This window comes from Oncorhynchus keta, chromosome 10 (genome assembly GCF_023373465.1).
Source record: "Oncorhynchus keta strain PuntledgeMale-10-30-2019 chromosome 10, Oket_V2, whole genome shotgun sequence".
Classification (NCBI taxonomy): Eukaryota; Metazoa; Chordata; class Actinopteri; order Salmoniformes; family Salmonidae; genus Oncorhynchus; species Oncorhynchus keta.
In genome coordinates this window covers 11,487,104-11,631,282 of record NC_068430.1, presented here as the reverse complement: position 1 = coordinate 11,631,282, position 144,179 = coordinate 11,487,104, and the positions used below count along the sequence as shown (strand labels likewise).

The following is a 144,179-nucleotide window of genomic DNA, read 5'->3' as shown; positions in this document are numbered from 1 at the left end:
GTCCATACATACAGAACATAGACAATGACTGGGTCGCGTCCATACATACAGAACAGAGACAACGACTGGGTCACGTCCATACATACAGAACAGAGACAATGACTGGGTCACGTCCATACATACAGAACAGAGACTGGGTCGCGTCCATAAATACAGAACAGAGACTGGGTGGCGTCCATAATACAGAACAGAGACTGGGTCACGTCCCATAAATACAGAACAGAGACTGGGTCGCGTCCATACATACAGAACAGAGACAATGACTGGGTCACGTCCATACATACAGAACAGAGACTGGGTCACGTCCATACATACACAGAGACTGGGTCGCGAACATACAGAACAGAGACAATGACTGGTTCACGTCCATACATACAGAACAGAGACAATGACTGGGTCACGTCCAAACATACAGAACAGAGACTGGGTCGCGTCCATACATACAGAACAGAGACAATGACTGGGTCGCGTCCATACATACAGAACAGAGACAACGACTGGGTCACGTCCATACATACAGAACAGAGACTGGGTCGCGTCCATACATACAGAACAGAGACAATGACTGGGTCGCGTCCATACATACAGAACAGAGACAACGACTGGGTCACGTCCATACATACAGAACAGAGACAATGACTGGGTCACGTCCATACATACAGAACAGAGACAACGACTGGGTCACGTCCATACATACAGAACAGAGACAACGACTGGGTCACGTCCATACATACAGAACAGAGACAACGACTGGGTCACGTCCATACATACAGAACAGAGACAATGACTGGGTCGCGTCCATATATACAGGACAGAGACTGGGTCACGTCCATACATACAGAACAGAGACAACGACTGGGTCACGTCCATACATACAGAACAGAGACAATGACTGGGTCACGTCCATACATACAGAACAGAGACAATGACTGGGTCACGTCCATACATACAGAACAGAGACAATGACTGGGTCACGTCCATACATACAGAACAGAGACAATGACTGGGTCACGTCCATACATACAGAACAGAGACAATGACTGGGTCACGTCCATACATACAGAACAGAGACAATGACTGGGTCACGTCCATACATACAGAACAGAGACAATGACTGGGTCACGTCCATACATACAGAACAAAGACAATGACTGGGTCACGTCCATACATACATACAGAACAGAGACAATGACTAGGTCACGTCCATACATACAGAACAGAGACAATGACTAGGTCACGTCCATACATACATACAGAACAGAGACAATGACTGGGTCACGTCCATACATACAGAACAGAGACAATGACTAGGTCACGTCCATACATACAGAACAAAGACAATGACTGGGTCGCGTCCATACATACAGAACAGAGACAACGACTGGGTCACGTCCATAGATACAGAACAGAGACAACGACTGGGTAACGTCCATAGATACAGAACAGAGACAACGACTGGGTCACGTCCATACATACAGAACAGAGACAACGACTGGGTCACGTCCATACATACAGAACAGAGACTGGGTCACATACAGAACAGAGACAACGACTGGGTCACGTCCATACATACAGAACAGACAACGACTGGGTCGCGTCCATACATACAGAACAGAGACAACGACTGGGTCACGTCCATACATACAGAACAGAGACAACGACTGGGTCACGTCCATACATACAGAACAGAGACAACGACTGGGTCACGTCCATACATACAGAACAGAGACAACGACTGGGTCACGTCCATACATACAGAACAGAGACAATGACTGGGTCACGTCCATACATACAGAACAGAGACAACGACTGGGTCACGTCCATAGATACAGAACAGAGACAACGACTGGGTAACGTCCATAGATACAGAACAGAGACAATGAATACATACAGAACAGAGACAACGACTGGGTCACGTCCATACATACAGAACAGAGACAATGACTGGGTCACGTCCATACATACAGAACAGAGACAACGACTGGGTCGCGTCCAAACATACAGAACAGAGACTGGGTCACGTCCATACATACAGAACAGAGACTGGGTCACGTCCATACATACAGAACAGAGACAACGACTGGGTCACGTCCATACATACAGAACAGAGACAACGACTGGGTCACGTCCATACATACAGAACAGAGACAACGACTGGGTCACGTCCATATATACAAAACAGAGACAATGACTGGGTCACGTCCATACATACAGAACAGAGACAATGACTGGGTCACGTCCATACATACAGAACAGAGACTGGCGTCCATACATACAGAACAGAGACTGGGTCGCGTCCATACATACAGAACAGAGACAACGACTGGGTCGCGTCCATACATACAGAACAGAGACAACGACTGGGTCACGTCCATATATACAGAACAGAGACAATGACTGGGTCACGTCCATAGATACAGAACAGAGACTGGGTCGCGTCCATACATACAGAACAGAGACTGGGTCGCGTCCATACATACAGAACAGAGACAACGACTGGGTCACGTCCATACATACAGAACAGAGACTGGGTCACGTCCAAACATACAGAACAGAGACTGGGTCACGTCCATACATACAGAACAAAGACAATGACTGGGTCACGTCCAAACATACAGAACAGAGACAACGACTGGGTCACGTCCATACATACAGAACAGAGACAACGACTGGGTCACGTCCAAACATACAGAACAGAGACAATGACTGGGTCACGTCCATACATACAGAACAGGGACTGGGTCGCGTCCATACATACAGAACAGAGACAACGACTGGGTCACGTCCATACATACAGAACAGAGACAATGACTGGGTCACGTCCATACATACAGAACAGAGACAATGACTGGGTCACGTCCATATATACAGAACAGAGACAGAGACAACGACTGGGTCACGTCCATACATACAGGACAAAGACAATGACTAGGTCACGTCCATACATACAGAACAGAGACAATGACTGGGTCACGTCCAAACATACAGAACAGAGACAACGACTGGGTCACGTCCATACATACAGAACAGAGACAATGACTGGGTCACGTCCATAGATACAGAACAGAGACTGGGTCACGTCCATACATACATACAGAACAGAGACAATGACTGGGTCGCGTCCATACATACAGAACAAAGACAATGACTGGGTCACGTCCATACATACAGAACAGAGACAATGACTGGGTCACGTCCATACATACAGAACAGAGACATACAGAATACAGAACAGAGACTGGGTGGCGTCCATACATACAGAACAAAGACAATGACTAGGTCACGTCCATACATACAGAACAGAGACAACGACTGGGTCGCGTCCATACATACAGAACAGAGACAATGACTGGGTCACGTCCATACATACAGAACAGAGACAATGACTGGGTCACGTCCATACATACAGAACAGAGACAATGACTGGGTCACGTCCATACATACAGAACAGAGACAATGACTGGGTCACGTCCATACATACAGAACAGAGACAATGACTGGGTCACGTCCATACATACAGAACAGAGACAATGACTGGGTCACGTCCATACATACAGAACAGAGACAATGACTGGGTCACGTCCATACATACAGAACAGAGACTGGGTCGCGTCCATACATACAGAACAGAGACAACGACTGGGTCACGTCCATACATACAGAACAGAGACAATGACTGGGTCACGTCCATACATACAGAACAGAGACAACGACTGGGTCACGTCCATACATACAGAACAGAGACTGGGTCACGTCCATACATACAGAACAGAGACTGGGTCACGTCCATACATACAGAACAAAGACAATGACTGGGTCACGTCCATACATACAGAACAGAGACAATGACTGGGTCACGTCCATACATACAGAACAGAGACAATGACTGGGTCACGTCCATACATACAGAACAGAGACAATGACTGGGTCACGTCCATACATACAGAACAGAGACAATGACTGGGTCACGTCCATACATACAGAACAAAGACAATGACTGGGTCACGTCCATAGATACAGAACAGAGACAATGACTGGGTCACGTCCATACATACAGAACAGAGACAACGACTGGGTCGCGTCCATACATACATACAGAACATACAGACAGAACAGAGACTGGGTCACGTCCATACATACAGAACAGAGACAATGACTGGGTCACGTCCATACATACAGAACAGAGACAATGACTGGGTCACGTCCATACATACAGAACAGAGACATACAGAACAGAGACTGGGGCGTCCATACATACAGAACAGAGACAATGACTGGGTCGCGTCCATACATACAGAACAGAGACAACGACTGGGTCACGTCCATACATACAGAACAGAGACTGGGTCACGTCCATACATACAGAACAGACAATGACTGGGTCACGTCCATACATACAGAACAGAGACAATGACTGGGTCACGTCCATACATACAGAACAGAGACAATGACTGGGTCGCGTCCATACATACAGAACAGAGACAACGACTGGGTCACGTCCATACATACAGAACAGAGACAACGACTGGGTCACGTCCATACATACAGAACAGAGACAATGACTGGGTCACGTCCATACATACAGAACAGAGACAATGACTGGGTCGCGTCCATACATACAGAACATACAGAACAGAGACAACGACTGGGTCACGTCCATACATACAGAACAGAGACAATGACTGGGTCACGTCCATACATACAGAACAGAGACAATGACTGGGTCACGTCCATACATACAGAACAGAGACAATGACTGGGTCACGTCCATACATACAGAACAGAGACAATGACTGGGTCACGTCCATACATACAGAACAGAGACAATGACTGGGTCACGTCCATACATACAGAACAGAGACAATGACTGGGTCACGTCCATACATACAGAACAGAGACAATGACTGGGTCACGTCCATACATACAGAACAGAGACAATGACTGGGTCACGTCCATACATACAGAACAGAGACAATGACTGGGTCACGTCCATACATACAGAACAGAGACAATGACTGGGTCACGTCCATACATACAGAACAGAGACAATGACTGGGTCACGTCCATACATACAGAACAGAGACAATGACTGGCTCACGTCCATACATACAGAACAGAGACAATGACTGGGTGGCGTCCATACATACAGAACAGAGACAATGACTGGGTCACGTCCATAGATACAGAACAGAGACAACGACTGGGTCACGTCCATACATACAGAACAGAGACAATGACTGGGTCGCGTCCATACATACAGAACAGAGACAACGACTGGGTCGCGTCCAAACATACAGAACAGAGACTGGGTCACGTCCATACATACAGAACAGAGACAACGACTGGGTCACGTCCATACATACAGAACAGACAACGACTGGGTCACGTCCATACATACAGAACAGAGACAATGACTGGGTCACGTCCATACATACAGAACAGAGACAATGACTGGGTCGCGTCCATACATACAGAACAGAGACAACGACTGGGTCACGTCCATACATACAGAACAGAGACAATGACTGGGTCACGTCCATACATACAGAACAGAGACAATGACTGGGTCGCGTCCATACATACAGAACAGAGACAACGACTGGGTCACGTCCATACATACAGAACAGAGACAACGACTGGGTCACGTCCATACATACAGAACAAAGACAATGACTGGGTCGCGTCCATACATACAGAACAGAGACAACGACTGGGTCACGTCCATACATACAGAACAGAGACAATGACTGGGTCACGTCCATAGATACAGAACAGAGACAACGACTGGGTCACGTCCATACATACAGAACAGAGACTGGGTCACGTCCATACATACAGAACAGAGGGTCACGTCCATACATACAGAACAGAGACAATGACTGGGTCGCGTCCATACATACAGAACAGAGACTGGGTCACGTCCATATATACAAAACAGAGACAATGACTGGGTCACGTCCATACATACAGAACAGAGACAATGACTGGGTCACGTCCATACATACAGAACAGAGACAATGACTGGGTCGCGTCCATACATACAGAACAGAGACAACGACTGGGTCACGTCCATACATACAGAACAGAGACAACGACTGGGTCACGTCCATATATACAGAACAGAGACAATGACTGGGTCACGTCCATGGATACAGAACAGAGCGTCCATACATACAGAACAGAGACTGGGTCACGTCCATACATACAGAACAGAGACAATGACTGGGTCACGTCCATACATACAGAACAGAGACTGGGTCACGTCCATACATACAGAACAGAGACAATGATGACATACAGAACAGGGACTGGGTCGCGTCCATACATACAGAACAGAGACAACGACTGGGTCACGTCCATACATACAGAACAGAGACAACGACTGGGTCACGTCCATACATACAGAACAGAGACAATGACTGGGTCACGTCCATACATACAGAACAGAGACAAGACAACGACTGGGTCACGTCCATACATACAGAACAAAGACAATGACTGGGTCACGTCCATACATACAGAACAGAGACAATGACTGGGTCACGTCCATACATACAGAACAGAGACAACGACTGGGTCACGTCCATACATACAGAACAGAGACTGGGTCACGTCCATAGATACAGAACAGACTGGGTCACCTCCATACATACATACAGAATGACTGGGTCGCGTCCATACATACAGAACAAAGACAATGACTAGGTCACGTCCATACATACAGAACAGAGACAACGACTGGGTCACGTCCATACATACAGAACAGAGACAATGACTGGGTCACGTCCATACATACAGAACAGAGACTGGGTCGCGTCCATACATACAGAACAAAGACAATGACTGGGTCACGTCCATACATACAGAACAGAGACAACGACTGGGTCACGTCCATACATACAGAACAGAGACAATGACTGGGTCACGTCCATACATACAGAACAGAGACAATGACTGGGTCACGTCCATACATACAGAACAGAGACAATGACTGGGTCACGTCCATACATACAGAACAGAGACAATGACTGGGTCACGTCCATACATACAGAACAGAGACAATGACTGGGTCACGTCCATACATACAGAACAGAGACAATGACTGGGTCACGTCCATACATACAGAACAGAGACAACGACTGGGTCACGTCCATACATACAGAACAGAGACTGGGTCGCGTCCATACATACAGAACAAAGACAATGACTGGGTCACGTCCATACATACAGAACAGAGACAATGACTGGGTCACGTCCATACATACAGAACAGAGACTGGGTCACGTCCATACATACAGAACAGAGACTGGGTCTCGTCCATACATACAGAACAAAGACAATGACTGGGTCACGTCCATACATACAGAACAGAGACAATGACTGGGTCACGTCCATACATACAGAACAGAGACAATGACTAGGTCACGTCCATACATACATACAGAACAGAGACAACGACTGGGTCACGTCCATACATACATACAGAACAGAGACAATGACTAGGTCACGTCCATACATACAGAACAAAGACAATGACTGGGTCGCGTCCATACATACAGAACAGAGACAACGACTGGGTCACGTCCATACATACAGAACAGAGACAACGACTGGGTCGCGTCCATACATACAGAACAGAGACTGGGTCGCGTCCAGACATACAGACTGACAATGACTGGGTCACGTCCATACATACAGAACAGAGACAATGACTGGGTCACGTCCATACATACAGAACAGAGACAATGACTGGGTCACGTCCATACATACAGAACAGAGACAACGACTGGGTCACGTCCATACATACAGAACAGAGACAACGACTGGGTCACGTCCATACATACAGAACAAAGACAATGACTGGGTCACGTCCATACATACAGAACAAAGACAATGACTGGGTCACGTCCATACATACAGAACAGAGACAACGACTGGGTCACGTCCATACATACAGAACAGAGACAATGACTGGGTCACGTCCATACATACAGAACAAAGACAATGACTGGGTCTCGTCCATAGATACATACAGAACTAAGACAATGACTGGGTCACGTCCATAGATACAGAACTAAGACAATGACTGGGTCACGTCCATAGATACAGAACAGAGACCATACGTCCATAGATACAGAACAGAGACAACGACTGGGTCACGTCCATACATACAGAACAGAGACAACGACTGGGTCACGTCCATACATACAGAACAGAGACAACGACTGGGTCACGTCCATACATACAGAACAGAGACAACGACTGGGTCACGTCCATACATACAGAACAGAGACAACGACTGGGTCGCGTCCATACATACAGAACAGAGACAACGACTGGGTCACGTCCATACATACAGAACAGAGACAACGACTGGGTCGCGTCCATACATACAGAACAGAGACAACGACTGGGTCACGTCCATACATACAGAACAAAGACAATGACTGGGTCACGTCCATACATACAGAACAGAGACAATGACTGGGTCACGTCCATACATACAGAACAGAGACAATGACTGGGTCGCGTCCATACATACAGAACAGAGACAATGACTGGGTCACGTCCATACATACAGAACAGAGACTGGGTCGCATCCATACATACAGAACAGAGACTGGGTCGCGTCCATACATACAGAACAGAGACAATGACTGGGTCGCGTCCATACATACAGAACAGAGACAATGACTGGGTCACGTCCATACATACAGAACAGAGACAACAGAGACTGGGTCACGTCCATACATACAGAACAGAGACAATGACTGGGTCACGTCCATACATACAGAACAGAGACTGGGTCACGTCCATACATACAGAACAGAGACTGGGTCACGTCCATACATACAGAACAGAGACAATGACTGGGTCACGTCCATACATACAGAACAGAGACAATGACTAGGTCACGTCCATACATACAGAACAGAGACAATGACTGGGTCACGTCCATACATACAGAACAGAGACAATGACTGGGTCACGTCCATACATACAGAACAAGACAATGACTGGGTCACGTCCATACATACAGAACAGAGACAATGACTGGGTCACGTCCATACATACAGAACAAAGACAATGACTGGGTCACGTCCATACATACAGAACAGAGACAACGACTGGGTCACGTCCATACATACAGAACAGAGACAACGACTGGGTCACGTCCATACATACAGAACAGAGACAATGACTGGGTCACGTCCATACATACAGAACAGAGACAACGACTGGGTCACGTCCATACATACAGAACAGAGACAACGACTGGGTCACGTCCATACATACAGAACAGAGACAATGACTGGGTCACGTCCATAGATACAGAACAGAGACAACGACTGGGTCACGTCCATACATACATAACAAAGACAATGACTGGGTCACGTCCATACATACAAAACACAGACAATGACTGGGTCACGTCCATACATACAGAACAGAGACAATGACTGGGTCACGTCCATACATACAGAACAGAGACAATGACTGGGTCACGTCCATACATACAGAACAGAGACAATGACTGGGTCACGTCCATACATACAGAACAGAGACTGGGTCACGTCCATACATACAGAACAGAGACAATGACTAGGTCACGTCCATACAGAACAGAGACTGGGTCACGTCCATACATACAGAACAGAGACAATGACTGGGTCACGTCCATACATACAGAACAGAGACTGGGTCACGTCCATACATACAGAACAGAGACAATGACTGGGTCACGTCCATACATACAGAACAGAGACAATGACTGGGTCACGTCCATACATACAGAACAGAGACAACGACTGGGTCACGTCCATACATACAGAACAGAGACAACGACTGGGTCACGTCCATACATACAGAACAGAGACAACGACTGGGTCGCGTCCATACATACAGAACAGAGACAACGACTGGGTCACGTCCATACATACAGAACAGAGACAACGACTGGGTCACGTCCATACATACAGAACAGAGACAACGACTGGGTCACGTCCATACATACAGAACAGAGACAATGACTGGGTCACGTCCATACATACAGAACAGAGACAATGACTGGGTCACGTCCATACATACAGAACAGAGACAATGACTGGGTCACGTCCATACATACAGAACAGAGACAATGACTGGGTCACGTCCATACATACAGAACAGAGACAATGACTGGGTCGCGTCCATACATACAGAACAGAGACAATGACTGGGTCGCGTCCATACATACAGAACAGAGACAATGACTGGGTCGCGTCCATACATACAGAACAAAGACAATGACTGGGTCACGTCCATACATACATACAGAACAGAGACTGGGTCACGTCCATACATACAGAACAGAGACAATGACTGGGTCACGTCCATACATACAGAACAAAGACAATGACTGGGTCACGTCCATACATACATACAGAACAGAGACAATGACTAGGTCACGTCCATACATACAGAACAGAGACTGGGTCGCATCCATACATACAGAACAGAGACTGGGTCACGTCCAAACATACAGAACAGAGACAATGACTGGGTCACGTCCATACATACAGAACAGAGACTGGGTCGCGTCCATACATACAGAACAGAGACAATGACTGGGTCGCGTCCATACATACAGAACAGAGACAATGACTGGGTCTCGTCCATACATACATACAGAACAAAGACAATGACTGGGTCACGTCCATACATACAGAACAGAGACTGGGTCGCGTCCATACATACAGAACAGAGACAATGACTGGGTCTCGTCCATACATACATACAGAACAAAGACAATGACTGGGTCACGTCCATACATACAGAACAGAGACAATGACTGGGTCACGTCCATACATACAGAACAGAGACAATGACTGGGTCACGTCCATACATACAGAACAGAGACAATGACTGGGTCGCGTCCATACATACAGAACAGAGACAATGACTGGGTCACGTCCCATACATACAGAACAGAGACAACGACTGGGTCGCGTCCATACATATACAGTCCATACATACATACAGAACAGAGACAATGACTGGGTCACGTCCATACATACAGAACAGAGACAATGACTGGGTCACGTCCATACATACAGAACAAAGACAATGACTGGGTCGCGTCCATACATACAGAACAGAGACTGGGTCGCATCCATACATACAGAACAGAGACTGGGTCGCGTCCATACATACAGAACAGAGACAATGACTGGGTCACGTCCATACATACAGAACAGAGACTGGGTCTCGCGTCCATACATACAGAACAGAGACAATGACTGGGTCACGTCCATACATACATACAGAACAGAGACAATGACTGGGTCACGTCCATACATACAGAACAGAGACTGGGTCACGTCCATACATACAGAACAGAGACAATGACTGGGTCACGTCCATACATACAGAACAGAGACAATGACTGGGTCGCGTCCATACATACAGAACAGAGACTGGGTCGCATCCATACATACAGAACAGAGACAATGACTGGGTCACGTACAGAACAGAGACAATGACGTCCATCCATACAGAACAGAACAGAGACTGGGTCACGTCCATACATACAGAACAGAGACAATGACTGGGTCACGTCCATACATACATACAGAACAGAGACAATGACTGGGTCACGTCCATACATACAGAACAGAGACAATGACTGGGTACAGAACAGAGACTGGGTCACGTCCATACATACATACAGAACAAAGACAATGACTGGGTCACGTCCATACATACAGAACAGAGACTGGGTCACGTCCATACATACAGAACAGAGACAACGACTGGGTCACGTCCATACATACAGAACAGAGACAATGACTGGGTCGCGTCCATACATACAGAACAGAGACAATGACTGGGTCACGTCCATACATACAGAACAGAGACAATGACTGGGTCACGTCCATACATACAGAACAGAGACTGGGTCGCGTCCATACATACAGAACAGAGACAACGACTGGGTCACGTCCATACATACAGAACAGAGACAATGACTGGGTCACGTCCATACATACAGAACAGAGACAATGACTGGGTCACGTCCATACATACAGAACAGAGACAATGACTGGGTCCATACATACAGAACAGAGACACGTCCATACATACAGAACAGAGACAATGGGTCGCGTCCATACATACAGAACAGAGACAATGACTGGGTCGCGTCCATACATACAGAACAGAGACAATGACTGGGTCGCGTCCATACATACAGAACAAAGACAATGACTGGGTCGCGTCCATACATACAGAACAAAGACAATGACTGGGTCGCGTCCATACAAACAGAACAGAGACTGGGTCTCGTCCCATACATACAGAACAAAGACAATGACTGGGTCACGTCCATAGATACAGAACAGAGACAATGACTGGGTCGCGTCCATACATACAGAACAGAGACTGGGTCACGTCCATACATACAGAACAGAGACAATGACTGGGTCACGTCCATACATACAGAACAAAGACAATGACTGGGTCACGTCCATACATACAGAACAGAGACTGGGTCGCGTCCATACATACAGAACAGAGACAACGACTGGGTCACGTCCATAAATACAGAACAGAGACAACGTCTGGGTCACGTCCATAAATACAGAACAGAGACAATGACTGGGTCGCGTCCATACATACAGAACAAAGACAATGACTGGGTCACGTCCATACATACAGAACAGAGACAATGACTGGGTCACGTCCATACATACAGAACAGAGACAATGACTGGGTCACGTCCATACATACAGAACAGAGACAATGACTGGGTCACGTCCATACATACAGAACAGAGACAATGACTGGGTCACGTCCATACATACAGAACAGAGACAATGACTGGGTCACGTCCATACATACAGAACAGAGACTACACATACAGAACAAAGACAATGACTGGGTCACGTCCATACATACAGAACAGAGACAATGACTGGGTCACGTCCATACATACAGAACAGAGACAATGACTGGGTCACGTCCATACATACAGAACAGAGACAATGACTGGGTCACGTCCATAGATACAGAACAGAGACAATGACTGGGTCGCGTCCATACATACAGAACAGAGACAACGACTGGGTCACGTCCATACATACAGAACAGAGACTGGGTCACGTCCATACATACAGAACAGAGACAACGACTGGGTCACGTCCATAGATACAGAACAGAGACAACGACTGGGTCACGTCCATAGATACAGAACAGAGACAACGACTGGGTCACGTCCATACATACAGAACAGAGACAACGACTGGGTCGCGTCCATACATACAGAACAGAGACAATGACTGGGTCGCGTCCATACATACAGAACAGAGACAATGACTGGGTCACGTCCATACATACAGAACAGAGACAACGACTGGGTCACGTCCATACATACAGAACAGAGACAACGACTGGGTCACGTCCATACATACAGAACAGAGACTGGGTCGCGTCCATACATACAGAACAGAGACAACGACTGGGTCACGTCCATACATACAGAACAGAGACAATGACTGGGTCACGTCCATACATACAGAACAGAGACAACGACTGGGTCACGTCCATACATACAGAACAGAGACAATGACTGGGTCACGTCCATACATACAGAACAGAGACAATGACTGGGTCACGTCCATACATACAGAACAGAGACAACGACTGGGTCACATCCATACATACAGAACAGAGACAATGACTGGGTCACGTCCATACATACAGAACAGAGACAACGACTGGGTCACGTCCATACATACAGAACAGAGACAATGACTGGGTCACGTCCATACATACAGAACAGAGACAATGACTGGGTCACGTCCATACATACAGAACAGAGACAATGACTGGGTCACATCCATACATACAGAACAGAGACAACGACTGGGTCACATCCATACATACAGAACAGAGACAATGACTGGGTCACGTCCATACATACAGAACAGAGACAATGACTGGGTCGCATCCATACATACAGAACAGAGACAACGACTGGGTCACGTCCATAGATACAGAACAGAGACTGGGTCACGTCCATAGATACAGAACAGAGACTGGGTCACGTCCATAGATACAGAACAGAGACTGGGTCACGTCCATACATACAGAACAGAGACAATGACTGGGTCACGTCCATACATACAGAACAGAGACAATGACTGGGTCCCGTCCATACATACAGAACAGAGACAATGACTGGGTCACGTCCATACATACAGAACAGAGACAATGACTGGGTCACATCCATACATACAGAACAGAGACAATGACTGGGTCACGTCCATACATACAGAACAGAGACAATGACTGGGTCGCATCCATACATACAGAACAGAGACAATGACTGGGTCCGTCCATACATACAGAACAGAGACAACGACTGGGTCACATCCATACATACAGAACAGAGACAATGACTGGGTCACGTCCATGCATACAGAACAGAGACTGGGTCACATCCATACATACAGAACAGAGACAACGACTGGGTCACGTCCATACATACAGAACAGAGACAATGACTGGGTCACGTCCATGCATACAGAACAGAGACAATGACTGGGTCACGTCCATACATACAGAACAGAGACTGGGTCACATCCATACATACAGAACAGAGAGACTGGGTCACGTCCATAGATACAGAACAGAGACAATGACTGGGTCACGTCCATACATACAGAACAGAGACAATGACTGGGTCACGTCCAGACATACAGAACAGAGACAATGACTGGGTCACGTCCAGACATACAGAACAGAGACAATGACTGGGGTCAGAACAGAGACCATCCAAATACAGAACAGAGACAACGACTGGGTCACGTCCATACATACAGAACAGAGACAATGACTGGGTCACGTCCATACATACAGAACAAAGACAATGACTGGGTCACGTCCATACATACAGAACAGAGACAATGACTGGGTCACGTCCATACATACAGAACAGAGACTGGGTCACATCCATACATACAGAACAGAGACTGGGTCGCATCCATACATACAGAACAGAGACTGGGTCTCGTCCATACATACAGAACAGAGACAATGACTGGGTCACGTCCATACATACAGAACAGAGACTAGGTCACGTCCATAGATACAGAACAGAGACTGGGTCACGTCCATACATACAGAACAGAGACTGGGTCACGTCCATACATACATACAGAACAGAGACAATGACTGGGTCGCGTCCATACATACAGAACAGAGACAATGACTGGGTCGTGTTTCTGGCAACCGAACCAATAGAACAAACGACCAGGCCGTTTAGGTAACAACCCTAGATTTGTTTCGGGACTAAATCTTGTGGAAAGATGAAATAGTATGAATACAATAATGAAAATAACTTCAATGAAAATATGTTAATCATTATTTGAATATGTTGGTAACCCGTAGTATAAAAGTGATAATGCCAGAGAAGCCGGTGATATATTGGCACGGTTCGCCGATCCAAGACCAACAACGCCAGTGCCAATGTATCCTCCTAACACGGCCTCATAGAACAAACGGTAAGCTTACCTTGTCTGCAACTGCTTGTTGGAGTTTTCTGATATGAGGCTGGATAAACGTGACATCAAAATCATCTCCAAGTTCCCTCAGTTTATCAGCTATTACAACTGGATCAAACCCGTCATCTGCAAAACACGTCAGGTGATCTGTAAGTCATTCATGATCTGGGATCAGTTTACCATCTCCAAATCCTAACTTTACTGTATGATTAGGGTAGAAAACAGTGGCAGGTACTCAATCTTACTCTCTACAGTCTTAATGACGAACTTCGGTTCTGGAGAGGATTCAACCAAACCGAGCATTGAAAAACACATTCCGATTCAAAATAAGAAAACACTAGCCTCCTGTTGAGTAGACTGTGTTTCGATTTAATCAACATAATATGCCTGAAGAAATGACAGTTCTCATTGTGAAATTATTACCATCGCCAGGTCCATCAGACTCAATGTCTCGGTACACCTTCCGATTACATACTGGGTTCTGCTCCTCTTCAAAGAAGCAACTAATAATATCAAATGTCTGTTGTTCTATATCTCTTGGAGACATAGTTAAACACCTTCAACAGCGTCCGTGAAACGGAAGACAGATAATTTATGTCGACGGTTCCTCAATCGTGACTAGACTAGTAAATGCGGCACGCCTCGATCTCATCAACCGGAGATATGGGCTTGCTCGACAGTGCAGCCGAATAACTGATCTACAAATCACCTTCCATCAGAAATAACTACTCATTATTATTTGTATATCAGTCAGTCACAATTTACCCACGATACATTACGGTTTTGCTCTTCTCTGATGATCAAATTAACTGATCTCCAAATCATCTTCCATTATAAATAACTACTCATTACAATTTGTAGATCAGTTAGTCACAATTTACCCATGATACATTACGGTTGTGATCTTCTTTGATGAGGTTTAAAGGCGGTTGGCATCCAATAAATGTTGCATTTACCGCCCCCTATTAGATTGGAGTATAACGCCCTGATACTTTGCTTAAAAAAAAACGAATACTCTACCATCTAACACTGCAATCACAAATCAAAAATAACACCACCCTACTCCAATATTTAAATCTATTTAGTCCTACCTCAGTCCAACAACCTGAAAGGATGGAACACCACCACTTACATGCTGACCAGACCGGACACGTCGCATGCGCGAACGTTGCAAAATAAATGTTGAAATCCATGTTATTCAATTATTGCACCCACACTGCTCGCGCGCGCCAACGGTAGAAGTCATTCCTATTTCTGACGCAGATCGCGCTGCAAGTCCTGCCTCTCCCATCTCCTCATTGGTTTATAGAAGCAGGTACCCACGTGCCATCTCCTCATTGGTTATAAACACGTGGGTGATTGAAAAATGAACTGTTTTGCCGGTCGTTGTGGTAATACTATGAAAGTTTAGATGCCAATCACCATATAAGTTCAAAGATGAAAAAGCCTGGAAGGAGGAGAGATGACTAGAAACGATTCGGTTGATGTGTGGATTAATTGTCAGAGTAGAGGACCTTGTGCATTTCAGATAAAATAACAACTCAATGTTTATATCCCAGGACAAATTAGCTAGCAACAGCACGCTAGCTAAATAGAACAAATTAGCTAGCAAGTGCAAGCTAACTAGCTAAATTGCCATACATGTTTAATGTTTTTCGACCTGTCCCCTAATTAATGGCATTGGTTCAGAGTTTGTTTTGACATTTTAACCTGCGTGTCATGATCGCGTTTGGTGTGGGTTGAAAAATAAATTTATGCACGATGGCACACGATGGCACACGATGGCACACGATGGCGCACGCGCGCAGCCCCGTTTTGGTTCCGTGTGTAACTCTTCTGATGTCAAGTCTCGCACACCAAAATACCTCTCTGCAGCTGCCACCACAACCTCAATGTTCTGCGACTTATGTTCCATCCCTGCAGTACAGTTGATAACCATTGGTATAAATGCTAAAATTCCGATCTTAATTTAAACATACAGTGCCTTGCGAAAGTATTCGGCCCCCTTGAACTTTGCAACCTTTTGCCACATTTCAGGCTTCAAACATAAAGATATAAAACTGTATTTTTTTGTGAAGAATCAACAACAAGTGGGACACAATCATGAAGTGGAACGACATTTATTGGATATTTCAAACTTTTTTAACAAATCAAAAACTGAAAAATTGGGCGTGCAAAATTATTCAGCCCCCTTAAGTTAATACTTTGTAGCGCCACCTTTTTCTGCGATTACAGCTGTAAGTCGCTTGGGGTATGTCTCTATCATTTTTGCACATCGAGAGACTGACATTTTTTCCCATTCCTCCTTGCAAAACAGCTCGAGCTCAGTGAGGTTGGATGGAGAGCATTTGTGAACAGCAGTTTTCAGTTCTTTCCACAGATTCTCGATTGGATTCAGGTCTGGACTTTGACTTGGCCATTCTAACACCTGGATATGTTTATTTTTGAACCATTCCATTGTAGATTTTGCTTTATGTTTTGGATCATTGTCTTGTTGGAAGACAAATCTCCGTCCCAGTCTCAGGTCTTTTGCAGACTCCGTCAGGTTTTCTTCCAGAATAGTCCTGTATTTGGCTCCGTCCATCTTCCCATCAATTTGAACCATCTTCCCTGTCCCTTCTGAAGAAAAGCAGGCCCAAACCATGATGCTGCCACCACCATGTTTGACAGTGGGGATGGTGTGTTCAGGGTGATGAGCTGTGTTGCTTTTACGCCAAACATAACGTTTTGCATTGTTGCCAAAAAGTTCAATTTTGGTTTCATCTGACCAGAGCACCTTCTTCCACATGTTTGGTGTGTCTCCCAGGTGGCTTGTGGCAAACTTTAAACAACACTTTTTATGGATATCTTTAAGAAATGGCTTTCTTCTTGCCACTCTTCCATAAAGGCCAGATTTGTGCAATATACGACTGATTTTTGTCCTATGGACAGAGTCTCCCACCTCAGCTGTAGATCTCTGCAGTTCATCCAGAGTGATCATGGGCCTCTTGGCTGCATCTCTGATCAGTCTTCTCCTTGTATGAGCTGAAAGTTTAGAGGGACGGCCAGGTCTTGGTAGATTTGCAGTGGTCTGATACTCCTTCCCTTTCAATATTATCACTTGCACAGTGCTTCTTGGGATGTTTAAAGCTTGGGAAATCTTTTTGTATCCAAATCCGGCTTTAAACTTCTTCACAACAGTATCTCGGACCTGCCTGGTGTGTTCCTTGTTCTTCATGATGCTCTCTGCGCTTTTAACAAACCTCTGAGACTATCACAGTGCAGGTGCATTTATACAGAGACTTGATTACACACAGGTGGATTGTATTTATCATCATTAGTCATTTAGGTCAACATTGGATCATTCAGAGATCCTCACTGAACTTCTGGAGAGAGTTTGCTGCACTGAAAGTAAAGGGGCTGAATAATTTTGCACGCCCAATTTGTCAGTTTTTGATGTGTTAAAAAAGTTTGAAATATCCAATAAATGTCGTTCCACTTCATGATTGTGTCCCACTTGTTGTTGATTCTTCACAAAAAAATACAGTTTTATATCTTTATGTTTGAAGCCTGAAATGTGGCAAAAGGTCGCAAAGTTCAAGGGGGCCGAATACTTTCGCAAGGCACTGTATATCACTTGTTGGTTCATCCCTCTGTACTGGTACAGATCTACTACTCACACCACTCCCCTCAGGATCCCTCCCTCTGTACTGGTACAGATCTACTACTCACACCACTCCCCTCAGGATCCCTCCCCTTGACCCATCTTCCTCTACTTTCTTCACTGCCTCAGCATATGACAACTTCTGTACTAATCTAACTCTGGAAACGTCAACCTGCCACTCTCGCACTTTCCCCAATGCTACACATTCCTTTGTCTCATGCCCTTCTACACACTTCTCACACCTAGGAACCTCCCTCCTACACACTGCTGCCACATAGGAACACCTAGGAACCTCCCTCCTACACACTGCTGCCACATAGGAACATCTAGGAACCTCCCTCCTACACACTCCTGCCACATAGGAACATCTAGGAACCTCCCTCCTACACACTGCTGCCACATAGGAACACCTAGGAACCTCCCTCCTACACACTGCTGCCACATAGGAACACCTAGGAACCTCCCTCCTACACACTGCTGCCACATAGGAACACTTAGGAACCTCCCTCCTACACACTGCTGCCACATAGGAACACTTAGGAACCTCCCTCTTACACACTGCTGCCACATAGGAACACTTAGGAACCTCCCTCCTACACACTGCTGCCACATAGGAACACCTAGGAACCTCCCTCCTATACACTGCTGCCACATAGGAACATCTAGGAACCTCCCTCCTACACACTGCTGCCACATAGGAACATCTAGGAACCTCCCTCCTACACACTGCTGCCACATTGGAACATCTAGGAACCTCCCTCTTACACACTGCTGCCACATAGGAACATCTAGGAACCTCCCTCCTACACACTGCTGCCACATAGGACCATCTAGGAACCTCCCTCCTACACACTGCTGCCACATAGGAACACTTAGGAACCTCCCTCCTACACACTGCTGCCACATAGGAACACCTAGGAACCTCCCTCCTACACACTGCTGCCACATAGGAACATCTAGGAACCTCCCTCTTACACACTGCTGCTACATAGGAACATCTAGGAACCTCCCTCTTACACACTGCTGCCACATAGGAACACTTAGGAACCTCCCTCCTACACACTGCTGCCACATAGGAACACCTAGGAACCTCCCTCCTACACACTGCTGCCACATAGGAACACCTAGGAACCTCCCTCCTACACACTGCTGCCACATAGGAACACTTAGGAACCTCCCTCTTACACACTGCTGCCACATAGGAACACTTAGGAACCTCCCTCCTACACACTGCTGCCACATAGGAACATCTAGGAACCTCCCTCCTACACACTGCTGCCACATAGGAACATCTAGGAACCTCCCTCCTACACACTGCTGCCACATAGGAACATCTAGGAACCTCCCTCCTACACACTCCTGCCACATAGGAACATCTAGGAACCTCCCTCCTACACACTGCTGCCACATAGGAACACCTAGGAACCTCCCTCCTACACACTGCTGCCACATAGGAACACCTAGGAACCTCCCTCCTACACACTGCTGCCACATAGGAACATCTAGGAACCTCCCTCCTACACACTGCTGCCACATAGGAACATCTAGGAACCTCCCTCCTACATACTGCTGCCACATAGGAACACCTAGGAACCTCCCTCCTACACACTGCTGCCACATAGGAACACCTAGGAACCTCCCTCCTACACACTGCTGCCACATAGGAACATCTAGGAACCTCCCTCCTACACACTGCTGCCACATAGGAACATCTAGGAACCTCCCTCCTACACACTGCTGCCACATAGGAACATCTAGGAACCTCCCTCCTACACACTGCTGCCACATAGGAACATCTAGGAACCTCCCTCCTACACACTGCTGCCACATAGGAACATCTAGGAACCTCCCTCCTACACACTGCTGCCACATAGGAACATCTAGGAACCTCCCTCCTACACACTGCTGCCACATAGGAACACTTAGGAACCTCCCTCCTACACACTGCTGCCACATAGGAACATCTAGGAACCTCCCTCCTACACACTGCTGCCACATTGGAACATCTAGGAACCTCCCTCTTACACACTGCTGCCACATAGGAACATCTAGGAACCTCCCTCTTACACACTGCTGCCACATAGGAACACTTAGGAACCTCCCTCCTACACACTGCTGCCACATAGGAACACCTAGGAACCTCCCTCCTACACACTGCTGCCACATAGGAACACCTAGGAACCTCCCTCCTACACACTGCTGCCACATAGGAACACTTAGGAACCTCCCTCTTACACACTGCTGCCACATAGGAACACTTAGGAACCTCCCTCCTACACACTGCTGCCACATAGGAACATCTAGGAACCTCCTACACACTGCTGCCACATAGGAACATCTAGGAACCTCCCTCCTACACACTGCTGCCACATTGGAACATCTAGGAACCTCCCTCCTACATACTGCTGCCACATAGGAACACCTAGGAACCTCCCTCCTACACACTGCTGCCACATAGGAACACCTAGGAACCTCCCTCCTACACACCTCTACCACATAGGAACATCTAGGAACCTCCCTCCTACATACTGCTGCCACATGCCCATAAGCTTGACACCTGTAACAACGTAATGTATTCGGCATAAAAACTTCTACATCACTTTGTCGAGCAAAGACTCAACATCAAAACTCAAAAGAACAGACAATGACTATTCTGTTTCACCACTCACACCACCCTGTCTGCGTCGCACTGTAGCTGTCCTGGAGGGCAGGTAGACCGCACCACCTTCTGGAGAGCCCTGTGGTTGCCATACCAAGCGGTGATACAGCCCGATAGGATGCTCTCAATTGTGCATCTGTAAAAGTTTGTGAGCGCTTTAGGTGCCAAGCAAAATTTCTTCAGCATCCTGAGGTTTAAGAGGCGCTGTTGAGCCTTCTTCTCCACACTGTCTGTGTGGGTGGACCATTTCAGTTTGTCAGTGATGTGTACACCGAAGAACTTTTAGTCATCAATCTAGTAAGAGGGCAATGTTTAATTAATGTAGTAGTGCCCCCCCCCCCCCTTTCACCTGGAATTGTTTATTTATGTCTGACAAGAGAAAAAAACTTTTCAACCCATATGATCTAGTATTTTATTTATTCAACCTCTATTTAACTGCGATAGTCAGTTATGGCCAAATTCTTATTTACAATGATGGCCTATTACACAAAAGTATAATAAAAAATATACAAATATGATGGGTTCTGACTCCTAAACTTGAAATATTGTTAATTATCTGGTATCCTATGGAAATGAGGGGTGGCATAGTCTGCTTTCTACAAGAGAAGTTAATAGTTATCTGTAGGAGGAATGTATATGGTGGAGGCAATTAAGCTTGGAATGTACTGAGTGAAGGAAAGGCCATCACATGGTTGCAGTTACTGATAAGATAAAGGTGGAGAGATGGTTTAGTGAGGAATGGAGGTCAGGTCACATTAAGGGAGAAGGAAGAGTTTTCTTTGTACCTTTATGTAACTAGGCAAGTCTGTTAAGAACAAATTCTTATTTTCAATGACGGCCTAGGAACAGTGGGTTAACTGCCTGTTCTGGGGCAGAACGACAGATTTGTACCTTGTCAGCTTGGGGATTTGAACTTGCAACCTTCCAGTTACTAGTCCAACACTGTAACCACTAGGCTACGCTGCCACCCCAGTTTATTGCCCACATCAATAAACTTCCTGCTTAGCAATAAAGATGTCATGTTCGAGGGAAGGAGGAAGCTTCTCCCAAATTGGGGTATATATACTACCACTGATGGAACCATGTCTTTGTCTTATGCAGCTGTATGACCCAGTGGGTGAATTAACTTGATTAAAGCTTTAATAAAAGTATATTTAGAACCTAACAATAGAATCAAATACATGTTAATGAATAAGCCTTGTCCTACTTTATATTATGTCCATAAATACAGTGGGGCAAAAAAGTATTTAGTTAGCCACCAATTGTGCAAGTTCTCCCAATTAAAAAGATGAGAGAGGCCTGTAATTTTCATCATAGGTACACTTCAACTATGACAGACAAAATGAGGAAAACAAATCCAGAAAATAACATTGTAGGATTTTTTATGAATTTAGTTGCAAATTATGGTGGAATATAGGAGGCTGATGCTCCTCTCCCCCTTCCATAGACTTACACAGTAATTATGACAACTTTTGAAAGACGTCCTGCAACATATCAGAGCTCTTACAGCATGAACTGACATGTTGTACACCCAATCAAAGGATCAGAGAATGAAGCATAAGCTTCAGCTAGCTAGCACTGCAGTGCATAAAATGTTGTAAGTAGTTGACTCACAGAGAGAGAAAGACTATAGTTGAACAGTTTTGAAAAAATGTCTTCCATAATGAAGGAGAAGCAAGAGAGAGAGTTATTTTTCAGTTCCACGTATTTAGCTAGCAAACACAACTAGCTAGTTTAGCCTACTCAAACACCCTGCTCTACCGGAGGGGTGCTATGTTAGCTAGCTGGCTATGACTATCCAACACAACACTGGAACTCTTCCAAGTCAAGGTAAGCTTTTGGTTTTATTAATTTATTGCCACTGGGGCCCGCTGGTGTAACTGCTAAACTGCTTACTGACTGTACACTCTAAAGTTACTGCATGATTGTAGTGGGTTTACTTAGTTCTATTAGCTATGCTGCATATGAAGTTACTTTAGCTAATATGGTGACAACGGGGTAGGCTGTGTGTAGTGGTTATGATATGGCTTGCCTGGTCACATAAAGCTGATGTGTTGTGCATTGAAGTCCAAAAAAGAAGTGAAACGGTGAGGCGGGAGAGCACATAGATGTGAGAAGGAATACTATGTGGCTGCTAAGAAAGTGAACTGTGTTTACACATAATCAGGGGTGTATTCATTCCAGCAATTCTGTTGCAAAACATTTCTTAGACGGAAGCAAATGGAAGGAAACAGGGAAAAACATAACTGAATTTGTCCAATAGAAACTCTCGTTTGCTGTTGGACTACTGATTACACCCTAGATCAGCTAGATGCAGGCAACAGTGTGCAAGGCGGTATTGAATGTGTCACTGTCTGTCATTTTGTCAGTGTTTGTTGCCTCAAATTTTTCTCTCGACCTGTGTGCACCTACGTTGTAAATTTTAATTCATAGGCTAGGTTGTAGCAACCTCGTGATGGGTGAAAAGACAGGGTAGTGTTGTAGGGAATCAAATGACCATGAATATAATAAGAAACCTTAGTGCTGGATTAAGGCCGGTAGTAACCAGTATAGAATGTCCGGTCAGAACAAGGATGAGACGGATGTCCACGTTAAGGGGAGTTTAATGGAACATTTCCACACTCACACACACATATCAAACACACATCTGACCACTCATGGTTCAGATAACTGAGAATCACGTCCAGTGATAACTTAACTATGTGCTTGTTTAGATGCATACACAATTAAATGTCAGACATACAGGGATTCAGTCCACAGGAGGAAAAGTTCAGCAGGGGGGAAAACTGTGGAAGAGCTCATCAGGACGGGGAAAGCACGTTTCTGACCACACAGCGTGCTGGGGTCATAGACTAACTGAAACTGAAGTCCTGGGATTAAAGGCCACTGGTGGGCTGAAGGAGATGTGATGATAAGTATTTGACCTTGACCAATAAGACACTAACAAAAGTGGGGGTCCTCTGAATGGGAGACTAAGCTGCCCAACTTGAACTAACCAGAAAGGATGGCTAGAATCAGCTGACTGAGGCTGGCCATTTTAACAATGGGTAGAGGGAACATTTTAATATCATGTAGTAGCCTAAACCTATCGATGTTACATTGAACTGGGTGAATGGAATATAAATGACAGTCATCCAAAATGCTGTAATAGAAATAAGGCCATGCTCATGAAAGCAATCATTGTCCTCCCTTATCTTAAACAGCACCAACCGCCACTGCCAAACACACCATATGCGAGTATTCCCTTTGTAAAATTGTAGTATTTATTATAAGCATTAGTAGTATATTTATCTTCTACTGTACGGTGCATTACAAAAGTATTCAGACCCCTTGACTTTTTCCACATTATTTTACAGCCATATTCTAAAATTGATTCCATAGTTTTTGTCCCCCCCCCCTCATCAATCTCCACACAATACCCTACGATGACAAAGCAAAAACAGATTTTGTGAAATATTTGCACATTTATGAAAATAAAAAAAGGGAAATATCACATTTACTTAAAAGTATTCAGACCCTTTACTCAGTACTTTGTTGAAGCACCTTTCGCAGCAATTTACAGCCTCGAGTCTTCTTGGGTATGTCGCTACAAGCTTGGCACACCTGTATTTGGGGAGTTTCTCCCACTTTCTCTGCAGATCCTCTCAAGATTGGTCAGATTGGATGGGGGAGCGTGGCTGCACAGCTATGTTCAGGTCTCTCCAGAGATGTTTGATTGGGTTCAAGTCCAGGCTCTGGCTGGTCCACTCAAGGACATTCAGAGACTTGTCCCGAAGCCACTCCTGCATTATATTGGTTGTGTGCTTAGGGTTGTTGTCCTGTTGTTGTCCTCGTGCTCCTAGACCTTAGTGCTGCTTTTGATACCATCGATCACCACATTCTTTTGGAGAGATTGGAAACCCAAATTGGTCTACACGGACAAGTTCTGGCCTGGTTTAGATCTTATCTGTCGGAAAGATATCAGTTTGTCTCTGTGAATGGTTTGTCCTCTGACAAATCAACTGTAAATTTCAGTGTTCCTCAAGGTTCCGTTTTAGGACCACTATTGTTTTCACTATATATTTTACCTCTTGGGGATGTTATTCGAAAACATAATGTTAACTTTCACTGCTATGCGGATGACACACAGCTGTACATTTCAATGAAACATGGTGAAGCCCCAAAATTGCCCTTGCTAGAAGCATGTGTTTCAGACATAAGGAAGTGGATGGCTGCAAACTTTCTACTTTTAAATTCGGACAAAACAGAGATGCTTGTTCTAGGTCCCAAGAAACAAAGAGATCTTCTGTTGAATCTGACAATTAATCTTAATGGTTGTACAGACTCCATTCAAGTTGTTGGAACATCTCAAAGCTGATCAATCAAAACAGGATGCACCTGAGCTCAATTTCGAGTCTGATAGCAAAGGGATGGAATAATTATGTAAATAAGGGTTATCTGTTTTTTATTTTTTATACATTGGCAAACATTGGTAAGCTAAATTGCAAATTTTTCCATATTAGCAGTGACATAAAATCAGTCAAAACACCTCAAAACAAGACATGGTATCAAGCAGGGGTGTAGATATAGATGTAATTTCTTACCAGTACAGGACATTCAAGTGCGCGCACACATTTTTTTCATACTACAAAAATGACAGGGTAGCCTACTCAGCTGACACTGACAAACAGATCAATAACAACAATGTCTGATCCATATAATCGGCCTGTCAAAAGCGGAGACACAAATACAATATGACGTCCATCGAAACCTGGAGGAGGAAATTATTGTTCAAAAACAAACACGATTTGCACTGACACAATGACAAAGACAGTGAATGTGCACACTCACCGGGGATATGGCCGATGTTCTCCACTGGTGCCAATAAGACAGGCCACTGTTTGATCAATTAAGTTGAGAATTTTGATAACTAAAAGACAGATTGGAGTCTTTCCATTGTCACCTCTTTACAGCAATAGCCATTTGCTTTCCAAACAGTTTTCCCGCGGTCGTATTTTTAAATATTGCGGAATGCTTTTCACTGACAGTCACAACTCAACAATCATCTATACTGAACAACAAAAAATGCAACATGCACCAATTTCAAAGATTTTACTGAGTTACAGTTCATATAAGAAAATCAGTCAATTGAAATAAATGTATTAGGCCTTAATCTATAGATTTCACATCAAAGCAACATCTTTTTACATCAGCCGATGTCACAAAGTGCTGTACAGAAACCCAGCCTAAAACCCCAAACAGCAAGCAATGCAGATGCAGAAGCACGGTGGCTAGGAAAAACTCCCTAGAAAGGCAGGAACCTAGGAAGAAACCTAGAGAGGAACCAGGCTCTGAGGAGTGGCCAGTCCTCTTCTGGATGTGCCGGGTAGAGATTATAACAGAACATGGCCAAGATGTTCAAATGTTCATAGATGACAAGCAGGGTCAAATAATAATAATCACAGTGGTAATAGAGTGTGCAACAGGTCAGCACGTCAGGAGTAAATGTCAGTTGGCTTTTCATAGCCAAGCTTTCAGAGTTAGAGACAGCAGGTGCAGGAGAGAGAGTCGAAAACAGCAGGTCTGGGACAAGGTAGCACGTCCGGTGAACAGGTCAGGGTTCCATAGCGGCAGGAAGAACAGTTGAAACTGGAGCAGCAGCACCACCAGGTGGACTGGGGACAGCAAGGAGGCATGAGGCCAGGTAGTCCTGAGGCGTGGTCCCAGGGAGAGAGAGAGAATTAGAGGGAGCATACTTAAATTCACACAGGACACCGGATAAGACAGGAGAAGTACTACTGCAGTGTAGATACTGGAGGCTGAGACAGGAGGGGTCGGGAGACACTGTGGCCCTGTCCGACGATATTCCCGGACAGGACCAACCAGGCAGGATATAACCCCACCAACTTTGTCAAAGCACAGCCCCCACACCACTAGAAGGATATCTTCAAACCATCAATTTACTACCCTGTATAGCCACAAAGATCTCCCCCCCGGCATGAAACCGAGGTGGCACGAAACCGAGGGGGCGCCAACCCAGACAGGAAGATCACATCAGTGACTCAACCCACTCAAGCCAGTGACTCAGCTCCCTTAATAGGGTTAGAGGCAGAGAATCCCAGTGGAGAGAGGGAACCGGCCAGGCAGAGAGAGCAAGGACGGTTCGTTGCTCCAGTGCCTTTCCGTTCACCTTCACACCCCTGGGCCAGAATACAGTCAATCATAGGACCTACTGAAGAGACGAGTCTTCAATAAAGACTTAAAGGTCGAGACTGAGTCTACATCTCTCACATGGGTAGGCAGAACCTTCCATAAAAATGGAGCGCTGTGGGAGAAAACACTGCCTCCAGCTGTTTGCTTTGAATTTCTAGGGACAATAAAGAGGCCTGTGTGTCTTGTGACCGTAGCATACTTGTAGGTATGTACGGCAGGACCAAATCGGAGAGATAGGTAGGAGCAAGCCCATGTAATGCTTTGTAGGTTAGCAGTAAAACCTTGAAATCAGCCCTTGCCTTAACAGGAAGCCAATGTAGAGAGGTTAGCACTGGAGTAATATGATCACATTTTTTGTATTCTAGCAGCCGTGATTCTAGCAGCCGTGTTTAGCACTAACTGAAGTTTATTTAGTGCCTTATTCCGTTAAAGTAGAGCATTGCAGTAGTCTAATCTTGAAGTGACAAAAGCATGGATTAGCTTTTCTGCATCATTTTTGGACGAAAAGTCTCTGATTTTTGCAATGTTATGAAGATGGAAAAAAGCTGTCCTTGAAATATTCTTGATATGATCGTCAAAAGAGGGATCAGGGTTCAGAGTAACACACAGGTCCTTCACAGTTTTATTTGAGATAACAGTACACCATCTAGATGAATTGTCAGGTCCAACAGAAGATCTCTTTGTTTCTTGGGACCTAGAACTAGCATCTCTGTTTTGTCCGAGTTTAAAAGTAAAACATTTGCCACCTTCCACTTCCTTATGTCTAAAAAACAGGCTTCCAGGGAGGGCAATTTTGGAGCTTCACCATGTTTCATCAAAATGTACAGCTGTGTATCGTCCGCATAGCAGTGAAAGTTGACATTATGTTTCCGAATGACATCACCAAGTTGGAAGAATATGATGATCGAGCAGCAGTAAGGGCTCTTCTATATTGCACGGTACTGTCTTTCCAAGCTATTCGGAAAACTTCCAGTTTGGTGGAGCACCATTTCCATCTCAATTTTCTGGAAGCCTCCTTCAGGGCTCAGTTATTGTCTGAATACCAGGGAGCTAGATTCATATGACTAATGGTTTTTGTTTTTAGGGGTCCGACTGCATCTAGGGTATTACGCAAGGCTACATTTAGTTCCTCAGTTAGGTGGTTAACCGATTTTTGTACTCTTACTTCCTTGGATAGGTGGAGAGAGTCTCTAAGGGCATATAGGAATCTTTAGGTTGTCCGAGAATTTATAGCACGGCTTTTGATGATCCTCGGTTGGGGTCTAAACAGATTATTTGAAGCGATTGCAAATGTAATAAGATGGTGGTCCGATAGTCCAGGAATATAAGGAAAAACATTACGATCCATAATATTTATTCCACAGGACAAAACTAGGTCCAGAGTATGACTGTGGCAGTGAGTAGGTCTGGAGACAAAACCTACTGATGATGGCTCCGAAAGCCTTTTGGGGTGGGTCTGTGGACTTTTCCATGTGAATATTAAAGTCACCAAAAATGTGAATATTATCTGCCATGACTACAAGGTCCGATAGGAATTCAGGGAACTCAGTGAGGAACGCTGTATACGTCCCAGGAGGCCTGTAAATAGTAGCTATAAAAAGTGATTGAGTAGGCTGCAGAGATTTCATGACTAGAAGCTCAAAAGATGCAAATGCAGTCATTTTTTTGTACATTTTAATTTGATATCGTAAATTATACAAACACTTCCGCCTTTGCGGGATGCGCTGAAGATATGGTCACTGGTATAACTAGGAGGAGAGGCCTCATTTAACACAGTAAATTCATCAGGCTTAAGCCATGTTTCAGTCAGGCCAATCACAACAAGATTATGATCAGTAATTAGTTCATTGGAAGTGAGGGATCTAACTTAAGTAGCCCTAGTTTGAGATGTGAGATATCACAATCTCTTTCAATAATGACAGGAATGGAGGAGGTCTTTATTCCAGTGAGATTGCTAAAGCTAATACTGCCATGCTTAGTTTTGCCCAACCTAGATCGAGGCACAGACACGATCTCAATGGGGAACGCTGAGCTGACTACACTGACTATGTTAGTGGCAGACTCCACTAAGCTGGCAGGCTGGACAGCTTGCAGACTGGCATGCATCCTATCTCATTGTGCAGCTAGAGGAGTTAGAGCCCTGTCTATGTTCATAGGTAAGATGAGAGCACCCCTCCAGCTAGGATGGAGTCCGTCACTCCTCAGCAGGCCAGGCTTGGTCCTGTTTGTGGATGAGTCCCAGAATGTGGGAACACATAACATAAAGAAAATGGGCCTCACAATGGGCCGCAGGATCTCGTCATAAGCCCACCGCCACCATGGAGCCAGCTGTTCACAACGATGACATCAGCAAACCGCTCGCCCACACGACGACATTCACGTGGTCTGCGGGTGAAAGGCCGGCTGGACGTACTGCCAAATTCTCAAAAATTATGTTGGAGGTGGCTTACGGTAGAGAAATTAACAATACATTATCTGTCAACAGCTCTGGTGGACATTCCTGAAGTCAGCTTGCCAATTGCACACTTCCTCAAAACTTGAGACATCTGTGGCATTGTGTTGCGTGACAAAACTGCACATTTTAGAGTGACAATTTATTGTCCCCAGCACAAGGTGCACCTGTGTAATGGTCATGCTGTTTAAAATGCTCACTAACAGGGATATAAACCAATTTATATACGAAATGTGAGAGAAATAATATTTTTGTGCATGTGGAAAAATGTCTGGGATGTTTTATTTCAGCTCATGAAACATGGGACCAACACTACATGTTGCATTTATATTTTAGTTCAGTGTATTTGCACTGCCAAAATTGTGGGCCCTTCTGACTATAGGCTATACAATGTAAAACAATCAACAGCTTTTTTTTAAAAGAATCTTACTTTAGGGGCCTTTTTAATGTGGTATAAACCATTGATGACGTTTTCATCTGATTGTCAAACAGTCACTTAATAACAAAGGCGCTCCTGCAGGCTACCTGCATGGCCACTCACAAAATAATTTCAGCATCCTAACCCCAACAGAGCACTTGTGCATCCGCAATTTGATGAATGGAAAGATACATTGTAATGACATTATGCGATTGCCTCCACTTGTAGCCGGAATTGATGCATCCACTGTCCACGCGCGCCTCGTTCTCGGCCACTGATCTTGCCTTTTGCTGGAGCATCTCCACCACTCATCTCCTGAAACCGCAACACAATTTGTAGCATATACCACCACCCGGTTTCCAGACAATTCGTAAATGTTTCATGCGGCTGACATAAATAATGGTATAATAGCCTATAGTTTATTAGTAATGTTGCATTGATTGTGATAGGCTCACGTTTTACCGGTACCGCGTATCCCCAGGATTTTTTTTGACTGGATGCCGTACTTGACCGTACTAACTTACTTTCACCCCTGGTATCAAGACGAAACTAGCTGAAGCAAGTTACTTACGATTCCCCAAATGGCAGTTCCTAGTCATTGTTAGCGACAAGGACATGTTCCCCCTCCCCTGACATATATAGTAGGAAAGTAACACTTTTACCTCAGATGAATAGGGGAAACTTGTACTGATCTGTGTGTGTGCATACTGCTACCACTAGGTGCAGCTACTAGACTGGTGTTGGACAGGTTGGCACTTGACAGTGCATCATCCAACCTGCATGCCACGAAGGCGTGTGGAAAATGTACAGAATACATCAAATGCATGACAAACTTCTGTTACAAATAAAGTAGACCTAGACTTGGCCTACAGTAGGCCACATCTGGTTGATTAACGATGATCGATTTTTGGGGCAAGTGAACCAATACTACGGTTTATTCAGGTAATAAGATTCGATATAATCATAAAGCAATAGGATCCCTAAACACATGTATTTTCTAATAGGATATATTTGACATAAATTATTATTTTTGTTCTTTGTTTTTGTCTACCAAGGGGCAAGGACAATAGGTGGGCGTGGTCAATAGTGAAAGTTAGTAGAACTTTTCCTTGTGAAAGTGCGCCTGCGCAGACTGCTACACTAAAAACCTACCGCTGAACTCCAGCCGCCTCGCTTACAGCATGGAAAGGAAAGGTAACCTGCCCAAAGAATAGGGATGCTAAATGAATAGTATCAGGGAATTCGCACAGTAATACGCCAACATACTGAGACTGTTGATTTTGGACATATGACTGTTATTAAAGGTGTTGTCATTTTTTGCTAAACTGAACAATAGCGAACCACGCGTTGTAGCTGGCTAGCCACCACATGCTAACTAAAATGAGCTGTAAAAGCTAGCTAGCATTGCTAATTTGCACAGCGCTTGAGTGGGGGGGGGGGGTAAGGACACCGCTGACGCTTAAACAGACTAGCAAAAAAAACACTAAAACTAACCACTGCTTTAACCAAACCCGTACTCAGATTGTATAACTACATTCTGGAAATAAATATCGTTTTGGGCGTCAGGCGTGCCCTGGTGTTTTCAGCATGAGTCCAAATCAACGTCGACCATCTCAGTTTGCTTCATCCTGATTTCTGACGTTTATAAACAGATTATTAAACTCGTTTGTGTAATTTGAATAAACAAAACCCACCTGTTCACTATAACTAGTTATATTTTGTAGCTAGCTAAGTCTGTCCATTTTTTTAGCAACTGTCGTTATCGCTAACGATAGTTATCAGTATATGTGATGCTATTTTAGTTACCTCCACACTTGTAATTTATGCAACCACTTTGTATCCCTGGTTTTCGCTATGCAAAAAGTCTCACTGGTGTTTTGGCTATAGCCTGCGATCAATATTATATGTAACTAACTAGCTCGATATACCGCCTGCTAGCTAACTAATATTTTCATGAAAGTGAGGGTTCTCCTGAATTAAATTGTATTTTGTCATCTATCCCCGTGACAGTTCTTGCACTGCAGGCGAGGAAGAAAAGGACAAAGACTAAGAAACCCGGCAAAAAGTGAGTACCTAGCTAGTAACTTTTGTTGGTTAGCCATATGAAATGTCGAGTGCTTCTCTCCCTTACGAAAAAAAGCATTGCAGTCAAGAGTGCAGTATACCTGCAGTTATTCTCCAATTACTGCGTTCAAAATACCACAGTCTACTGCAGTTTCAAAACATTAATATTTTTTTGTAAAGGCTGTGCATAACTGATTTGAAAGTGTAGGGTCAGCTGGGCAGCACGCGGGCAGTCATGCACTGCCATGACAGTCCAGACATGGAACTGGTGAACATTAGATAAAGCAATAATTTATGTACACTATATTTCTGTATAGCACTTTGACATCTGCTGATGTAAAATGGGAATTATAAATATGTTTGATTGATGACTATATATACTTTTTTTACTCCCCTTCAAATGAGTAGATTTGGCTATTTATAATCAAACATACAGACAAACATTGGTAGTAGAATGGCCTTACTGAAGAGCTCAGAGATTTTCAACGTCATAGGATGCCAGCTTTCCAACAAGTAAGTTCGCCAAATGTCTGAGCAGCTAGAGCTGCCCAGGTCAACTGTAAGTGCTGTTATTGTGAACTGGACACGTCTAGGAGCAATAACGGCTCAGCCGCAAAGTGGTAGGCCACAAGCACACAGAATGGCACCGCCAAGTGCTGAAGTGCGTAAAAATGGTCTGCCCTCTATTGCAACACTCACTACCGAGTTGCTTCCAGAGATGGTATGGAACGTCAGCACAATAACCGTTTTTTGGGAGCTTCATGAAATGTGTTTCCATTGCCGAGCAGCCGCACACAAGCCTAAGATCACCATGCGCAATGCCAAGCGTCAGCTGGAGTGGTGGAAGGCTTGCCGCCATTGGACTCTGGAGCAGTGGAAACGCGTTCTTTTGAATGATGAATCACTCTTCATCTGACAGCATATAATGACATTCTAGATGATTCTGTGCTTCCAACTTTGTGGCAACAGTTTAGGGAAGGCCCTTTCCTGTGTCAGCACGACAATTCCCTCAAACACAAAGCAAGGGCCGTGTAGAAATTGTTTGTCTATCAGTGTGGAAGAAATTGACTGGCTTGCACAGAGCCCTGACCTCAACCCCGTTGAACACCTTTGGGATGAATTGGAATGTCGACTGCGAGCCAAGACTGATCGCCCAACATATTTATAATTCCCATTTTACATCAGCAGATGTCAAAGTGCTATACAGAAATATAGTGTACATAAATTATTGCTTTATCTAATGTTCACCAGTTCCATGTCAAACATCAGTGCCCAATCTCACTAATGCTCTTGTCGCTGAATGGAAGCAAGTCCCCCGCAGCAATGTTCCAACATCTAGTGGAAAGCCTTCCATAGACATAATTCAAATGTAAAAGTATGCTTTATAGAGGTTAAAATCTTGTGTTAAAACAAATCTAAATATATTTTATATTTGAGATTCTTCAAAGTAGCCACCCTTTGCCTTGATGACAGCTTTGCACACTCTTGCTATTCTCTCAATCAGCTTCATGAGGAATGCTTTTCCAACAGTCTTGAACAGTTTTACTGACAGTTGTAGCTGCTTTGTATGATGTATTATTGTCTCTACCTTCTTGACCTTTGTGCTGTTGACTTTGCCCAATATTTGTACCATGTTTTTGAGGTGCTACTAGAAGTTGACCGATCATGATTTTTCAACAACCATACCGATTATTGGAGGACCAAAAAAAGCAGATACCTATTAATCAGCATATTTTTATGTTTTGTAATAATGATTACAACAATACTGAATGAACACTTATTTTAACTTAATGTAATACATAAATAAAAATCTATTTAGTCTCAAATAAATAATGAAACGTGTTCAATTTTGTTTAAATAATGCAAAAACACAGTGTTGGAGAAGTACAAGTGCAGTATGTGTCATGTAAAAAAAAAGATAACGTTTAACCTCTCTAGGGATCTGGCCAACAGCCAGTGAGATTGCCAAATTCAATTACAGAAATACTCATTATAAAAATTCTGAAAACAAAACATATTTTTACATAGGTTTAAAGATGAACTTCTTGTTAAACCAACCACAGTGTCATATTTATAAAATGCTTTTCGGCGAAAGCATACCTAGCCCAGAACAGCCCAGTTGACAAATTATTACAAACAGTAACCAGCCAAGCAGAAGCGTTACAAAACTCAGAAATAGAGAAAATGAATCCCTTACCTTTGATGATCTTCATATGGTGGCAATCAGAAGACATTAATTTACTCAATAAATGTTCCTTTTGTTCGATGAATTCTCTTTATATCCAAAAACCTCCGTTTTGTTAGCGCGTTTTCTTCAGTAATCCACAGGCTCAAACGCAGTCAAAACAATCAGGCATAAAATCCCAATTGTATCCGTAAAGTTCATAGAAACATGTCAAACGATGTTTGTATTCAATCCTCAGGTTGTTTTTTAGCCTAAATGATCTATGATATTTCAACTGGACAATAACGTTGTCAATATAAAAGGTAAACAAGAAATGCACATGCACATGAAAAAGCTCTGCAACACGGTAGGGTCCACTCGTTCAGACTGGTCTTACTCCCTCAATTTTAAGAATACAAGCCTGAAACCATTTTTAAAGACTGTTGACATCAAGTGGAAGGCATAGGAACTGCAAATGGAGTCCTAAGTCAATGGATACTGTAATGGCATTGAATAGGAAAAAAACTACTTCCTGAATCGACTTTTCTCTGGTTTTCACCTGGTAAATCATTTCTATTATACTCACAGACACTATTTTAACAGTTTTGGAAACTCTAGAGTGTTTTCTATCCAAATCTACCAGTTATATGCATATCATATCTTCTGGGCCTGAGTAGCAGGCCGTTTAATTTAGGCATGCTTTTCATCCAAAATTCCGAATGCTGCCCCCTACCCAAGAGAGGTTAAGTTCCTTGCTCAGAACATGAGAACATATGAAAGCTGGTGGTTCTTTTTAACATGAGTCTTCAATAATCCCAGTTAAGAAGTTATAGGTTGTACTTATTATAGGACTTTCTCTCTGTACCATTTGTATTTCATATATATTTGACTATTGGATGTTCTTATAGGCAATATAGTATTGCCAGCCTAATCTCGGGAGTTGATAGGCTTGAAGTCCAACAGTGCTGCTTCAAGCATTGCTAAGAGCTGCAGGCAAATGCAGGAAAGTGCTGTTTGAATGAATGCTACAAGCCTGCTTCTGCATACCACCGCTCAGTCAGACTGCTCTATCAAATATCAAATCATAGACTTAATTATAATATGATAGACACAAAGAAATACGAGCCTTAGGTCATTTAATATGGTCAAATCCGGAAACTATCATTTCGAAAACAAAACGTTTATACTTTCAGTGAAATACGGAACCGTTCCGTATTTTATCTAACGGGTGGCATCCATAAGTCTAAATATTGCTGTTACATTGCACAACCTTCAATGTTCTGTCATAATTATGTACAATTCTGGCAAATTAATTAAATTTTTTGTTAGGAAGAAATGGTCTTCACACAGTTCGCAACGAGCCAGGCGGCCCAAACTGCTGCATATACCCTGACTCTGTTGCACAGAACGCAAGAGAAGTGACCATTTCCCTAGTTAATATTGCCTGCTAACATGAATTTCTTTTAACTTAATATGCAGGTAAAAAAAATATACTTGTGTATTGATTGTAAGAAAGGCATGGATGTTTATGGTTGGGTACACATTGGTGTAACGACGGTGCTTTTTTAGCGAATGCGCTTGTTAAATCATCACCTGTTTGGTGAGTTAGGCTGTGATGATAAATTAACAGGCACCGCAGTTAACTAGTGATTATGTTAAGATTGATTGTTTTTTTCTAAGATTAGTTTAATGCTAGATAGCAACTTACCGTGGCTCCTTGCTGCGCTAACAGGTGGTTAGCCTGCCACACAGTGTCCTCGTGGAGTGCAATGTAATCTGCCACAATCGGCATCCAAAAATACCGGTTGTTATGAAAGCTTGAATTCGACCCAAATTAATCGGTTGACCTCTAGTTGCTACCACGTTGTCATGTTTTGCTGCCTTGTTGTTGTCTTAGGTCTGTCTTTATGTAGTGTTTTCTCTCTCTTGTTGTGATGTGTGTTTTTGTCCTATGTTTATATTGTATATATTTTTTTACATCCCAGGCCCCCGTCCCCGCAGGAGGCCTTTTGCCTTTTGGTAGGCCGTCGTTATAAATAAGAATTTGTTCTTAACCGACTTGCCTACTTAAATAAAGGTTAAGTAAAGAATAAAAAAAGGAGTTCCCACATATGCTGAGCACTTGTTGGCTGCTTTTCCTTCACTCTGTGGTCCAACTCAACCCAAACCATCTCAATTGGGTTGAGGTCAGGTGATTGTGGAGGCCAGGTCATCTGATGCAGCACTCCATCACTCTCCTTGGTCAAATATCCCTGACACAGCCTGGAGGTGTGTTGGGCCATTGTCCTGTTGAAAAACTAATTATAGTCCCACTAAGCCCAAACCAGATGAAATGGCGTATCACTGCAGAATGCTGTGGTAGCTATGCTGGTTAAGTGTACCTTGAATTCTAAGTAACTCAGTGTCACCAGCATAGCAGCCACACACCATCACACCTCCTCCTCCGTGCTTCGTGGTGGGAACCACACATGCGGAGATCATCCGTTCACCCACATGGTGTCACAAAGACAAGGATAATGGGGAAGATGGGAGGGGGGTGGAGACGAGCACAAAGACAAGGATAATGGGGAAGATGGGAGGGGGGTGGAGACGAGCACAAAGACAAGGATAATGGGGAAGATGGGAGGGGGGTGGAGACGAGCACAAAGACAAGGATAATGGGGAAGATGGGAGGGGGGTGGAGACGAGCACAAAGACAAGGATAATGGGGAAGATGGGAGGGGGGTGGAGACGAGCACAAAGACAAGGATAATGGGGAAGATGGGAGGGGGGTGGAGACGAGCACAAAGACAAGGATAATGGGGAAGATGGGAGGGGGGGAGACGAGCACAAAGACAAGGATAATGGGGAAGATGGGAGGGGGTGGAGAAGCACAAAGACAAGGATAATGGGGAAGATGGGAGGGGGTGGAGACGAGCACAAAGACAAGGATAATGGGGAAGATGGGAGGGGGGTGGAGACGAGCACAAAGACAAGGATAATGGGGAAGATGGGAGGGGGGTGGAGACGAGCACAAAGACAAGGATAATGGGGAAGATGGGATGGGGGTGGAGACGAGCACAAAGACAAGGATAATGGGGAAGATGGGAGGGGGGTGGAGACGAGCACAAAGACAAGGATAATGGGGAAGATGGGAGGGGGTGGAGACGAGCACAAAGACAAGGATAATGGGGAAGATGGGAGGGGGGTGGAGACGAGCACAAAGACAGTTGAAACGGATCAGGGTGTGACGTCCATGGTTTTTGCGACTGCACTTGAAGAAACTTTCAAAGTTATTGAAGTTTTCCCTGTTGACTGACCTTCATGTCTAAATGTAATGGACTGTCGTTTCTCTTTGCTTATTTGAGCTGTTCTTGCCATAATATGGACTTGGTCTTTTACCAAATAGGGCTATCTTCTGTATACCCCCTCGCCCCCCCTCGTCCCAACACAACTGATTGGCTCAAACGCATTAAGAAGGAAAGAAATTTCACAAATGGATTTTTATGGCACACCTGTTAATTGAAATGAGTTCCAGGTGATTATCTCATGAAGCTGGTTGAGAGAATGCCAAGCGTGTGCAAAGCTGTCATCAACGCAAAGAGTGGCTATTTTAAGAATCTCAAATATAAAATATATTTAGATTTCACTTTTTTTTGGTTACTACATGATTCCATATCTGTTATTTCATATTTTTGACTTCTTCACTGTTATTCTACAATGTAGAAAATAGTAAAAATAAAGAACCCCTTAAATGAGTAGTTGTTATAAAAATTTTGACCAGTTGTGTGTGTATATGTATGTGATGTATACCTCGGGTGGTAGTAGATAAGTCGCCAGTCCTGAGTGCTGCTGTTACTGATCATTAATGAAATAATGAATATATTTAAACGACCGTTGACATTGTTCCTGATGACAGTGGTGTTCCTATGACGATAGTCATTCTTATCACTGAATACCTCCTGTGTCTGGAGGGAGCTTCTGGCTGCATTCACTACAGGGTAAACGGCAAAGAGCCTTTTCATTAGAGACACATCTGTCTTCAGCCTGTCCCCATTGTGCCCCCCCCCACCATACATACACCAGTGTTTTCATTAGCGTCAGCTAATCAGCTGCTTACACATTTTTTTTTTTTTGCCAGCTACATTTTCCACTTCGTATTTAGAGAGTGAGGAAAAATTGGTCAAATGGAAACCTGGAAAAAACAAAACCATCAATTTATTTTTAGAATGTGGGCTATTTACTTAATTTTTCTCTTTTAATAAAATACATAATTTGAAAAACAAAGATTGTGGCATAAATAAGACTAAACCCCTTGAGTCTAAGCCAGGGGAGGGGGTTTCTACTAAGATAACATATGGAATTGTTTTAAGATAAATGATCCTTGGTATGACTATTTGATATGGAGATTTATGACCCCCCTTTAAGGTATAAAACAATTATTTGATGAAACATTGATTTTGACCTTAATGCTTCTAGCCCATAAACGCATTGAAAAATAGCATCATACATGGATTAACGGACTGTCCCCCCAAACAATCTTAAATGAAGTTTGTCTGTCCTATATCTGAGATGTATAAGAAAGATCAGGAAACCATTTCCCCAAATGTATTTAACCTCCTATTTTAAGCACTGAATGTGTTTAACTGGTACCCAGCTACCTTCAGACTAGTCTTGTGAGGCTTGTGGGTGTCCTAGAACAAAACAACCGACATCTACACGTTTGTGTGAGACTCTCCATATTAGTGTGTAGCCCAAACTGTTTGTACGGTACTAATAGCAGATCGGATGTACTGACTTCAGACTATTCCCATGACGATGATGGGTCATAATAGTTTCTAGGCCAAACTGTTTGGACGCTACAGATGTTTTATTCGTGATCTCTCACGGTCTGACCAACTTCGCTTTAGCTCTGTCACCTTTCACCTCAGATGTGCAAGGGGAACATTGGCGGATGTAGCTTAAACTGGCAGATGTGGATTTAGTATTATTATGCTAATTAGATTTCTGAGGGGCTACGGAAATAGACACTCTCTAGGGGTTCATCTCAAGAGAAGACAAGTTAAGTTTTTTAATGTTATCTTAGTTAGAAAATAGCCCATGGTTGATGGGTTGAAGATCTTTGGTGCATGTTAATTCCACTGAAACTAAATGATCTGAATGGCATAATGCTTTTTGGGAAACACCACCATGATCATCGAGACGTAGACAATATCCAAAATAACCAACGCACTGAATTCATACATTTTCAGTCATTTTTAAATTCAAAAGTCATGTCTTTCTACACAATACCACATAAATGTTCTAATCTGGGAGGTGAACTCAGTGTTGTACTTTTCAGATGGAGTCGAGGCATTAGAATGTACCAGAGGCCACAAAAATAGAGCTTATAGGGCATAAACACATGACGAATCAGTGGGGCCTGGCTGGCTACTCTATGTACACCTCTAGCCTCTGAGATTCAGGGAGACTGCTTGAATCTACAGCTCACACATACTCAACTGCTCTGGTGTTTTGGGTTCTGAGGGAGATAGCAGTGCTCATAAGGCCTGAAGGTCTGTGGAGCTGTAGGGTTGTGTTGTATGTAGAGGACTGACCAACCGACAGAGATAGATGGTGTGTTGTCTTCGGGCATCATTAGAGGTCATGGAGCGTCGCCCCTTGGAGTTTTGTGGTCCCAGAGAGGCTTGGATTAGTTTCAGGACGCGTGTGAAGTTGATTGGGGATGGGGTTTGCTCTCTAAAAGTGTGTGTGTGCTTCCCATTGGCTCCTTCATCCCCTGTAACTATACCCCAGGTCGTTGATGTACATGAGAATGTGCTCTCAGTCAACTTACCTGGTAAAATGAGGGTTAAATAAAAAAGTGTCTAGGTTGGCGGCTGCTCTCCAAACGGCTGAGCCCCGGCCCTCAGAGGACTCTGTTACGTAAGGCTGCCGAAGTGAGAACACTATGGTACACACACACACCAATCTTTGTAACTAGTGCCTAGGGTCTTGGTAGCCTCAGTATGAAGAGGGACTGCGCATCTGCCTAGTCTGTTTGGCTGTCTTTTTGGGATACTGCAGATCTCACTGTCTCTCACACGGCGCGCACACACACACCTACACACACACACACCTACACACACACACACCTACACACACACACACCTACTTTGCTTTCCGGGCTCAGCGGGAAACGCACGCTGCCTTCAGTCCTCAGGCTTTGTCTGGTTGTCCTAAGATGGTCTACACAACCCAACTTAAACTGTCTTTACGTTCCCATCTTCTACCCATCTCTTCACATCTTACCTCGCCCTCTCTCCCTTTGCCTCTTACCTCACCCTCTCCCTTTGCCTCTTACCTCACCCTCTCCCTTTGTCTCTTACCTCGCCCTCTCTCCCTTTGCCTCATACCTCGCCCTCTCTCCCTTTGCCTCATACCTCGCCCTCTCTCCCTTTGCCTCATACCTCGCCCTCTCTCCCTTCGCCTCTTACCTTGCCCTCTCTCCCTTCGCCTCTTACCTTGCCCCCCCTCTCTCATTCACTCTTCTCTCATTTCTCACAACTTGCCTCTCTTTCCCCCCTCCCATTTGTCTGTCTGAGTCCTGCTCGCTTCCCTCCCTCCCTCCTCACCCTCCCCTCCCTTTCTCTCTCGTCCTCTCTCGCCCCCCCCTACCTCAGTAGCTCAGTAATATTAGCTGTGCATGCAGCGCAGTGTGTTCAGTTCTGGTGTGGTACAGAGAAGAGGAGAGCCGGAGAGGGGAGCGGCGTGGTGAGCGAGCCCCAGATTAGAGCACCGTTCCTTGGTTAGCCTGGCCGAGAGTCCCCTGGGCCATGTGGCTCCTTGACTGGATCGTCTCTCTCAATACCACCGTGGTCAAGCTGGCCACCGGCCTGAGGTGCAAGTGAGTGGCAGATTTGACTGTTTTCATTAAGTAAGACTTGATTATCCCATCCCTCTCGTTCTCAATTGCTCAGTTTTCAGGAAGCGTGCAATTGGCATGCTGACTGCAGGAATGTGCATTAGAGCTGTTGCCTGATAATTAAATGTTAATTCCTCTACCATAAGCCGCCTCCAACTAGAGGTTGACCGATTAATCGGAATGGCCGATTTCAAGTTTTCATAACAATCGGTAATCAGTATTTTTGGACACCGATCATGGCCAATTGCACTCCGCGAGGAGACTGTGTGGCAGGCTGACTACCTGTTATGCGAGTGCAGCAAGGAGCAAAGGTAAGGTGCTAGCTAGCATTAAACATATCTTGTAAAAAAACAATCTTAACATAATCACTAGTTAACTACACATGGTTGATGATATTACTTGTATAACTAGCTTGTCCTGCGTTGCTCATAATCGATGCGGTGCCTGTTAATTTATCATTGGATCAAAGACCACCTTGCCAAACGGGGGATTTAACAAGCGCATTCGCCAAAAAAGCACTGACGTTGCACCAATGTTTACCTAAACATAAACATCAACGCCTTTCTTAAAATCAATACACAAGTATATATTTTTAAACCTGCATATTTAGTTAATATTGCCTGTTAACATGAATTTCTTTTAATTAGAGAAATTGTGTCACTTCTCTTGTGTTCTGTGCAACAGAGTCAGGCTATATGCAGCAGTTTGGGCCACCTGGCTCGTTGCGAACTGTGTCAAGACCATTTCTTCCTAACAAAGACAGCCAACTTCCCCAAACTGGGGAAGGGAATATCCCTGAGCAGACAAGGTAAAAAATCTGTCGTTCTGCCCCTGACCAAGGCAGTTAACCCACTGTTCCTAGGCCGTCATTGTTAATAAGAATTTGTTCTTAACTGACTTGCCTAGTTAAATAAATAAGTAGCTGAGATGCCGGTGAGAAGGGCCCGATCACGTGACAGGCATTTGATAATAAGAATTGCGATATCTGAGAGAGCTATGTGATTAAGAGGTGCTTCAGAGCGCGGCGATTGGCAGCCAGACAAGGGGGATGCCGCTGGGAAATTCGAGGCCTGGTGAGAATATTATCAAGTGCTTGTCAAATTGTTAATGAGCGACTGATGGAAGTGTGTACCGCCTGCACAGGGAACGAAGCAGAGCTCATGTCTTTCATGCAACTTTTTTTCAATTTCTCATTAGTTGCATCATGCAGCCTCAGAATGTATTAGACATCTAAACATATAGCCCAACGTTTGTATCTCAACTAAAGTTGCATAAATAACTCTAAATTAACTTCTTGACGCACCCATCCCTTTAGCGGGATCATTTTCATCAACACCCGCTGAATTGCAGCGCGCCAAATTCAAATTAAATTACTAAAACGTGCAATATAGCAAACACAGTTTAGCTTGTTGTTAATCCACCTGGCGTGTCAGATTTCAATAAGGCTTTTCGGCGAAAGCATAACAAGCGTTTATGTAAGAACATCTCTCAGTAGACAAAATATTACAAACACTAGCAGCCAAGTAGATTGGTCACAAGTCAGAAAAGCAATAGATTAAATCGCTTACCTTTGATCTTCGGATGTTTGCACTCACGAGACTCCCAGTTATACAATAAATGTTCCTTCTGTAGCTCAGTTGGTAGAGCATGGCGCTTGTAACGCCAGGGTAGTGGGTTCGATTCCCGGGACCACCCATACGTAGAATGTATGCACACATGACTGTAAGTCGCTTTGGATAAAAGCGTCCGCTAAATGGCATATATATTATTATTCCTTTTGTTCCATAAAGTTTTTTTTAAATATCCAAAATACCTCCATTTGTTTGGCGCGTTATGTTCAGAAATCCACAGGCTTGAGCGGTCACGACATCGCAGACGAAAATTCCAAATAGTATCCGTAATGTCCACAGAAACATGTCAAATGTTTTTTATAATCAATCCTCAGGTTGTTTTTAAATATATATAATCGATATTATATCAACCGGGACTGTCGCTTTTTCAATAGGAGAGACGGAGACAATGGCTGCCCCACTATCCACTGGCGCAATATCTTTCTTGCTCATTTTTCAAAATAAAAGCCTGAAACTATGTCTAAAGACTGTTGACACCTTGAGGAAGTCATAGGAAAAGGAATCTGGTTGATATCACTTTAAATGGAGGCAAGGCATCCAATGGAAAAGAGAGCTTTCAGGAAAAACTGCACTTCCTGGTTTGATTTTCCTCAGGTTTTCGCCTGCAATATCAGTTTTGTTATACTCGTTTTGGAAACTTTAGAGTGTTTTCTATCCTAGTCTGACAATTATATGCATATTCTAGTTTCTGGGCCTGAGAAATAGGCCGTTTCAAAAGGGTACGTTTATTTAAAAAAAAATTAAAAAAAATAAAAAATCCTGCCCCCTACACTCAAGAAGCATATAAGGACCTGTTTCTTCGTTAACCAATCCACACAGAATAGTTTCATGTGCACACTCCCTCGGAAATCGTTTGGAGAAAATATCCAACACGTTGAAAAATCTCTGGTTCTTCCCTTGAGCATGGCAGTTAACCCCAACAACAACAACAGCTCCCCGACGCCCATTGTGGGAAGAGCAGTGGTAGCAGCCACCCACACCCCTCTGATTCAGTGGGGGTTTGTCCAAAAGCTTAACTCAGGTTTCTGTTGGACCTTGTGTGCAACTGAGGATAAAAAAGTGCCTTATTTGCATCAGTAATTTTTTTGCTGGCAGTTTGGAGAACGGTTGCTGGGCAGAGGTGACTCATGAATGACCTGGGCATGGTATTTCTTTTCCACCGAAAATAGCATTGCATTGAGAAAACCATACAACTCTGCTAAAGTCATGTATGCTTTGGATTGGACCAAACAAATAACACTGAAAAGCTCTCAATGTCTCTAAGAACTATTGTCCAGTCCACTTATTTGTCAGATTTTAGTCACACGGATAATTTAGTCTCGTTTTCTTCACCCAAAACGAATAGTCATTTTTGTTTAGTTATAGTTATTTCTTGGTCTATTTAGTCAGTTACAGTCGTCGTAAATTGCAGCTGAAAAATATGTTTGTCGACCAAATGAACACTGGACACATTTTTAAAAACTTTTAGTAAATACTTAACGCTTATTTTTTCTTTAAAACTTCATTGTTTGTTAAGGGCTTGTAAGTAAGCATTTTCACTGTAACTATTCGGCGCACGTGACCAATACATTTGGATTTGATGTGTGGGCATGGATGTGGGTACACAGCCTCCGTGGCCCCCACCCCCCACTGTGGCCCCCACCCCCATCTAAGTTGCCCATCACTGCTCTAGTCTTTCCCTGCCTTCCAATGCTGACCATTGTCCCACAGATTTAGAATGGGAAGACCAGTCAGTTCCAGTTGTTATCCAGGGCAATGGACTGTGTGTTACTGCAGTGTTTTTCTAACACACTGTAATTCTCTGCTGCATTTCCCTCCCCTCTCTTGTCTCTCAATCCCCCCCCTTCATCTCTCTTCCCTTTCCCTCTTGGCCTCTTTCTCATATGATCTCTTTCCCCCCTAACTTTCTATCTTCCCCTTTCTCTCTCTCTTTCTGCATAGCTGCTGCTCCTGCTCATTATATAGCCCATTTCTTTCTGCAGTGTGTGTGCGTGTGTGCGTGTGTGTGTGCGTGTGTGTGTGTGTGTGTGTGTGTGTGTGTGTGTGTGTGTGTGTGTGTGTGTGTGTGTGTGTGTGTGTGTGTGTGTGTGTGTGTGTGTGTGTGTGTGTGTGTGTGTGTGTGTGTGTGTGTGTGTGTGTGTGTGTGTGTTGGACTGCAGAGAGCGAGCTAGTGTAACCAAGCCCCAAGCAGTGAGAGGGAGTTTGTTAGGACATGAGGAGAAAGGGTGGTAGGGGGTGGAGTGAGGAAGGAGCACTGCAGACTGTGTGTGCAGATAGAAGGCTACTGTTGTCTGGGTGACTGTCTCGCTGAATGGCTGGCCGACTGTCTGGCTGGCTGTCTCCGGACTAGCCGACTGTCTCACTGGCCGACTGTCTGGCTGGCTGTCTCCGGGCTGGCTGGCTGTCTCGCTGGCTGGCTAGCAGGCCGTCTGGCTCACTGACCAACTGTCTCGCTGGCTCACTGGCCGACTGTTTCACTGTCTGAGTGGCTGTCTCCGGGCTGGCTGTCTCGCTGGCTGTCTGGCTCACTGACTAACTGTCTCGCTGGCTGTCTGGCTCGCTGACCAACTGTCTCGCTGGCTCACTGGCTGACTGTTTCGCTGTCTCCGGGCTAGCTGACTGGCTGTCTTCGGGCTGGGTGGCTGGCTGGTTGTCTCGCTGGCTGGCTGACTGGCGGGCTCGCTGGCCGGCTCACTGACTGAGTGACTGACTAGCTGTCTTACTGACTGACTGATAGGCCTCCTCTTGGTCTAGCTGGTGAGTCACATTCTCGTGTTTTCTCTGCCAGAAGTCAAGCTCATTCAGTCAGAATCCTCAGAACATTTATAATTTCTGCTGAGGTGTTTGTTTTAGGACTTCTCAGGGCTCACGATGCACAGGGGGATCTAGATGTCATGTTTGTTGACCTGACAAGTTGTTTTATGTGAAATGTTAGCATATCTCAGGTGGTTTAACTTGGAATGGCAGCCAGGTAGCGGAGCCAACACATCCAGCTCCAGCTATTGCCCTGCTCTGCTTTTTCCCGCGTTGCTGTTTCTCTGTGCTGCATCGGCATAGCAAGACTTTGGTAGAATACCAGCTTTTAATGTTGTTAGCATATATCCAGTGGTTTGAATAGCTGGTAGCTAGCCTAGCTCTAACACCTCCAGCTATTACCCTGCTGTTTGTCTCTCTGCTGTTTGTCTCAGCATGGAGCTCAGCTGTTGAGGCATTGATTCCTCTGGCGTTTAGGTGGTGGGGGTGTACACTTGACATTTCACAATCACTTTTAACCACAGTCTGGAGGGAATAATACAGCCACAACATTCTGTATGTATGTGTGCATCCCAAATGACTCTCCTATATAGTGCACTACTACTACTATATACTATATAGTGCACTACTACTACTATATACTATATAGTGCACTACTAAAAGTAGTGTACTATATAGTGTGCCATTTGGGACATAGAATACATGATATCTATTTAGCCACCAATGGAAGAAATGTATACCTGATTAATGGCTGATTGGGCCTAGTTGATAAAGCACTGATGGAGTGGCCTAAATTGGGACTGCTCTTAATGAGTGTTAATTGGATGTTTTAGTCTGACCGCAGAGTGATCTGTCAAGTAGGGCTTGGCCGCAATGCCGCTTCTGAATAATCAATTTTCTAAATCCGTTTTGAGTCTGGAGTCGCGTTAACGCAGAATTCTGCTTTCTTTAACTTCTTCTGGGGGATGCTTGAGTTCCACTTGGCCAAAAACCAGGGAAAATGCAGCGCGGCAAATACAAATAAATTGATATAAAAATCGAACTTATTAAACTTATTAAAACTTATAAAAATTAAACTCATCAAATCACACATTTAAGATACTCTATTAAAGCTACACTCGTGAATCCAGCCAACATGTCAGATTTTCAAAAGGCTTTTCGGCAAAAGCATAAGAAGCTGTTATCTGATGATAGCACAACAGTAAACAAAAAGGGTAGCATATTTCAACCCTGCAGGCGCTACGCTACACAAAACGCAGAAATAAAATATAAAACATGCCTTACTTTGACAAGCTTCTTTTGTTGGCACTCCAATATGTCCCATAAACATCACAATTGGTCCTTTTGTTAGATTAATTCCGTCCATAATTCCGTCCATATATATCCAAAATGTCTATTTATTTGACACGTTTGATCCAGAAAAAAACAGCTTCCAAAATGCGTAACGTCACTAAAAAAAAATATTTCAAAAGTTGCCTATAAACTTTGCCAAAATATTTCAAACTACTTTTGTAATACAACTTTAGGTATTTTTTAAACTTTAATAATCGAACACATTAAAGACTGGTCTATCTGTTTTCAATAGAGGACGAGAGGAAACTAACGCTACTTTTCAAGTCTTGGCCAACTCTCAAAAGCGTTAACCTTTTCTAGGATGGCCCTAATTCTTCATTGCACAAAGGAATAACCTCAACCAAATTCCAAAGACTGGTGACATCCAGTGGAAGCGGTAGGAACTGAAAACAAGTTCCTAAGAAATATCGTTTGCCAATGAGACCTCAGTGAACAGACGGAGACCTAAAAAAAACTGTTAGTCTGAACGGTTATTCCTCTGGGTTTTGCCTGCTACATTAGTTCTGCTATACTCACAGACATGATTCAAACCGTTTTAGAAACTTCAGTGTTTTCTATCTATTTCTATAATATGCATATCTTATATTCTTGGCATGAGTAGCAGGAAGTTGAAATTGGGCACGCTATTTATCCAAAAGTGAAAATGCTGCCCCCTATACCTTAAGAAGTTAACCTTTGACTATTGGATGTTCTTATAGGCACTTTAGTATTGCCAGTGTAACAGTATAGCTTCCGTCCCTCTCCTCGCAGCGTTACCCATGCAGAGCAAGGGGAACAACCACTCCAAGTCTCAGAGCGAATGACGTTTGAAACGCTATTGGCACGCACCCCGCTAACTAGCTAGCCATTTCACATCGGTTACACCAACACACCACACACTATAGTATTGCCAGCCTAATCTCGGGAGTTGATAGGCTTGAAGTCATAAACAGCGCAATGCTCGACGCACAACAAAGAGCTGCTGGCAAAACGCACAAAAGTGCTGTTTGAATGAATGCTTACGAGCCTGCTGCTGTCTACCACCACTCAGTCAGACTGCTCTATCAAATCATAGACTTAGTTATAACAAATAAATACGATCCTTAGGTCATTAATATGGTCGAATCCGGAAACTATCATCTCGAAAACAAGACGTTTATTCTTTCACTGAAATACAGAACCGTTCCGTATAAGGGGTGTCATCCATTAGTCTAAATATTCCTGTTACATTGCACAACCTTCAATGTTATGTCATAATTACGTAGAATTCTGCCAAATTAGGCGGCACAAACTGTTGCATATACACCGGCTCTGCGTGCAATGAACGCAAGAGAAGTGACACAATTTCACCTGGTTAATTTTGCCTGCTAAACTGGATATCTTTTAGTTAAATATGCAGGTTTAAAAATATGTACTTCTGTGTATTGATTTTAAGAAAGGCATTGATGTTTATGGTTAGGTACACATTGGAGCAATGATACGCACTGCATCGATTATATGCAACGCAGGACACACTAGATAACTACACATGGTTGATGATATTACTAGTTTAACTAGTGATTATGATTGGTTGTTTTTTATAAGATAAGTTTAATGCTAGTTAGCAACTTACCTTGGCTTACTGTATTCGCGTAACAGGCAGTCTCCTCGTGGAGTGCAATGAGAGGCAGGTGGTTAGAGCGTTGGACTAGTTAACTGTAAAGTTGCAAGATTGAATCCCCCGAGCTGACAAGGTGAACATCTGTCGTTCTGCCCCTGAACGAAGCAGTTAACCCACCGTTCCTAGGCCGTCATTGAAAATAAGAATGTGTTCTTAACTGACTTGCCTAGTTAAATAAAGATTAAATAAATGTGTGGGGGAAAAAATTGGCCAAATCAGTGTCCAAAAATACAGATTTCCGATTGTCATAAACTTGAAATCGGCCCTAATTAATCGGCCATTCCGATTAATCTGTCGACCTCTAGTATAGAGTACAGTATACACATATGAGATGAGTAATGTAGACAGAGCCTTACGGTTGTGGGCGGAGCAGTTGCTGTATCAGGCGGTGATACAGCCTGACAGGATGCTCTCGATTGTGCATCTGTAAAAGTTTGAGTGTTTTTAGTGACAAGCCTAATTTCCTCAGCCTCCTGAGGTTGAAGAGGCGCTGTTGTGCCGCCTTCACCACGCTGTCTGTGTGGGTGGACCATTTCAGTTTGTCCGTGATGTGTACGCCAAGGAACTTAACTTTCCACCTTCTCCACTACTGTCCCGTCGCTGTGGATAGGGGGGTGCTCCCTCTGCTGTTTCCTGAAGTCCACGATCATCTCCTTTGTTTTGTTGACGTTGAGTGTGAGGGCTGAGAATGCATCCTTGTGAGGCCCCAGGGTGGAGATGTTGTTTCCTACCCTCACCACCTGGGGGCGGCCCGTCAAAGTCCAGGACCCAGTTGCACAGGGAGGGATTCGTGCTCGAGCTTAATGACGAGTTTGGAGGGTACTATGGTGTTAAATGCTGAGCTGTAGTCAAAGAACAACATTCTTACATAGGTATTCCTCTTGTCCAGATGGGTTAGGGCAGTGTGATAGTGATTGCGTCGTCTGTGGACCTATTAGGGCGTTAAGCAAATTGGAGTGGGTCTAGGGTGTCCGGTAGGGTGCAGGTGATATGATCCTGCATCACATCCGGCAGTGATTGGGAGTCCCATAGTACGGCGCACAATTGGCCCAGCATTGTCAGGCCATCATTGTAAATAAGAATTTGTTCTTAACTGACTTGCCTAGTTTAAAGGTTACACACCACACTGACCAAAAGGTTATTTTGTTGACATTTACCCATTTCCAGTGAAACATCATCAAAACCTATTTCTTTCACTTACTTGCTGTGCTGTTTCGTTGTTCATTTGTTCAGTCGTTTTATTCTCAACCAGGACTTCTATTGAACCCTGTTTGGGTCTTTGCGTGTCAACGAAGATACACGTCAAATAACACATCTGTTTCAGTATTTCTAGTTAGCTAGCTGACTACATACAGTGCCTTGCGAAAGTACTTGGCCCCCTTGAACTTTGCAACCTTTTGCCACATTTCAGGCTTCAAACATAAAGATATAAAACTGTATTTTTTTGTGAAGAATCAACAACAAGTGGGACACAATCATGAAGTGGAACGACATTTATTGGATATTTCAAACTTTTTTAACAAATCAAAAACTGAAACATTGGGCGTGCAAAATTATTCAGCCCCTTTACTTTCAGTGCAGCAAACTCTCTCCAGAAGTTCAGTGAGGATCTCTGAATGATCTAATGTTGACCTAAATGACTAATGATGATAAATACAATCCACCTATGTGTAATCAAGTCTCCGTATAAATGCACCTGACTGTGATAGTCTCAGAGGTCTGTTAAAAGCGCAGAGAGCATCATGAAGAACAAGGAACACACCAGGCAGGTCCGAGATACTGTTGTGAAGAAGTTTAAAGCCAGATTTGGATACAAAAAGATTTCCCAAGCTTTAAACATCCCAAGGAGCACTGTGCAAGCGATAATATTGAAATGGAAGGAGTATCAGACCACTGCAAATCTACCAAGACCTGGCCGTCCCTCTAAACTTTCAGCTCATACAAGGAGAAGACTGATCAGAGATGCAGCCAAGAGGCCCATGATCACTCTGGATGAACTGCAGAGATCTACAGTTGAGGTGGGAGACTCTGTCCATAGGACAACAATCAGTCGTATATTGCACAAATCTGGCCTTTATGGAAGAGTGGCAAGAAGAAAGCCATTTCTTAAAGATATCCCTAAAAAGTGTTGTTTAAAGTTTGCCACAAGCCACCTGGGAGACACACCAAACATGTGGAAGAAGGTGCTCTGGTCAGATGAAACCCAAATTGAACTTTTTGGCAACAATGCAAAATGTTATGTTTGGCGTAGAAGCAACACAGCTCATCACCCTGAACACCCTATCCCCACTGTCAAACATGGTGGTGGCAGCATCATGGTTTGGGCCTGCTTTTCTTCAGCAGGGACAGGGAAGATGGTTAAAATTGATGGGAAGATGGATGGAGCCAAATACAGGACCATTCTGGAAGAACCTGATGGAGTCTGCAAAAGACCTGAGACTGGGACGGAGATTTGTCTTCCAACAAGACAATGATCCAAAACATAAAGCAAAATCTACAATGGAATGGTTCAAAAATAAACATATCCAGGTGTTAGAATGGCCAAGTCAAAGTCCAGACCTGAATCCAATCAAGAATCTGTGGAAAGAACTGAAAACTGTTGTTCACAAATGCTCTCCATCCAACCTCACTGAGCTCGAGCTGTTTTGCAAGGAGGAATGGGAAAAAATGTCAGTCTCTCGATGTGCAAAACTGATAGAGACATACCCCAAGCGACTTACAGCTGTAATCGCAGCAAAAGGTGGCGCTACAAAGTATTAACTTAAGGGGGCTGAATAATTTTGCATGCCCAATTTATCAGTTTTTGATTTGTTAAAAAAGTTTGAAATATCCAATAAATTTCGTTCCACTTCATGATTGTGTCCCACTTGTTGTTGATTCTTCACAAAAAAATATAGTTTTATATCTTTATGTTTGAAGCCTGAAATGTGGCAAAAGGTCGCAAAGTTCAAGGGGGCCGAATACTTTCGCAAGGCACTGTAGCTAGGTGTCATCTAAAATAACCCTAATTTATAAGACTGTTCTTATTTGATTAATGGTCGGACTCATCTATGTGAAGCTAGCCACAATAAGGATTAGTCACAATAGTGGACTTTGCGGTTAGCCTCCAAAATAAAAGTATGGCTTAATTCTACTATTTGTAGTAATTTGCATTTCTGTCAATAAAATACGTCATTGACAGTAATGCAAATGAATAAAATATTAGAATTTTATGTCATACTTTTACTTTGAAGGCAAAAAGCAAATTCCGCTAGTGCCTAATCCTTATTGTGGCTAGCTTCACAACATATAACCCGGTGCAGTCAAGCCTCACGAGCCAGATGAAGCTACCTGGCTGCTTATAATGTTAGCTTTGGGCAACAGGGTTATGTTGCTGACTAGCTATTTATTTTCATGAACTGAAGTTCAATTTCAATAGCCGAACAACAAATAGCTAATACTTACTCACAAGAATTCCTAAATCATTGTTAAGAATAATTAAAATGACTGCAGGTTCTGCTGGTCATTGTTTTCAGGCTGGTTGTATTGGTGCTAGCTAGGTACCGAGCTAAATCTAGCTACCCCAGAAGTTGCGGTTGAACAAATGATGAGTTATTACCAACGCGGTATTGTAAACACATTGTTTGTGGCCGGTGTTTTGCTTGTTTGCTGATTTTTTTTTTGGTTTGTTGTACAACTTTGACAGTGCTACTGTATCTTTTTTTTACACACAAAGACCCAAACAGCGTTCCATAGTGTGTATGTCGTGAAGCTGATAGCAGTGATACTATTACTGTGTAACTCCGGTAGGGCAACATCTGAAAAATAGCTCACTTGGTAGTGTGGTACCGGTGCTCGACCAGTCGGCGAAAGCCAACATCTCCCACAACAGAGAATGGTTTATTGTCAAGGGCAGTGAATTCCATTATCTTGGCTTTAATGGATTTTGCCTTTGAGTTGTCCTGCTGAAATGTTGTTAATGTTTCAAATGACTGCTGGACCCACCCAGCAGACATTGTGGGCTAGTTTAGGAATGCTGTGCTTAGAGGAAAATTTTCCGTGGCGTCATTACGTCGTGTACCTACGGTATTTAGGTATGCACGTCAGCTTTGACATCGGTTTTGCACATCGGGGCGTTAAAACTAGACATCGGCCGATACCAATGTTGGCATTTTTACCTAATATCGCCCGAAATCGATATGTTCACCAATATATTGTGCATCCCTACTTATGTTATGAAATAGTTTTAGTAGTCTGATCTGTGGCATCAGACTCATTGCTTTTTAAATTATTTTTTTTCAAACGTAGTCCAGCTAGGACTACTGGTTGAATTAATTTGGGATCTATCGTCCGACTACTGTACCAGGGTCTGTTTGGAATAGGCAATAGAATAGGGAAACCTTTCCACTATGGTGGATAATAGATTGACAGGCTAGTGATTTTTCTGTAAGTCACTCATCATGTTGCCTGTTGAAAAGTAAACGTGGACAGTCATTCTAACATCTTCAAAGTGGCTATCAGAATTTGCTAAGAAGGAGCGCACATCATTGCATCCTCGACTTGCATGTTCTGTTAATTTTAATGAATTACAATAATATAAATATGGTTTCTGTCATTCTGAGCACTGTGGGTGGACTCCCTAATCAGGTTAAGCACCCAAAGCATATGGGTCTGATACATTTCTCAAATGCCGGTTAATTTAAAATGCTGCAGGTCAAATGTCCGGCGCCTCATTTTCCTAACAGAACCAAACTACTGTGCTCCCATACTCAAAAGACATTCACTTAAAAAAAGAATTGGGGGAAAAAATCCACAATACTACGTTTTGTCAATATAACCGTAGCCAGTATACACTACCTCAGAATGGTCAGAATTCATCTAAGATAGATAACTCAAGAAATCTAATTAATTTTGATATTTCGGCCGAAGAGTTCTTAATCGTGCAATTTTACTGTTTGGTGCAATACGAGTCGTCTCTTGTTGAATGACAATACTTTGAGGAATCCCTGACTGTTGACCAATCACCGATAAAGGGGCGTAGGCTTCGGCTCCAGAAAATGTGTTCCCAAACAGCCAATTAAATCCCTCACCGAAGTCCAAAATGAGGAATAACATCAATGTCATAATATATGCTCAAACTCTACCAAACTGTTTCGGCTGGGAAGCATGTGGACGCCTTTAGGGGCAACGTGTTGGGTTTTAGATTCCGCCCTTGACTGCTGTAGATAGAACTTCATTGCTCCCTAGTGGACATTAAGCAATATGACCATATTCTGCATTGTGAATTCACGTGGAATACTAATAAATTGTTCTTATTGGAGAACGTATTTTTAAGCATTAAGAAAATGGTTCCATTCGTCTCATCCCTACTGAGTAATATATGAATTCACTCACAGTACGACAAGAGAACATAGAAGCAGTCAGATAAAGCCAAACAGAGAGGAGTGTACAACGAGCGAAAGAGAAAATGGGAGAGCGATTTGAAAAGAGACAGAGATGGTACAGATGGTGAGAATGTGTTGAAAATAGAGCAGGGACTGGGTGGAATGAGAGCAGTGGATGTTTTGGTCTGAGGAGGAGGAAGCGAGAGCGTTCTTCACCTGCAATGCAGTGCGAGGCTGAGTCAACCAATCAGAGCTAAGCGGAGAGGATAGGGGGTGGGGCCAGGGACTGACTACAGCCAAGGAGATTTGTTGTCAGAGAGGGAGAGCGTGAATGAGCGGGAGGGAGAGAGGGAGAAGCAGCATCGAGCTCTACTTTGCCTGAGCCTGTGGTGATACTGATGCTCACAGATTTCTCCTCTCTCATCCTTCTCTCTGCATTGCTCCCTTCTCCTCCTTTCCCATTGCTGTGCTTTCTCTTTCTTTCCCTGTACTTCTCCCCTCTTTTTCCCCCCAAACAACTACCGTCTGCTCTCTTCTTACTCCTCACACTCACCCCCTCTTTCTCTCCATCTCATTACCCTCTCCTGTCCTCTTTTGGTGCATGGAGAGAGGGTCTCTGGCCCCCACCTGCATCCCTCCTCTCCACCTCCCTCCATGGGCGTCCGAGCATCCTGCAGGTAAGCGGAGAGAGAGAGTCTGTCGGGGGTCTCTGCACTTGCATGTCCTTGAAGTACCCCTGCGGTGAGTGTGTGTGAGCTGTAACAGCTGGACTCTGTCCTCTCCGGTGGTCCTCCATGTTTGAGGACGCGGGAGAGACATTTCAGGGATTTAGGGAGAGTTTGTCTGCAAACACGGTCTGTTTTCCAATTCCAGTCCTCAATTACCCCCCTCCCCAAACAGTAACCCCGGTCAAGAACAACTGATTCAACTTGTCAGTTAATCATCACAACTATGATCAGTTGAATGAGGTGTGTTTGTCTGGGGCTACAATAAACATGAGGACTGGAGTGGGGAATCACTGCTCTAACCTAACTGGGTATGTAATGGTGCTCAGGGGAGGTCTTGTTGCTCTGGCTCTGATGTTTGAATCAGGTCACGGTTAGACAAACAGTAAATGAAGGAGGTGTGTGTGTGTGTTGGGTAAAAATGCAAAAACGTGTGACGGTTGCTCACCAATGGAGATGGGAAATGGCAATGACATTTGTGTGATTATCTGGCACGCTCTCTCCTTTCTGATTAGACCTGCGTAGCGCCATGTTGGGTAAGAATCAACAGAGGCAGGTGTTCCGGTGGGTCTGTTTTACCCTCCATCACTCCGACAGGTGTGAGGATTGGCGTGCGGCTGTGGCAGTTACGACGCTCTGTTTCCCGATTTATTGTCATGCAAACATTGGATGGTAACATGTTTTCACAACGGAACATATTTCATTCAACTTGATGGGTTCTATCTTTCTCTCTCTTTCTCTCTCTTTCTCTCTCTTTTTCTCTTTCTCTCTTTTTCTCTCTTTTTCTCTTTCTCTCCTTTTCTCTCTCTCTCTCTCTCTCTCTTTCTCTCTTCTCTCTCTCTCTCTCTCTCTCTCTCTCTCTCTCTCTCTCTCTCTCTCTCTCTCTCTCTCTCTCTCTCTCTCTCTCTCTCGGAATGAAGGAGAGCGATAGAAACGCACGGCGGTTAGATTCTGTAGCTAAAGATAATGTGTCAGTCTATTTAATTATGGAAAAAACAAAACGATGACTTTCTAGGCTATTCAAGTACAAATTCACTATAATTGTAGGCTAACGGTAAGCTGCGCTGCACAATCAATGATCCAACGGCATCTCCTAGGCCAGGGGTGTCAAAGTCAAATGGACGGAGGGCCAAATAAAAAATGTAGCTACAAGCCGAGGGCCGGACTGTTCGAATGTTCATTGAAACATTTTTAAATGACGCATATAGTCTAGTGAACCTAATTGAACCTACTGAAAACCTAACAAATATATTCCAATATGATCAGATAAATAAAGCAATATTTTCTTATGGCTCTGTCAGTAATCTTTAATTTTCAACAGACACAAAAGACAAATTTCCTTTATATAAAAATCCCCATAACATGAACATTAAATGAAAGAAACCGGTATTCAAGGCACCATCAGTAGCCTATATTTTCTATTTTAGCAAAAGTGGGCTAAATTTACTTCAAAGAAAAAAACAATAATAGCAATTTTCTATCATCCACTCAACTGAAATATTTTTAAAATATAATTGGATTGAAATACAATAAAATAAAGTGCAAAATCTATTAATCAAAAACAACACTTTGTTTAAGGAGAAGTAACATGCAGTGAAAACAAATATTAAACTTTAACTTTTAAACTTGAACTGAGTAAAAACTCTAAATATGTGATTGCACAGTAATGTTCACTTGTTTGAGGTTGAGGGTGATACTTGGTGGTGTCCCATCTTTTCCACAAGTTCATCAATGTTCGGGTAAGGCTCTGAGCTGAGGAAATCCTCAGAATTGAGTGGAGGTGTTCAGCAGTAAGTCGACTTCTGTGTGATGTTTTGTTCAAGTTCATCAAAGAAAACAGTTGTTCACACAGGTATGTGCTGCCAAACATAGACAACGTTTGAGCAGCCTGGATGCGCAGCTGGGGCATTGTGTCGGGAGGAAACGGGCGAACTCCGCAGCACCCACTGCCGCATATTTTGCCCTCAGTGCATCATTGCATTGAGGTCAATCAACTCCATTTGGAGGTTTGGTGGTGAGCTTTCCACGTCAACAGCAAATGGGTTACCGAGCAGTTCCAACCTGCTTTTTGTGCTTCAAAGTCAGCAAATCGGCGTCGAAAGTCAGCGGCAAGCATACCTATTTTATCAGCCAACTGTGCGCTCGGGAACGCACTGGTAGAGAGCTTCTCTTTCATGGTCTGGCAGCTGGGAAAGTGGCTCAAATTTTCTTTCCGCATCTGCGTCTCCCACAGAGTCAGTTTGGTTTTAAATGCCTTCACTGTACTGTACATATCAGAGATGACACGATCCCGACCCTGCAGCTGCAAGTTCATTGCATTCAGATGACTCGTAATGTCACACAGAAAAGCCATTTCACACAGAAACATTTCGTCTCGGAGTTGTGTTGTGTCTTTCCCTTTGCTGTCCAAGAACAGACAAATGCTGAAACATCTTTGAAGCACCTTTCCCTGGCTTAGCCATCGCACCTCTGTGTGATAAGGCAAATCACCATGCTCCGTTTCTAACTCCGTCAGAAATGCCTTGAACTGGCGGTGATTCAAACCTTTGGCTCTGATAAAGTTAACTGTGCGCGTGATGATGCTCATTACATGCTCCATTTTCAAGGCTTTACCGCACAACGCTTCCTGGTGTATGATACAATGATAAGCTGTCAGCTCACCTGTCGCGTTTTCCTCTTGCATCTTTTCCCGTATCTTCGCCACCAGTCCGCTCCTGTGTCCACACATCGCAGGTGCTCCGTCGGTTGTCAAACCCACAAGTTTTTCCCAAGGCAGCTCCATCTCATTTACACATCTTGACACCTCTTCATACAAATCATGCCCCGTAGTTGTGCCATGCATAGGACGTAAAGCCAAAAACTCCTCTGTCACGCTTAGGCTGGAGTCCACTCCGGATGAAAATTGACAACTGGGCAATGTCAGAAATGTCGGTGCTCTCATCCACAGCCAAGGAATATGCAATGAAATCTTTTCCCTTTTTCACAAGCTGCTCTTTTAGATTGATGGACAACTGGTCTACTCTCTCGGCAATGGTGTTTCTGCTCAGACTCACATTTAAAAAGAGTTGCCTTTTTCTGGGCAAACTTCGTCACAAACTTTAATCATGCAGTTTTTGATGAAATCCCCTCCGTAAATGGCCGGGCTGATTTAGCGATCTCTTCTGCCAAAATAAAACTGGCCTTGACAGCAGCCTGGCCTTGTGATTTGGCTTTTTTTGAACAGAGCCTGTCGAGATTTGAGGCCTCGTTTTAATTCCTCTGCCTTTTGTAGCCTTTGTTCCATGTCCATATTCTTGTTTTTGTCGTGTTTCGTTTCATAATGTCGTCTCAGATTATACTCTTTCAGTACCGCCACACTTTCTCCACACAGAAGACACACAGGTTTTCCAGCTACCTCCGTGAACAAATACTCCGACTCCCACCTTGTTTGAAACCCCGGTTCTCAGTGTCCACCTTCCGTTTTGCCATTTTTGATGGGTATCTGAAAGTTAATTTTACTGTGATGCTGACAACTGCTTCAATAAATATTGAAATGAAGCAGCCTACTGCTCGGTGCGTCACCGTTGCATTGTGGGAAATGTAGTATTGGTGCGTGTAAAAGATCTGCGGGCTGCCGGCTTGCTGCGGTCTGCGGGCCGGTTCTAATAATAAATCAAGATCATCCCAGGGGCCGTAAAAAACCTTCTCGCGGGCCGGATGTGGCCCGCGGGCCTTGACTCTGACATATGTGTCCTAGGCCTATACGTTCTCTCCCAGATTCATGGATAAAACGTTTGAAGTCCATCCAGAATGCATAATACAGTCCAAACACGAAGTCTATTTACTAGAATTTTTAAGTATAGGCTAGACCAGTGGTTCCCAAACATTTTATAGTCCCGTACCCCTTCAAACGTTCAACCTCCAGCTGCCTACTCCTTCAAACGTTCAACCTCCAGCTGACTACTCCTTCAAACGTTCAACCTCCAGCTGACTACTCCTTCAAACGTTCAACCTCCAGCTGACTACTCCTTCAAACGTTCAACCTCCAGCTGACTACTCCTTCAAACGTTCAACCTCCAGCTGACTACTCCTTCAAACGTTCAACCTCCAGCTGACTACCCCTTCAAACGTTCAACCTCCAGCTGCCTACCCCTTCAAACGTTCAACCTCCAGCTGCCTACTCCTTCAAACGTTCAACCTCCAGCTGCCTACTCCTTCAAACGTTCAACCTCCAGCTGCCTACTCCTTCAAACGTTCAACCTCCAGCTGCCTACTCCTTCAAACGTTCAACCTCCAGCTGACTACCCCTTCAAACGTTCAACCTCCAGCTGCCTACTCCTTCAAACGTTCAACCTCCAGCTGCCTACTCCTTCAAACGTTCAACCTCCAGCTGCCTACTCCTTCAAACGTTCAACCTCCAGCTGCCTACCCCTTCAAACGTTCAACCTCCAGCTGACTACTCCTTCAAACGTTCAACCTCCAGCTGCCTACTCCTTCAAACGTTCAACCTCCAGCTGCCTACTCCTTCAAACGTTCAACCTCCAGCTGCCTACCCCTTCAAACGTTCAACCTCCAGCTGCCTACTCCTTCAAACGTTCAACCTCCAGCTGCCTACCCCTTCAAACGTTCAACCTCCAGCTGCCTACTCCTTCAAACGTTCAACCTCCAGCTGCCTACTCCTTCAAACGTTCAACCTCCAGCTGCCTACTCCTTCAAACGTTCAACCTCCAGCTGCCTACTCCATCTAGCACCAGGTTCAGCGCACTCAAATGTTTTTTTTGCCATCATGGTATAGGCTAGACCATTGATGCACTAAAGACATCTTAAATATTTTTTTTTTCTTCAGTGTGTTGTATAACAGCACAATCATTATTTCAATATTTTCATTACAATCAATATTTTAATTCAGAATTTTTTGGGGGGGACCATCAACACGACCGTGTTGGAGGGAGAGAATGTAGCGGAGGTGGGACGGAATATAGCAGACTACAACTTTGGGTTTGGGGGGACAACAGCACAGCAGCAAACATTGAAGGGAGAGACGGGATACTGAGATGTGTCATTGACAGGACCTGTTTGCCGTGTGCATGACGACGTCAGAATGTTTTGGATTCTATTTCTGGTTTGTGTTAGACTGATAAACAGAATGCAGGCAGTGTTTCTCCTGCTGCTGTACAACTTAAGGTGTGTGTGGGCTGGAACATTTCTGAAAGCCAAGGCTCACATTGATTTAACCCTCGTCAATACCAGGCGCCTAGACTGGCCCGCGCAGGCGACACACATGGACTCACACGCACGCACCTTCTCCTGCCTTATTGTACTCGACCCCAGAGTTATAAAGAGAAGTGATGGAAGATGTGTAGACCGATGGAGCAGTGTTCCTCTGTGATATCTGTGGGTGTGAAGATGATGAATAGCAATAGAATTATCTGTAAGTGGTTGCCAAGGAAGTGCGTGATAAAAATACCACCTCCCCCCTACAGCGTTAGACCTGGAGCCAGTAGAGGAATATTACCACCAGCTAGTGTGGTTATGTATGATGGAACCCTGTGGACAATGACCTTGGCTCTTTCTCTCTTTATATTTCCCTGATGCCTCGCACCCTCTCACTTCGCCTCCTTTTTCAAAACATATACTATTGGAGAAGGTTTGAGGGAAGGGACCTTGGACTTATCCTCCAATACTGTTAAGAAGGATGCAAGGAGATGGCATGCAAGGAATCGAGTGGAGATGAGTTGAGAAACATCCCTTGTCATTGTCCCTGAAGTTCAACATAGTGCTGCTGTACTTGACCCCTTGCCCCTCTCAGCTAGCCAATCACAGCTGACAGGAAAACCTGACAGTGGTCTCACAGATCAGATGTTGGGTTCTTCTGAGTACGGTGAGGCTGTGACTGTATGGCCTAGCTAGTTGCTGATTGGTTGGTGGGCAGTGAAACAGCTTCTGATGGGAAAGGGAAAACACATAGTAAACATTCTAAAGGCATGTCTTTGTCTATAGAATCAGAATGTTCAGAATATTCTAGAAGCATGATGCCTGTGTGTGGTGTTAGAATGCATGTGGGTTGGGTTCTGAATAGAACTAGGGCATAGGAATAGAATTCTAGTTATTTGGGCTGTGGTCACATGTGTCTAATTGGAATGTCTATATGACATTCTTGGGAGTGTCTTGCCAAGCCACCGGCAGCAGCACGTAACATCTTTAAATGATTTAATGTTGAAGTTGAATCTGTCTACCCAGATCCCTGGTTTAGATTCTGTCTGGGATTCAGTGCTATCGGGGACTTGGACAATGTGCCATTTAAAGGTTGTTTCCTATTGGGCTGGCATATGCAGCATTTACGGTGAATGTCACCCCTGCGAGCGCGCGAACATTTTCTTTTCAAACGTGTGATGCAGACGAATCCCGGCCTCAGTGTATTGTCTAGTGGTCGACGGGAGCCTGTCTGAGGTAACTGTTGTTAACGTTGAGTGCTTTCTCTCTTGTTTATGACTGTGTTAACAACTTGTCCTTCCATTTCAAACAAGTCTGTTCCCCTTGTCAGTCCTGTTCAGGATTTGATATAGTTCATAACCCCACCCTGACACACACACACACTAGGCTTGTCACGATACCAACATTTTGATCTGCATGTCATTGTGTCAGTAGGGGGAAAATCCTGCATGAAACCTTCTTTACTCTTCAGTAAAGACACACTGTCTTCCCCACACGGTCTCCCTAAACAGAATTTAAGGAGCACCAGAAAGAAATAGACTTTTGATATACACTGAACAAAATATATTAATGCAACATGTAAAGTGTTGGTCCCGTGTCTCATTAGGGCCGATTTCAAGTTTTCATAATAATCGGTCATCTGCGTTTTTGGGCGCCGATTATGGCCGATTACATTGCACTCCACGAGGAGCCTGCATAGCAGGCTGACTACCTGATACGCGAGTGCAGCAAGGAGCCAAGGTAAGTTGCTATTGAGCATTAAACATATCTTATAAAAAAAACAATCTTAACATAATCACAAGTTAACTACACATGGTTGATGATATTACTCGTTTATCTAGCTTGTCCTGCGTTGCATATAATTGATGCGGTGCCTGTTAATTTATCATCGAATCACAGCCTACTTTGCCAAACCTGATGATTTTAACAAATGCATTCGTGAAAAAAGCACTGTCGGTGCACCAATGTGTACCTAACCATAAACATCAATGCCTTTCTTAAAATCAATACACAAGTTTATATTTTTAAACGTGCATATTTAGTTAATATTGCCTGCTAACATGAATTTCTTTTAACTAGGGAAATGGTCACTTCTCTTGCGTTCTGTGCAAGCTGAGTCGGGGTATATGCAGCAGTTTGGGCCGCCTGGCTCGTTGCGAACTGTGTGAAGACCATTTATTCCAAACAAAGACCGTAATTAATTTGCCAATATTTTACATAATGACATAACATTGAAGGTTGTGCAATGTAACAGGAATATTTATACTTCTGGACGCCACCTGTTAGATAAAATAAGGAACGGTTCCGTATTTCACTGAAAGAATAAACGTTTTGTTTTCGAGATGACAGTTTCCGGATTTGACCATATTAAATGACCTAAGGCTCGTATTTCTGTGTGTTTATTATATTATAATTAAGTCTATGATTTGATAGAGCAGTCTGACTGAGTGGTGGTAGGCAGCAGCAGGCTCGTAAGCATTCATTCAAACAGCACTTTCCTGCATTTGCCAGCAGCTCTTCGCTGTGCTTCAAGCTTTGCGCTGTTTATGACTTCAAGCCTATCAACCCCCGAGATTAGGCCGGCAATACTATTTTGCGTATAAGAACATCTAATAGTCAAAGGTATATGAAATACAAATGTTGTAGAGAAATAGTCCAATATTTCCTATAATAACCACAACCTAAAACGTATTACCTGGGAATATTGAAGACTCATGTTAAAAGGAACCACCAGCTTTCATATGTTCTCATGTTCTGAGCAAGGAACTGAAACGTTAGCTTTCTTACATGGCACATATTGCACTTTTACTTTCTTCTCCAACACTTTGTTTTTGCATTATTTAAACCAAATTGAACATGTTTCATTATTTATTTGAGACTCAATAGTTTTTATTTATGTATTATTTTAAGTTAAAATATAAGTTCATTCAGTATTGTTGTAATTGTCATTATTACAAATATATATAAAATAAATGGCCGTTTAATTTTTTAAAAATATATTTATTTATTTATTTCACCTTTATTTAACCAGGTAGGCAAGTTGAGAACAAGTTCTCATTTACAATTGCGACCTGGCCAAGATAAAGCAAAGCAGTTCGACAGATACAACGACACAGAGTTACACATGGAGTAAAACAAACATACAGTCAATAATACAGTATAAACAAGTCTATATACAATGTGAGCAAATTAGGTGACAAGGGAGGTAAAGGCAAAAAAGGCCATGGTGGCAAAGTAAATACAATATAGCAAGTAAAACACTGGAATGGTAGTTTTGCAATGGAAGAATGTGCAAAGTAGAAATAAAAATAATGGGGTGCAAAGGAGCAAAATAAATAAATAAATTAAATACAGTTGGGAAAGAGGTAGTTGTTTGGGCTAAATTATAGGTGGGCTATGTACAGGTGCAGTAATCTGTAAGATGCTCTGACAGTTGGTGCTTAAACCTAGTGAGGGAGATAAGTGTTTCCAGTTTCAGAGATTTTTGTAGTTCGTTCCAGTCATTGGCAGCAGAGAACTGGAAGAAGAGGCGGCCAAAGAAAGAATTGGTTTTGGGGGTGACTAGAGAGATATACCTGCTGGAGCGTGTGCTACAGGTGGGAGATGCTATGGTGACCAGCGAGCTGAGATAAGGGGGGACTTTACCTAGCAGGGTCTTGTAGATGACATGGAGCCAGTGGGTTTGGCGACGACTATGAAGCGAGGGCCAGCCAACGAGAGCGTACAGGTGGCAATGGTGGGTAGTATATGGGGCTTTGGTGACAAAACGGATTGCACTGTGATAGACTGCATCTAATTTGTTGAGTAGGGTATTGGAGGCTATTTTGTAAATGACATCGCCAAAGTCGAGGATTGGTAGGATGGTCAGTTTTACAAGGGTATGTTTGGCAGCATGAGTGAAGGATGCTTTGTTGCGAAATAGGAAGCCAATTCTAGATTTAACTTTGGATTGGAGATGTTTGATATGGGTCTGGAAGGAAAGTTTACAGTCTAACCAGACACCTAAGTATATATATATAAAATAAAAAATATTGTTCTTGGCTTTATTTGGTCGAACCAATAATCGGTATCGGCAATGAAAAATCATAATCGGAATCGAATCATTACATAGATGAACGTTGTGCTAGGGACAATAAAAGGCCGCTCTAAAATGTGCAGTTTTGTCACACAACACAATGCCACAGATGTCTCAAGTTTTGAGGGAGGGTGCAATTGGCATGTTGACTGCAGGAATGTCCATCAGAGCTGTTGCTGGAGAATTGTTAGTAAGTCGCCTCCAACGTCGTTTTAGAGAATTTGGCAGTACGTCCAACCAGCGCTACAATCTCAGACCACGTGCATAGCGTCATGTGGGTGAGTGGTTTGTTGATGTCAACATTGTGAATAGAGTGCCTTATGATGGCGGTGGGGTTATGGCACGGGCTGGCTAAGCTACGGAAAACTAATACAATTGCATTTTATCAATACCTCTGGTAACATGGGTCATTATTATATAACTGTTTAGACTAGAAACAAGACCTGGTAACATGGGTCATTATTATAGAACTGTTTAGACTAGAAACAAGACCTGGTAACATGGGTCATTATTATATAACTGTTTAGACTAGAAACAAGACCTGGTAACATGGGTCATTATTATAGAACTGTTTAGACTAGAAACAAGACCTGGTAACATGGGTCATTATTATATAACTGTTTAGACTAGAAACAAGACCTGGTAACATGGGTCATTATTATATAACTGTTTAGACTAGAAACAAGACCTGGTAACATGGGTCATTATTATAGAACTGTTTAGACTAGAAACAAGACCTGGTAACATGGGTCATTATTATAGAACTGTTTAGACTAGAAACAAGACCTGGTAACATGGGTCATTATTATATAACTGTTTAGACTAGAAACAAGACCTGGTAACATGGGTCATTATTATATAACTGTTTAGACTAGAAACAAGACCTGGTAACATGGGTCATTATTATAGAACTGTTTAGACTAGAAACAAGACCTGGTAACATGGGTCATTATTATATAACTGTTTAGACTAGAAACAAGACCTGGTAACATGGGTCACATTTCTGTAACTGTTTAGACTAGAAACAAGACCTGGTAACATGGGTCATTATTATATAACTGTTTAGACTAGAAACAATACCTGGTAACATGGGTCATTATTATATAACTGTTTAGACTAGAAACAAGACCTGGTAACATGGGTCATTATTATATAACTGTTTAGACTAGAAACAAGACCTGGTAACATGGGTCATTATTATATAACTGTTTAGACTAGAAACAAGACCTGGTAACATGGGTCATTATTATAGAACTGTTTAGACTAGAAACAAGACCTGGTAACATGGGTCATTATTATAGAACTGTTTAGACTAGAAACAAGACCTGGTAACATGGGTCATTATTATAGAACTGTTTAGACTAGAAACAAGACCTGGTAACATGGGTCATTATTATAGAACTGTTTAGACTAGAAACAAGACCTGGTAACATGGGTCATTATTATAGAACTGTTTAGACTAGAAACAAGACCTGGTAACATGGGTCATTATTATATAACTGTTTAGACTAGAAATAAGACCTGGTAACATGGGTCATTATTATATAACTGTTTAGACTAGAAACAAGACCTGGTAACATGGGTCATTATTATATAACTGTTTAGACTAGAAACAAGACCTGGTAACATGGGTCATTATTATATAACTGTTTAGACTAGAAACAAGACCTGGTAACATGGGTCATTATTATATAACTGTTTAGACTAGAAACAAGACCTGGTAACATGGGCCATTATTATATAACTGTTTAGACTAGAAACAAGACCTGGTAACATGGGTCATTATTATATAACTGTTTAGACTAGAAACAAGACCTGGTAACATGGGTCATTATTATATAACTGTTTAGACTAGAAACAAGACCTGGTAACATGGGTCACATTTCTGTAACTGTTTAGACTAGAAACAATCAGTTGTCTTTGCTGTAAAACTGCAGGCATGCCTGTGCTCCATTTTCAGTCTTGACACTGAGGCAGTATGACAGTGAACTTGCACAGTCTACTCCGTCTGATATGTGCTCTTAATTATAACAGGCGATGAAATGATACAATGTATCAACAATGCTCGCTTTTTGTTCTGCTCTTATGTAACAAATGTACAAATCTAACAGAAGACTCGTCTGGATCCCTGCTCGCCTTCACTGCTAAATGATATATCCCAAAATAAAGTGAAGAGGAAATAGACGCTTGTGAAGAGTGGACGGAGAGAAGCAGGCGTGAATGCTGGTTGAGGATGAGGATGTCTGATCACAGCTGCCACACGTGATATGCACATGAAAGTGAAGTGGATATGATTAGACCTGAACATACAAGAGACGAGGCTGTTGTTTCAATTCAACTGAATTTCTAAACAAAACTGACTTTATAAACAGGCGCCAGCAGGTTCTTTGGGTTGGTAGGGCTGAAAAAGTTGGTAGTATCATATGAAACAGTACTACGGTATTCTAAAATGTTTATCGTGAGTATCATGATGCTTTGGTACTGTGATATTACCACACACAGGGACAATCCCGTCTCTCCCCCCTCTGGCTTGGTGTGAACTGGTTTCCCATCTCTCCCTCTTCTCCCTCTCTCCCCCTCGAGCTTGGTTTGGACTGGTTGCCCCTCCCTCTGGCTTGGACTGGTTGCCCCTCCCTCTGGTTTGGACTGGTTGCCCCTCCCTCTGGCTTGGACTGGTTTCCCATCTCTCTCTCTCTCCCTCTGGTTTGGACTGGTTTCCCATCTCTCTCTGGTTTGGACTGGTTGCCCCTCCCTCTGGCTTGGACTGGTTTCCCATCTCTCTCTCTCTCCCTCTGGTTTGGACTGGTTGCCCCTCCCTCTGGCTTGGACTGGTTTCCCATCTCTCTCTCTCCCTGGTTTGGACTGGTTTCCCATCCCTCCCTCTGGTTTGGACTGGTTTCCCATCCCTCCCTCTGGTTTGGACTGGTTTCCCATCTCTCTCTCCCTCTGGTTTGGACTGGTTTCCCATCTCTCTCTCCCTCTGGTTTGGACTGGTTTCCCCATCCCTCCATCTCTCCCTCTGGTTTGGACTGGTTTCCCCTCCCTTCCCCTCCCTCCCTCCCTCCCTCCCTCCCTCCCTCCCCCTCCCTCCCTCCTCCCTCCCTCCCTCCCTCTGGTTTGGACTGGTTTCCCATCTCTCTCTCCCTCTGGTTTGGACTGGTTTCCCCATCCCTCCCTCTCTCCCTCTGGTTTGGACTGGTTTCCCCTCCCTCCCTCCCTCCCTCTGGTTTGGACTGGTTTCCCATCTCTCCCTCTCTCTAGCTTGGTTTGGACTGGTTTCCCATCTCTCCCTCTCTCTAGCTTGGTTTGGACTGGTTTCCCATCTCTCCCTCTCTCTAGCTTGGTTTGGACTGGTTTCCCATCTCTCCCTCTCTCTAGCTTGGTTTGGACTGGTTTCCCATCTCTCCCTCTCTCTAGCTTGGTTTGGACTGGTTTCCCATCTCTCCCTCTCTCTAGCTTGGTTTGGACTGGTTTCCCATCTCTCCCTCTCTTGGTTTCTAGCTTGGTTTGGACTGGTTTCCCATCTCTCTCCTCTCTCTAGCTTGGTTTGGACTGGTTTCCCATCTCTCCCTCTCTCTAGCTTGGTTTGTACTGGTTTCCTCTCTCTCTCTCTAGCTTGGTTTGGACTGGTTTCCCATCTCTCCCTCTAGCTTGGTTTGGACTGGTTTCCCATCTCTCTCTCTCTCTGTTTCTCCCTCTCTCTCTCTAGCTTGGTTTGGACTGGTTTCCCATCTCTCTCTCTCTCTCTAGCTTGGTTTGGACTGGTTTCCCATCTCTCTCTCTCTAGCTTGGTTTGGACTGGTTTCCCATCTCTCTCTCTAGCTTGGACTGGTTTCCCCCTCTCTCTCTCTCTGGTTTGGACTGGTTTCGAACCCATCTCTCTCTCTCTCTAGCTTGGTTTGGACTGGTTTCCCATCTCTCTCTCTCTCTCTAGCTTGGTTTGGACTGGTTTCCCATCTCTCTCTCTCTCTAGCTTGGTTTGGACTGGTTTCCCATCTCTCCCTCTCTCCTCTGGTTTGGACTGGTTTCCCATCCCTCCCTCTCTAGCTCTGGTTTGGACTGGTTTCCCCATCCCTCCCTCTCTCCCTCTGGTTTGGACTGGTTTCCCATCCCTCCCTCTCTCCCTCTGGTTTGGACTGGTTTCCCATCTCTCTCTCTCTCTAGCTTGGTTTGGACTGGTTTCCCATCTCTCCCCTCTCTCCCTCTGGTTTGGACTGGTTTCCCATCCCTCCTCTCTCCCTCTGGATTGGACTGGTTTCCCATCCCTCCCTCTCTCCCTCTGGCTTGGACTGGTTTCCCATCCCTCCCTCTCTCCCTCTGGTTTGGACTGGTTTCCCATCTCTCTCTCTCTCTAGCTTGGTTTGGACTGGTTTCCCATCTCTCCCTCTCTCCTCTGGTTTGGACTGGTTTCCCATCTCTCCCTCTCTCCCTCTGGATTGGACTGGTTTCCCCATCCCTCCATCTCTCCCCCCCTCCGGTTTGGACTGGTTTCCCCTCCCTCCCTCCCTCCCTCCTCCCTCCCTCCCTCCCTCCTCCCTCCCTCCCTCCCTCCCTCTGGTTTGGACTGGTTTCCCATCTCTCTCTCCCTCTGGTTTGGACTGGTTTCCCCATCCCTCCCTCTCTCCCTCTGGTTTGGACTGGTTTCCCCTCCCTCCCTCTGGTTTGGACTGGTTTCCCATCTCTCCCTCTCTCTAGCTTGGTTTGGACTGGTTTCCCATCTCTCCCTCTCTCTAGCTTGGTTTGGACTGGTTTCCCATCTCTCCCTCTCTCTAGCTTGGTTTGGACTGGTTTCCCATCTCTCCCTCTCTCTAGCTTGGTTTGGACTGGTTTCCCATCTCTCTCTCTCTCTCTAGCTTGGTTTGGACTGGTTTCCCATCTCTCTCTCTCTCTCTCTAGCTTGGTTTGGACTGGTTTCCCATCTCTCTCTCTCTCTCTCTCTAGCTTGGTTTGGACTGGTTTCCCATCTCTCTCTCTAGCTTGGACTGGTTTCCCATCTCTCTCTCTCTCTAGCTTGGTTTGGACTGGTTTCCCATCTCTCTCTCTCTCTAGCTTGGTTTGGACTGGTTTCCCATCTCTGGTTTCTCTCTCTCTAGCTTGGTTTGGACTGGTTTCCCATCTCTCTCTCTCTCTCTAGCTTGGTTTGGACTGGTTTCCCATCTCTCTCTCTAGCTTGGACTGGTTTCCCATCTCTCTCTCTCTCTAGCTTGGTTTGGACTGGTTTCCCATCTCTCTCTCTCTCTCTAGCTTGGTTTGGACTGGTTTCCCATCTCTCTCTCTCTCTCTAGCTTGGTTTGGACTGGTTTCCCATCTCTCCCTCTCTCCCTCTGGATTGGACTGGTTTCCCATCCCTCCCTCTCTCCCTCTGGATTGGACTGGTTTCCCCATCCCTCCCTCTCTCCCTCTGGCTTGGACTGGTTTCCCATCCCTCCCTCTCTCCCTCTGGTTTGGACTGGTTTCCCATCTCTCTCTCTCTCTCTAGCTTGGTTTGGACTGGTTTCCCATCTCTCCCTCTCTCCCTCTGGATTGGACTGGTTTCCCATCCCTCCCTCTCTCCCTCTGGCTTGGACTGGTTTCCCATCCCTCCCTCTCTCCCTCTGGCTTGGACTGGTTTCCCATCTCTCTCTCTATCTCTCTCTCTCTCTAGCTTTGTTTGGACTGGTTTCCTCTCTCTCTCTCTCTCTCTCTCTCTCTCTCTCTCTCTCTCTCTAGCTTTGTTTGGACTGGTTTCTCATCTCTCTCTCTCTCTAGCTTTGTTTGGACTGGTTTCCCATCTCTCTCTCTCTAGCTTTGTTTGGACTGGTTTCCCATCTCTCTCTCTCTCTCTAGCTTTGTTTGGACTGGTTTCTCATCTCTCTCTCTCTCTCTAGCTTTGTTTGGACTGGTTTCTCATCTCTCTCTCTCTCTCTCTAGCTTTGTTTGGACTGGTTTCCCATCTCTCTCTCTCTAGCTTTGTTTGGACTGGTTTCCCTATCTCTCTCTCTCTCTAGCTTTGTTTGGACTGGTTTCCCATCTCTCTCTCCCTCTAGCTTTGTTTGGACTGGTTTCCCATCTCTCTCTCCCTCTAGCTTTGTTTGGACTGGTTACACGCCGTTTCCACCTTCAATTTCAACAGCCTCTTTAATGAACCCCAATGTTGCCTAACGTATATCAAATGGATTCCATGTTTTCCACTTAATGAACTGGGGCTATGCTGTTACCACAAAGGTGGGGTCAAATGGTTTAATAATTCACTGGTGTGTCTTTAAGCCTCTTAATTGAAGTGGTGTGAATGGTTGGTTACTTATTCAGGGATAATACGGTAGATGTAATATTTCATAGTAATGATGAGGCTGGAGGACAAGCATCAGCATCAACAAGCCGCCTGCCTCTGGGTGAGACCAGTGTGTGTGAGTGAGCAGTGTGGTTGTGTGTATGAGTGAGCAGTGTGTTTGTGTGAGTGAGCAGTGTGTTTGTGTGAGTGAGCAGTGTGTTTGTGTGAGTGAGCAGTGTGTTTGTGTGAGTGAGCATTGTGTTTGTATGAGTGAGCAGTGTGTTTGTATGAGTGAGCAGTGTGGTTGTATGAGTGAGCAGTGTGGTTGTGTGAGTGAGCAGTGTGTTTGTGTGAGTGAGCAGTGTGTTTGTGTGAGTGAGCAGTGTGTTTGTGTGAGTGAGCAGTGTGTTTGTGTGAGTGAGCAGTGTGTTTGTGTGAGTGAGCAGTGTGTTTGTGTGAGTGAGCAGTGTGTTTGTGTGAGTGAGCAGTGTGTTTGTGTGAGTGAGCAGTGTGTTTGTGTGAGTGAGCTGTGTGTTTGGATAACAACAGTGTGTGTGAGTGAGCAGTGTGTTTGTGAGTGAGCTGTGTGTTTGGATAACAACAGTGTGTGTGAGTGAGCAGTGTGTTTGGGTAGACAACAGTGTGTGTGAGTGAGCAGTGTGTTTGGATAACAACAGTGTGTGTGAGTGAGCAGTGTGTTTGGGTAACAACAGTGTGTGTGAGTGAGCAGTGTGTTTGGATAACAACAGTGTGTGTGAGTGAGCAGTGTGTTTGGGTAACAACAGTGTGTGTGAGTGAGCAGTGTGTTTGTGTGAGACCAGTATGTGTGAGTTAGCAGTGTGTTTGAGTGAGACCATTATGTGTGAGTGAGCAGTGTGTTTGGATAACAACAGTGTGTGTGAGTGAGCAGTGTGTTTGGGTAACAACAGTGTGTATGATATGCTAGGTCTGGGTAACTACAATGTGTATGATATGCTAGGTCTGGGTAACAACAGTGTGTGTGATATGCAGTGTGTCTGGGTAACAATAGTGTGTATGATATGCTAGGTCTGTGGGTAACTACAGTGTGTATGATATGCTAGGTCTGGGTAACTACAGTGTGTATGATATGCTAGGTCTGGGTAACAACAGTGTGTATGATATGCTAGGTCTGGGTAACTACAGTGTGTATGATATGCTAGGTCTGGGTAACTACAGTGTGTATGATATGCTAGGTCTGGGTAACAACAGTGTGTATGATATGCTAGGTCTGGGTAACTACAGTGTGTATGATATGCTAGGTCTGGGTAACTACAGTGTGTATGATATGCTAGATCTGGGTAACAACAGTGTGTATGATATGCTAGGTCTGGGTAACTACAGTGTGTATGATATGCTAGGTCTGGGTAACTACAGTGTGTATGATATGCTAGGTCTGGGTAACAACAGTGTGTATGATATGCTAGGTCTGGGTAACAACAGTGTTTATGATATGCTAGGTCTGGGTAACTACAGTGTGTATGATATGCTAGGTCCGGGTAACTACAGTGTGTATGATATGCTAGGTCCGGGTAACTACATTGTGTATGATATGCTAGGTCTGGGTAACAACAGTGTGTATGATATGCTAGGTCTGGGTAACAACAGTGTGTATGATATGCTAGGTCTGGGTAACTACAGTGTGTATGATATGCTAGATCTGGGTAACAACAGTGTGTATGATATGCTAGATCTGGGTAACCACAGTGTGTATGATATGCTAGATCTGGGTAACAACAGTGTGTATGATATGCTAGGTCTGGGTAACTACAATGTGTATGATATGCTAGGTCTGGGTAACTACAATGTGTATGATATGCTAGGTCTGGGTAACTACAGTGTGTATGATATGCTAGGTCTGGGTAACTACAGTGTGTATGATATGCTAGGTCTGGGTAACTACAGTGTGTATGATATGCTAGATCTGGGTAACAACAGTGTGTATGATATGCTAGGTCTGGGTAACTACAGTGTGTATGATATGCTAGGTCTGGGTAACAACAGTGTGTATGATATGCTAGGTCTGGGTAACTACAGTGTGTATGATATGCTAGGTCTGGGTAACTACAATGTGTATGATATGCTAGGTCTGGGTAACTACAGTGTGTATGATATGCTAGGTCTGGGTAACTACAGTGTGTATGATATGCTAGGTCTGGGTAACTACAGTGTGTATGATATGCTAGATCTGGGTAACAACAGTGTGTATGATATGCTAGGTCTGGCTAACAACAGTGTGTATGATATGCTAGGTCCGGGTAACTACAGTGTGTATGATATGCTAGGTCTGGGTAACAACAGTGTGTATGAAATGCTAGGTCTGGGTAACAACAGTGTGTATGATATGCTAGGTCTGGGTAACTACAGTGTGTATGATATGCTAGATCTGGGTAACTACAGTGTGTATGATATGCTAGGTCTGGGTAACTACAGTGTGTATGATATGCTAGATCTGGGTAACTACAGTGTGTATGATATGCTAGATCTGGGTAACAACAGTGTGTATGATATGCTAGATCTGGGTAACTACAGTGTGTATGATATGCTAGGTCTGGGTAACTACAGTGTGTATGATATGCTAGGTCTGGGTAACTACAGTGTGTATGATATGCTAGGTCTGGGTAACTACAGTGTGTATGATATGCTAGGTCTGGGTAACTACAGTGTGTATGATATGCTAGGTCTGGGTAACTACAGTGTGTATGATATGCTAGGTCTGGGTAACTACAGTGTGTATGATATGCTAGGTCTGGGTAACTACAGTGTGTATGATATGCTAGATCTGGGTAACAACAGTGTGTATGATATGCTAGGTCTGGGTAACTACAGTGTGTATGATATGCTAGGTCTGGGTAACTACAGTGTGTATGATATGCTAGGTCTGGGTAACAACAGTGTGTATGATATGCTAGGTCTGGGTAAAAAAAACAGTTTAGACAGGTTAAATAGTCATATATTCATTTTTCCATTATTTTTATTAACTTTATTTTCCATCTAGATAAACTTGACCTAATATCGCAATTGCTTACTAACGATTATAACCAATTGTTTTGCGAATTTTGAAGTCTGTCTCTTATTAAGCATTCTACGTCTCCTCATTCCAACGGTCGTTTGATGCTCCAGCAGCTAATTGGCTAGATGCGCGGGGGTGTGGAAGTGCTATAGGCTATGGCACTTCAGTCTTTGATGTGTGGATGTTCTTTTATGCAGTGCATGTGTTCATCGCTTGCTAGTAAATAAATAAAGCGGTCTTTTAAAACAGGTTGGGTGCGTCTGATTTATTAATTTAATTATTCAACAGTAGTCGACAAGGTCCTGGCTCTGAGCCCTATAATACACCAATGTTGTGTCAAATAGACAATGCTATCCCTCCAGGCATGGTATGATATGGAGTCTGTTAATTATGTATAGACTAATCTATGCTGATAAATAGGCTATGGACATGTTGCGTATATTTGTTTCTATTTGAATGATTGTCAGTTTCATCTTCATACTATATCATAGCTGTCTCCCTACGTACTGTCCTTGTCAATTCATTATCTTGTAGCCTACTTTCAGAAAGCCTAAGTTAGGCCTAGGTTTTTTAATAGGTTTTACGGAAAGAATATTTGCTCTTGTGTCTGACATACACTGGTGGCTTTGGTTGACTGGTCTTTTTACAGGGGGTGGTGCTGTGTGAACACTGTTTCTCTCTATAGGCCTATATTATGTCCATTCTGATTCTCTATAGGCCTATATGTCCATTCTGATTCTCTATAGGCCTATATGTCCATTCTGATTCTCTATAGGCCTATATGTCCATTCTGATTCTCTATAGGCCTATATGTCCATTCTGATTCTCTATAGGCCTATATGTCCATTCTGATTCTCTATAGGCCTATATGTCCATTCTGATTCTCTATAGGCCTATATGTCCATTCTGATTCTCTACATTTACATTTAAGTCCATTTAGCAGACGCTCTTATCCAGAGCCTTACAAATTGGTGCATACACCTTATGACAACCAGTGGAACAGCCACTTGCATCTAAATCTTGTTGGGGGAGAAGGGGGGTGAGAAGGATTACTTACCCTTACTTACCCTATCCTAGGTATTCCTTGAAGAGGTGGGGTTTCAGGTGTCTCCGGAAGGTGGTGATTGACTCCGCTGTCCTGGCGTCGTGAGGGAGTTTGTTCCACCATTATTATGTCGAACAGTTTTGACTGGGCTGAGCGGGAACTGTACTTCCTCAGTGGTAGGGAGGCGAGCAGGCCAGAGGTGGATGAACGCAGTGCCCTTGTTTGGGTGTAGGGCCTGATCAGAGCCTGGAGGTACTGAGGTCCATTCCCCTCACAGCTCCGTATAGGCACCATGGTCTTGTAGCGGATGCTGAGCTTCAACTGGAAGCCAGTGGAGAGAGCGGAGGAGCGGGGTGACGTGAGAGAACTTGGGAAGGTTGAACACCACGGGCTCTGGATGAGTTGTAGGGGTTTAATGGCACAGGCAGGGAGCCCAGCCCAGCGAGTTGCAGTAATCAAGACGGGAGATGACAAGTGCCTATTAGGACCTGCGTCGCTTCATGTGAGGCAGGGTGATTCTGCGGATGTTGTAGAGCATGAACCTACAGGAACGGGACACCGCATTTGATGTTAGTTGAGAACGTCAGGGTGTTGTCCATTCACGCCAAGGTTCTTAGCGCTCTGGGAGGAGGATACAATGGAGTTGTCAACCGTGATGGCCGAGATCATGGAACGGGCAGTCCATTCCCCGGGAGGAAGAGGAGCTTCTCTTGCTGAGGTTCCTATGAGGTGGTGATCCGTCATCCACACTGATATGTCTGCCAGACATGCAGAGATGCTATTCGCCACCTGGTCAGAAGGGGGAAAGGAGAAGATTAATTCTGATCTGCATAGCAATGATAGGAGAGACCATGTGAGGTTATGACCGAGCCAAGTGACTTGGTGTATAGCGAGAATAAGAGAGGGCCTAGAACAGAGCCTGGGGGACACCAGTGGTGAGAGCCATGGTGAGGAGACAGATTCTCGCCACGCCACCTGGTAGGGACCTGTCAGGTAGGACCAATCCAAGCGTGGGCCGCGCCGGAGATGCCCAACTCGGAGAGGGTGGAGAGGAGGATCTGATGGTTCACAGTATCGAAGGCAGCCGATAGGTCTAGAAGGATGAGAGCAGAGGAGAGAGAGTTAGCTCTAGCAGTGCGGAGCGCCTCCGTGATACAGAGAAGAGCAGTCTCAGTTGAATGACTAGTCTTGAAACCTGACTGATTTGGATCAAGAAGGTCATTCTGAGAGAGATAGATAGAGCTGGCCTATAGGCACGCTCAAGAGTTTTGGAGAGAAAAGAGAGAAGGGATACTGGTCTGTAGTTGTTGACATCGGAGGGATCGAGTGTAGGTTTTTTCAGAAGGGGTGCAACTCTCATTCTTGAAGACGGGAGGGACTAGCCAGCGGTCAGGGATGAGTTGATGAGCGAGGTGAGGTAAGGGAGAAGGTCTCCGGAAATGGTCTGGAGAGGAGGGGATAGGGTCAAGCGGGCAGGTTGTTGGGCGGCCGGCCGTCACAAGACGCGAGATTTCATCTGGAGAGAGAGGAGAAAGAGGTCAGAGCATAGGGTATGTGAGCAGAACCAGCGGTTCGTTTGACTTAGCAAACGAGGATCGGATGTCATCGACCTTCTTTTCAAAATGGTTCCAGTCATCTGCAGAGAGGGAGGAGGGAGGGGGGGGAGGATTCAGGAGGGAGGAGAAGGTGGCAAAGAGCTTCCTAGGGTTAGAGGCGGATGCTTGGAATTTAGAATGGTAGAAAGTGGCTTTAGCAGCAGAGACAGAGGAGGAAAATGTAGAGAGGAGGGAGTGAAAGGATGCCAGGTCCGCAGGGAGGCGAGTTTTCTCCATTTCCGCTCGGCTGCCCGGAGCCCTGTTCTGTGAGCCGCAATGAGTGTCGAGCCACGGAGCGGGAGGGGAGGACCGAGCCGGCCTGGAGGATAGGGGACATAGGGAGTCAAAGGATGCAGTAAGGGAGGAGAGGAGGGTTGAGGAGGCAGAATCAGGAGATAGGTTGGAGAAAGTTTGAGCAGAGGGAAGAGAAGATAGGATGGAAGAGGAGAGAGTAGCGGGGGAGAGAGAGCGAAGGTTGGGACGGCTGATACCATCCTAGTAGGGGCAGTGTGGGAAGTGTTGGATGAGAGCGAGAGGGAAAAGGATACAAGGTAGTGGTCGGAGACTTGGAGGGAGTTGCAATGAGGTTAGTGGAAGAACAGCATCTAGTAAAGATGAGGTCAAGCGTATTGCCTGCCTTGTGAGTAGGGGGGAAGGTGAGAGGGTGAGGTCAAAAGAGGAGAGGAGTGGAAAGAAGGAGGCAGAGAGGAATGAGTCAAAGGTTCGTGGGGAGGTTAAAGTCGCCCAGAACTGTGAGAGGTGAGCCGTCCTCAGGAAAGGAGCTTATCAAGGCATCAAGCTCATTGATGAACTCTCCGAGGGAACCTGGAGGGCGATAAATGATAAGGATGTTAAGCTTGAAAGGGCTGGTAACTGTGACAGCATGGAATTCAAAGGAGGCAATAGACAGATGGGTAAGGGGAGAAAGAGAGAAAGACCACTTGGGAGAGATGAGGATCCCGGTGCCACCACCCCGCTGACCAGAAGCTCTCGGGGTGTGCGAGAACACGTGGGCGGACGAGGAGAGAGCAGTAGGAGTAGCAGTGTTTTCTGTGGTGATCCATGTTTCCTCAGTGCCAAGAAGTCAAGGGACTGGAGGGAGGCATAGGCTGAGATGAACTCTGCCTTGTTCCGCAGATTGGCAGTTCCAGAGGCTACCAGAGACCTGGAACTCCACGTGGGTCGTACGCGCTGGGACCACCAGGTTAGGGTTCGCGGCCACGCGGTGTGGAGCGTTTGTATGATCTGTGCAGAGAGGAGAGAACAGGGATAGACAGACACATAGTTGACAGGCTACAGAAAAGGCTACGCTAATGCAAGGAAATTGGAATGACAAGCGGACTACACGTCTCGAATGTTCAGAAAGTTGCTTACGTAGCAAGAATCTTATTGACTAAAATGATTAAAATGATACAGTACTGCTAAAGTAGGCTAGCTGGCAGTAGCTCGTTGTTGACACTACACTAATCAAGTCGTTCCGTTGAGTGTAATAATTCTACAGTGCTGCTATTCTAGCTGGCTAGCTAGCAGTGTTGTTTACGTTACGTTGAGTTAAAAGAACGACAATAGCTGGCTAGCTAACCTAGGAAATCGGTCTAGACTACACAATTATCTTTGAAACAAAGACGGCTATGTAGCTAGCTACGATCAAACAAATCAAACCGTTGTACTGTAATGAAATGAAAATGTGATACTACCTGACCGGTGATTGAATGTCGAAACAGTAGACGTTGGCTAGCTGTTAGCTGTTAGCTGTTGGCTAGCTAGCAGAGTCTCCTACGTTAAGGACGACAAATAGCTGGCTAGCGAACCTCAGTGAATTAACATAATCAGGCCTATATGTCCATTCTGTGTCCATTCTGTGTCCATTCTGATTCTCTATAGGCCTATATGTCATTCTGATTCTCTATAGGCCTATATGTCCATTCTGATTCTCTATAGGCCTATATTATGTCCATTCTGATTCTCTATAGGCCTATATGTCCATTCAGAAAGTTTCCTAAAGTTGCCAGTCTGGACTCTCTCTTTTAATAAGAATCAAACACTCCTGTCATGATTTAATCTTGAAAAAGAAAAACATTTTCACTAAAGGCCCTTTCTCACCAAGTCTGTTGTTTTCGACCGAATAATTAGGAAGAAATAAACAAACAGAAGCCACGTCTTTGTTTATGAAGTCCTTCACACTAATTGTGAAATATCGTCCTGCCACAATCCGTCAATTATTTATTCACAACAGGTTTGATATTTGAATTTTTTTGCAACATAAGCCGTTGACCAATATAAATGGTTTTCTGGGAAGCTGCCACTGACAGGCTGTGCACTGCGAATGACAGGTCTGTGTATTCGTTGTGTGAATGAATTAATACATATCTCTCTGCCTGTTTTTACATTTGTACGGTATCAGTTTAGCCAGTGTGATCACGTCACCGCAGAGCGAGGTTACATGTCACTCTCGTCATTCAAACCGCCCTGTCTGTTCATTGTCAAAGCTGCAGCCTATTTTTATAGCCATTCAGCAAGCAATAGGATGGATCGATGCTTCTCTCCTCAAATAGGCCATAGTTGAAAAAAATAGCTTGAAATAAGTTTCAAACTATATTGCTGTTAATAGTCTATATATAGGCTAGAGGTCGACCGATTGTGACTTTTCACCACCGATACCGATTTATTGGAAGACCAAAAAAGCCGCTACCGATTAATCGTCCGATTTGAAATGAAAAATACATTTATTTTTATTTGTAATAATGACAATTACAACAATACTGAATGAACACTTATTTTAACTTAATATAATACATCAATACATTCAATTTAGCCTCAAATACATAATGAAACATGTTCAATTTCGTTTAAATGATGCAAAAACAAAGTGTTGGAGAAGAAAGTAAAAGTGCAATATGTGCCATGTAAGAAAGCTAACGTTTCAGTTCCTTGCTCAGAACATGAGAACATATGAAAGCTGGTGGTACCTTTTAACATGAGTCTTCAATATTCCCAGGTAAGAAGTTTTAGGTTGTAGTTATTATTGGAATTATAGGACTATTTCCCTATATAATATACCAGTTGTATTTCATTAACCTTTGACTATTGGATATTCTAATAGGCACTTTAGTATTGCCTGTGTAACAGTATAGTTTCCGTCCCTCTCCTCGCTCTTCCCTGGGCTCGAACCAGGAACAAAACGACAACAGTCACCCTCGAAGCAGCGTTACCCATGCAGAACAAGGGGAACAACCACAGGCTCTGAGCGAGTGACGTTTGAAACGCTATTAACGCGCGCTAAGTAGCCAGCCACTTCACTTCGGTTACACCAGCCTCATCTCGGGAGTTGATAGACTTGAAGTCATAAACAGAGCAATGCTTGACGCACAACGAAGAGCTGCTGGCAAAAACGCACGAAAGTGCTGTTAGAATTAATGTTTACGCGCCTGCTTCTGCCTACCACCGCTTAGTCAGATACTTAGATACTTGTATGCTCAGTCAGATTATATGCAACACAGGACACGCTAGACAATATCTGGTAATATTATCAACCATGTGTAGTTAACTAGTCATTATGATTGTTTTTTATAAGATTAATGCTAGCTAGCAACTTACCTTGGCTTACTGCATTTGCGTAACAGGCAGTCTCCTTGTGGAATGCAACGAGAGAGAGGCAGGTCGTTATTGCGTTGGACTAGTTAACTGTAAGATTGGATCCCCCGAGGTGAAAATGTTAACTCACTGTTCCTAGGCCGTCATTGAAAATAAGAATGTGTTCTTAACTGACTTGCCTAGTTAAATAAAGATTAAATAAAGGTGTACAAATTAAATAAAAATTCGGCAAAATTGGCATCAGAAAATACAGATTTCCTGTTGTTATGAAAACTTGAAATCGGCCCTAATTAATCGGACCTAAATAATCATCCCTAATTAATCGGCCATTCTGATTAATCGGTCGACCTCTAATATAGGCTACCCGTTCAAGCGCTAGAGCTAGGGGGAAGGGATGGGCCAGCCAAGATGCCTGAATTACGCAAAAAGGGAACGGTGAAACAAATATTAATGCCTTCGTTCGCTAAAGTGAATGTAGGTGACCACTAACCGTTACAATACGTGTATATATAAGGCTACATATTATAGGCCTGCTAAAGTGAATGTAGGTGACCACTTATGTATAGTCAACCCTAAAAGACAGAGAAATAATATCCGTCTGCAGTTACCCTTATCAATAAGTGGTTGCACAGATTTAGATAAATCACTGTCTTGCTTCACTAAAATGTACCTGATCATTAGGCTTTGGACAGGTTGTGTGTTTTTGTTTTCTAATGGTTGTCAATTTCATCTTCACGCCTGTCACAGATGTTTATACAGTACCAGTCAAACGGTTGGACACACCACACCTACTCATTCCAAGGTTTTCCTTTATTTTTACTATTTTGTACAGAATAATAGTGAATACATCAGAACTATGAAGTAACACACGGAATCCTGTAGTAACCACATAAGTGTTGTGCGAATTGTTCAGGAAAGTGGAGGGAAAACGAATGACTTGGTGTGAATGGTTTTGTGTCAAAATCGGAATCTGTATTTTTTCGGAATTCCTCTTCAATCCGACGTTTCTTAATTTGTATACTAGACTAATATTTAAAAGTAATAACTAATAATGAAATGCTACAGATAAATCAAGTTGTATTGGTCACATGTGCCAAATACAACACCTTAAATGCTTACTTACAAGCCCTTAACCAACGATGCAGATTTAAGAAAATACCAAAAAAGAAAAGTAGGAGGTAAGAATAACAAATAATTAAAGAGCAGCAGTAAATAACAATAGTGGGGCTTCTACAGGGAGTACCGGTACAGAGTCAATGTGTACCGGTGTCGAGGTAATATGTACATGTAGGTAGAGCTATTAAAGTGACTATGCATAGATAATAAACAGTGGCGGGGGGGGGCAATACAAATAGTCTGGGAATCTTTTCCGTCTCCTGAGGAGGAATAGGTTTGGTTGTGACCTCTTCATGACCGTCTTGGTGTGCTTGGACCATGTTAGCTTGTTGGTGATGTGGACACCAAGGAACTTGAAGCTCTCAACCTGCTCTGCTACAGCCCCGTCGATGAGAATGGGGGCGTGCTCGGTCCTTGCAGAGTGAGGTGTTTAGTCCCAGGGTCCTTATCTTAGTGATGAGCTTTGAGGGCACTGTGGTGTTGAACGCTGAGCTGTAGTCAATGAATAGCATTCTCACATAAGTGTTCCTTTTGTCCAGGTGTGAAAGGGCAGTGTGGAGTGCAATAGAGATTGCATCATCTGAGGCTCTGTTGGGGCTGTATGCAAATTGGAGTGGGAGTTGGAGTCTAGGATTTCTGGGATAATGGTGTTGATGTGAGCCATGACCAGCCTTTCAAAGCATTTCATGGCTATAGACGTGAGTGCTACGGGTCAGTAGTCATTTAGGCAGGTTACCTTAGTGTTCTTGGGCACAGGGACTATGCTGGTATTACAGACAGGGAGAGGTTGAAAATGTCAGTGAAGACACTTGCCAGTTGGTCAGCGCATGCTCTGAGTACGCGTCCTGGTAATCCGTCTGGCCCTGCGGCCTTGTGAATGTTAACCTGTTTATAGGTCTTGCTCTCTGCAGCAGATAAGCGGGTGATCACACAGTCGTCCGGAACATCTGACGCTCTCATGCGTGTTTCAGTGTTACTTGCCTCGAGGCGAGCGTGGAAGTTATTTAGCTCGTCTGGTATGCTAGTGTCACTGGGAAGCTCTCGGCTGAGCAGGTCCTGCCACATCTGACGCTCTCATGCGTGTTTCAGTGTTACTTGCCTCGAGGCGAGCGTGGAAGTTATTTAGCTCGTCTGGTATGCTAGTGTCACTGGGAAGCTCTCGGCTGAGCAAGCCCTGCCACATCTGACGAGCGTCAGAGCCGGTGTAGTACGATTCCATCTTTGTCCTGTATTGATGCTTCGCCTGTTTGATGGTTCGTTGGTAGTCAGAACGGGATTTCTTATAAGCTTCTGGGTTAGAGTCCCGCTCCTTGAAAGCGGAATCTCTACCCGTTAACTCAGTGCGGATGGTTGTATGTACAGTCTGTATGTATGTTGTATGTACAGTATGTATGTATGTACAGTCACTGTGGGGTGGATGTCCTCGAAACAATTATTGATTAAGCCAGTGACTGATGTGGTGTACTCCTCAATGCCTTCGGAAGAATCCCGGAACATATTCCAGCCTGTAATAGCAAAACAGTCCTGTAGCCAGGCATGCCCACTGGGACATTATTCCAGAAATACTTCTCAACCCTTCAGATCATCCCGCTGGTGAAGAAGCCAGATGTGGAGGTCCTGGGCTGGTGTGGTTACATGTGGTCTCTCTCTCTCTCTCTCTCTCTCCAGGCCAGACCCTGCATCCCAGCAGAATGACTCTCCTCTCCCAGACCAGGATGAGGAGATACTGGGCTCTGACGATGAGGAGCAGGAAGACCCCAATGACTACTGTAGAGGTATGATACACACACACACTGACTACTGTAGAGGTATGATACACACACACACTGACTACTGTAGAGGTATGATACACACACACACACTGACTACTGTAGAGGTATGATACACACACACACTGACTACTGTAGAGGTATGATACACACACACACTGACTACTGTAGAGGTATGATACACACACACTGACTACTGTAGAGGTATGATACACACACACTGACTACTGTAGAGGTATGATACACACACACTGACTACTGTAGAGGTATGATGCACACACACTGACTACTGTAGAGGTATGATGCACACACACTGACTACTGTAGAGGTATGATGCACACACACTGACTACTGTAGAGGTATGATGCACACACACTGACTACTGTAGAGGTATGATACACACAGACACACACTGACTACTGTAGAGGTATGATACACACAGACACACACTGACTACTGTAGAGGTATGATACACACACATACTGACTACTGTAGAGGTATGATACACACAGACACACACTGACTACTGTAGAGGTATGATACACACACACTGACTACTGTAGAGGTATGATACACACAGACACACACTGACTACTGTAGAGGTATGATACACACAGACACATACTGACTACTGTAGAGGTATGATACACACAGACACATACTGACTACTGTAGAGGTATGATACACACAGACACATACTGACTACTGTAGAGGTATGATACACACAGACACATACTGACTACTGTAGAGGTATGATACACACAGACACATACTGACTACTGTAGAGGTATGATACACACAGACACATACTGACTACTGTAGAGGTATGATACACACAGACATACTGACTACTGTAGAGGTATGATACACACAGACACATACTGACTACTGTAGAGGTATGATACACACTGACTACTGTAGAGGTATGATACACAGACACATACTGACTACTGTAGAGGTATGATACACACAGGCACATACTGACTACTGTAGGGGTATGATACACACAGGCACATACTGACTACTGTAGAGGTATGATACACACACTGACTACTGTAGAGGTATGATACACACAGCCGCACACACATACTGACTACTGTGGAGGTACCACACACACACTGACTACTGTAGAGGTATGATACACACAGACACATACTGACTACTGTAGAGGTATGATACACACACTGACTACTGTTGAGGTATGATACACACAGACACACATACATACTGACTACTGTGGAGGTACCACACACACACTGACTACTGTAGAGGTATGATACACACAGACACACACACACACACTAATTACTGTGGAAGTATGATACACAGAGACACACACGGATTATTGTGGAGGTATGATACACACAGACATATACTGACTACTGTAGAGGTATGATACACACAGACATACTGACTACTGTGGAGGTATGATACACACAGACACACACACATACTGACTACTGTAGAGGTATGATACACACAGACATACTGATTACTGTGGAGGTATGATACACACAGACACATACTGACTACTGTAGAGGTATGATACACACAGACACATACTGACTACTGTAGAGGTATGATACACACAGACACATACTGACTACTGTGGAGGTATGATACACACAGACACATACTGACTACTGTAGAGGTATGATACACACAGACATACTGACTACTGTAGAGGTATGATACACACATGACTACTGTAGAGGTATGATACACACAGACATACTGACTACTGTAGAGGTATGATACACACAGACACATACTGACTACTGTAGAGGTATGATACACACAGACACATACTGACTACTGTAGAGGTATGATACACACAGACACACACATACTGACTACTGTAGAGGTATGATACACACACACACACATACTGACTACTGTAGAGGTATGATACACAGACACATACTGACTACTGTAGAGGTATGATACACACAGACACATACTGACTACTGTAGAGGTATGATACACAGACACATACTGACTACTGTAGAGGTATGATACACACAGACACATACTGACTACTGTAGAGGTATGATACACACAGACACATACTGACTACTGTAGAGGTATGATACACACAGACACATACTGACTACTGTAGAGGTACAACACACACATCCAACTATTATGTGTTACTATTGCAGGAGGTTACCACCATGTGAAGATAGGAGACCTGTTCAATGGAAGATACCATGTGATCAGGAAGCTGGGCTGGGGACATTTCTCCACCGTGTGGTTGGCCTGGGACATACAGTAAGTTCTGTCTGTGTAAATGTGTGGTTGGCCTGGGACATACAGTAAGTTCTGTTTGTGTAAATGTGTGGTTGGCCTGGGACATACAGTAAGTTCTGTCTGTTCCACTGTGTGGTTGGCCTGGGACATACAGTAAGTTCTGTCTGTGTAAATGTGTGGTTGGCCTGGGACATACAGTAAGTTCTGTTTGTGTAAATGTGTGGTTGGCCTGGGACATACAGTAAGTTCTGTCTGTTCCACTGTGTGGTTGGCCTGGGACATACAGTAAGTTCTGTCTGTTCCACTGTGTGGTTGGCCTGGGACATACAGTAAGTTCTGTCTGTTCCACTGTGTGGTTGCCCTGGGACATACAGTAAGTTCTGTCTGTTCCACTGTGTGGTTGGCCTGGGACATACAGTAAGTTCTGTCTGTTCCACTGTGTGGTTGCCCTGGGACATACAGTAAGTTCTGTCTGTTCCACTGTGTGGTTGCCCTGGGACATACAGTAAGTTCTGTCTGTTCCACTGTGTGGTTGGCCTGGGACATACAGTAAGTTCTGTCTGTTCCACTGTGTGGTTGGCCTGGGACATACAGTAAGTTCTGTCTGTTCCACTGTGTGGTTGCCCTGGGACATACAGTAAGTTCTGTCTGTGTAAATGGTGCTGAGTCGAGGCCTGTTAAAGTGGTAGAGGCTTGTTGGTGTTTCAGTGTGTAACATATGTTGTCCTGTTATTTCTAGAGGGAAGTGTTTTGTGGCCATGAAGGTGGTGAAGAGTGCAGAGCATTACACTGAGACAGCCCTGGATGAGATCAAGCTGCTGAGATCAGTGAGGAACACATATACACTCGCTCTCTCTCTCTCTCTCTCTCTCTCTCTCTCACTCACTCACTCACTCACTCACTCACTCACTCACTCACTCACTCACTCACTCACTCACTCACTCACTCACTCACTCACTCACTCACTCACTCACTCACTTCACTCACTTCACTCACTTGCACTCACTTGTACTCACTTGTACTCAATATGATTAGTATTAATGTGTGTTCCAGGTCAGGAACACGGACCAGAAGGACCCCAGCAGGGAGAGGGTAGTTCAGTTACTGGATGACTTCAAGATCTCTGGCATGAACGGAACTCGTATCCTCAGTTAAACGTCCACGACAACACTGCTGTTCAACATAGTATGAAAACTGACAAGAGAGAACCGGCATATTCCTGCTATTGGTCAATATTATGAGCCTTAAAAGATTCATTGCCCAAGTCCTGCCACTAACTATTGGTGGTTTACAGATGTGTCCCTGCCTTGCTGACGTTTGGCCAGCATTGTCTGGACGTTTGGCCAGCATTGTCTGGACGTTTGGCCAGCATTGGCTGGACGTTTGGCAACACAACACATTCCTGCTAGAGAACACACACAGAAGCACAATTGTACTGACAGTTTCTCTATCCCCCCTAGCTAGAGACCGTTACATCCTGATCACAGCTGGGTGTCCAGGCAACACGCCCAGACTCCGTCCCAGCATGCCTAGCTTCTTGGAAGAGTTGGTAATGAGTTCTGGGTTGGTGTGCCCACTTCCATCTTGGTTCTTCGCAGAACCTTTTAGGTGTTCACATTTTATATTGCGTAGGTGTAAGCCAAATGCATACGGGCGAATGACAAGGGGGTGTGTGTTTTGAGTAAGGCTTCCCACCTCTCCCATGCTGTCCTGTACTAGTCCTAGGTCCTTGACCTCTCCTGTCAGATGTCTGTATGGTGTTTGAGGTTCTGGGTCATCACCTGCTGAAGTGGATCATCAAGTCTAACTACCAGGGCCTTCCTCTGCCCTGCGTCAAGAGCATCATAGGACAGGTAAAACAACACAACTTATTTCTCACACAACATTGGGTGCGTTCCAGGTCTTGATTGCAAAAACAAACATTTGACTCTACAGAATGTTAACGCTGAAACTGTTAGTAATTATTATTGAAAGCAGGTTTAAAATTCCAGAAATTTTACCAAACGTTTCCATGGTTCCAGGAGTCCTCCAACTGGAATTTGGGGAATGGTCCCTCAATGTTGAAACCCTCCGATACAGCCGTGGTCTTACCGATCCTCTGCCCTCCTGTAGGTTCTCCAGGGCCTGGACTACCTTCACTCCAAGTGTAAGATCATCCATACAGACATCAAGCCAGAGAACATCCTGTTGACGGTCAACGAGCCCTACATCAAGAAGATGGCTGCCGAGGCAACAGAATGGCAGAGGACTGGAGCTCCACCCCCCTCCGGTTCCGCAGGTACACACACACACACTGCTGGTAACTGACCCCTCACATCCACCATTTTGAATGAACACGGTGCAGTGTTGGAAAGCTGTATAAACATGGACATAATACCATCACCGTCAGGGCGTGGCATGCTGGTGAATAATGAGATTGTATTAATTAGTGCTTTTCACTCAAAGCTCTTAATTCTAAGCTCTTCAAAGGATCATATATTTTTTTGTATGGTGCTTTGTCCCAATGTTCTGAACAAAAAGAGTGAGCCCTGCCAAGCCATGCCAGACATTCAGCGTTTCAGTCGAGGAGAATGATCAGAACAAATAGGAAAAAACATTGAGGTTATGCATTCATTGTCTCGATTCCTGTTTTGCTGGTACATCAAGAGTTTTGTAGGGAAATTCAGACACACAAGTATCAGAGGCAAATCATCTGACGATTTACTGAGAGACTTGATATCTAAAGACTGAGCCTAGCGTTTAGATTGGTGATAAAAGTAGTTGATGGTAGATATGGATTGAGATGAGACTGGGCTTTGTTCCGGTGTGGTGTTGAAGTGATGAAACAACCCTTTTATCTAGCTGTCTGATGCTGATCCATCTGTAATGAATGGTAGGGGTGACATTGAGAGGGAGAGCTGCTGTAGTTATAACTCTAACAGCCTCAGACAGTGGAAGACACGAGAGAACAGGCCATTATTCAACAGACAGGAGAAGACACGAGAGAACAGGCCATTATTCAACAGAAAGGAGAAGACACGAGAGAACAGGCCATTATTCAACAGACAGGAGAAGACATGAGAGAACAGGCCATTATTCAACAGACAGAGGAGAAGACACGAGAGAACAGGCCATTATTCAACAGAAAGGAGAAGACACGAGAGAACAGGCCATTATTCAACAGACAGAGGAGAAGACACGAGAAAACAGGCCATTATTCAACAGACAGGAGAAGACACGAGAGAACAGGCCATTATTCAACAGACAGAGGAGAAGACACGAGAGAACAGGCCATTATTCAACAGACAGAGGAGAAGACACGAGAAAACAGGCCATTATTCAACAGACAGGAGAAGACACGAGAGAACAGGCCATTATTCAACAGACAGGAGAAGACACGAGAGAACAGGCCATTATTCAACAGACAGAGGAGAAGACACGAGAAAACAGGCCATTATTCAACAGACAGGAGAAGACATGAGAGAACAGGCCATTATTCAACAGACAGGAGAAGACATGAGAGAACAGGCCATTATTCAACAGACAGAGGAGAAGACACGAGAAAACAGGCCATTATTCAACAGAAAGGAGAAGACACGAGAGAACAGGCCATTATTCAACAGACAGGAGAAGACACGAGAGAACAGGCCATTATTCAACAGACAGAGGAGAAGACACGAGAAAACAGGCCATTATTCAACAGAAAGGAGAAGACACGAGAGAACAGGCCATTATTCAACAGACAGGAGAAGAAACGAGAGAACAGGCCATTATTCAACAGACAGGAGAAGACATGAGAGAACAGGCCATTATTCAACAGACAGGAGAAGACATGAGAGAACAGGCCATTATTCAACAGACAGGAGAAGACACGAGAGAACAGGCTATTATTCAACAGACAGGAGAAGACACGAGAGAACAGGCCATTATTCAACAGAAAGGAGAAGACACGAGAGAACAGGCCATTATTCAACAGACAGGAGAAGACATGAGAGAACAGGCCATTATTCAACAGACAGAGGAGAAGACACGAGAGAACAGGCCATTATTCAACAGAAAGGAGAAGACATGAGAGAACAGGCCATTATTCAACAGACAGGAGAAGACATGAGAGAACAGGCCATTATTCAACAGACAGAGGAGAAGACACGAGAGAACAGGTCATTATTCAACAGAAAGGAGAAGACATGAGAGAACAGGCCATTATTCAACAGACAGGAGAAGACATGAGAGAACAGGCCATTATTCAACAGACAGGAGAAGACATGAGAGAACAGGCCATTATTCAACAGACAGGAGAAGACACGAGAGAACAGGCCATTATTCAACAGACAGGAGAAGACACGAGAGAACAGGCCATTATTCAACAGACAGGAGAAGACACGAGAGAACAGGCCATTATTCAACAGACAGGAGAAGACACGAGAGAACAGGCCATTATTCAACAGACAGGAGAAGACATGAGAGAACAGGCCATTATTCAACAGACAGAGGAGAAGACACGAGAGAACAGGCCATTATTCAACAGACAGGAGAAGAAACGCGAGAACAGGCCATTATTCAACAGAAAGGAGAAGACATGAGAGAACAGGCCATTACTCAACAGACAGGAGAAGACACGAGAGAACAGGCCATTATTCAACAGACAGGAGAAGACATGAGAGAACAGGCCATTATTCAACAGACAGGAGAAGACACGAGAGAACAGGCCATTATTCAACAGACAGGAGAAGACACGAGAGAACAGGCCATTATTCAACAGACAGGAGAAGACACGAGAGAACAGGCCATTATTCAACAGAAAGGAGAAGACACGAGAGAACAGGCCATTATTCAACAGACAGGAGAAGACACGAGAGAACAGGCCATTATTCAACAGAAAGGAGAAGACACGAGAGAACAGGCCATTATTCAACAGACAGGAGAAGACACGAGAGAACAGGCCATTATTCAACAGACAGGAGAAGACATGAGAGAACAGGCCATTATTCAACAGAAAGGAGAAGACACGAGAGAACAGGCCATTATGCAAAATCACGAAGGCTATAAAAAAATAGGTGTTCTGTGAGTCACTGGGTTTTGGTGCAGAAATAGCCGTCTCAGGCGGAGATGGTGTGAGAGTCCCGCTGGTCCACGACACTGGAAAGGGTATCAGAACAGCTGTGTGAGAATCAGAGCACATGTGCACACACACAAAGTAAATGCACACTGTACGACTGAAACTGCATGCTAATTACTGAGGCAGATTTGACATATCACCTTTGCTGCTGGTTTAGTTGTTATTTTGCTGAGGATTTAACACCGACTAGAATGTTCTCTCTCTTCACAGTGAGCACAGCTCCAGCACCCAAACCAGTGAGTCTATCAGTCTTTGTGTTATTTCTGAAAGCATGTTATTTTGTGTGTGTGTGTGGTGGCTGCTACCAACTGTATCTACCAGATAATGTGTTGGAGTGGGTGGTTCTGTTCACACTGGGCAATGGTTTTTACAAATGGTACAGTAGACCTTACACCTTCTCTTCCCATTTTTTTTATTTTAATCTCCCTCTCCTTGCCCCCTCCTCATCTCATCCCTCTCTCCCTTATTAATTCTCTCCTTATCCATATCCTCCTCGTCATCCCTCTCCTCGTCCCTCTCCTCGTCATCCCTCTCCTCGTCATCCCTCTCCTCGTCATCCCTCTCCTCGTCATCCCTCTCCTCGTCATCCCTCCTCCTCGTCATCCCTCTCCTCCTCGTCATCCCTCTCCTCCTCGTCATCCCTCTCCTCCTCGTCATCCCTCTCCTCCTCGTCATCCCTCTCCTCCTCGTCATCCCTCTCCTCCTCGTCATCCCTCTCCTCCTCGTCATCCCTCTCCTCCTCGTCATCCCTCTCCTCCTCGTCATCCCTCTCCTCCTCGTCATCCCTCTCCTCCTCGTCATCCCTCTCCTCCTCGTCGTCCCTCTCCTCGTCCCTCTTCTCCTCGTCCCTCTTCTCCTCGTCATCCCTCTCCTCGTCCCTCTTCTCCTCGTCATCCCTCTCCTCGTCCCTCTTCTCCTCGTCCCTCTTCTCCTCGTCATCCCTCTCCTCGTCCCTCTTCTCCTCGTCCCTCTTCTCCTCGTCCCTCTTCTCCTCGTCATCCCTCTCCTCGCCCCTCTTCTCCTCGTCGTCCCTCTTCTCCTCATCGTCCCTCTCCTCCCGTCGTCTCTCTCCTCTCGTCCCTGCCCCTCTCCTCTCGTCCCTGCCCCTCTCCTCTCGTTGTCTCTCCTCTCGTCCTTGCCCCTCGCGTCGTCTCTCTCCTCTCGTCGTCTCTCTCCTCTCGTCCTTGCCCCTCTCGTCGTCTCTCTCCTCTCGTCCTTGCCCCTCTCGTCGTCTCTCTCCTCTCGTCCTTGCCCCTCTCGTCGTCTCTCTCCTCTCGTCCTTGCCCCTCTCGTCGTCTCTCTCCTCTCGTCCTTGCTTCTCTCGTCGTCTCTCTCCTCTCGTCGTCTCTCTCCTCTCTTCCTTGCCCCTCTCGTCGTCTCTCTCCTCTCGTCCTTGCCCCTCTCGTCGTCTCTCTCTCATCCTTGCCCCTCTCCTCTCGTTTCTCTCCTCGTCCTTCTCCTCTCATCCTTGCCCCTCTCGTCATCTCTCTCCTCTCATCCTTGCCCCTCTCCTCTCGTCTCTCTCCTCTCATCGCCCTCCTCTTCTCGTCCTTGCCCCTCTCGTCGTTTCTCTCCTCGCCCCTCAGACGGTGAAGATGTCTAAGAACAAGAAGAAGAAGATGAAGAAGAAACAGAAGAAGCAGGCAGAGATGTTAGAGAAGAGGATTCAGGAGATGGAGGGAGCGCCGGAAGGAGGAGAGGAAGAGGAGGAGGGGGAGGAAGAGACCACCGCAGACACCCCCCCGCCCTCGTCTGACACGCTACAGGACACGGCTAATGATTTCACAGCAGGTAAACCCACCCGGGGACTGTGCTTCACCTTTAATCTAGATCAGAACGATGCTGCGGACCTCTATTAGATTCTGTTTCCCTTTTTAAAGGAACTGAAAGGATATGTTTATTTTAACCATAAATCATGGGACCAGAGTTGGTGACCTGGAGCGTGTACATTAGGACACGCTACAGCAAAACATTTCTGCCAGTTCTTGCATAAGTTGACGTAGTCCCTTCCCTGTTTCAGGCCGTTTTCTTCCGTTTGGCGATCACTGCAGTGTATCGATTGCTATTCGTGTGACTGACTGACTGATCTGTTGCATTGACCCAGGTCCAGATAAACCGGAAGAGAAGCAGGAGGAGGAGGAGAGCAGGATGGAGGTGACCTGCAACGGCCACGCAGAGGAAGACACTGCAAGCCAGGAGGTACAGAGGACTGAGGAAGAAGAGGAGAAAGACGAAGAGGACCAACAGAAAGCCAACAAACTCAACGCCAGCACGGAGGGTCGGGACCTGCCGGTCAATGCAACTTACCCAGAGTACAACGGCAAAGGTCCCGGTGACCCACACGATCCCGGTACAGATGGTAAACAAGGGAGAGAGCAGGGGAAGGAGAGCGAGGTGGAGTGTAAACGACTAGAGATGGAGACTGAGGTGATGCCTGGAATAGAGGATGAAGAGGAGGAGGAGAGGAACGGTTAGTGGTGGAGAAGTGGCACTGTGCTGGGTACTTCATCAGGAAGCCGCAGCGTTCCAGAACATTCAGATGGAACAGAGGTGTCATGTAGATCACACGTCTCTCTAACATGTAGATTAAATGATCGTCAGATCTACTCCTTACGTGTCTTTCTGCAACATTCTGAATGTTTCACCTCACTGAATACACTCCAGCTGATGGTGCAGCGATATCTGTGGTGGTATCTGTGGTGGTATCTGTGGTGGTATCTGTGGTGGTATCTGTGGTGGTATCTGTAGGCGTGGTTAACTAGCTAGCCATTTCACATTGGTTACACCAGCCATTAGGCTGATAGGCTTGAAGTCATAAACAGCGCTGTGCTTGCAAAGAGCTGCTGGCAAAACGCAACAAAGTGCTGTTTGAATGAATGATTACGGGCCTGCTGCTGCTGAGTCAGACTGCTCTATCAAATCAGACTTAATTATAACATAATAACACACAGAAATACGAGCCTTTGGTCATTAATATGATAGAATCCGGAAACTATAATTTTGAAAACAAAACGTTTATTCTTTCAGTGAAATACAGAACCGTTCGGTATTTTATCTAACGGGTGGCATCCAGAAGTCTAAATATTCTTGTTACATTGCACAACGTTCAATGTTCTGTCATAATTATGTAAAATTCTGGCAAATTAGTTCGCAAAGAGCCAGGCAGCCCAAACTGTTGCATATACCCTGACTCTGCGTGCAATGAACGCAAGAGAAATGACACAATTTCACCTGGTTAATATTGCCTGCTAAACTGGATTAGTAGTTATAACTAGTGATTATGATTGATTGTTTTTTATAAGATAAGTTTAATGCTAGCTAACAATTTACCCTGGCTTCTACTGCATTCGCGTAACAGGCAGGCTACTCGTGGAGTGCAATGGTTAGAGCGTTGGACTAGTTAACTGTGCTGAGCTGACAAGGTGAAAATCTGTTGTTCTGCCCCTGAACAAGGCAGTTAACCCACTGTTTCTAGGCAGTCATTGAAAATAAGATTGTGCTCTTAACTGACTTGCCTAGTTAAATAAAAGGTGTAAAATATATATATATTTTCTTTTAAATAACCGGAAATTGGCGCCCAAAAATACAGATTTTCGATTGTAATGAAAACTTGAAATCGGCAGTAATTAATCGGCCATTCCGATTAATCGGTCGACCTCTAATCTGTAGTGGTATCTTGTAGTGGTATCTGTAGTGTTGTCTAGTGTTGTCTGTAGTGGTATCTGTAGTGTTGTCTGTAGGCGCGGTGGTATCTGTAGTGTTGTCTGTAGGCGCGGTGGTATCTGTAGTGTTGTCTAGTGTTGTCTGTAGTGGTATCTGTAGTGTTGTCTGTGAGCGCAGTGGTATCTGTAGTGTTGTCTGTGGGCGCAGTGGTATCTGTAGTGTTGTCTGTGGGCGCAGTGGTATCTGTAGTGTTGTCTGTAGGCGCGGTGGTATCTGTAGTGTTGTCTAGTGTTGTCTGTAGTGGTATCTGTAGTGTTGTCTGTAGGCGTGGTGGTATCTGTAGTGTTGTCTAGTGTTGTCTGTAGTGGTATCTGTAGTGTTGTCTAGTGTTGTCTGTAGTGGTATCTGTAGTGTTGTCTGTAGGCGCGGTGGTATCTGTAGTGTTGTCTGTAGGCGCGGTGGTATCTGTAGTGTTGTCTGTAGGCGCGGCGGTATCTGTGGGCGCGGTGGTATCTGTAGTGTTGTCTGTGGGCGCAGTGGTATCTGTAGTGTTGTCTGTGGGCGCAGTGGTATCTGTAGTGTTGTCTGTAGGTGCGGCGGTATCTGTAGTGTTGTCTGTGGACGCAGTGGTATCTGTAGTGTTGTCTGTGGGCGTAGTGGTATCTGTATTGTTGTCTGTAGGCGCGGCGGTATCTGTGGGCGCGGTGGTATCTGTAGCGTTGTCTGTGGGCGCAGTGGTATCTGTAGTGTTGTCTGTGGGCGCAGTGGTATCTGTAGTGTTGTCTGTAGGCGCGGCGGTATCTGTGGGCGCGGTGGTATCTGTAGCGTTGTCTGTGGGCGCAGTGGTATCTGTAGTGTTGTCTGTGGGCGCAGTGGTATCTGTAGTGTTGTCTGTGGGCGCAGTGGTATCTGTATTGTTGTCTGTGGGCGTAGTGGTATCTGTAGTTGTCTGTGGGCGTAGTGGTATCTGTAGTGTTGTCTGTGGGCGCAGTGGTATCTGTAGTGTTGTCTGTGGGCGTAGTGGTATCTGTAGTGTTGTCTGTGGGCGCAGTGGTATCTGTAGTGTTGTCTGTGGACGCAGTGGTATCTGTAGTGTTGTCTGTGGGCGTAGTGGTATCTGTAGTGTTGTCTGTGGGCGCAGTGGTATCTGTAGTGTTGTCTGTGGGCGCAGTGGTATCTGTAGTGTTATCTGTGGGCGCAGTGGTATCTGTAGTGTTGTCTGTGGGCGCAGTGGTATCTGTAGTGTTGTCTGTGGGCGCAGTGGTATCTGTAGTGTTGTCTGTGGGCGTAGTGGTATCTGTAGTGTTGTCTGTGGGCGTAGTGGTATCTGTAGTGTTGTCTGTGGGCGTAGTGGTATCTGTAGTGTTGTCTGTGGACGCAGTGGTATCTGTAGTGTTGTCTGTGGGCGTAGTGGTATCTGTAGTGTTATCTGTAGGCGAGGTGGTATCTGTAGTGTTGTCTGTGGGCACAGTGGTATCTGTAGTGTTGTCTGTGGGCGTAGTGGTATCTGTAGTGTTGTCTGTGGGCGTAGTGGTATCTGTAGTGTTGTCTGTGGACGCAGTGGTATCTGTAGTGTTGTCTGTGGGCGTAGTGGTATCTGTAGTGTTATCTGTAGGCGAGGTGGTATATTAGTCTCCCCACTAACCTCCTAAGTGCTTCTAATATCACCTCTTCGGTACTCTTTCAATCTCCTCTTCGTTTTCCTCCTCTCTTTCCTCTCTTCACAGGGACTTTTTGTTGACAGCACAATAAACTATACATATATATATACACATACATACATACATACATACATACATACATACATACATACATACATATGTATGTGTATATATATATGTATGTATGTGTATGTATGTATGTGTATATATATATGTATGTATGTATGTGTATATATATGTATGTATGTATGTATGTATGTATGTATGTATGTATGTATGTATGTATGTATGTATGTATGTATGTATGTATGTATGTATGTATGTATGTACTGCTCAAAAAAATAAAGGGAACACTAAAATAACATGTCCTAGGTCTGAATGAATGAAATATTCTTAAGTACTTTTTTCTTTACATAGTTGAATGTGCTGACAACAAAATCACACAAAAATTATCAATGGAAATCAAATTTATCAACCCATGGAGGTCTGGATTTGGAGTCACACTCAAAATTAAAGTGGAAAACCACACTACAGGCTGATCCAACTTTGATGTAATGTCCTTAAAACAAGTCAAAATGAGGCTCACTAGTGTGTGTGGCCTCCACATGCCTGAATGACCTCCCTACAACGCCTGGGCATGCTCCTGATGAGGTGGCGGATGGTCTCCTGAGGGATCTCCTCCCAGACCTGGACTAAAGCATCCGCCAACTCCTGGACAGTCTGTGGTGCAGTCTGTTGGTGGATGGAGCGAGACATGATGTCCCAGATGTGCTCAGTTGGATTCAGGTCTGGGGAACGGGCGGGCCAGTCCATAGCATCAATGCCTTCCTCTTGCAGGAACTGCTGACACACTCCAGCCGCATGAGGTCTAGCATTGTCTTGCATTAGGAGGAACCCAGGGCCAACCGCACCAGCATATGGTCTCACAAGGGGTCTGAGGATCTCATCTCGGTACTTAATGGCAGTCAGGCTACCTCTGGCGAGCACATGGAGGAAAGAAATGCCACCCCACACCATGACTGACCCTAACCCTAACCCACCGCCAAACCGGTCATGATGGAGGATGTTGCAGGCAGCAGAACGTTCTCCACGGCGTCTCCAGACAGTCACGTCTGTCACGTGCTCAGAGTGAACCTGCTTTCATCTGTGAAGAGCACAGGGTGCCAGTGGCGAATTTGCCAATCTTGGTGTTCTCTGGCAAATGCCAAACGTCCTGCACGGTGTTGGGCTGTAAGCACAACCCCCACCTGTGGACGTCGGGCCCTCATACCATCCTCATGGAGTCTGTTTCTGACCGTTTGAGCAGACACATGCACATTTGTGGCCTGCTGGAGGTCATTTTGCGGGGCTCTGGCAGTGCTCCTCCTTGCACAAAGTTGGAGGTAGCGGTCCTGCTGCTGGGTTGTTGCCCTCCTACGGCCTCCTCCACGTCTACTGATGTACTGGCCTGTCTCCTGGTAGCGCCTCCATGCTCTGGACACTACGCTGACAGACACAGCAAACCTTCTTGCCACAGCTTGCATTAATGTGCCATCCTGGATGAGCTGCACTACCTGAGCCACTTGTGTGGGTTGTAGACTCCGTCTCATGCTACCACTAGAGTGAAAGCACCGCCAGCATTCAAAAGTGACCAAAACATCAGCCAGGAAGCATAGGAACTGAGAAGTGGTCTGTCACAGAACAGAACCACCGAGTGCTGAAGCGAGTCAAAATTGTCTGTACTCTTTTGCAACATTCACTAGCGAGTTCCAAACCGCCTCTGGAAGCAACGTCAGCACAATAACTGTTCGTTGGGAGCTTCATGGAAACGCGTTCTCAGGAGTGATAAATCACGCTTCACCATCTGGAAGTCCTACGGACTAATCTGTGTTGCCAGGAGAACGCTAACTGCCCCAATGCAAAGTACCAACTGTAAAGTTAGGTGGAGGAGGAGTAATGGTCTGGGGCTGGTTTTCATGGTTCGGGCTAGGTCCTTTAGTTCCAGTGAAGGGAAATATTGACATTCTAGATGACTGTGCTTCCAACTTTGTGGCTAGTTTGGGAAAGGCCCTTTCCTGTTTCAGAATGACAATTCATTTTTTTTATTTGACCTTTTATTTGACTAGGCAAGTCAGATAAGAACAAATAAAAACAATTCAATGACTGCATAGGAACAGTGGGTTAACTGCCTGTTCAGGGAAAGAAGGGCAGATTTTTACCATGTCGGGGATTCGATCTTGCAACCTTTCGGTTACTAGTCCAACGCTCTAACCACTAGGCTACCTGCCGCCTCGTGCACAAAGCGAGGTCCGTGGAGAAATGTTTTGTCAAGATTGGTGTGGAGGAACTTCACTGGCTTGCACAGAGCCCTGACCTCAACCCCATCGAACACCTTTGGGATGAATTGGGACACCGACTGCACGCCAGGCCTAATCACCCAACATCAGGGCCCGACCTCACTAATGCTCTTGTGGCTGAATGGAAGAAAGTCCCTGCAGCAATATTCCAACATCTAGTAGAAAGCCTTCCCAGATGAGTGGAGGCTGTTATAGCAGCAATGTTCTAACATCTAGTGGAAAGCCTCCCCAGAAGAGTGGAGGCTGTTGTAGCAGCAATGTTCCAACATCTAGTGGAAAGCCTTCCCAGAAGAGTGGAGGCTGTTATAGCAGCAATGTTCCAACATCTAGTGGAAAGCCTTCCCAGAAGAGTGGAGGCTGTTATAGCAGCAATGTTCTAACATCTAGTGGAAAACCTTCCCAGAAGAGTGGAGGCTGTTATAGCAGCAATGTTCTAACATCTAGTGGAAAACCTTCCCAGAAGAGTGGAGGCTGTTATAGCAGCAAAGGGGGGAACAACTCCATATTAATGCCCATGATTTTGTTATGAGATGTTTGACGAGCAGCTGTCCACTTACTTTTGGTCATGTAGGTATGTTCTCTTGGCTAATGCATTGTGTTCCTCTCTCTTTGTCCATCTCTCTCGTCTCTAGATAAAGTAGCAGCAGGTAGTCTGTTGGTCAACCCTCTGGAACCTCTCAATGCAGACAAGATCCAGATCAAAATCGCTGACCTGGGGAACGCCTGCTGGGTGGTGAGTACATCAGACATTCTGAAAGATGGTGTTGAAATAGTGGTGGGTCGACTTGGCACCCATTCTGCAGTGGTGTATGTTCTGGAGGCAGTGGCTTAGACCACTGGACCACCCTAGGCCACTGGACCACCCTAGGCCACTGGACTACCCTGGACCACTGGACTACCCTAGACCACTGGACTACCCTAGACCACTGGACCACCCTAGGCCCCTGGACCACCCTAGGCCCCTGGACCACCCTAGGCCACTGGACCACCCTAGGCCACTGGACCACCCTAGGCCACTGGACCACCCTAGACCACTGGACCACCCTAGGCCACTGGACCACCCTAGGCCACTGGACCACCCTGGGCCACTGGACCACCCTGGGCCACTGGACCACCCTGGGCCACTGGACCACCCTAGACCAGACTGTTTAGAAACATTTAAATGCACCCTTCAATGCTTCCTACCTACATTAGTTTCACATTTCCACAAACTTCAAAGTGTTTCCTTTCAAGTGGTATCATGAATCAGCATATCCTTGCTTCAGGTCCTGAGCTACAGGCACTTAGATTTGGGTATGTTGTTTTCAGGCCAAAATTGAAAAGAAAAAAGGTTTTCATCCTTAGGAGGTTTTAATTTATTAATCAGGAAGTTTCACTTCTCATCGACTCCAGACGATCAGATGATGAAACTAATGACTGAATTAGCAACAGTTTTACTAACGCCAGTCATTTCAGATCAGTGAACCCTTTATCGGGGCGGCAGGGTAACCTAGTGGTTAGAGCGTTGGACTAGTAACCGGAAGGTTTCAAGTTCAAACCCCCGAGCTGACAAGGTACAAATCTGTCGTTCTGCCCCTGAACAGGCAGTTAACCCACTGTTCCTAGGCCGTCATTGAAAATAAGAATTTGTTCTTAACTGACTTGCCTGGTTAAATAAAGGTAAAAAAAATCAATCTCTCTGTCCTTTTCTCTCTCTCCATCCCTCAGCACAAACACTTTACAGATGACATACAAACTCGCCAGTACCGTTCTCTGGAGGTGTTGATGGGAGCGGGCTACGGGACGCCTGCTGATATCTGGAGTACTGCTGCTATGGTGGGTGAACACACACACACACACCCACTCCTCCTGCATGTAATATCAACCCAAAACCTGCCTGTCTATGTTCCTGTCAGTTGAAATGAACGTGGAATGTTTCTGTGTTCCTGTCAGTTGAAATGATTGTGGAATGTTTCTGTGTTCCTGTCAGTTGAAATGAACGTGGAATGTTTCTGTGTTCCTGTCAGTTGAAATGAATGTGGAATGTTTCTGTGTTCCTGTCTGTTGAAATGAATGTGGAATGTTTCTGTGTTCCTGTCAGTTGAAATGAACGTGGAATGTTTCTGTGTACCTGTCAGTTGAAATGAATGTGGAATGTTTCTGTGTTCCTGTCAGTTGAAATGAACGTGGAATGTTTCTGTGTTCCTGTCAGTTGAAATGAATGTGGAATGTTTCTGTGTTCCTGTCAGTTGAAATGAACGTGGAATGTTTCTGTGTTCCTGTCAGTTGAAATGAACGTGGAATGTTTCTGTGTACCTGTCAGTTGAAATGAATGTGGAATGTTTCTGTGTTCCTGTCAGTTGAAATGAACGTGGAATGTTTCTGTGTTCCTGTCAGTTGAAATGAACGTGGAATGTTTCTGTGTTCCTGTCAGTTGAAATGAACGTGGAATGTTTCTGTGTTCCTGTCAGTTGAAATGAACGTGGAATGTTTCTGTGTTCCTGTCAGTTGAAATGAACGTGGAATGTTTCTGTGTTCCTGTCAGTTGAAATGAACGTGGAATGTTTCTGTGTTCCTGTCAGTTGAAATGAACGTGGAATGTTTCTGTGTTCCTGTCAGTTGAAATGAACGTGGAATGTTTCTGTGTTCCTGTCAATTGAAATGAACGTGGAATGTTTCTGTGTTCCTGTCAGTTGAAATGAAAGTCATTTCACTGCTCCACAAAAAAGGAATGCCTGTTACAACTTACAAATACAAGCATGTTTAATAAATGGGTTAGTTTCCTAAGGAGGTCCCCCAGGAACTTGAAACACCTCACTAAATGTATAGCCTCAGTAAGTGTAACTCGCCTAGCAGACAGTGCTTTGATATGGGCTTGTATTGAGCTGCCCGGCTGGCTAGTCATCAGTCTACCCTGTCTGGTATGACTGAGCGTTTCAAAACAACAATAAGGGCTGGCTATGGTCTAGTTCATTAGTTACATACACAGCCGCATAAAGGAGAGCGTTCCCTGAAGGACACACACACAGGAGATCAGCCGTCCTTGAAGGGCAGGAGGAGTGTGCTGACATTCAGAAGGCAGTAAAACCACAAAGGAATGTGAGATGTTATGGAGGGAAAACACAGAGGACAGGACAGTAATGGTACAAGGACAAGTTATTTTGACTGTGTTTATACAGTGTGTTTTATATGAACCGTTGTGACTGTGTGTTTTAACCAGGCCTTTGAGCTGGCTACAGGGGACTACCTGTTTGAGCCTCACTCCGGACAGGACTACACCAGAGATGAAGGCATGTTCCACCCCTCCCCTTCTTATTTAAATCTTACAGATTGCACCTTTAAAAGTCTGTCATATTTTGTACCTCAAAGTTAGGGACCGTGTGTTTTGAGCGATTTATGTGACACAGCAAGATTTTATCCTGCATTTTAAGCTTAATCAAGAAGTGAAAATTACCCCAAAACGAAAAGCAATTGTCTGAGGTGCAAGACAGTCTGACATAAAAAGAAAAGGGGTCCGTTTGAAAATTTAAAAAAAAAAGATTTTTAAATAAATCCAACTATGTCATGTTTGCACAGAACACAGGGCCCTACTTTAGACACTGGCATCCCATGTCATCCTGCTGCTGTCTCCCTGAGGAGGATTCTGGATGTCTGTGTCTTATTCACTCCTCCTCTCCCTCTCTTCATCCTGTGTGTAGACCACATCGCGCTGATCATTGAGCTGCTGGGTAAAGTTCCTAGGAAGCTGATCCTAGCAGGAAAATACTCCAAGGAATTCTTCACCAAGAAAGGTAAACAAACGTTACATCTGCTGTTTCTTACTGTGTTTGTGTTGTCTGTTAGTGTGTGTGATGTTTTTCTGTCTTTTTGCTCTTTCCTATACAAGGTCTTTGCATAGGTAACTTTCTCGCTCAGTCCCATACATTACTCCCTGTTCACTCACGACTGCATGGCCAGGCACGACTCCAACACCATTAAGTTTGCCGATGACACAACAGTGGTAGGCCTGATCACCGACAACGATGAGACAGCCTATAGGGAGGAGGTCAGAGACCTGACTGTGTGGTGCAAGGACAACAACCTCTCCCTTAATCAAGACAAAGGAGATGATTGTGGACTACAGGAAAAGGAGGACCGAGCACGCCCCCATTCTCATCGACGGGACTGTAGTGGAGCAGGTTGAGAGCTTCAAGTTCCTTGGTGTCCACATCAACAACAAACTATCATGATCCAAACACACCAAGACGGTCATGAAGAGGTCACAACCAAGCCTATTCCCCCTCAGGAAACTGAAAAGATTTGACATGGGTCCTCAGATCCTCAAAAGGTTCTACAGCTGCACCATCGAGAGCATCCTGACTTGTTGCATCACTGCCTACTATGACTGCTTGGCCTCCGACCGCAAGGCCCTACAGAGGGTAGTGCGTATGGCCCAGTACATCACTGGTGCCAAGCTTCCTGCCATCCAGGACCTCTATACCAGGCGGTGTTACCCAAGTCATAGACTGTTCTCTCTGCTACCTAACGGCAAGCGGTACCGGAGCACCAAGTCTAGGTCCAGAAGGCTTTTTAACAGCTTCTATACCCCCAAGTCATAAGACTCCTGAACAACTAATTCCCCCCCCTCCCCCATTTTTACGCTGCAGCTCCTCTGTTTATTATCTATGGTCACTTTACTTACTCTACCGACATGTACATTTTACCTCGACTAACCAGTGCCCCTGCACACTGACACTACTGGTACCCCGCTGTATCTCGACTAACCAGTGCCCCCGCACACTGACACTACTGGTACCCCACTGTATCTCGACTAACCAGTGCCCCCGCACACTGACACTACTGGTACCCCGCTGTATCTCGACTAACCAGTGCCCCTGCACACTGACACTACTGGTACCCCGCTGTATCTCGACTAACCAGTGCCCCCGCACACTGACACTACTGGTACCCCGCTGTATCTCGACTAACCAGTGCCCCTGCACACTGACACTACTGGTACCCCGCTGTATCTCGACTAACCAGTGCCCCTGCACACTGACACTACTGGTACCCCACTGTATCTCGACTAACCAGTGCCCCCGCACACTGACACTACTGGTACCCCGCTGTATCTCGACTAACCAGTGCCCCGCACACTGACACTACTGGTACCCCGCTGTATCTCGACTAACCAGTGCCCCTGCACACTGACACTACTGGTACCCCGCTGTATCTCGACTAACCAGTGCCCCTGCACACTGACACTACTGGTACCCCGCTGTATCTCGACTAACCAGTGCCCCTGCACACTGACACTACTGGTACCCCGCTGTATCTCGACTAACCAGTGCCCCTGCACACTGACACTACTGGTACCCCACTGTATCTCGACTAACCAGTGCCCCTGCACACTGACACTACTGGTACCCCGCTGTATCTCGACTAACCAGTGCCCCTGCACACTGACACTACTGGTACCCCACTGTATCTCGACTAACCAGTGCCCCCGCACACTGACACTACTGGTACCCCGCTGTATCTCGACTAACCAGTGCCCCTGCACACTGACACTACTGGTACCCCGCTGTATCTCGACTAACCAGTGCCCCCCGCACACTGACACTACTGGTACCCCGCTGTATCTCGACTAACCAGTGCCCCCGCACACTGACACTACTGGTACCCCGCTGTATCTCGACTAACCAGTGCCCCCGCACACTGACACTACTGGTACCCCGCTGTATCTCGACTAACCAGTGCCCCGCACACTGACACTACTGGTACCCCGCTGTATCTCGACTAACCAGTGCCCCCGCACACTGACACTACTGGTACCCCGCTGTATCTCGACTAACCAGTGCCCCTGCACACTGACACTACTGGTACCCCGCTGTATCTCGACTAACCAGTGCCCCCGCACACTGACACTACTGGTACCCCGCTGTATCTCGACTAACCAGTGCCCCCGCACACTGACACTACTGGTACCCCGCTGTATCTCGACTAACCAGTGCCCCTGCACACTGACACTACTGGTACCCCGCTGTATCTCGACTAACCAGTGCCCCCGCACACTGACACTACTGGTACCCCGCTGTATCTCGACTAACCAGTGCCCCCGCACACTGACACTACTGGTACCCCGCTGTATCTCGACTAACCAGTGCCCCCGCACACTGACACTACTGGTACCCCGCTGTATCTCGACTAACCAGTGCCCCTGCACACTGACACTACTGGTACCCCGCTGTATCTCGACTAACCAGTGCCCCTGCACACTGACACTACTGGTACCCCGCTGTATCTCGACTAACCAGTGCCCCTGCACACTGACACTACTGGTACCCCGCTGTATCTCGACTAACCAGTGCCCCCGCACACTGACACTACTGGTACCCCACTGTATCTCGACTAACCAGTGCCCCCGCACACTGACACTACTGGTACCCCGCTGTATCTCGACTAACCAGTGCCCCCGCACACTGACACTACTGGTACCCCGCTGTATCTCGACTAACCAGTGCCCCCGCACACTGACACTACTGGTACCCCGCTGTATCTCGACTAACCAGTGCCCCCGCACACTGACACTACTGGTACCCCGCTGTATCTCGACTAACCAGTGCCCCTGCACACTGACACTACTGGTACCCCGCTGTATCTCGACTAACCAGTGCCCCCGCACACTGACACTACTGGTACCCCGCTGTATCTCGACTAACCAGTGCCCCCGCACACTGACACTACTGGTACCCCGCTGTATCTCGACTAACCAGTGCCCCCGCACACTGACACTACTGGTACCCCGCTGTATCTCGACTAACCAGTGCCCCCGCACACTGACACTACTGGTACCCCGCTGTATCTCGACTAACCAGTGCCCCTGCACACTGACACTACTGGTACCCCGCTGTATCTCGACTAACCAGTGCCCCCGCACACTGACACTACTGGTACCCCACTGTATCTCGACTAACCAGTGCCCCCGCACACTGACACTACTGGTACCCCGCTGTATCTCGACTAACCAGTGCCCCTGCACACTGACACTACTGGTACCCCGCTGTATCTCGACTAACCAGTGCCCCCGCACACTGACACTACTGGTACCCCACTGTATCTCGACTAACCAGTGCCCCTGCACACTGACACTACTGGTACCCCGCTGTATCTCGACTAACCAGTGCCCCGCACACTGACACTACTGGTACCCCGCTGTATCTCGACTAACCAGTGCCCCTGCACACTGACACTACTGGTACCCCGCTGTATCTCGACTAACCAGTGCCCCGCACACTGACACTACTGGTACCCCGCTGTATCTCGACTAACCAGTGCCCCTGCACACTGACACTACTGGTACCCCGCTGTATCTCGACTAACCAGTGCCCCCGCACACTGACACTACTGGTACCCCGCTGTATCTCGACTAACCAGTGCCCCTGCACACTGACACTACTGGTACCCCGCTGTATCTCGACTAACCAGTGCCCCCGCACACTGACACTACTGGTACCCCACTGTATCTCGACTAACCAGTGCCCCTGCACACTGACACTACTGGTACCCCGCTGTATCTTGCTATTGTTATTTTAATGTTGCTCTTTAAAGTATTTGTTCTTTTTCAATTTGATTATTTTTACTATATTTTTGTAAATATTTTCTTAACTGTGTTGTATTCGACGCATGTGACAAATCCAGTTTGATTTGATTTAAAGTTGAGCCTTGTCTACGTGTCTAAGACATACACTGTCTTTCCGCGGTATGTGTGGAGTTAACTCCCTCTCTCTGTGTAGGGGACCTCCGGCACATCACCAAGCTGAAGCCGTGGGGTCTGTTGGAGGTGTTGGTAGAGAAGTATGAGTGGTCTAAAGAGGAGGCAGCTACCTTCTCCAGCTTCCTGCTCCCAATGTTAGACCTGGTACCAGAGAAGAGAGCCACGGCTGCGGAGTGCCTCCGACACGCATGGATCGCCCCCTAGAGGATCCCCGGCGCTACCACAGCCACAAGCAGCACATATGCAGTACATACAGCCGGACGTGTACATAAACACACATTCAAACATACGTAAACACACACCTCAACGGAGAGCCAGGGCTTTCACTATGACTGCAACTCCACCTAGTGGTTCAACACACACACACACGGCTGAACACCCTCGTGTCCTCGGTATAATCCAGTAGAACTCTTATCTGTTCGTCTGTTATTTGGTTCCTTGTTTGAACTGACTGGATATCACTTGAGTATCAATGTCTTTTCTCTCTGTACCAACGATGACACCTAGGTAACTTTTTTTGTTCTGAGAATATCCTGTCTTTTTTTTAGTTTTTTGTCTTGTTTGATTGAATACACACCTGTCAGAGTTACATTTACATTTAAGTCATTTAGCAGACGCTCTTATCCAGAGCGACTTACAAATTGGAGTTAAGATCAGACCTCCAATGGATCATATCTCCAGAACACCAACTGTCTGTACCACTAGACTACCACATCAGAATGGTTTTTTTTTATGTACAGTATTGATAAGAGGTTAGTTTGGATCTTTATTTTGTGTTTGTGGGGAAGAGTAGCTGCCTAGAATACGATAAAGAAGGTTTGGACTGTCATAGATTCTAAGGATTCTCCATGAAATCTTCCTGAACTGGGAACCGATGTGAATGAACTGAAACTTCCTGAACGGAATGGAACCGTCTGGTCCCGTAAGATCGTCCCTGTCCTTCGGTGTCACGCTCCGGGTAGCAGCTTTGTAATAGCACTTCGCACAATGTGGGGATAGTACCATGAACCAAATGTAATGTACTACTTTCTGTTACCTGCATGGGTCCACAGACCATGACTAATGCTACTGAATAACCATGTTTCATATGTTCTCCTGTGGTGTTTAACGTTCCACACAAGGTTTGCCTCAGAAAAAAATAAAATAAATATGTGGGTGTTAGCTAGATGGTGTGATACAATATCATGACAATTTCCTACTTTCACAATATAATCAGAATACAGAATACTACTGTATCTGATTCAAGAACATCCGATTTTTATTTTCTATTCAGAAGGTCGTGGTTGCCTTCCAAAAATGTCCACCCTGTTCCCTATAAAGTTAGGAACAGGGTGCCATTTTGAACGGGCCCCTGTGTTGTACATATCTGTGCTCAAAACGTTGACCTTGGTTCTCTGCTTTCCCTCTACAGAACAGCTGCTGTTTCAACGGTGTACGTTTACACCGTTGAGAGGATGCTGTCTGTGTCCCAAATGGCACCCTATTCCCTACATAGGGCACTACTTTTGACCAGATTCTTAAGGGCCCAGTTCAAAAGTGGTGCACTATATAGGGAATAGGGTGCCACTTGGGACGGAGCATGTCTGCGTCGTTTCGGATGTCAACTGATGCCTTGAGACGCATTTGCTAGTTTTTTGCTGCATTTTAAAACATATTTTCATACTGATGTTGCCCCGCTTGCAGTGGTCTGCTGTTTTAACTGCATCAAAGAGAAACTACATTGTGGATTGTAATAATAATGAGGCTGGAATAAGGCTTTGAAGGCTCTCCCCCCCTCCCCTGTTGCTCTTTTTCTACAAGCCTCTTTCCCTTCTCTCTTTCCCTGACCGCCTCTTCCTCCTCTGCCTTTGATTGTTTACTGCTAAATCGAGCCTCTTTTCTGTACTTAATAAAAAATGAACATTTTAAAAATGGCTGACTTGTAATTGTTAGGATGCTGTATAATATTTTCTAGATTCCAGTAAAACATCTTTTGCCGATGTGTCAAATGTTTGCTAATTTAGGGGTGCGAGGTACCCGATGCTTGGTGGGTGAAAGTTGTCTGTTCAGAGGGTCCATGGTTCGAGCCCAGGTTGGGGAAAGGAAAAGGACTGAAGAAACGTGATTACACGCGATCGGCAAATATTAGTCTGGGACATTTTTATTATCTGTCTACATGAATTATTGTAAAGTGGTCCTTGTATCGGAGTTTATATTGCCTCTCAACTAGCTGGGCTTTACTCTATCAACACCACTTCTGAGCCTTCACTCATGTTAATGTAGTATGTCTGTGGTCGATGACCTCAGGCTGCCTCTGAAACAGTTCTCTCTGACTGTTACATCATGGGGGCATTCTCTTCCAGACAGGTGGCCTCACTCGTGTGCGACGCTCGTTCCTCAACCGACAGTGAGGGCAGGCTGTCATGCGATCTGATGCAAGACAATACTATTGGAGTGGTATTTGTGGTTATTACACACTAGTTAGTGGTATTCACAACATTTTACACACTGGTATCTGTTAGTACACCACGGACATTCAACAGTAACTACTGCACTGAAGAAACTACATGACTAAAGTTTGGTCATGTTGAAGACTCTGAGGAAGATACGTAATCATTAGTGGTTTGGATGAGTATCCAAATGACTAGAACTGCAGGGGGCAAAGTTAAAAGCTAAAATATGATTTCTCTACATCCTGTGTGGGCTAGACACACCTCGTTCTCTTCTGAATGGAACTGAGTGTACAAAACATTAGGAACACCTGCTCTTTCTATGATAAAAAATATGATTTCTCTATTACATCCTCTGTGCAAGACTAGCCTCGTTCTCTTCTGAATGGAACCGAGTGCACAAAACATTAGGAACACCTGCTCTTTCTATGATAAAAAATATGATTTCTCTATTACATCCTCTGTGCAAGACTAGCCTCGTTCTCTTCTGAATGGAACATGCACTGAGTGTACAAAACATTAGGAACACTTGCTCTTTCTATGAAAGACTGACCAGGTGACAGCTATGATCCCTTATTGATGTCACTTGTTAAATCCACTTCACTCTAGATCAGGGATGGGCAGCTGGTGGCCTGCGTACCAATGAGTAAAAAAATAAAATAATTTAAATGCAAAAATAAGTTCCGGCTTCCCAAGTGGCACAGCAGTCTAAGGAACTGCATCGCAGTGATTGAGGCATCACTACAGACCCGGGTTCGATCCCAGGCGGTGTCCAATAGGGCGGTGCATAATTGTCCCTGTGTCGTCCTGGTTAGGGGAGGGTTACTTGGCTCATAGCGCTCTAGTGACTCGTTGTGGTGGGCCGGGCTTTGGTCGTCAGTTTGCACTTTCTTTCCTCCGTCCAACGCATTGGTGCAGCTGGCTTCCAGGTTAAGCAGGCAGGTGTTAAGAAGCGTGGACAGGCGGGTCATGTTTCGGAGGGCGCATGACTCTACCTACACCTCTCCAGAGCCCGTTGGGGAGTTGCAGCGATGAGACAAGATCATAATTGGGGAGAAAAAGGTCAAATACAACAAAAATAAGTAAACGATTTGTATTTTTGGGAACTTACTGTTGAGATTTAGAAGAATAGAATATTGCACAAATTAGAAATGTTGGTTGTACACAGTCACTCAATTAGCCCATGTCAGCTAACATGTTGTAGATTGGTAAATTAGTCTAGTGGTAAATTAGTCTAGTGGTAACTTAGTCTAGTGGCAACTTAGTCTAGTGGCAACTTAGTCTAGTGGCAACTTAGTCTAGTGGTAACTTAGTCTAGTGGCAACTTAGTCTAGTGGCAACTTAGTCTAGTGGCAACTTAGTCTAGTGGCAACTTAGTCTAGTGGCAACTTAGTCTAGTGGCAACTTAGTCTAGTGGTAACTTAGTCTAGTGGCAACTTAGTCTAGTGGTAACTTAGTCTAGTGGCAACTTAGTCTAGTGGCAACTTAGTCTAGTGGTAACTTAGTCTAGTGGCAACTTAGTCTAGTGGCAACTTAGTCTAGTGGCAACTTAGTCTAGTGGTAACTTAGTCTAGTGGTAACTTAGTCTAGTGGTAACTTAGTCTAGTGGCAACTTAGTCTAGTGGTAACTTAGTCTAGTGGCAACTTAGTCTAGTGGCAACTTAGTCTAGTGGTAACTTAGTCTAGTGGCAACTTAGTCTAGTGGCAACTTAGTCTAGTGGCAACTTAGTCTAGTGGTAACTTAGTCTAGTGGTAACTTAGTCTAGTGGTAACTTAGTCTAGTGGCAACTTAGTCTAGTGGCAACTTAGTCTAGTGGCAACTTAGTCTAGTGGCAACTTAGTCTAGTGGCAACTTAGTCTAGTGGTAACTTAGTCTAGTGGCAACTTAGTCTAGTGGTAACTTAGTCTAGTGGCAACTTAGTCTAGTGGCAACTTAGTCTAGTGGCAACTTAGTCTAGTGGCAAGTTAGTCTTCTAAACCTGTAGTAAAGCCTGGTTGAATTACCGACCAGGATGGGGCCCATTGTGTAAAATTACAGCAACCTTTTAAAAGTATATATTTTTTTATCTACACCCTAGGACAAAATGTGTAGGGGTTATGGATGTGGGTACATCATGAGGGGCACTGCGGCCCCTCATGATGAGTTTGGTTTTTTTGTGGCCCCCACCGTCAGTTGCTCATACCTGGTGTAGATAAAGGGGGAGACTGGTTCATTATGTTTAAGCCTTGAGACAATTGAGACACTGATTGTGTATGTGTGCCATTCAGAGGGTGAATGGACAAGGGAAAACATGTCAGTGCCTTTGAACGGGGTATGATAGTAGGTACGAAGCGCACCGGTTTGTGTCAAGAACTGTAACACTGCTGGGTTTTTCACAGTCAACAGTTTCCTGTGTATCAAGAATGATCTACTACCCAAAAGACATCAAATCAAATGTATTTATAAAGCCCTTCGTACATCAGCTGATATCTCAAAGTGCTGTACAGAAACCCAGCCTGAAACCCCAAACAGCAAGCAATGAAGGTGTAGAAGCACCTTGACCACTGTGGGAAGCATAGAAGCCAGCATCCCTGTGAAACGCTTTCAACACCTTGTAAAGTCAGTGCCCTGACGAATTGAGGCTGTTCTGAGGGCAAAGGGGGTGCAACTCAATATTAGGAAGGTGTTCCTAATATGTTGTCACATTTCTATAAATACTACGTTCTATTCTCCCAGTGAATACAGAGCCCTCAGTGTTCACACCAACATGTTGCCTCAATGTAAAAATGATGATTTTGCGTCTCCGGCCTAAACACAATGCCCCATAATGGCAAAGTGGAATTATATATATTACAATTGTTAACAAATTAATTAAAAATGAAAAGCTGAATTGTCAATTAGTAGTTAACCACTTATTTACAACAGGCCTAATTAAGTTCAGGAGTAAAGATGTGCTTCACAAGTTGTATGTACTCTTGTGTGCAATAATAGTAACTTGGTTAAAAACCTGGTTTTTGAATGACGACCTTGTCTCTGTACCCCAGACATTCAATAATATGTAGAGTCCATCAGTCGAGCAGTACATTTCAAACACCTTTTCCACCACAAAGACCAGGAAGGTCAGACATTAAATATCCATTTGAGCATGGTGTATCAATACACCCAGTCACTACAAAGATACAGGTGTATCAATACACCCAGTCACTACAAAGATACAGGTGTATCAATACACCCAGTCACTACAAAGATACAGGTGTATCAATACACCCAGTCACTACAAAGACACAGGTGTATCAATACACCCAGTCACTACAAAGATACAGGTCTATCAATACACCCAGTCACTACAAAGACACAGGTGTATCAATACACCCAGTCACTACAAAGATACAGGTGTATCAATACACCCAGTCACTACAAAGATACAGGTGTATCAATACACCCAGTCACTACAAAGATACAGGTCTATCAATACACCCAGTCACTACAAAGACACAGGTGTATCAATACACCCAGTCACTACAAAGATACAGGTGTATCAATACACCCAGTCACTACAAAGATACAGGTGTATCAATACACCCAGTCACTACAAAGATACAGGTGTATCAATACACCCAGTCACTATAAAGATACAGGTGTATCAATACACCCAGTCACTACAAAGATACAGGTGTATCAATACAACCAGTCACTATAAAGATACAGGTGTATCAATACACCCAGTCACTATAAAGATACAGGTGTATCAATACACCCAGTCACTACAAAGACAAGGTGTATCAATACACCCAGTCACTACAAAGATACAGGTGTATCAATACACCCAGTCACTACAAAGATACTGACGTATCAATACACCCAGTCACTACAAATATACAGGTGTATCAATACACCCAGTCACTATAAAGATACAGGTGTATCAATACACCCAGTCACTATAAAGATACAGGTGTATCAATACACCCAGTCACTACAAAGATACTGACGTATCAATACACCCAGTCACTATAAAGATACAGACGTATCAATACACCCAGTCACTATAAAGATACAGACGTATCAATACACCCAGTCACTACAAAGATACAGGCGTATCAATACACCCAGTCACTATAAAGATACAGGCGTATCAATACACCCAGTCACTATAAAGATACAGACGTATCAATACACCCAGTCACTACAAAGATACAGGTGTATCAATACACCCAGTCACTATAAAGATACAGACGTATCAATACACCCAGTCACTACAAAGATACAGGTGTCCTTTATAAGTCAGTTGCCGGAGAGGAAGGAAACCGCTCAGGGATTTGACCATGAGGCCAATGGGGACTTCAAAACAGTTACAGAGTTTAATGGTTATGTTTGGACAAAACTGAGGACGGATCAACAATGTAGTTACTCCACAATACTAATCTAATTGACAGTGGAAAGAAGGAAGCCTGTACATAATAACAAATATTTATAAAAATATGCATGCTAATTGCATCAAGGCACTAAAGTAATACTTTAAAAAATGTGGCAAAGCGATTAACTTTTTGTCCTAAACACACTGTGTTATTTTTGGGGGCAAAAGTAATACAACACATTACTGAGTACCACTCTCCTTCTTTTCAAGCATAGTTGTGGCTGCATCATGTTATGGATATGCTTGTAGTCGTTAAAGACCGGGAGTTTTTCAGGATGAAAAAAGAAACTGAATAGAGCTAAGCACAGTCAAAATCCTAGAGGAAAACCTGGTTCAGTCTGCTTTCCACCACACTGGGAGATGAATCCACCTTTCAGCAAGACAATAACCTAAAACACTAACCTCAACTAACCTGTACCCCTGCACATTGACTCTGTACTGGTACCCCTGTATATTGCCTCCACATTGACTCTGTACTGGTACCCCTGTATATAGCCTCCACATTGACTCTGTACTGGTACCCCTGTATATAACCTGCACATTGACTCGGTACCGGGACCCCCTGTATATAGCCTGCACATTGACTCTGTACCGGCACCCCCTGTATATAGCCTCCACATTGACTCGGTACCGGAACCCCTGTATATAGCCTCCACATTGACTCGGTACCCCTGTATATAGCCTGCACATTGACTGGGTACTGTAACACCCTGTATATAGCCTCCACATTGACTCTGTACCTGTACCCCCTGTCTATAGCCTGCACATTGACTCGGTACCGTAACACCCTGTATATAGCCTCCACATTGACTCGGTACCCCCTGTATATAGCCTGCACATTGACTGGGTACTGTAACACCCTGTATATAGCCTCCACATTGACTCTGTACCTGTACCCCTGTATATAGCCTGCACATTGACTCGGTACCGTAACACCCTGTATATAGTCTACACATTGACTCTGTACCCCGTGTATATAGCCTCCACATTGACTCGGTACCCCTTGTATATAGCCTCCACATTGACTCGGTACCCCTGTATATAGCCTCCACATTGACTCGGTACCGTAACACCCTGTATATAGCCTCCACATTGACTGGGTACTGTAACACCCTGTATATAGCCTCCACATTGACTCGGTACCGTAACACCCTGTATATAGCCTCCACATTGACTGGGTACCGTAACACCCTGTATATAGCCTCCACATTGACTGGGTACCGTAACACCCTGTATATAGCCTCCACATTGACTCGGTACCGTAACACCCTGTATATAGCCTCCACATTGACTGGGTACCGTAACACCCTGTATATAGCCTCCACATTGACTCTGTACCGTAACACCCTGTATATAGCCTCCACATTGACTGGGTACCGTAACACCCTGTATATAGCCTCCACATTGACTCGGTACCGTAACACCCTGTATATAGCCTCCACATTGACTGGGTACCGTAACACCCTGTATATAGCCTCCACATTGACTCGGTACCGTAACACCCTGTATATAGCCTCCACATTGACTCGGTACCGTTACCCCCTGTATATAGCCTCCACATTGACTCGGTACCGTAACACCCTGTATATAGCCTCCACATTGACTCGGTACCGTAACACCCTGTATATAGCCTCCACATTGACTCGGTACCGTAACACCCTGTATATAGCCTCCACATTGACTCAGTACCGTAACACCCTGTATATAGCCTCCACATTGACTCGGTACCGTAACACCCTGTATATAGCCTCCACATTGACTGGGTACCATAACACCCTGTATATAGCCTCCACATTGACTCGGTACCGTAACACCCTGTATATAGCCTCCACATTGACTGGGTACCGTAACACCCTGTATATAGCCTCCACATTGACTCGGTACCGTAACACCCTGTATATAGCCTCCACATTGACTCGGTACCGTAACACCCTGTATATAGCCTCCACATTGACTCGGTACCGTAACACCCTGTATATAGCCTCCACATTGACTGGGTACCGTAACACCCTGTATATAGCCTCCACATTGACTCGGTACCGTAACACCCTGTATATAGCCTCCACATTGACTCAGTACCGTAACACCCTGTATATAGCCTCCACATTGACTCGGTACCGTAACACCCTGTATATAGCCTCCACATTGACTGGGTACCGTAACACCCTGTATATAGCCTCCACATTGACTCGGTACCGTAACACCCTGTATATAGCCTCCACATTGACTCGGTACCGTAACACCCTGTATATAGCCTCCACATTGACTCAGTACCGTAACACCCTGTATATAGCCTCCACATTGACTAGGTACCGTAACACCCTGTATATAGCCTCCACATTGACTAGGTACCGTAACACCCTGTATATAGCCTCCACATTGACTAGGTACCGTAACACCCTGTATATAGCCTCCACATTGACTGGGTACCGTAACACCCTGTATATAGCCTCCACATTGACTCGGTACCGTAACACCCTGTATATAGCCTCCACATTGACTCGGTACCGTAACACCCTGTATATAGCCTCCACATTGACTCGGTACTGTAACACCCTGTATATAGCCTCCACATTGACTCGGTACCGTAACACCTGTATATAGCCTCCACATTGACTCAGTACCGTAACACCTGTATATAGCCTCCACATTGACTCAGTACCGTAACACCCTGTATATAGCCTCCACATTGACTCAGTACCGTAACACCCTGTATATAGCCTCCACATTGACTCGGTACCGTAACACCCTGTATATAGCCTCCACATTGACTCAGTACCGTAACACCCTGTATATAGCCTCTTTATTGTTTTTATTCTTGTTTTTTTTTCAACTTTAGTTTATTTAATAAATATTTTCTTAACTGCAACGGCTTGTAAGTAACGGCTTAACGGCTTGTAAGTAAGCATTTCACTGTAAGGTCTACCTACACCTGTTGCATTCGGCGCATGTGACAAATGAAATGTGATTTGATTTGATTTGATTTGAACACAATGCCAAATATACACTGGAGTTTCTTACCAAGACAACATTGAATGTTTGTGAGTAGCCTAGTTACAGTTTTGACTTAAATCGGCTTAAATCTATGGCAACACTTGAAAATGGCTGTCTTGCAATGATCAGCAACCAACTTAACAGAACTTGAAGAATTTAAAAAATAATGTGTAAATATTGTACAATCCAGGTGTGCAAAGCTCTTAGACTTACCCAGAAAGACTCATAGCTGTAATCGCTGCCAAAGGTGATTTTAACATGTATTCTCAGTGGTATGAATGTATTGACTCAGGGGTATGCATACTTATGGACATTTTGATCAATTTGCTCAAATGTCTAAAACATATTTTCACTGTGTCGTTATATTATATATTATTGTATGTATTGTGTGTCGATGGGTGAGGAAAAAAAGTCATCCATTTTGAATTTGGGCCGTGACACAACAATGTGCAATAATTCAAGGGGTATGAATTCTTTCTGAAGGCACTGTACCTCTCAACAACTCATGGTGTTTTGGAAAGTTGCTTTGCTTACATGTATTTTTAATAGAGGCGTGTTTGAAGTGGTCCCAGTCTCTCATTAGGCACTCAGTGATAGGCCCTCTGGTGATCTGAACCCAGTACTAAGGATGGAGACAGCAGCTAGAGACTAATGTTGAATGCCTTGTTTTTGAGGAACATTCTGCTCACACACCATCAACATCACTTCTGGAATTGAGCTTATAATAGACTTGGTCCTTTCTCTCTCTCTCTCTCTCTCTCTCTCTCTCTCTCTCTCTCTCTCTCTCTCTCTCTCTCTCTCTCTCTCTCTCTCTCTCTCTCTCTCTCTCTCTCTCTCCACCACTGTTCTGCTTTCTAGTTTTTTTAAAGTCTAAAGAGGGTTGAGGTACCATTTTATAATTCAATTTTTCAACGTGTCTCCACCTCACCCTCTCACACCTTCCCAGTCCTTCCATAACTTTTTATTTCCCTTCCAAGCCAAAAGGTTTCAGGCAGTAGTTGGCCATACCTTCTCTTTGGGAGACAGGACAATCTCTTGCCTCCATACATTTCCTCCTCATCTCTCCATACATTTCCTCCTCATCTCAGCCATCCTCCTCTCTCTACCCTGACACTGGAAACACACTCTCTCTCTACCCTGACACTGGAAACACACTCTCTCTCTACCCTGACACTGGAAACACACTCTCTATGTCCCTGACACTGGAAACACACTCTCTCTTTACCCTGACACTGGAAACACACTCTCTCTCTACCCTGACACTGGAAACACACTCTCTCTACCCTGACACTGGAAACACACTCTCTCTCTACCCTGACACTGGAAACACACTCTCTATGTCCCTGACACTGGAAACACACTCTCTCTTTACCCTGACACTGGAAACACACTCTCTACCCTGACACTGGAAACACACTCTCTCTCTCCCTGACACTGGAAACACACTCTCTCTCTACCCTGACACTGGAAACACACTCTCTCCCTGACACTGGAAACACACTCTCACTCTACCCTGACACTGGAAACACACTCTCTCTACCCTGACACTGGAAACACACTCTCTCTCTACCCTGACACTGGAAACACACTCTCTCTCCCTGACACTGGAAACACACTCTCTCTCTACCCTGACACTGGAAACACACTCTCTCTCTCCCTGACACTGGAAACACACTCTCTCTCCCTGACACTGGAAACACACTCTCTCTCTCCCTGACACTGGAAACACACTCTCTCTCTCCCTGACACTGGAAACACACTCTCTCTTTACCCTGACACTGGAAACACACTCTCTCTACCCTGACACTGGATACACACTCTCTCTACCCTGACACTGGAAACACACTCTCTCTCTACCCTGACACTGGAAACACACTCTCTCTCTCCCTGACACTGGAAACACACTCTCTCTCTCTACCCTGACACTGGAAACACACTCTCTCTCTCTCCCTGACACTGGAAACACACTCTCTCTCTCCCTGACACTGGAAACACACTCTCACTCTACCCTGACGCTGGAAACACACTCTCTCTCTCCCTGACACTGGAAACACACTCTCACTCTACCCTGACACTGGAAACACACTCTCTCTCTCCCTGACACTGGAAACACACTCTCTCTCTCCCTTACACTGGAAACACACTCTCACTCTACCCTGACACTGGTAACACACTCTCTCTCTCCCTGACACTGGAAACACACTCTCTCTCTCCCTGACACTGGAAACACACTTTCTCTACCCTGACACTGGAAACACACTCTCTCTCTCCCTGACACTGGAAACACACTCTCTCTCTACCCTGACACTGGAAACACACTCTCTCTCTCCCTGACACTGGAAACACGCTCTCACTCTACCCTGACACTGGAAACACACTCTCTCTCTCCCTGACACTGGAAACACGCTCTCACTCTACCCTGACACTGGAAACACACTCTCACTCTACCCTGACACTGAAAACACACACTCTCTCTCCCTGACACTGGAAACACACTCTCACTCTACCCTGACACTGGAAACACACTCTCACTCTACCCTGACACTGGAAACACACTCTCTCTCTCCCTGACACTGGAAACACACTCTCTCTCTACCCTGACACTGGAAACACACTCTCTCTCTCCCTGACACTGGAAACACACTCTCACTCTACCCTGACACTGGAAACACACTCTCTCTCCCCTGACACTGGAAACACTCTCTCTCCCTGACACTGGAAACACTCTCTCTCTCCCTGACACTGGAAACACACTCTCTCTCCCTGACACTGGAAACACACTCTCTCTCTACCCTGACACTGGAAACACACTCTCTCTCTACCCTGACACTGGAAACACACTCTCTCTCTACCCTGACACTGGAAACACACTCTCTCTACCCTGACACTGGAAACACACTCTCTCTCTACCCTGACACTGGAAACACACTCTCTCTCTACCCTGACACTGGAAACACACTCTCTCTCTACCCTGACACTGGAAACACACTCTCTATGTCCCTGACACTGGAAACACACTCTCTCTTTACCCTGACACTGGAAACACACTCTCTCTACCCTGACACTGGAAACACACTCTCTCTCTACCCTGACACTGGAAACACACTCTCTCTCTACCCTGACACTGGAAACACACTCTCTCTCCCTGACACTGGAAACACACTCTCACTCTACCCTGACACTGGAAACACACTCTCTCTACCCTGACACTGGAAACACACTCTCTCTCTACCCTGACACTGGAAACACACTCTCTCTCTCCCTGACACTGGAAACACACTCTCTCTCTCCCTGACACTGGAAACACACTCTCTCTCTCCCTGACACTGGAAACACACTCTCTCTCCCTGACACTGGAAACACACTCTCTCTACCCTGACACTGGAAACACACTCTCTCTCTCCCTGACACTGGAAACACACTCTCTCTTTACCCTGACACTGGAAACACACTCTCTCTACCCTGACACTGGATACACACTCTCTCTACCCTGACACTGGAAACACACTCTCTCTCTACCCTGACACTGGAAACACACTCTCTCTCCCTGACACTGGAAACACACTCTCTCTCTCTACCCTGACACTGGAAACACACTCTCTCTCTCCCTGACACTGGAAACACACACTCTCTCTCCCTGACACTGGAAACACACTCTCTCTCTACCCTGACACTGGAAACACACTCTCACTCTACCCTGACACTGGAAACACACTCTCTCTCTCCCTGACACTGGAAACACACTCTCACTCTACCCTGACGCTGGAAACACACTCTCTCTCTCTCCCTGACACTGGAAACACACTCTCACTCTACCCTGACACTGGAAACACACTCTCTCTCCCTGACACTGGAAACACACTCTCTCTCTCCCTTACACTGGAAACACACTCTCACTCTACCCTGACACTGGTAACACACTCTCTCTCTCCCTGACACTGGAAACACACTCTCTCTCTCCCTGACACTGGAAACACACTTTCTCTACCCTGACACTGGAAACACACTCTCTCTCTCCCTGACACTGGAAACACACTCTCTCTCTACCCTGACACTGGAAACACACTCTCTCTCTCCCTGACACTGGAAACACGCTCTCACTCTACCCTGACACTGGAAACACTCTCTCTCTCCCTGACACTGGAAACACGCTCTCACTCTACCCTGACACTGGAAACACACTCTCTCTCCCTGACACTGGAAACACACTCTCACTCTACCCTGACAGTGGAAACACACTCTCTCTCTCCCTGACACTGGAAACACACTCTCACTCTACCCTGACACTGGAAACACACTCTCTCTCCCCTGACACTGGAAACACTCTCTCTCTCCCTGACACTGGAAACACACTCTCTCTCCCTGACACTGGAAACACACTCTCTCTCTACCCTGACACTGGAAACACACTCTCTCTCTACCCTGACACTGGAAACACACTCTCTCTCTACCCTGACACTGGAAACACTCTCTCACTCTCCCTGACACTGGAAACACACTCTCTCTCCCTGACACTGGAAACACTCTCTCTCTCCCTGACACTGGAAACACACTCTCTCTCCTGACACTGGAAACACACTCTCACTCTACCCTGACACTGGAAACACACTCTCTCTCTCCCTGACACTGGAAACACACTCTCTCTCTCCCTGACACTGGAAACACTCTCTCTCTCCCTGACACTGGAAACACACTCTCTCTCTCCCTGACACTGGAAACACACTCTCTCTCTCCCTGACACTGGAAACACACTCTCTCTCTCCCTGACACTGGAAACACACTCTCTCTCTCCCTGACACTGGAAACACACTCTCTCACTCTCCCTGACACTGGAAACACACTCTCTCTCTCCCTGACACTGGAAACACACTCTCTCTCTCCCTGACACTGGAAACACACTCTCTCTCTACCCTGACACTGGAAACACACTCACTCTCCCCTGACACTGGAAACACACTCTCTCTCTACCCTGACACTGGAAACACACACTCTCTCTACCCTGACACTGGAAACACTCTCTCTCTACCCTGACACTGGAAACACACTCTCTCTCTCCCCTAACACTGGAAACACACTCTCACTCTCCCCTGACACTGGAAACACACTCTCTCTACCCTGACACTGGAAACACTCTCTCTCTACCCTGACACTGGAAACACACTCTCTCTCTCCCCTAACACTGGAAACACACTCTCTCTCTACCCTGACACTGGAAACACACTCTCTCTCCCTGATACTGGAAACACTCTCTCTCTACCCTGACACTGGAAACACACTCTCTCTCTACCCTGACACTGGAAACACACTCTCTCTCCCCTAACACTGGTAACACACTCTCTCTCTCCCCTGACACTGGAAACACACTCTCTCTCTACCCTGACACTGGAAACACACTCTCTCTCTACCCTAACACTGGAAACACACTCTCTCTCTACCCTGACACTGGAAACACACTCTCTCTCTCCCCTAACACTGGAAACACACTCTCACTCTCCCCTGACACTGGAAACACACTCTCTCTCTACCCTGACACTGGAAACACACTCTCTCTCTACCCTGACACTGGAAACACTCTCTCTCTACCCTGACACTGGAAACACACTCTCTCTCTCCCCTAACACTGGAAACACACTCTCTCTCTACCCTGACACTGGAAACACACTCTCTCTCTACCCTGACACTGGAAACACACGCTCTCTCTACACTTACACTGGAAACACACTCTCTCTCTACCCTGACACTGGAAACACACTCTCTCTCTACCCTAACACTGGAAACACACTCTCTCTCTACCCTGACACTGGAAACACACTCTCTCTCTACCCTGACACTGGAAACACACTCTCTCTCTACCCTGACACTGGAAACACTCTCTCTCTACCCTAACACTGGAAACACACTCTCTCTACCCTGACACTGGAAACACACTCTCTCTCCCTGACACTGGAAACACACTCTCTCTCTCCCTGACACTGGAAACACACTCTCTCTCCCTGACACTGGAAACACACTCTCCCCTGACACTGGAAACACTCTCTCTCTACCCTAACACTGGAAACACACTCTCTCTCTACCCTGACACTGGAAACACACTCTCTCTCTACCCTGACACTGGAAACACACTCTCTCTCTACCCTGACACTGGACATGCTTGGTGTTTCCACTCACTACGTTGACACATATCCCACAGTAGTTTATTGGGGTCAAATTTGTCTCCACTTTTGTGGATTGGGGTAATCAGTCCTTGGTTCCAAATATTGGGGAAGATGCCAGAGCTAAGGATGATGTTAGAGAGTTTAAGTATAGCCAATTGGAATTTGTAGTCTGTATATTTTATAATTTCATTGAGGATACCATCAGCACCACAGGCCTTTTGTTTTTTAAATTTTGTCCTGAAGTTCATTCAAGGTAATTGGATAATCCAGTGGGTTCTGGTCTTTAATAGTTGATTCTAAGATTTGTTTTTGATCGTGTATATATTTTTGCTGTTTGTTCTTTGTTATAGAGCAAAAAGATTGGAGAAGTGGTTTATCTATACATCTCCACTTGGAAAGATAATTCTTCGTGTTGTTTGTTTAGTGTTTTCCGATGTTCCCTGAAGTGGTTAGAGTCTCTGGATTCTTCAGTTACATTGAGCTGATTTCTGACGTGCTGTTCCTTCTTTTTCTGTAGTGTATTTCTGTATTGTTTTAGTGATTCCTAAGATATTTAAACAGGTCAACATACACAAGGCCGCGGGGCCAGACGGATTACCAGGACGTGTGCTCCGGGCATGTGCTGACCAACTGGCAGGTGTCTCCACTGACAATGTCCCTGATTGTGTCTGTAATACCATCATGTTTCAAGCAAACCACCATAGTCCCTGTGCCCAAGAACACTAAGGTAACCTGCCTAAATGACTACAGACCCGTAACACTCACGTCCGTAGCCATGAAGTGCTTTGAAAGGCTGGTAATGGCTCACATCAACACCATTATCTCAGAAACCCTAGACCCACTTCAATTTGCATAATGCTTCAACAGATCCACAGATGATGCAATCTCTATTGCACTCCACACTGCCCTTTCTATTGCCCTCCACACTGCCCTTTCTATTGCACTCCACACTGCCCTTTCTATTGCACTCCACACTGCCCTTTCTATTGCACTCCACACTGCCCTTTCTATTGCACTCCACACTGCCCTTTCTATTGCACTCCACACTGCCCTTTCTATTGCACTCCACACTGCCCTTTCTATTGCCCTCCACACTGCCCTTTCCCACCTGGACACTTATGTGAGAATGCTATTCATTGACTACAGCACAGCGTTCAACACCATAGTGCCCTCCAAGCTCATCACTAACCTAAGGATTAAACACCTCCCTCTGCAACTGAATCCTGGACTTCCTGACGGGTCGCCCCCAGGTGGTGAAGGTAGGTAGCAACACATCTGCCACGCTGATCCTCAACACTGGTGCGTGGTCAGTCCCCTCCTGTACTCCCTGTTCACTAATGACTGCATGGCCAGGCACGACTCCAACACCATCATTAAGTTTGCAGACGACACAACAGTGGTAGGCCTGATCACCGGCAACAACGAGACAGCCTATAGGGAGGAGGTCAGAGACCAGAATAACAACCTCTCCCTCAACGTAACCAAGACTAAGGAGATGATTGTGGACTACAGGAAAAGGAGGACCGAGCACACACCCATTCTCATCGACGGGACTGTAGTGGAGCAGGTTGAGAGCTTCAAGTTCCTTTGTGTCCACATCAACAACAAACTAGAATGGTCCAAACACACCAAGACAGTCGTGAAGAGGGCACGACAAAGCCTATTCCCCCTCAGGAAACTAAAAAGATTTGGCATGGGTCCTGAGATCCTCAAAAGGTTCTACAGCTGCAACATCGAGAGCATCCTGACTGGTTGCATCACTGCCTGGTTTGGCAATTGCTCGGCCTCCATCCGCAAGGCACCACAGAGGGTAGTGCGTACGGCCCAGTACATCATTGGGGCCAAGCTTCCTGCCATTCAGGACCTCTACACCAGGCGGTGTCAGAGGAAGGCCCTAAAAATTGTCATTGACCCCAGCCACCCCAGTCATAGACTGTTCTCTCTACTACCGCATGGCAAGCGGTAGCGGAGTCTAGGACAAAAGGGCTTCTTAACAGTTTTTACCACCAAGCCAGAAGACTCCTGAACAGGTAATCAAATGGCTACCTGGACTATTTGCATTGTGTGCCCCACCCAGCCCCTCTTTTTACGCTGCTGCTACTCTCTGTTCATCATATATGCATAGTCACTTGAACCATATCTATATGTACGTACTACCCCAATCAGCCTGACTAACCAGTGTCTGTATGTAGCCTCGCTACTGTATATAGCCTGTCTTTTTACTGTTGTTTTATTTCTTTACTTGCCTATTGTTCACCTAACACCTTTTTTGCACTACATTTTCACTGTAAGGTGTTGTATTCGGCGCACGTGACAAATAAACTTTGATTTGATTACATTTTTTTGATTACCATAGTGAAGGCGTAGATTCAGGTTTTCTGTTTGAAATGTTTAGATTTGCTATTGAAGCTGAGAGGTCAAATATACTGTTTAGACTTTCTCCTGCTGTCACGCCCTGACCATAGTTTGCTTTGTATGTTTCTATGTTTTGTTTGGTCAGGGTGTGATCTGAGTGGGCATTCTATGTTACATGTCTAGTTTGTCTATTTCTATGTTTGGCCTGATATGGTTCTCAATCAGAGGCAGGTGTTAGTCATTGTCTCTGATTGGGAACCATATTTAGGGAGCCTGTTTGGTGTTGGGTTTTGTGGGTGATTGTTCCTGTCTCTGTGTTTGTTGCACCAGAAAGGGCTGTTTTGGTTTTCCACGCTTGTTGTTTCGTATTATGTTTAGTTGTCTTATTAAGAAACATGAACTTCAACCACGCTGTGTTTTGGTCCTCCTCTCCTTCAACTCAAGAAAACTGTTACACCTGCCAAGTTTACAACTTCACTATTACAGTGGAAAATTTTGTCCAGGAAGTTGCCTAAAAGGAATTGAATTTGTTGTTGCCTAATTGTTTTTTGGTAGGTTTCCACAATACATTCCTTCCATCTATAGCATTTCTTATAGCATTACTTTCTAGGGAGTTTTTCCTAGCCACCGTGCTTCTACACCTGCATTGCTTGCTGTTTGGGGTTTTAGGCTGGGTTTCTGTACAGCACTTTGAGATATCAGCTGATGTAAGAAGGGCTTAAATGAATAAATGTTATTTTAGTTTATTTAATATTACTCAGTTCCTTTGGATTTGATGCCTCAAGATCGAGTATTGCTCTGTTCAAGTAGACTGTGATCTGATAGGGGTGTCAGTGGGCTGACTGAATGCTCTGAGAGACTCTGGGTTGAGGTCAGTGATAAAGTAGTCTGCAGTACTACTGCCAAGAGATGAGCTATAGGTGTACCTACCATAGGAGTCCCCTCGAAGCCTACCATTGACTATATACGTACCCAATGTGACAGAGCTATAGGTGTACCTACCATAGGAGTCCCCTGGAAGCCTACCATTGACTATGTACATACCCAGGATGTAACAGAGCTATAGGTGTACCTACCATAGGAGTCCCCTGGAAGCCTACCATTGACTATGTACATACCCAGGATGTAACAGAGCTATAGGTGTACCTACCATAGGAGTCCCCTGGAAGCCTACCATTGACTATGTACATACCCAGGATGTAACAGAGCTATAGGTGTACCTACCATAGGAGTCCCCTGGAAGCCTACCATTGACTATGTACATACCCAGGATGTAACAGAGCTATAGGTGTACCTACCATAGGAGTCCCCTCGAACCCTACCATTGACTATGTACATACCCAGGATGTAACAGAGCTATAGGTGTACCTACCATAGGAGTCCCCTCGAACCCTAGCATTGACTATGTACATACCCAGCGTGCGACAGAGCTGCAGGAGTTGTGACCTGCTTTTGTTAGTTATGTTGTCATAGTTGTGCCTAGGGGGTCATATGGGGGAGGGAATGCTGTCACCTGCAGGCAGGTGTTTGTCCTCCTGTGTGCTGTCAGTGTCAGGTTCTTGTCCGGTTCTGGCATTTAGGTTGCCATGGACTAGTACATGTCCCTGGGCCTGGAAATGATTGATTTTCCCCTCCAGGACATTTTTCTCTGTTAAGATCATTTCCGTTTGAATTTCTAGTCAAATGTTAAATGTTTCTGTTTTGATGAATTTAAATGAGTGAGTTAGGACTGCTCTATACAACATTAAATGAGTGAGTTAGGACTGCTCTATACAACATTAAATGAGTGAGTTAGGACTGCTCTATACAACATTAAATGAGTGAGTTAGGACTGCTCTATACAACATTAAATGAGTGAGTTAGGACTGCTCTATACAACATTAAATGAGTGAGTTAGGACTGCTCTACACAACATTAAATGAGTGAGTTAGGACTGCTCTATACAACATTAAATGAGTGAGTTAGGACTGCTCTATACAACATTAAATGAGTGAGTTAGGACTGCTCTACACAACATTAAATGAGTGAGTTAGGACTGCTCTACACAACATTAAATGAGTGAGTTAGGACTGCTCTATACAACATTAAATGAGTGAGTTAGGACTGCTCTATACAACATTAAATGAGTGAGTTAGGACTGCTCTATACAACATTAAATGAGTGAGTTAGGACTGCTCTACACAACATTAAATGAGTGAGTTAGGACTGCTCTACACAACATTAAATGAGTGAGTTAGGACTGCTCTATACAACATTAAATGAGTGAGTTAGGACTGCTCTATACAACATTAAATGAGTGAGTTAGGACTGCTCTATACAACATTAAATGAGTGAGTTAGGACTGCTCTACACAACATTAAATGAGTGAGTTAGGACTGCTCTATACAACATTAAATGAGTGAGTTAGGACTGCTCTATACAACATTAAATGAGTGAGTTAGGACTGCTCTATACAACATTAAATGAGTGAGTTAGGACTGCTCTACACAACATTAAATGAGTGAGTTAGGACTGCTCTACACAACATTAGCATACCCCCTGAGTCCCTTCGCTGTTTCACACTCTCTCACTCACTCACTCTCTCACTCTCTCACTCACTCACTCACTCACTCACTCACTCACTCACTCACTCACTCACTCACTCACTCACGCCTAGTGGGTAATGCCTCTTTTATTTCTCAGAATGTCAAATAATGATTAATTGATGGTGGGAAACAGATCCTTGGAATAGAATGACATCACGCCCCCTGGCTACCAGATGAGGAGCAGGGAAAACGCCTGGCTACCAGATGAGGAGCAGGGAAAACGCCTGGCTACCAGATGGGGAGCAGGGAAAACGCCTGGCTACCAGATGGGGAGCAGGGAAAACGCCTGGCTACCAGATGGGGAGCAGGGAAAACGCCTGGCTACCAGATGGGGAGCAGGGAAAACGCCTGGCTACCAGATGGGGAGCAGGGAAAACGCCTGGCTACCAGATGGGGAGCAGGGAAAACGCCTGGCTACCAGATGGGGAGCAGGGAAAACGCCTGGCTACCAGATGGGGAGCAGGGAAAACGCCTGGCTACCAGATGGGGAGCAGGGAAAACGCCTGGCTACCAGATGGGGAGCAGGGAAAACGCCTGGCTACCAGATGGGGAGCAGGGAAAACGCCTGGCTACCAGATGGGGAGCAGGGAAAACGCCTGGCTACCAGATGGGGAGCAGGGAAAACGCCTGGCTACCAGATGGGGAGCAGGGAAAACGCCTGGCTACCAGATGGGGAGCAGGGAAAACGCCTGGCTACCAGATGGGGAGCAGGGAAAACGCCTGGCTACCAGATGGGGAGCAGGGAAAACGCCTGGCTACCAGATGGGGAGCAGGGAAAACGCCTGGCTACCAGATGGGGAGCAGGGAAAACGCCTGGCTACCAGATGGGAGCAGGGAAAACGCCTGGCTACCAGATGGGGAGCAGGGAAAACGCCTGGCTACCAGATGGGGAGCAGGAAAACGCCTGGCTACCAGATGGGGAGCAGGGAAAACGCCTGGCTACCAGATGGGGAGCAGGGAAAACGCCTGGCTACCAGATGGGAGCAGGGAAAACGCCTGGCTACCAGATGGGGAGCAGGGAAAACGCCTGGCTACCAGATGGGGAGCAGGGAAAACGCCTGGCTACCAGATGGGGAGCAGGGAAAACGCCTGGCTACCAGATGGGGAGCAGGGAAAACGCCTGGCTACCAGATGGGGAGCAGGGAAAACGCCTGGCTACCAGATGGGGAGCAGGGAAAACGCCTGGCTACCAGATGGGGAGCAGGGAAAACGCCTGGCTACCAGATGGGGAGCAGGAAAACGCCTGGCTACCAGATGGGGAGCAGGGAAAACGCCTGGCTACCAGATGGGGAGCAGGGAAAACGCCTGGCTACCAGATGGGGAGCAGGGAAAACGCCTGGCTACCAGATGAGGAGCAGGGAAAACGCCTGGCTACCAGATGGGGAGCAGGAAAACGCCTGGCTACCAGATGGGAGCAGGGAAAACGCCTGGCTACCAGATGGGGAGCAGGGAAAACGCCTGGCTACCAGATGGGGAGCAGGGAAAACGCCTGGCTACCAGATGGGGAGCAGGGAAAACGCCTGGCTACCAGATGGGGAGCAGGGAAAACGCCTGGCTACCAGATGGGGAGCAGGGAAAACGCCTGGCTACCAGATGGGGAGCAGGGAAAACGCCTGGCTACCAGATGGGGAGCAGGGAAAACGCCTGGCTACCAGATGGGGAGCAGGGAAAACGCCTGGCTACCAGATGGGGAGCAGGGAAAACGCCTGGCTACCAGATGGGGGGAGCAGGGAAAACGCCTGGCTACCAGATGGGGAGCAGGGAAAACGCCTGGCTACCAGATGGGGAGCAGGGAAAACGCCTGGCTACCAGATGGGGAGCAGGGAAAACGCCTGGCTACCAGATGGGGAGCAGGGAAAACGCCTGGCTACCAGATGGGGAGCAGGGAAAACGCCTGGCTACCAGATGGGGAGCAGGGAAAACGCCTGGCTACCAGATGGGGAGCAGGGAAAACGCCTGGCTACCAGATGGGGAGCAGGAAAACGCCTGGCTACCAGATGGGGAGCAGGGAAAACGCCTGGCTACCAGATGGGGAGCAGGGAAAACGCCTGGCTACCAGATGGGGAGCAGGGAAAACGCCTGGCTACCAGATGGGGAGCAGGAAAACGCCTGGCTACCAGATGGGGAGCAGGGAAAACGCCTGGCTACCAGATGGGGAGCAGGGAAAACGCCTGGCTACCAGATGGGGAGCAGGGAAACGCCTGGCTACCAGATGGGGAGCAGGGAAAACGCCTGGCTACCAGATGGGGAGCAGGGAAAACGCCTGGCTACCAGATGGGGAGCAGGGAAAACGCCTGGCTACCAGATGGGGAGCAGGAAAACGCCTGGGGAGCAGGGAAAACGCCTGGCTACCAGATGGGGAGCAGGGAAAACGCCTGGCTACCAGATGGGGAGCAGGGAAAACGCCTGGCTACCAGATGAGGAGCAGGGAAAACGCCTGGCTACCAGATGGGGAGCAGGGAAAACGCCTGGCTACCAGATGAGGAGCAGGGAAAACGCCTGGCTACCAGATGGGGAGCAGGGAAAACGCCTGGCTACCAGATGAGGAGCAGGAAAACGCCTGGCTACCAGATGGGGAGCAGGGAAAACGCCTGGCTACCAGATGGGGAGCAGGGAAAACGCCTGGCTACCAGATGGGGAGCAGGGAAAACGCCTGGCTACCAGATGGGGAGCAGGGAAAACGCCTGGCTACCAGATGGGGAGCAGGGAAAACGCCTGGCTACCAGATGGGGAGCAGGGAAAACGCCTGGCTACCAGATGGGGAGCAGGGAAAACGCCTGGCTACCAGATGGGGAGCAGGGAAAACGCCTGGCTACCAGATGGGGAGCAGGGAAAACGCCTGGCTACCAGATGAGGAGCAGGGAAAACGCCTGGCTACCAGATGGGGAGCAGGGAAAACGCCTGGCTACCAGATGGGGAGCAGGAAAACGCCTGGCTACCAGATGGGGAGCAGGGAAAACGCCTGGCTACCAGATGGGGAGCAGGGAAAACGCCTGGCTACCAGATGGGGAGCAGGGAAAACGCCTGGCTACCAGATGGGGAGCAGGGAAAACGCCTGGCTACCAGATGGGGAGCAGGGAAAACGCCTGGCTACCAGATGGGGAGCAGGGAAAACGCCTGGCTACCAGATGGGGAGCAGGGAAAACGCCTGGCTACCAGATGGGGAGCAGGGAAAACGCCTGGCTACCAGATGGGGAGCAGGGAAAACGCCTGGCTACCAGATGGGGAGCAGGGAAAACGCCTGGCTACCAGATGGGGAGCAGGGAAAACGCCTGGCTACCAGATGAGGAGCAGGGAAAACGCCTGGCTACCAGATGGGGAGCAGGGAAAACGCCTGGCTACCAGATGGGAGCAGGGAAAACGCCTGGCTACCAGATGGGAGCAGGGAAAACGCCTGGCTACCAGATGGGGAGCAGGGAAAACGCCTGGCTACCAGATGGGGAGCAGGGAAAACGCCTGGCTACCAGATGGGGAGCAGGGAAAACGCCTGGCTACCAGATGAGGAGCAGGGAAAACGCCTGGCTACCAGATGGGGAGCAGGGAAAACGCCTGGCTACCAGATGGGGAGCAGGGAAAACGCCTGGCTACCAGATGGGGAGCAGGGAAAACGCCTGGCTACCAGATGGGGAGCAGGGAAAACGCCTGGCTACCAGATGGGGAGCAGGGAAAACGCCTGGCTACCAGATGGGGAGCAGGGAAAACGCCTGGCTACCAGATGGGGAGCAGGGAAAACGCCTGGCTACCAGATGGGGAGCAGGGAAAACGCCTGGCTACCAGATGGGGAGCAGGGAAAACGCCTGGCTACCAGATGGGGAGCAGGGAAAACGCCTGGCTACCAGATGGGGAGCAGGAAAACGCCTGGCTACCAGATGGGGAGCAGGGAACCAGATGGGGAGCAGGAAAACGCCTGGCTACCAGATGGGGAGCAGGGAAAACGCCTGGCTACCAGATGGGGGGGAAAACGCCTGGCTACCAGATGGGGGCAAAACGCCTGGCTACCAGATGGGGAGCAGGGAAAACGCCTGGCTACCAGATGGGGAGCAGGGAAAACGCCTGGCTACCAGATGGGGAGCAGGGAAAACGCCTGGCTACCAGATGGGGAGCAGGGAAAACGCCTGGCTACCAGATGGGGAGCAGGGAAAACGCCTGGCTACCAGATGGGGAGCAGGGAAAACGCCTGGCTACCAGATGGGGAGCAGGGAAAACGCCTGGCTACCAGATGGGGAGCAGGGAAAACGCCTGGCTACCAGATGGGGAGCAGGGAAACGCCTGGCTACCAGATGGGGAGCAGGGAAAACGCCTGGCTACCAGATGGGGAGCAGGGAAAACGCCTGGCTACCAGATGGGGAGCAGGGAAAACGCCTGGCTACCAGATGGGGAGCAGGGAAAACGCCTGGCTACCAGATGGGGAGCAGGGAAACGCCTGGCTACCAGATGGGGAGCAGGGAAAACGCCTGGCTACCAGATGGGGAGCAGGGAAAACGCCTGGCTACCAGATGGGGAGCAGGGAAACGCCTGGCTACCAGATGGGGAGCAGGGAAACGCCTGGCTACCAGATGGGGAGCAGGGAAACGCCTGGCTACCAGATGGGGAGCAGGGAAAACGCCTGGCTACCAGATGGGGAGCAGGGAAAACGCCTGGCTACCAGATGGGGAGCAGGGAAAACGCCTGGCTACCAGATGGGGAGCAGGGAAAACGCCTGGCTACCAGATGGGGAGCAGGGAAAACGCCTGGCTACCAGATGGGGAGCAGGGAAAACGCCTGGCTACCAGATGGGGAGCAGGGAAAACGCCTGGCTACCAGATGGGGGAGGGCATGGGGAGGAAAACGCCTGGCTACCAGATGGGGAGCAGGGAAAACGCCTGGCTACCAGATGGGGAGCAGGAAACGCCTGGCTACCAGATGGGGAGCAGGGAAAACGCCTGGCTACCAGATGGGGAGCAGGGAAAACGCCTGGCTACCAGATGGGGAGCAGGAAAACGCCTGGCTACTTTCACTTATTGATCATGGACGGATACAGTTGACATGGATAGTGAGATTAATAGTGACATGGATAGTGAGATGGATAGTGAGAGTAATAGTGACATGGATAGTGAGAGTAATAGTGAGAGTAATAGTGAGATGGATAGTGAGAGTAATAGTGAGAGTAATAGTGAGAGTAATAGTGACATGGATAGTGAGAGTAATAGTGAGATGGATAGTGAGAGTAATAGTGAGATGGATAGTGAGAGTAATAGTGAGATGGATAGTGAGAGTAATAGTGAGATGGATAGTGAGAGTAATAGTGACATGGATAGTGAGAGTAATAGTGAGATGGATAGTGAGAGTAATAGTGACATGGATAGTGAGAGTAATAGTGAGATGGATAGTGAGAGTAATAGTGAGAGTAATAGTGAGATGGATAGTGAGAGTAATAGTGACATGGATAGTGAGAGTAATAGTGAGAGTAATAGTGAGATGGATAGTGAGAGTAATAGTGACATGGATAGTGAGAGTAATAGTGAGAGTAATAGTGAGATGGATAGTGAGAGTAATAGTGAGAGTAATAGTGAGAGTAATAATGAGATGGATAGTGAGAGTAATAGTGAGAGGGATAGTGAGAGTAATAGTGAGATGGATAGTGAGAGTAATAGTGAGATGGATAGTGAGAGTAATAGTGAGATGGATAGTGAGAGTAATAGTGACATGGATAGTGAGAGTAATAGTGAGATGGATAGTGAGAGTAATAGTGAGATGGATAGTGAGAGTAATAGTGACATGGATAGTGAGAGTAATAGTGACATGGATAGTGAGAGTAATAGTGACATGGATAGTGAGAGTAATAGTGAGATGGATAGTGAGAGTAATAGTGAGATGGATAGTGAGAGTAATAGTGAGATGGATAGTGAGAGTAATAGTGAGAGTAATAGTGAGATGGATAGTGAGAGTAATAGTGAGATGGATAGTGAGAGTAATAGTGAGATGGATAGTGAGAGTAATAGTGAGATGGATAGTGACATGGATAGTGAGAGTAATAGTGAGATGGATAGTGAGAGTAATAGTGAGATGGATAGTGAGAGTAATAGTGAGATGGATAGTGACATGGATGGTGAGAGTAATAGTGAGATGGATAGTGAGAGTAATAGTGAGAGTAATAGTGACATGGATAGTGAGAGTAATAGTGAGATGGATAGTGAGAGTAATAGTGAGAGTAATAGTGACATGGATAGTGAGAGTAATAGTGAGATGGATAGTGAGAGTAATAGTGAGATGGATAGTGAGAGTAATAGTGAGATGGATAGTGAGAGTAATAGTGAGATGGATAGTGAGAGTAATAGTGACATGGATAGTGAGAGTAATAGTGAGATGGATAGTGAGAGTAATAGTGAGATGGATAGTGAGAGTAATAGTGACATGGATAGTGAGATGGATAGTGAGAGTAATAGTGACATGGATAGTGAGAGTAATAGTGAGAGTAATAGTGAGATGGATAGTGAGAGTAATAGTGAGAGTAATAGTGAGAGTAATAGTGACATGGATAGTGAGAGTAATAGTGAGATGGATAGTGAGAGTAATAGTGAGATGGATAGTGAGAGTAATAGTGAGATGGATAGTGAGAGTAATAGTGAGATGGATAGTGAGAGTAATAGTGACATGGATAGTGAGAGTAATAGTGAGATGGATAGTGAGAGTAATAGTGAGATGGATAGTGAGAGTAATAGTGACATGGATAGTGAGAGTAATAGTGACATGGATAGTGAGAGTAATAGTGACATGGATAGTGAGAGTAATAGTGACATGGATAGTGAGAGTAATAGTGACATGGATAGTGAGAGTAATAGTGAGATGGATAGTGAGAGTAATAGTGAGATGGATAGTGAGAGTAATAGTGAGATGGATAGTGAGAGTAATAGTGAGATGGATAGTGAGAGTAATAGTGAGATGGATAGTGAGAGTAATAGTGAGATGGATAGTGAGAGTAATAGTGAGATGGATAGTGAGAGTAATAGTGACATGGATAGTGAGAGTAATAGTGACATGGATAGTGAGAGTAATAGTGACATGGATAGTGAGAGTAATAGTGAGATGGATAGTGAGAGTAATAGTGAGATGGATAGTGAGAGTAATAGTGAGAGTAATAGTGAGATGGATAGTGAGAGTAATAGTGAGATGGATAGTGAGAGTAATAGTGAGATGGATAGTGAGAGTAATAGTGAGATGGATAGTGAGAGTAATAGTGAGATGGATAGTGAGAGTAATAGTGAGAGTAATAGTGAGATGGATAGTGAGAGTAATAGTGAGATGGATAGTGAGAGTAATAGTGAGATGGATAGTGAGAGTAATAGTGAGATGGATAGTAGTGAGAGTAATAGTGACATGGATAGTGAGAGTAATAGTGAGATGGATAGTGAGAGTAATAGTGAGATGGATAGTGAGAGTAATAGTGACATGGATAGTGAGAGTAATAGTGAGATGGATAGTGAGAGTAATAGTGAGATGGATAGTGAGAGTAATAGTGAGATGGATAGTGAGAGTAATAGTGACATGGATAGTGAGAGTAATAGTGAGATGGATAGTGAGAGTAATAGTGAGATGGATAGTGAGAGTAATAGTGACATGGATAGTGAGAGTAATAGTGACATGGATAGTGAGAGTAATAGTGAGATGGATAGTGAGAGTAATAGTGACATGGATAGTGAGAGTAATAGTGAGATGGATAGTGAGCGTAATAGTGAGATGGATAGTGAGAGTAATAGTGAGATGGATAGTGAGATGGATAGTGAGAGTAATAGTGAGAGTAATAGTGAGAGTAATAATGAGATGGATAGTGAGAGTAATAGTGAGATGGATAGTGAGAGTAATAGTGAGATGGATAGTGAGAGTAATAGTGAGATGGATAGTGACATGGATGGTGAGAGTAATAGTGAGATGGATAGTGAGAGTAATAGTGAGAGTAATAGTGACATGGATAGTGAGAGTAATAGTGAGATGGATAGTGAGAGTAATAGTGAGAGTAATAGTGAGATGGATAGTGAGAGTAATAGTGACATGGATAGTGAGAGTAATAGTGAGAGTAATAGTGAGATGGATAGTGAGAGTAATAGTGACATGGATAGTGAGAGTAATAGTGAGAGTAATAGTGAGATGGATAGTGAGAGTAATAGTGAGAGTAATAGTGAGATGGATAGTGAGAGTAATAGTGAGAGTAATAGTGAGAGTAATAGTGACATGGATAGTGAGATGGATAGTGAGAGTAATAGTGAGATGGATAGTGAGAGTAATAGGGACATGGATAGTGAGAGTAATAGGGACATGGATAGTGAGAGTCATTTGGTGACAATGACACTGATCATTTAGAGAAAAGGAAAAGTAGCCTAGGCATCTCTACTCAGGCATCCCTACTCAAGCATCTCTACTCAGGCATCCCTACTCAGGCATCTCTACTCAGGCATCTCTACTCAGGCATCCCTACTCAGGCATCTCTACTCAGGCATCCCTACTCAGGCATCTCTACTCAGGCATCCCTTCTCAGGCATCTCTACTTAGGCATCTCTACTCATGCATCTCTACTCAGGCATCTCTACTCAGGCATCCCTACTCAGGCATCTCTACTCAGGCATCTCTACTCAGGCATCTCTACTTAGGCATCTCTACTCAGGCATATCTACTCAGGCATCTCTACTCAGGCATCCCTACTCAGGCATCTCTACTCAGGCATCTCTACTCAGGCATCTCTACTCAGGCATCCCTACTCAGGCATCTCTACTCAGGCATCTCTACTCAGGCATCTCTACTCAGGCATCTCTACTCAGGCATCTCTACTCAGGCATCTCTACTCAGGCATCTCTACTCAGGCATCTCTACTCAGGCATCTCTACTTAGGCATCTCTACTCAGGCATTTCTACTCAGGCATCTCTACTCAGGCATCCCTACTCAGGCATCTCTACTCAGGCATCTCTATTCAGGCATTCATACTCAGGCATCCCTACTCAGGCATCTCTACTGAGGCATCTCTACTCAGGCATCTCTACTTAGGCATCTCTACTCAGGCATCTCTACTCAGGCATCTCTACTTAGGCATCTCTACTCAGGCATCTCTACTCAGGCATCCCTACTCAGGCATCTCTACTCAGGCATCTCTACTCAGGCATCTCTACTCAGGCATCTCTACTTAGGCATCTCTACTCAGGCATCCCTACTCAGGCATCCCTACTCAGGCATCTCTACTTAGGCATCTCTACTCAGGCATCTCTACTTAGGCATCTCTACTCAGGCATCTCTATTCAGGCATCTCTACTCAGGCATCCCTACTCAGGCATCTCTACTCAGGCATCTCTACTCAGGCATCTCTACTTAGGCATCTCTACTCAGGCATCTCTACTCAGGCATCTCTACTTAGGCATCTCTACTCAGGCATCTCTACTCAGGCATCCCTACTCAGGCATCCCTACACAGGCATCTCTACTCAGGCATCTCTATTCAGGCATCTCTACTCAGGCATCTCTACTCAGGCATCTCTACTCAGGCATCCCTACTCAGGCATCCCTACTCAGGCATCCCTACTTAGGCATCTCTACTCAGGCATCTCTACTTAGGCATCTCTACTCAGGCATCTCTACTTAGGCATCTCTACTCAGGCATCTCTACTCAGGCATCCCTACTCAGGCATCCCTACACAGGCATCTCTACTCAGGCATCTCTATTCAGGCATCTCTACTCAGGCATCTCTACTTAGGCATCTCTACTCAGGCATTTCTACTCAGGCATCTCTACTCAGGCATCCCTACTCAGGCATCTCTACTCAGGCATCTCTATTCAGGCATTCATACTCAGGCATCCCTACTCAGGCATCTCTACTGAGGCATCTCTACTCAGGCATCTCTACTCAGGCATCTCTACTCAGGCATCTCTACTCAGGCATCTCTACTCAGGCATCTCTACTCAGGCATCCCTACTCAGGCATCTCTACTCAGGCATCTCTACTCAGGCATCTCTACTTAGGCATCTCTACTCAGGCATCCCTACTCAGGCATCCCTACTCAGGCATCTCTACTTAGGCATCTCTACTCAGGCATCTCTACTTAGGCATCTCTACTCAGGCATCTCTATTCAGGCATCTCTACTCAGGCATCCCTACTCAGGCATCTCTACTCAGGCATCTCTACTCAGGCATCTCTACTTAGGCATCTCTACTCAGGCATCTCTACTCAGGCATCTCTACTTAGGCATCTCTACTCAGGCATCTCTACTCAGGCATCCCTACTCAGGCATCCCTACACAGGCATCTCTACTCAGGCATCTCTATTCAGGCATCTCTACTCAGGCATCTCTACTCAGGCATCTCTACTCAGGCATCCCTACTCAGGCATCCCTACTCAGGCATCCCTACTTAGGCATCTCTACTCAGGCATCTCTACTTAGGCATCTCTACTCATGCATCTCTACTTGGGCATCTCTACTCAGGCATCTCTACTCAGGCATTCCTACTCAGGCATCCCTACACAGGCATCTCTACTCAGGCATCTCTACTCAGGCATCCCTACTCAGGCATCCCTACTCAGGCATCTCTACTCAGGCATCTCTACTTAGGCATCTCTACTCAGCCATCTCTACTCAGGCATCTCTACTTAGGCATCTCTACTCAGGCATCCCTACTCAGGCATCTCTACTCAGGCATCTCTACTCAGGCATCTCTACTCAGGCATCTCTACTCAGGCATCTCTACTCAGGCATCTCTACTCAGGCATCTCTACTCAGGCATCTCTACTTAGGCATCTCTACTCAGGCATCCCTACTCAGGCATCTCTACTCAGGCATCTCTACTCAGGCATCTCTACTCAGGCATCTCTACTCAGGCATCTCTACTCAGGCATCTCTACTCAGGCATCTCTACTCAGGCATCCCTACTCAGGCATCCCTACTCAGGCATCTCTACTCAGGCATCTCTACTCAGGCATCTCTACTCAGGCATCTCTACTCAGGCATCTCTACTTAGGCATCTCTACTCAGGCATCCCTACTCAGGCATCTCTACTCAGGCATCTCTACTCAGGCATCTCTACTCAGGCATCTCTACTCAGGCATCCCTACTCAGGCATCCCTACTCAGGCATCTCTACTCAGGCATCTCTACTCAGGCATCTCTACTCAGGCATCTCTACTCAGGCATCTCTACTCAGGCATCCCTACTCAGGCATCTCTACTCAGGCATCTCTACTCAGGCATCTCTACTCAGGCATCTCTACTCAGGCATCTCTACTCAGGCATCTCTACTCAGGCATCCCTACTCAGGCATCTCTACTCAGGCATCTCTACTCAGGCATCTCTACTCAGGCATCTCTACTCAGGCATCTCTACTCAGGCATCTCTACTCAGGCATCTCTACTCAGGCATCCCTACTCAGGCATCTCTACTCAGGCATCTCTACTCAGGCATCTCTACTCAGGCATCTCTACTCAGGCATCTCTACTCAGGCATCTCTACTCAGGCATCTCTACTCAGGCATCTCTACTCAGGCATCTCTACTCAGGCATCTCTATTCAGACATCTCTACTCAGGCATCTCTACTCAGGCATCTCTACTCAGGCATCTCTACTCAGGCATCTCTACTCAGGCATCCCTACTCAGGCATCTCTACTTAGGCATCTCTACTCAGGCATCTCTACTCAGGCATCTCTACTCAGGCATCTCTACTCAGGCATCTCTACTCAGGCATCTCTACTCAGGCATCTCTACTCAGGCATCTCTACTCAGGCATCTCTACTCAGGCATCTCTACTCAGGCATCTCTACTCAGGCATCTCTACTCAGGCATCTCTACTCAGGCATCTCTACTCAGGCATCTCTACTCAGGCATCTCTACTTAGGCATCTCTACTCAGCCATCTCTACTCAGGCATCTCTACTCAGGCATCTCTACTCAGGCATCTCTACTCAGGCATCTCTACTCAGGCATCTCTACTCAGGCATCTCTACTCAGGCATCTCTACTCAGGCATCTCTACTCAGGCATCTCTACTCAGGCATCTCTACTCAGGCATCTCTACTCAGGCATCTCTACTTAGGCATCTCTACTCAGGCATCTCTACTCAGGCATCTCTACTCAGGCATCTCTACTCAGGCATCTCTACTCAGGCATCTCTACTCAGGCATCTCTACTCAGGCATCTCTACTCAGGCATCTCTACTCAGGCATCTCTACTCAGGCATCTCTACTCAGGCATCTCTATTCAGACACTTCAAATGAAATGTTATTTGTCACCTGTGCCGAATACAACTGCTTACTTACAAGGCCTTAACCAACAATGTAGTTTTAAGAAAACATAAGTGTTAAGTAATGAATGGATAAGTAGAAAATAAAAATAACAGTAACAAATAATTAAAGAGCAGTAGTAAAATAACAATAGCGAGGCTACATACAGGGGGTACCGGTTAGTCGAGTTAGTGAGTTTATTTTATTTATTTTTTTTATTTCACCAGGGAGGCCAGTTGAGAACAAGTTCTCATTTACAACTGCGACCGGGCTAAGATAAATCAAAGCAGTGCGACTCAAACTATTTTTATTTTTTGAAATATATTTTAAATATATTGTTTATACCAATAAGTGCTTTTAAAAAATTATTTATGATATATATTTTTTGAAATAGCAAGCCAACTGCTTCCTGTGTGTGTAGAGAGAATGTTGTTAAAGTGCTCGCTTTTTCATAGATTAAAACAATCATTGGTCTTTTTACACATGGAATAAACAAATGCACAGTCAATAACACAATAGAAAAGTATATGTACAGTGTGTGCAAATGAGGTAGGATAAGGGAGGTAAGGCCATAAATAGGCAATAGTGGCAAAATAATGACAATTTAGCAATTAAACACTGGAGTGATAGATGTGCAGAAGATGAATGTGCAAGTAGAGATACTGGGGTGCAAAGGAGCAAAATAATAACAATATGGGGATGAGGTAGTTGGATGGGCTGTTTACAGATGGGCTGTGTACAGGTGCAATGATCTGTACGCTGCTCTGACAGCTGATGCTTAATGTTAGTGAGGGAGATCTGAGTCTCCAGCTTCAGTGATTTTCGCAGTTCGTTCCAGTCATTCGTTCCAGCAGCAGAGACCTGGAAGGAGAGTTTACAGTCTAACCAGACACCTAGGTATTTGTAGTTGTCCACATATTCTAAGTCAGAACCGTCCAGTGTGGTGATGTTGGACGAGCGGGCAGGTGCAGGCAGCGATCGGTTGAAGAGCATTTAAGAGCAGTTGGAGGCCACGGAAGGAGTGTTGTATGGCATTGAAGCTCGTCTAGAGGTTAGTTAACACAGTGACCACAGAAGGGCCAGACGTATACAGAATGGTGTTGTCTTATAGCCTATATGAAGGCCTATCATGCATGACAATGTCATGACAATGTTACAATAATGGTATAGGATGTGAAAAGGTCGATGGCCATGTTGGACTATTTTATAGTTTAATTGAAATTGGAGGTTCAGTTCAGGGCCATGTTCACCAGTAGGTGTCGCTATAGCTTTATAATTGAAATAGCTGCAGTTTTCTTTACTGGGTCGTCACACACATGAACAGTCAGACTGAAAACCTAGGTCTATTCCTAAATTTGGTAAGAGGCTATGGGTACATCTAAAATGTTAACCATCATACAAACAGAAACAGATGGATGGTGCTTTTCTTTTGACTATTTTTAAACTGAGAGATCCATCTGTCCACCCCAACATTTATTAGGCCCAGTGCCCATGAAATTACCCTCATTTGCATATTACGTTATTTTTGCATTATCACTGTCAACTCTCACAATGACATGTCCAGATGATCATGACATTAAAGGAGAATTATAGGCAAAGCATAGTAACCGGCATCTGCCTTGTCGCATAATTTCACAATATGTCAGGATTATTGAAACGAATTAACAGGCAGTGAGAAAATCGAACAATGCTGCGGTCTCGTGGGAGCGCCGGTAAATCAATAAAAACCCATAACCGCTCATCTGCTCCTGCGTCCATCTCCGCCGCCGCGCGCCACCTCTCATGGATAGAACACCAGAAGACACGCGTCTCGTGACGAACGGAAACACAGCTGATCCATTATATTGTTCTAACAATGAAAATAAATGTCTTTAAAAAATGGATGGTATTCGGGAGGAGGCAAAAGCAGGTGGGACCAATCTAGCCAATGAGAGGACAGATACGCGTGTGAACAACAGGCACAACGGTTTCCACTAGTTATCACGGACACAAAGTCAAATTGTCTATGTCCTAAAAATGTATGAAACAAAAATGTGCTTTTTGGTTTTTATTTAAGGTTATGAGTAGGCATAATATAAGGTTAGAAGTGTGGTTAATGTTATGGTTCAATTTCAAATCACATTTTAAAGGAATATAAATTATAGAAACATGCGGAGTTTATGACTTTGTGGCTGTGGTAACTAAACACGACATGTCAACTCCTTTATTAAGTGGTTTTTGTCAAAGTTGCCCGTGATGTCACGTGTCCTATATTTATCGTACAAACCTAATCATTACAAAACTTATATTCGATCAATCAAATAAGCCACACGTAGCAAGTAACTCATTACATGTTTTGTCAAATTCAACACAATCTCGTTGACATCCCTGCAAAAACTCCTGGCTTGGTGAGAGAAACAAAAAAAAGGTGACTAGCGTCTCCTCTTCCTCTCTGAGGGAAGTGTCCATCTGCTTCTCCTCTTCCTCTCTGAGGGAAGTGTCCATCTGCTTCTCCTCTTCCTCTCTGAGGGAAGTGTCCATCTGCTTCTCCTCTTCCTCTCTGAGGGAAGTGTCCATCTGCTTCTCCTCTTCCTCTCTGAGGGAAGTGTCCATCTGCTTCTCCTCTTCCTCTCTGAGGGAAGTGTCCATCTGCTTCTCCTCTTCCTCTCTGAGGGAAGTGTCCATCTGCTTCTCCTCTCCCTCTCTGAGGGAAATGACCATCTGCTTCTCCTCTTCCTCTCTGAGGGAAGTGACCATCTGCTTCTCCTCTTCCTCTCTGAGGGAAATTACCATCTGCTTCTCCTCTTCCTCTCTGAGGGAAGTTACCATCTGCTTCTCCTCTTCCTCTCCGAGGGAAATGTCCATCTGCTTCTCCTCTTCCTCTCTGAGGGAAGTGTCCATCTGCTTCTCCTCTTCCTCTCTGAGGGAAGTGTCCATCTGCTTCTCCTCTTCCTCTCTGAGGGAAGTGTCCATCTGCTTCTCCTCTTCCTCTCTGAGGGAAGTGACCATCTGCTTCTCCTCTTCCTCTCTGAGGGAAGTGTCCATCTGCTTCTCCTCTTCCTCTCTGAGGGAAATGACCATCTGCTTCTCCTCTTCCTCTCTGAGGGAAGTGACCATCTGCTTCTCCTCTTCCTCTCTGAGGGAAATGTCCATCTGCTTCTCCTCTTCCTCTCTGAGGGAAGTGTCCATCTGCTTCTCCTCTTCCTCTCTGAGGAAAATGACCATCTGCTTCTCCTCTTCCTCTCTGAGGGAAATGTCCATCTGCTTCTCCTCTTCCTCTCTGAGGGAAGGGTCCATCTGCTTCTCCTCTTCCTCTCTGAGGGAAATGACCATCTGCTTCTCCTCTTCCTCTCTGAGGGAAATGACCATCTGCTTCTCCTCTTCCTCTCTGAGGGAAGTGTCCATCTGCTTCTCCTCTTCCTCTCTGAGGGAAATGACATTCTGCTTCTCCTCTTCCTCTCTGAGGGAAATGACCATCTGCTTCTCCTCTTCCTCTCTGAGGGAAGTGACCATCTGCTTCTCCTCTCCCTCTCTGAGGGAAGTGTCCATCTGCTTCTCCTCTTCCTCTCTGAGGGAAATGACCATCTGCTTCTCCTCTTCCTCTCTGAGGGAAATGACCATCTGCTTCTCCTCTTCCTCTCTGAGGGAAATGACCATCTGCTTCCACTGATAATGAAGGCCTTTTTTTTAGAATAGAATAGACGTTAAATGTCATAAAAAGGTAATTTTAATGTTTAGGAAATGGGCCGACTAATATGCGATAAAATGATTAAATGTGATGATATGAACACTGGGATAATTCTACAGCAACAACTTATCCATTCTAGCTATAAACACAGTCTACCAGAAGACTATGGAACTATAGCAACTTATCCATTCTAGCTATAAACATAGTCTACCAGAAGACTATGGAACTATAAAAACTTATCCATTCTAGCTATACACACAGTCTACCAGAAGACTATGGAACTATAGCAACTTATCCATTCTAGCTATAAACATAGTCTACCAGAAGACTATGGAACTATAGCAACTTATCCATTCTAGCTATGCACACAGTCTACCAGAAGACTATGGAACTATAGAACTTATCCATTCTAGCTATACACAGTCTACCAGAAGACTATGGAACTATAACAACTTATCCATTCTAGCTATACACAGTCTACCAGAAGACTATGGAACTATAGAAACTTATCCATTCTAGCTATGCACACAGTCTACCAGAAGACTATGGAACTATAGAAACTTATCCATTCTAGCTATACACAGTCTACCAGAAGACTATGGAACTATAGAAACTTATCCATTCTAGCTATGCACACAGTCTACCAGAAGACTATGGAACTATAGAAACTTATCCATTCTAGCAATACACACAGTCTACCAGAAGACTATGGAACTATAGCAACGTATCCATTCTAGCTATACACACAGTCTACCAGAAGACTATGGAACTATAGCAACGTATCCATTCTAGCTATACACACAGTCTACCAGAAGACTATGGAACTATAGAAACTTATCCATTCTAGCTATACACACAGTCTACCAGAAGACTATGGAACTATAGAAACTTATCCATTCTAGCTATGCACACAGTCTACCAGAAGTCTATGGAACTATAGCAACTTATCCATTCTAGCAATACACACAGTCTACCAGAAGACTATGGAACTATAGAAACTTATCCATTCTAGCTATACACACAGTCTACCAGAAGACTATGGAACTATAGCAACGTATCCATTCTAGCTATACACAGTCTACCAGAAGACTATGGAACTATAGCAACTTATCCATTCTAGCTATACACAGTCTACCAGAAGACTATGGAACTATAGCAACTTATCCATTCTAGCTATACACACAGTCTACCAGAAGACTATGGAACTATAGCAACTTATCCATTCTAGCTATACACACAGTCTACCAGAAGACTATGGAACTATAGCAACTTATCCATTCTAGCTATACACACAGTCTACCAGAAGACTATGGAACTATAGCAACGTATCCATTCTAGCTATACACACAGTCTACCAGAAGACTATGGAACTATAGCAACTTATCCATTCTAGCTATACACACAGTCTACCAGAAGACTATGGAACTATAGCAACTTATCCATTCTAGCTATACACACAGTCTACCAGAAGACTATGGAA

The 144,179-nt window shown here is 45.3% G+C and overlaps 3 protein-coding genes and 3 long non-coding RNA genes across 35 annotated transcripts; 2 read left to right on the top strand and 4 right to left on the bottom strand.

Moving 5' to 3' along the window:
* Positions 1 to 31,968: 31,968 nt before the first annotated feature.
* LOC118378669 (SRSF protein kinase 1-like) lies at positions 31,969 to 107,804 on the top strand. 4 transcript variants are annotated; one of them, XM_052526480.1, is made up of 16 exons: positions 31,969 to 32,100; positions 32,917 to 32,971; positions 83,050 to 83,156; positions 85,313 to 85,421; positions 86,140 to 86,227; positions 86,454 to 86,541; positions 87,147 to 87,253; positions 87,513 to 87,678; positions 90,709 to 90,734; positions 92,085 to 92,289; positions 92,603 to 92,968; positions 98,791 to 98,891; positions 99,866 to 99,973; positions 101,358 to 101,427; positions 101,836 to 101,928; positions 105,913 to 107,804. In XM_052526480.1, exons 1-16 carry the CDS (start codon positions 32,088 to 32,090, stop codon positions 106,095 to 106,097), a joined length of 1,887 nt encoding a protein of 628 aa, XP_052382440.1. In that variant the 5' UTR covers positions 31,969 to 32,087; the 3' UTR covers positions 106,098 to 107,804. The 4 variants fall into 4 exon arrangements, with proteins under 4 accessions (XP_052382440.1, XP_052382442.1, XP_052382439.1 ...); XM_052526482.1 differs by lacking the exons at positions 31,969 to 32,100; positions 32,917 to 32,971 and adding an exon at positions 41,844 to 41,999 and having other exon boundaries at positions 92,603 to 92,857; XM_052526479.1 differs by lacking the exons at positions 31,969 to 32,100; positions 32,917 to 32,971 and adding an exon at positions 41,844 to 41,999.
* LOC127932115 (uncharacterized) lies at positions 59,377 to 60,201 on the bottom strand. Of its 3 annotated transcripts, none has more exons than XR_008144130.1 (5): positions 60,094 to 60,201; positions 59,939 to 60,000; positions 59,784 to 59,876; positions 59,629 to 59,752; positions 59,377 to 59,411 (listed from the first exon to the last, which is right to left on the bottom strand). It is a non-coding gene; the product is annotated as an uncharacterized LOC127932115 (long non-coding RNA). The 3 variants fall into 3 exon arrangements; XR_008144132.1 differs by having other exon boundaries at positions 59,815 to 59,876; XR_008144131.1 differs by lacking the exon at positions 59,939 to 60,000.
* On the bottom strand, positions 65,175 to 66,623 carry LOC127932114 (uncharacterized). Of its 12 annotated transcripts, XR_008144122.1 has the most exons (6): positions 66,272 to 66,471; positions 65,978 to 66,222; positions 65,635 to 65,683; positions 65,439 to 65,536; positions 65,292 to 65,340; positions 65,175 to 65,242 (listed from the first exon to the last, which is right to left on the bottom strand). It is a non-coding gene; the product is annotated as an uncharacterized LOC127932114 (long non-coding RNA). The 12 variants fall into 12 exon arrangements; XR_008144123.1 differs by having other exon boundaries at positions 65,292 to 65,536; XR_008144127.1 differs by lacking the exon at positions 65,292 to 65,340.
* Positions 88,510 to 90,700, top strand: LOC127932112 (uncharacterized). Of its 14 annotated transcripts, none has more exons than XM_052526483.1 (3): positions 88,661 to 89,184; positions 89,224 to 89,301; positions 89,618 to 90,700. In XM_052526483.1, exons 1-3 carry the CDS (start codon positions 88,857 to 88,859, stop codon positions 90,445 to 90,447), a joined length of 1,236 nt encoding a protein of 411 aa, XP_052382443.1. In that variant the 5' UTR covers positions 88,661 to 88,856; the 3' UTR covers positions 90,448 to 90,700. The 14 variants fall into 14 exon arrangements, 6 of the variants coding, with proteins under 6 accessions (XP_052382444.1, XP_052382443.1, XP_052382447.1 ...); XM_052526487.1 differs by having other exon boundaries at positions 89,224 to 89,539; positions 90,049 to 90,700; XM_052526484.1 differs by having other exon boundaries at positions 88,510 to 89,301.
* On the bottom strand, positions 91,010 to 92,078 carry LOC127932113 (cilia- and flagella-associated protein 251-like). Its single transcript, XM_052526489.1, has one exon. The coding sequence runs from the start codon at positions 91,916 to 91,918 to the stop codon at positions 91,082 to 91,084; it is 837 nt and encodes a 278-aa protein (XP_052382449.1). The 5' UTR covers positions 91,919 to 92,078; the 3' UTR covers positions 91,010 to 91,081.
* Positions 100,122 to 100,510, bottom strand: LOC127932116 (uncharacterized). Its single transcript, XR_008144133.1, has 3 exons — positions 100,454 to 100,510; positions 100,269 to 100,305; positions 100,122 to 100,194 (listed from the first exon to the last, which is right to left on the bottom strand). It is a non-coding gene; the product is annotated as an uncharacterized LOC127932116 (long non-coding RNA).
* Positions 107,805 to 144,179: the final 36,375 nt, after the last annotated feature.

Coding starts and splice junctions, on each gene's coding strand:
- LOC118378669 (XM_052526479.1), top strand. CDS start 41,929: ATGTGGCTCCTTGACTGGATCGTCTCTCTCAATACCACCGTGGTCAAG. Junction 86,542..87,146: donor CTCTGGCATGAACGGAACTC/GTATCCTCAGTT, acceptor CTCTCCTGTCAG/ATGTCTGTATGGTGTTTGAG. Junction 101,428..101,835: donor GGACTACACCAGAGATGAAG/GCATGTTCCACC, acceptor TCCTGTGTGTAG/ACCACATCGCGCTGATCATT.
- LOC127932112 (XM_052526484.1), top strand. CDS start 88,857: ATGAGAGAACAGGCCATTATTCAACAGACAGGAGAAGACATGAGAGAA. Junction 89,302..89,617: donor GAGAAGACACGAGAGAACAG/GCCATTATTCAA, acceptor ATGAGAGAACAG/GCCATTATTCAACAGACAGG.
- LOC127932113 (XM_052526489.1), bottom strand. CDS start 91,918: ATGAGAGAGAGACGACGAGAGGGGCAAGGACGAGAGGAGAGAGACGAC.